This window comes from Rhododendron vialii, chromosome 3a, assembly GCF_030253575.1.
Source record: "Rhododendron vialii isolate Sample 1 chromosome 3a, ASM3025357v1".
Lineage (NCBI taxonomy): Eukaryota > Viridiplantae > Streptophyta > Magnoliopsida > Ericales > Ericaceae > Rhododendron > Rhododendron vialii.
Window position 1 is genome coordinate 14,485,259 of NC_080559.1, and position 142,661 is coordinate 14,627,919.

A 142,661-nucleotide genomic window follows, 5' to 3' on the forward strand; every position below is an offset into this window, starting at 1 on the left:
TTCCTGCTTCTCTTCCTTGATATCTTTCCACTTCGGTATTTTTACTCCACGCGGCCTGGCAGTGATTGCTTAAGCTACCTCTCCTAGCTTTGAAAAGTATACCGCGTCTGAGCAGTGGGCCTCGTGAGTATCAAACGGGTTCTCTGATGCGTGGATAGTAACCTTCTTTCCTACCCAAACTCCTTTCAGGCACTGATGCTAACTTAACGGTATGACTACATACTTGTGCATCCAACTCCGGCCGAGGATGATCTGATAATTTGGGTCTTCATTGATGAGATGGAATTTAGTGGCCGAGTGGATTGCCCCACCTCTAAATCCACCACAACATATCCCAAGGACTGCCTCTTATCGCCTCCAAATCCTGTGATAATGATTGGTGACTCCACTATCCGATTCTCCTAGATTCCAAGCTTCTTGAATGTTGACAAAGGCATCAGATTTATAGAGGCCCCACCATCGAGAAAAGTTCGCTTTAACTCCGTCTCGTTGACACGGGACGTGACATATAACGGACGATTGTGAGGATATGAAACTTTTCTGTTTGCATCCGAAAAAGTGACTGAGTTGGATTTATCGCGGATTGTCCGTGGGACAGACCCTTCCGCGGACTTGCATGACTCTTGGTGGACCTCCGCAATATTGATGATCGCTTTGGTGATTTCCAGCCTCGCGGCTGAAGTGAAATCAAAATCGTTAAAGAACGCGCGGAATTTTGTACTCCCTCCGTCCCACAATGTTAGGCACTTTGGTGCTTTTTCTTGTCCCATAATATTTGGCTACTTTGAAAAGTCAATAGCAAAATTAGGTGAACTTCCCATTTTACCCTTTTCTTTTGCACACTAAACAACAATCTATTCAAAGGAACAAAAATACACTTTTCATTACCCCATGCACTACCAATTTACATACGGCCCTGTCAACATTTACAATTGAAATTAACAACCAGATTGAAGAACTTGGCCAACAAAAACTCCATGTTCTTTCTTTTCAGTAAAAAAAAAAAACTGGAAATGCTTCACTTCAACTTGACTTTACAAAAAACCACCACAGTTGATTGAAGGACTTGGGCCCAAAAATTTAGCAGCTTCTTCTGGAGTTAACCTTGGAAAAAAACCAAGAGAAAGCATCAGCAATGCATAAAACAGAGAATTTTTTTTTGAAGAAAATGAGAATGTAACACTAAACAAAAAGAAGGAAAATAGAAACATGGAGTACCTTGATTTAAACTCTGTAAATGAGCCAGTGCACTCTCCATGATACCACTTTCACATTCGAGTTGAGAAGGAAGCATCGCACTTCGAATCAATTGGTTTTTTCCAATGTGAGGCAACTTGTAATTGTTTCCCCCGTGAACTTTCATCACTTCAACCATACACGCTTGCAATGATACAAACACACGATTAAGCTTATCCGCCGATAATTCTTCAAAAGATTTTTCCACCGCATTGACAAGCTCATCAACGGTTTTAGGCGCCTCTTGATGTTGCAATGATTGAATCACTCTAAAATAACCAAGATCCAAAACATTCATGTCCGGACTACTTGGAGGTTGATTCGATAAACGGATATCAAATCCATCTTTCGTTGCCGCTTCAACAAATTGAAGATCGAATGGTTGGATATGTGGTTTTGCATTGTCTTGTTGAATAAATATGGTTTCATGTGCACTAGAACGTGGCCATTTAGACTGGATTGCAGGTAAAACTTGATTAATCGAGCAAGTGCGAATAATATCTTTGGTTACCGATAATATTGCCTTTGTCTCCAATGTACCCGCGGGGCGATTTTTACTAGATCGTCGGGCTGGTTCTTTGAATACAAAAGGAAAAATACCAATCTTACCCGAGAATTCCTCATTTTGGTTAGCATCAAATCGAGGCCGAGCTATCGCAGCCAAGAACATGACCTTCGGGATGAACCTTTTACTTTTGCAAGTGCGGTGAGGTTCTTCTTCTTCCGGGAGTAGATAATACCTCTCCGCTTCTTTTGTCATGTAGAACCATTTTTCATCAATGTGAACATAGTTGTACATGCTCTTGAATTTTCTTGGCTGATTTGCATCATCACTGGGCTCGAGCATTGAAAGGCAAAACTGGAGTCTTGCCTTCTTAGCTTGTTCCGATAAATATGGTTTCAATGCGTTGGAATGAGGCCGAATTTTACCTTCTTTAATTCGCCTATGAATGGTTGTTTTTTGAACTTTCATTGCCGCTGCCAATGACCGGATGTTTGTTCGCCGGGCACGATCAATATCCCTCATTTTGGTGAAGTCGATTGGTACTCGTTTGCGACCGCATGAAGGCATTTTGCTGGAAACATTGACCATCACTCCATTAGTGATACAAGCCATCCCTCGATTCCAAATTCGACACACTGTGTTGATACTAGTCGAGAACAATTCAGCAACCTCCCTTACAGAACTTCTTTTTAATTTTCCATTCACACTTTGTAGCAACACAGCCTCAAAAATTGCTTCTCTTTGTTGGTTAGTTAGATTTCTTTTTGTTCTTGGATGAAGAGAGGCCATTTCAAGTGCATGATTCATGATTGATTTTGGAGGAGAAAAGTGAAGTATTTAGAGTAGGAAATTACCCCATTAAAAAAAACTGAAAAAACAGAGAGAGAGAGAGAGAGAGAGAGAGAGAGAGAGAGAGAGAGAGAGAGAGAGAGAGACGGTAATTAGAGATAATGGGCTAGATTTTAGGAAAATATTATGCTTGGAGAAGGAGAATAGTTGTGATAGAGCAGAAAATTAAGGAAAAGATAAAAGAAGGAGAGAAACGTGGGAACTCGGAAGTGGGAACAGGGAAGTGGTGAGAGAGAGAGAGAGACACTTTGAGAAGGAAATTGAACTTATATTGGGTAGTTGTCAGCTGTATCTGGCGGCAAAAATTGACTCAATTCAATTTTCAATTTCAATTTCAATTTGGGAGCCAGAATTACCGCCAATACTATTTGGTCTCTGGCTCAAATTTGAAAAAAATTCAAATAGTGTTGAAATTACATAAGGGTAAAATTGGAAAGTTAGCTCACAATTGTACATCAAATTTTTTCTCTTAAAAGTGGGAATTCTCAAAAGTGCCAAACATTGCGGGACGGAGGGAGTACTATTTTGCAACATTTTGACCGAAGTATTGGGATCAGGTGTGATGGCAGCAGCTGCACCATCTCCAAATTCTTCGGTAATTTCATAGTAAGAGACCATATAGTCCCATGCTTCCTCACCTTCCTCTTCCAGATAGTAGTAGCTATCTGAATTACTTTCATCTTCATACATAAACGATTAGCATTCTGCCATGTTGACTTCTCCATTATGTTGTCCGTGAGCCGGGTAGGGTTCTACGTGGATATCGCGTCGCTCTATCCATAGCTCATTTGCATTCTGCTTTCTCTTGAACAATCTATTTAGTGACCAACAATCACTAGTTGGGTGTTTCGTATGGCAGTGGTACATGCAGTACTGCAGATGTTCGCGATCTTCTCGTGTGGGCTCATACTTGACTGGGGGAAGTTCTAACTCTCCGTCTGCCACCCATGCTCTCACTTCGTCCATGCTACAAGGGTAATCTAGCGTCGACGCGAGTTCGTGCTCTCTTCGCTTCCTTTCGCCAACGACTTACTGGCCTCGCAGCACTTTTGCGACAGCAACAGTGGCTCTCGTAGTCTTGCCCCTCCAAGTGTCTTTCCTAGCTGGCTTGAACACATGCTGGATGTTGTACGCGAACTCCAGTAAGGCAGAGAAAGTTCTCAATTTCAAATTAATGAGCAACATCTTGAATTCATCCACCATTCCTCCAATACAGATTTCAACAAGTTGGCCCTCATTAACTGACTCAGTGCAGTCAACCGCGCGGTCTTGGAACCGTTTGATATAGTCCACCACATCTTCACTACTCGTCTGAATTTCCTTTGTCAAGCTAATCACTATTACCTTTTCACGAACTTGGAAGAACTTAGTGTAGAAGCTATTTACCATATCTTCCCAAGTGGCGATCGAGTAAGGTTCCAGGTTGACATACCACGTGTATGCGCGGGAAGTAAGGGACTTTGAAAACTCACGGAGGCGCAAGTTGAAGTCTGACGCGTGGGCCCCAAGGGACCCTATGAAATGGACCACATGCTCTTGGGCACTGCCTTCCTTGCCATCGAACTTTACGAACTTCGGAGGGGTATACCCTTCTGGGTAGGGTAGCGATAAGATCACCACAGGGTACGAGGGACGGATATCGGGGATTGGAAGAAAAGGTAAGATTGTCTTTGCTTTTTCCTTGGTGAGGAGGGCCTACACTTCAGCTAGAGTGATGAATTGTCACGCTGACGGGGTACTGGCCTCAATGGTGGCTTGCTCCTTTCTGCTTGCCTCGCTTTCCTTTTGTTGAGCCAACAAGGCCTGCACTTCTGCCATCGTGATGTAGGGCCCTATTGAACGTGTTCTAGTGCAGTCAACAACGGGCTCTTTTCTGCGTCCTCCAATGGAATTTCCAGCAATTCCCCCCACGGGCACACCACGCAAAGGATGAGGGGAGGACATGGGGATCTGAGGCTGCGATGTCTGACTATTACTGCCCCCAGCATGGATCTGCGGGGGTTCGTTGTCTTGGTTGACCACGGCCTTCGGAAAGGCCGCCGAGATGAGTTCTGTAAGGCTTGTGAAGGCCACGAATATCTGCTTTTGCGTTTCGAGGAATTGGCGTTGACCGTCTTGGAGAGCCCTCAGAGTTTGTGCAGTTGCACCCGCGCTGTTGGTCTCTCCTACCTCCTCGACAGTTGGTATGGTGGTATCTTGATGCGTCATTGTTCTCCTACGCAGTGGTTCAACGTAGTCCTTAGAACGAGTGCTAACCATAAACCAAAAAACACCTCCCCAGTAGAGTTGCCTAATGTAGGTTGGGGATTCCGCGGAGGTTCGCTTACGTGTAATACGTATAAGCTGGAGAGGTGCGATTGGTCGATGATTAGTGAGGGAAAAGAAGGAGAAATCTTGTGGGGTGAGAGAAAAAGCAAGAGGTACAGAAGAGGCAAAGGCTGCGTGTCCCTTGTTTCTTTCCGCAGGGCTAACGTCTGGCCCTTTTCCGAACTAAGCGAGTGAGGTCACCCTTTCTCTGGGGAAGAATGTTCTCTTTCCTCAAATTCAGTGCTCACACACTCTTTCTCCAGAAAAGGTCAGCTCTGTCAAATCAGGAGGAATGTCAGGGGTATTTATTGGGCACCTGGGCCTAGGCCAGGCCCAGGACGGCACTCCTATGAAACCCTAATACGTGTCCCTGCTGTACCTCCAGGCCTTGGCAGAAACTCGTCATTTCGCGGAAACTTTTCCGCGAGCTCAATTCTCTGCGGCGTGCCTTCCATCCCAAGCCACCAAGCCACAAGAAACTCCCTTATTCCCGCTGGAGCAAGGCTTTGACCTGCGGCGATCGCGCTCCTATCGCGGAGTTCTTCCTGGGCTCTGCCTCGCGGCCCAAGTGATCCTCTGATGACCCTTTAATTAGATTTTTCTTCATGATCAGTAGACTTCGTTGACTCGCAGGGCTGCACCCGTGGTCCTCTGCTGCTGAGGTGGTCTTAGAGCTCTTTTTCCCATTTCCGCGGAGCAGGACTTCCACGGGGACTACCTCTTCCGCGGGCGTTTTCCGCAAGTGCTTCCTTCCATTTTTTATACACGTGTTCTTTCTGAATTGAATGGTCAAACCTCCTTCTTTAGGTCAAGGTTTGACCGAAGTCGCTTTTCTGCGCGAACAGCATTGCCACGTGTCCGCTGCTGATTGGAGAGTCAAAATAGTCTCCTCTGATCAAGGATTAATAATTTTGACTGCACCTACAGATATCATTACCCTTTTGTTAAACAAAACACTTTATTCTCATTTGGTACCCTCTCCTCAAACCTTTTTTTTTTTCTTTCTAAAAACACACTTATTTGACTAACAATTTAATAGGTGCATATGGTACACACCTTAAAGAAGTGTGTATTGAAGAATTTTCCATCTTTTTTAATACAATCGAGTTCTCAAAATGTCAGGAACGTGTTTACATTTTTTAATAAAAAATGCAACGAAAGGGTTATGAAGATATATTGCCAGCGCATCAATGTTTCCCTAAGGCATGAATTAATTATTGTAGGCCAAAACAAAAGAAAGGGGAAAAGGCAGACCTGGGTTCCTCTCTATCTCTCTCGCTCTCATATCTCATATCTCTGCCTTGAAAATCCCACCACCATCGACCACCACAACTTTTTTTGATCGGCAAATCGACCACCACAACTGCCTCTGTTCTCTAACTTTTCAACCTTCACCACTAACCAGCCTCAAAATCCAGATTCCTCCCCTCCAACTTTTTCAATCTGTGTCTAAAACCCCATGGTCCCCATCCCTTTTCAATTTCCAATAACCCATCTCTCGAAATCACCCCACTTTCTCCTGTTTGTATACAGCCAAAATTGGTTCTCGGAGAATGAAATGTTTGTCAGTCCATTGATATAGCCCAATTGATCCATCAATCTCTAGTTTTGGACTAATTTCTGAAATTGGTGAGGTTTCTTCATATAACCACGTGAATCGTGATGCCGTTTGGGAACGCATCGGACTGGTAATAAGGCAGGGGAGAATCAAACCCTTAACTTTAATACATGTTTTTCTTTTACACACTGAAAACCCTCCCTAAAAAATAAAAGATTAATATAAAATAAAATAAATGAATTTAGAGAGAAGAAGTAAGGGCATCCACACCAGACTCTTTATATTTTGAACCAATTTATACTTTAAAAAGTCATTTTATCACTTTAGCTATCCTCTTTTAAAATAACTATTGCATCAGATTTTTTATTCTCACTCTCCTCTCAATAAATAATCAAACTCACCTCAATTAAATACTCTCCCTTGCCTCGGAGAGAGAAACAAGAGCAGGAAATGTATAAAAATCAAAAAGAGAGACAGAGAGAGATGGAGTACAAAGGGAGAGATTGGGAAACAATATAAAAATGAGAAGCAAGTGAAGCGTTGCTCATCTGTCCAAACGAGCCACTGTAACAATGTTAGAGGTTTTTCAAAGTAGAGAGGAAGGAAGAGAGACTGATGCAAGGGGTTTTGGGTTTTGTTTTTTTGGCTCTTTAATTTAGTTTAAAGAAGGGAGTAAAGAGAGAGATGTAAATGCTCTAACAGAAAGTTGGTTGGGTGGGGTGAATTAGGGTTTGACTTTAATAGAGATGAAAAAGGGCATTAAGGGAAGAAAAGGTCTCATTTTTGGAGGGAAACATGTTGTTTATGTCTACACATGCAATAGAGGCGTGTGCCACACACACACACACACACACACCCTGTCAAAAGGGATGAAAAACTTAATGGTTAAACTTTACTCCAAAACCACAGGGGGGCGATGTAGTCATTAGTAAATGTCAGGGGGGTCATTTGCCAAATGGAAAAACCTCAGGGAGGTAATTTATACTTTGCCCTAAATTTTTTGTATAAAATAGCTCATTGAGATTTATCAAATAAGATCCATATTTGATGTAAAAAATATTATAAATTAAGAGATATAACCAATCTTTTGAGACTTCTGAAAAAGGAAAGAGGACCAAGAATTTGGAACGGAGGGAACAGTAAAATTCTAATTACGACCCTAGCTGTGAATATCGTAGGGCGTTAGAATGTTTGATTCCAAAATTAAATGGCAGAACTATTTATTAGGGTGGATTTGGATTGAAAAGTGGAATAGTAACTTATTTTTCATCTTTATATTTGAAAAAAATTCGCATGTTTTAGTTTTGCGTCAAACTTTTGTGACTTATTGATTCGTCTCGGCAAGAGGATTTGAAAAAGTATAAAATTTTGATCGAAACTCATACTTTTTGAAAAAAAGACACAAATAAGTATAAAAAAAAAATTGTCTTTTTGACTTATTTTCCTCTTTATTCAAAAAATTATGAGTTTCCATTAAAATTTTTTACTTTTCCGATTCCTCTCATCGAGACGAATTAATAAGTCACAAAAGTTTGACGCAAAATAAACAAATGCAAAAAAAATTTAAATAAAGACAAAAAAAAAAAAAAAGTTGGGTGACTTTTCATTCCAAACTAGGCCTTAGGCCATCCACAGCGGTATAATAAAAAAAGAATAACCAAAAGTTGACACATCAGCTTTTGATTATTCACTTAAGAGGTTGCTAAGCTTAACAATGTTAAGCTTCACTATGGTCACTTCCAGTCCATAATCAAAATATGGAGTCCACTACAATTTCATTCTCTCTCCCCCCTGTTTCTCGTCATTCACTTCCCTCCATTTACGTTTTTTATGAGTTAAAATATATCAATTCCCTCTCTTAATTTTGAAAAAAAAATCGGTGACTTCCTTCCCTCCTATTATGATTTTTTCCTTTTTTTTTTTTTGGGGGTGGGTAGTAGAAACAGGAAAGAAGAGTGAAACACCTTAATCCGACGACGATGGATTGAATTGTAGATGATCGAGAGATATGAGTTTCACTTTTGGAGGAAAAGAAAGAGAAATAATTTGTTGGCAAAGTGAAAAAGATATAGAGTAGCGAAAAAGCTTGGCTACATAAAATTTTTATTCTTCAATTTTATTTTTTTAACCAGAAAAAAAAAGAGTGGGCGAAGAAGGGAAGAAGAAAATACTAGTTGAAACACGTATGTATACAAATTTTGGAACTAGTTAACTTATGTGGTATAGGATCCACAAATTTGATTATTGAAAAAGGTTGTTAGTTTTGGTTATCCAAAACCCAAAATTTGATTATTTCTAAGAATGTTGCTAAGTTTGATTATACCATTGTGAGTAATCTTTTGCACCAACATTGTTAACTTTAAAAACAATTGACATTTGATTATACCACTGTGGATGGCCTTAGAGCCCGTTCCGTTTTCTTTCTAAACTTTTTTTTTCAAAAAGAAGGTAATTTCGAACTTACATATTATGAAAATAAAAAATAATTTTCTAATTTTTTTTGCATTGTTTAAAAGATCTCAATAAGATCTATCAAACAAGATCCATATTGGTAGAAAAATTATTTACGAAAACACATGATTTTTTAGCTTAAAATTATCTTCTCTTTTTTTTTTTTCAAGAAAGAACTTTTAAAAAGAAAATAGAACACCCCTAAGTCCTAGAACCGGCATCTAGTTTATATTAAATGGTAGTTCAGTGGACTTCTTTATAAAGCCTACTAGTATTAGCCCGTGCCTACGGCACTACGCATTTCAGCTGGAAGGGGATGACAGTTGTGTGATTTAGGTGAAAACCATGGACACTTAACCGGGAAGTGGAAGGATGCACTACAGCCTTTGGATCAAATGAATCTAAACCGTTCCAACAACTTGTCCCCACACCCTTCTGTTTTATAATAGAGATTGGTTGATAGTAACAATTTTAGTCAACAATTTAGGAAGGAAAATGATATTGTCACTCCAAAAATTGATGCAGGCACTTCAAAATTAGGGCAACTCTAAAGCCACCACTTTCTTTTATTTTTTTAGAGTGTCTGCATCAATTTTTGGAGTGCCAATATCATTTTCCTTTAGGAACCCACCTAATTCCAACTTTTTTGAAGTCCTGAAAAGATAGTATGACCAAAGATGGATCCAAGGAAGGATGTGAAGGGGTGATCGATCACCTGCCTCAAGTTTGAGAATAGAACCGTCGCTATATAATAATTAAATGAGTAAAGTGTTAACAATTTTGTAGGTTCTTTCACATGTTTAACACTGGGTCATATTATTCTTCAAAAAAAAATTCGCTCACACTCTCAACCCTTACCCACGCTTGCGCTTTTAATTCACGCTCTCTTGAATTTTAGTAGTTTGGCCTCGCACTCCCTTATACTTTGTGTGACTGAGGTTTAACGTATCTTTTACACATCTTAAATATAATGGTTTACACATTTGTCCATATTATAACAAAAATTCCGCATCGGTTTCTGAGTACGACCCCTATGAAGAGTGACTGATTTGGACATTGGACCACCATTGTGAAGTAGTTGGATAGGTTTAAATCACTCCGGTTACATGCCATTCCCTTCAACTAAGTGTGTTCAAACTTCAAACCATGAACTGATGGACCACCATTTTGTTGGATAGGATTGGAGCGTGTTAAAAAATTGCAACAAAACATGAACTAGAGTCCCACCCAAGGAAAATCAAACTTGTCTCCGAGCTTTGACTTTGTCGGTAAAGAGTGATATTACCAACGGTAATGAAAAATCGCCTCAAAAGGAAATTATTAACAGTTAAGCGGTTATTAACGACGGGTGTAAAACCGCTGATAAAGGTAACTATTACTGTTCAGTAATGTATGTCAAACTGCTGTTAAAAGTAACTATTAACGGCGGTAAGAAAAAAAACCACCTGTAATAATGGCGGTATATAATACAAAATTTCATGTAGTCAAGTGGTTAAGTGCTCGGATTACTATTCAATAGGTCATGGGTTTGAATCTCAGTATTACAAATTTTTTCCTGGAAAACTTTTAGCGGCGATCGTAATACTGCCGCTAATAATATATATGGAACTTTTACCGGCAATATATTACAGCCATTTTTTCTTTCTCGACACTTGCTTTGCCAGCAATATGAATTCTGACATTATTATCGCCGAAAATACTTTTATCGGCAGTTTTGGGACTATTATCGGCGGTTATTTAATGTCGTTAAAGCCAAAATTTGGCGTAGTATATATACAATACCATCAAGAAAAGCCTGAATTTGATTAACTTTGGAAAAAAAAGTGAGTGATCTTGTATCCAGGATCTGCTCCCATCCAGTATAACCCCCTCCACTTTCAGTGTGGGTCATTTGTGAGCCCTTTTCAAGCCCAAAATAATGATCGAAATCGTTTACATTTTAAAGCTCGCTGAGACTTTGACCAGGTTAAAATGTTGATTGGATGCTATTTGATATGATTTCAAAATGCTTTAATCTTGTTAAGAATAATGTGTGTAACACTGGATTACAACCTTTTGAATTATCTGAAGCTTAATGCATTCCAGAATAATATCATATAATATCCGATTAATGTGATTTTTGACTTGGTCAAAGGTCTTGGTGAGATCTAAAATGTGAACGATTCCGATCATTATTGTGGATTTGGAAAGAGCCCATAAATTGCCAAAACTAGACCAAACTAAACGGGATTTGACTCCCTTGTATCCTACATTATGTACTTCTACTTAATTTTAGTTTTTTTTTTTTTTTGAAGAGGTACTTAATTTTAGTTAATGAACCATTTTTAAAAGCAGTAGACTAGAACTAATCTTGAGGGGTTGGTTTAGTGGTCAAGTTTTGAAACTTAGGGGTTTCCTTCCTCCAAAGGTATCAGGTACGAAACCTTTTAGGTGTTATCAACTTCTTTGCGGCCAGTTCGTATGGAGCTTTGCTCCGACTCTAATTTCAAACCAGGCTTTGATAGGCTAATTGGGCGGCCGAATTGGAGCCCGAAATTAGTCGAAAAGCGCATAAGGGGGTGTTCCTCTTTCTCCAAAAAGTACTTTTTGGAAAAATAAGGTAATTTCAAACTCAAAATATAATGAAAATGAAAAATATTTTTTCAATTTTTTTTGCATCATTTAAAAGATCTTAATGAGATCTATCAAACAAAATACATATTGATAGAAAAATTATTTGCGTAAACACATAATTTTTAAGTTTGAAATTACATTCTCTTTTAAGAAAAAGAGGAACACCCCCTTAATTGGTCTAGACGCCTGAGTTATCAAATACATCTAAACTAGAACTAGAATCATATTCCTATTTTGACAGCTGATCTTACTAAGTTGGTCCAACATCTGTTTTATTAAATTAATTATATTGAAAACCAAGCTATCAAATTCTTTTGGAGTTAGTCCATAAAAAGTTCTGCTCCAGCTTTAATTGCTCCATGTAAGTAGGTAGTTAGATCAAGACTTTAAGATTAGTCGAGGTGTATGTAAGTTGATTTGAACCTCTGAGTTATAAAAAAACAAACTAGTGATTGGTGGGAAGTGTACAAGGAAAAAAAGTACTCCCTCCGTCCCAATTTAAAATAGTCTTTTGTTCTATTCTAATTTGATAAAAAATTAATTATATCTTTCAATTGGTAATAAATTTTATACTCAATATGAATTTTGTTTGATAAATTTCGATTAGTTCTATAATATAATATTTTTAAAATCACACATAACATAATAAAATACAAGATATAATACCTTGAAAAATGACGGAAACTCTCAAAAAAAAACTCTTAAATTGAAACGGAGAAAGTACGAAACAATCAATGGGGAAGAAACACAAATACAATAAAGTAGGGGGATATCGCCAGATAAAACCGGACAAATAGTAACAGCAAATCCAGTATGGCAGCAAGGAATTATTCAGTGGGTCTCGGACACGGTCCAAATGGAGTATTTTAAGAAACGGTCTTGCTATTGTCAGCTCACTGGGCTGACGATAAACATACTAAAAGACAAAAAAAACACGTATTTTTGTGCACTTTTTACATCTTTTAATACACATTCACACACCTACTATCGTCAGCCCATTTGACTGATTTTAAAATTTTCCTTTAAGAAATTACCTTTAATCGCATGGGACCATACATCTAATTTAGACCGTTTGTTTGTAATGATGATTATTGATTAGGAATCAACTTTTATTATCGTCTGGTAATTAGGAGTCCTGCCACCACACGGCGATGGATGTCTCCGCAGCACCCAATTGTTTTTTCTTTAGCAACTGATGAATTGTGGTAGAAATAGTACTGCCACCAGCTAACGCTCTCTCTCTCTCAACACTGACGCAGCAACTACGCCCTCTCTCACTCTCTTTCTCTCTCTCTATACCTATGAGAATTGAATGTATCTATATGCGCATGTGAGTTCTTAGAAAAATATCTGAAACGGGTGAGGAGCAATTGAACTGAGAGAGAGAGAGAGAGATGATTAGGGAAAAAATGTTCAGGTTGCACAGGCACAAATCATCATCTAATATTAAGTCTGGAGAGCGAATCAATTTCGTCTTCTCCAACATTCAGGCTCTTCAGGTCTCTCTCTCTCTCTCTCTCTCTCTCTCTCTCTCTCTCTCTCTCTCTCTCTCTCACACACACACACACACACACACACATTATCTGTTTATTCCTAAAAAAGATTTTGATATTTTGTTACTGCCTTTGAATCTCTGTTTCGCCTCATTTATGCGATCAATTTTGCTTTTACTCGGATCGAATCGTGAATTATGTTTTGAGTTTCCGTCAGTACATATATGTATGTGCACAATGTGTATTTCTCCCCGTCGCCTTCGTAAAATACTGTAACTAAATAACTTAAAAAAGAAAGAAAGCTGAATTCTGATTGTATTGTTCTGTATATATTTTTACTTACACCTGTATTAGTACGGACACTGGCATGGACTGATTTTGTTCCTCTGATGACTAGGCTGGATTGCGTGATAATGCTCTCGTAAATAACATTAGAATTACTCCATATGTCTTTTTTTTTTCCCCTCGGGGGAAGTTAGTATTGTTGGAATAATTAAATTAGCACCTTAGAGAAGTTGAACTCCTGACCTCCTTACTCCTGGCACTTAAGTGCACCTCCTGCTACCATTGAGCCAAAGGCCTCTCGGCTAGAATTTCTCATATGTTGTCACTAAAAAAAATTAATACTAGCTTCCATGTAAAAGATCTTTCTTAGATTTGTTTCTTTGCATTTGCATTATTTGGTCCTGGCATGTATTTGGTTTTACTCACGGTTCTAGGTCTGGAAATCCAGTATCAAGTAGTAGTTGATTTTATTTTTTTTTGGGTGGCAAAATAGAGGATTTGATATGTCGATAGAAAGGGCTGCTAAACGAACCAAACAGCTCAAGCTCGGCTCGAGCTTTGCTTGAATTTTGGCTTGTTCAAACTTGTTTATAAAAAATATAAGCCAAGCTCAATCACGTTTTTTCATTTGTTTATGAATTCAAGCCAAGCTTGAACGTACGGATGTTTGGCTCGATAGGCTCGTGAACAAAGGAGTCATTCTGTAAATAATAAACATATAGGGGTATATTAATAAATATTTCAAAATATGATATTTGAGTTTCGTTCATTGTAGATATGTCACAAGTTTTATATAGTACTATTGCATCAAAAAGAAAACCTCTTATGTGAGATATGGAAATTTAGGGCAAAGATTAGAGAGGTAATTAAGCTTTAATGTACTTCATCTTCCCTTCTTCCAGTTAAACTCTACGTAGCTTGCTTTTTCTAAATAATTGTTCTTCCTAAAAGCTTGAAACTTTATGAGCCTAAGCTCATGCTTGGAAGCTCGAGATTGGCTTGTATATTTCACAAGCCAAGCCAAGCTTCTCACAAACACATACCTTCAAACGCAAGCCAAGCTTGAACAATTAGTCCCAAAGAGTTCTCAAGCTCAAGCCAAGCTTGAACACTGGTAACAAGGAGTCAAGCCAAGCCTGAACAATGCGTGTTTGGCTTGTTTGGCTCGATTAGCACCCCTATCGATAGACCTAAAATTTTGAATCGAGTATGGATGTTAGCCAACAGAGAGAAATAAGAAATAATCTCTGGCATTATGAAGTCTTCTTATGTTTTGGTACTAATCTTGTTAAATCACCACTCGTTCCAAAAGCTTAAGCTCTTAGAAAATTGGTCCAACAATTTGTGTCAAGTTATAACTCCTGCACACGTGCTTGCACCCAATCTTGCGTGTACAATGTAAACATCCAAAGTCCAAACAAACAAAGTAGAAGAACTTCAAAGAAGAAGAATAGAAACAAAATGCAAACAGGAAACAAACGAGAGGGAGAGACTGAATCCCAAGACCTCCTACAAACCAAAGGTTTGATACCATTTTAGATCACCTTAAGTGTGTAGGAAATGGACCCAACAATGTATATGAAGCTATTCAAAAGTTCTCATGGGCGGCCCGCAACAATACATGTGTACAAAACTCTTGGAAGAATGAATTTGACGGAATGCAGATGTCAAGTTTACTATGTCTTCTTTTATTTACCGTCGTCTGTTACAGTGCTTCATGCCATTTGTTCATCCATTGAGTTTCCTAGTTGCTGTAATGGCCTAATGGGTGTTTCGAGATTCAAATTCTCAAATCCTCTCTGAGTTTCAGCAATTGGGTCTTGATACATGTGCCTGTTGGTATGTATCCAGGTAAGCCCACTGCCCACATGCTTTCTTTCTTTTGGAATTTGTTCTCTTGCGCCTAAGCAATTTCTAAGTTGAGTTTTTACCACCCTTGTCCATTTAAGAAATTTTGTGTTTTTTCCTTTTCTGTCACATTGGCGCTTGAGTATTATTTCATTGTTTTACTCCCTGCTTTCCTTCCAGGTACCCAAAGGATGGGACAGGCTTTACGTGTCTCTTCTCTCCACTGAAACAGGGAAAACAGCCAATAAATCAGGGAAAGCATATGTGCGGAATGGAACTTGTCAATGGACAGAGACTTTGTCCGAGTCTATCTTTATTTCACAAGATGAAACTCCGAAGGAAGTTCAGCAGTACTTCTACAAGCTTGTTGTTGGAATGGTTGGATACCTATGTTAATATGTCTTTGAATAAATGGTTACTATTGTGTCTTTCAATGATGTTTCATAAGGATTTTACCGAATGATTACCAACCATATTTTTTTCTCTCTAAGTGAGATTAGCAGTCATACCTCCATCTATTTGCTTATTGCAGGGTTCAGCTAGAACCAGTATCCTTGGAGAGGCTACCGTTAATCTGGCAGGTTATATGGGTTCAAGAGCTTCCATTCCTGTTTCATTACCTTTGAAAAAGTGCAACCATGGGACAACTTTACAAGTGAGTCCTCTCCAGTTGCTTTAAGGATCTAGCTTTTAAGATTCATGTTGCTAAAGTTTTCTTTCTTTTTTTCTGTTACAAGACGTAGGGGAATACATGTATCATAATTACATCAAACTGGAAACAAGTCCACAATCACTAATAGTCCCACCCAACTAATAATCCCAATAAATATAAGGAGAATTGTCAAGCCCTCGATTTTAAACTTAAATATAAATATGAGAATTGTCAAGCCCTCGATTTTAAACTTAAATGATCATAATTATTCCATAAATAAATATTGTCATCTCCATACATAGATACTCATAATGACATGCCAAAGTCTTTTTCTTGAACCGATATCCTTTCAAAATGTACATTCAAGGGATCACAACCCCATATTTCACGAGTACTAAAAGAGAAAAGGGAGTTAAGGACTTTACATTTATCCCAAAGTCAAAAGATACAATAATAAAGTTACATTCTCATCTTCCAAAAATATGATTTACATTAAGATGACAAAATAACTCTTCAAGAAGCTTTCAAAGGAATGTCCGTCCATGTACATCAAGCACTCCATGCTACTGACCTGATTAGTACCTAAAAGATGGAAGGATTGAGCATACACTTGTCCAATAGAAAAATCTCCAACTAACTCTAAAAGAATATGAGACAACATGTGCCAAGGAATCGTAACATAAATGATGAAATATGAATAATCTAGGACACATAGCACTATCATGAATTTGAACCACAGAACTCACAAGCCAGCCCACAATGCCATTTTGAGTAAAACAAGAGTGCACGGTGTCACCATAAGTCTTAAGAACATACACTAGAAACCACAGAATTTGTGCGCACACACATACGCCTTTAATTTAATAATCTCAGTTTTGCATCAACCCTATCCCTTTTTATTAAGTTTCCGTTTCAACATGAATACTTCATGAGTGATTCCTAGCGACACACCCGTAGGTGGACCTAGTTATGTTCCTAGAGACACACCCGAAGGTGGACCTAGAACTATTCCAAGTATTTGGGACCCTGTATGCCCCCCTCTGGCCGAAGATAAGAGCTTGTGAAGCTTGTTCCTAATGACACACCTGATGGTGGACCTAGAGACATTCCGGGTATTTGGGACCCCGGATATCCCTTCCATGCATTGGGTATCCATGTTCCAATTTCAAGAGGAAAAAAAAACCATTACACTTCGCTTGTTCTCATTTCTCAATAGGTCAAATTCATGTCACCACTTATCAAATATGTATTTAAGAGCTCAATCTCATGCAAATAAGTAGAAACAATCCAACTAATACGAACCACGACCTTAAAATCCACACCATAGCAATTTTTCAAAAAATTCTGTAGTTAGTACCGGTAGGAGGAGAACAGTGGTACCAGTAGCAAAATCTCTGGATTTCAGTTTTGGACGATTGCTTCTGGTAGGACCAAAAACATGGTACCAGTAGGTGTGGAAAAATGGTACCAGTAGCGTGAATGACGTGGTACCGGTAGAGAAAGTCAATGTTTTCAGGTCTGGAGTATTGCTACCGGTAGGAGGAAAAAGGCGGTACCAATAGCACCTAGGTTTTTCAGAAACGCGATTTCAAGTTTGACAAATTTTCACCCAACAAGAAAAGGGACGATCAAACACCAAAATCAACACCAAATCAACACAAACACTCCAAGCAAGCCCTAAAATCCGAACTTGAAATCCACCAAGAATGCTCCCTCCAAGCTAGATTTGATGAAGCCCACTGAGATTTAGAGTCTAGGTCGCAAGAATGTGAGGATATGGGGTTGGGTTTTCAAGGATTTTGAAGTATTGGAGAAGATCCAAGAGTGAGGGAGAGTGAGAGTGCCAAGAGTGAGAGAACGGGAGGGAGAGAGTGTGAGAACGTGGTAGGTGGGAGAAAAAAGGAGAAAGTGAATTTCCCTTGTCTTGAGGTTTGGTTTATAAAGGACCAATCACACTCACACCTCTCAACTATTAAACCGCCTCATCAAGTCCCACAATTTACACACAACTACACAACAACCCCCACCACATTATCCACAATAAAAGGCTCAATCATGTATTAAAATCATAAAGTAAAGAATTTAAATCACGGGTCTCTACAATAATAACACCCACACAAAGGTGGGGAGTTTCAAACACCTGACCTCCTAGAGAGATGTAGGAGCCCTGGCCAACTGGACTTGCCCCAGTTGTTTGTTGCTAAAATTTTCTTTGTTTATATCCAACTGTTGCACACTTTTTTAATATACTTTTCTTGTAATCAAGCCAAGATTGTACCCTGTGCGTGTAGGTGAATGAATGCATGGCTGTGCCCCTGGCTGTACCCTAAACTTCATTTGATTAGTCACTCGTCGTTTTCTCCTGTATCATTATAGGGAATCTCTCTTGCATCTATGCACTTCATTTACTTGTCTTCTCCTTTCTCTTTCGCAGTCATCATCACTTTATTGGTGACACAAGTTTCTCACATATTTTCTAGTAACCAATAGTATTAGCATTTTTCTTCATCTTCGTGTAAAGTAACTATAGTTTAGAAGGCTTTTTTTTTTTTTTTGGGTGTAACTTCTCTTTCAACTGTTCAAACTAAGAGCTCTTTCTGCGGTTCCCCTACCTTCACTATTGATTTTCCACAAAACACTAAGAGAAGGCATTTCTTCATGTCTCTTTCTCTTGATATTTTTGTCGTTTTCTTGATTTTTTTGCCTTTGCTGTGTTCTTTTGTATGCAGCAGGTAGCTAGTTGTAACTCATGACATTATTCTGCTTACCACATGTGGTTTTATTTTGCTTTAATGCACTGTGTTTATTTTGCTTTCATTCATTACGAGCTCCATTCGATTTGTGGCCTACCCCATAAATTGCAAATGCAATTGTTGTCCATATCTTAAGGAAAAGAAGTATCAGCAATGTTGTGCATAGAAGCTTTGAGAAAAGTATCCTTCTTCTTGACTCTTGGACTAACATTGTCAACGCAATGTGCCTAATTTTCCTACACAAGGGTTGATGTACATCAGGTTCAATAATTACCCTGTAGGGGTCAACTCCATTATGGAAGTGGGCAAGTTCTTTCATTGTTCCGTGTTCTATTATTTGATTCCTTGCCAATCCAATTTAGATACAGAAGGCTGTTGTCCTTGTCTTTCCTATTCTTTCTTTTTTATGTACCGAGCGAAGCATTCCAAACAGTACTTTGAGTTTATTCAAGTTCATTAGAGATGAACTTTCCACCATTCAGTTGCCAGTGTCTGCATAAGTTATCAATTGTTACCAGCATTGAACCCAGCCATCGTAGATGCATAAATACAGAGTTGTCCTGTGGTATTTGTTGACATGAATGTTATATTATCTCATGATTATCAAAATTCAGATAACAGAGTTTTAATACTAAAAACCATCCATTCAGATACTCAAGGTTCTTAACCATTCAATTAGTCCACATTCCCTGTACTGGAGTTACGGGTTGTTTCCTCGTTAGCCATCATCTAGGTATCATTCTTCTTTACTTAAATCCTCAGTTTAACAATTTTCTCATCTTTCTTCTGCAGGTTGAGATTCAGTGCCTAACACCAAGAATAAAACACGGGTTTGTTGTTGCGCAAAGGCAGCTCTTTTCCCTGTGTGTGTGTGTGTGTGACTGAGAATGTTTACTGCTTTACTATTTTCAGGGATGAAAAATGGAATCATTCAAATTCATGTACTGAAGATGCAAATTCAGATTACGATGATGTGGACAATAAATCTGAGGTGTCTCTTGGAGGATCTTCCTCTAGTAACCATTTGGATGGTACTTCTCATCCAGGGGATCTTGGTAGCAGGGTATGCTCACAAACGCCTCTTGTGTGTGCAAATAAATAGTTGCGCTGTATAAGGGGCCTAAGGGCACCTTTCTTTGGTAGTCTTGTTAACAATAACCCAGGGATCATACCTGTAGCAACATTTTGTACTATTTTAACAAGAAGACACACGTAGAATTGCATTTTTACAACTACAGGACATTAATCATCCTTCACTTCCAGAACGGCTGTGTGCTTACATTAGAAATAATGATTGAAATGCTCATCTCAATATCAAGGGAAAATTTCTGTACATGTGTTGCATATGTTATTTTTGGTTCAGTCAATCTCTTTTGCCAACCGGCTTGTGAGGAAAGAGTTTATGCTTGCATACTAGAGAACTTACAATCGGTAGGGAAAATTCTAGCTCTGCGTTTAATGGTTTTATATTGTTGGATTGTGTCCCACATCGCCAGGACATGCCCCCTCTATGCTGGTTATAAGGCCCTAGCTTCCCTCTCCTTAATACCTGGGTTTTAAGGAGACTTTATAGTCTGAGCTTTTCTAACATATATAGCTTTGCTTCGGAAGTTGTTTGAATATAAGATGAAATAGGCTGGGACATCTCACATAGTTATTCTGACATTTTATGGTATATACCTTCGGGAACACGCTTCAAATAGTTCTATTTCATCTTGCCCTGCCCTAAGGGTATAACAAAATACTCTCTTGTTGTGGCAGGAGACAAGTTTTTCAGCATCAGGCTCTCGTTATAGCTTTGACTCCATAGAAGGTTCCTTAGGAAGGGAAAGCATGTCCCCTCAAAATAGTACAAGTGGGATTATCAAACATGTAGTTGGAAGACATGATTCAGGTGGCTTGCATTTTCTTTATTTGCACTTTATGGCTATTACCTATATTCGATTCTCTCTCTCTCTCTCTCTCTCTCTCTCTCTCTCTCTCTCTCTCTCTTTTATTCTTCTTGTTAAAGTCAGACATCTAATAATTATAGTTCACTGATCCCAGGTTCAGGAAGGCATCCTAATCAAAGAGAAGAATTTGGACAAATCTCTCATGGTATTATGGCATCGCCCTTGCAAAATTCTGGTTCCTCTGCGAATACTATGGAATCTGAAGTAACCGCAATGGAAGAACTTAAGGCAGAAGCTAGGATGTGGGAACGAAATGCTCGTAAGTTAATGCTTGATCACGAATTATTGATGAAGGAATTTTCTGACCAGTCAAAACAACTTGCAAATCTTGAAGTCGAGCTTTCTGCATCACGAAGAGAATGTGATGGGCTCAAGAAGGAAATTGAGCACTTGAAAGTACTCCTAGAGAAATCCATGGACAAACAAAAAACAATTGACAATTTCAAGTTTCAACCCACAGATGTGGGTGACATTCAAAAAGTATTGGAAGATGAAATAAAGTTTCAGAAAGAGTCGAACCATGACATAGCTCTACAGCTGAAGAAAACACAGGAATCAAACCTTGAGCTTGTTTCCATTCTCCAGGAAATGGAAGAAACAATAGAAAATCAAAAAGAGGAGATAAAGAAGCTGAAATCTAAATTTGAACATTCAGGGAGTTTTGGGCAGGAGGGCAATGGAGAAGTAAATTCAAGAGAGGAAGTTTCAGCAGAGAAAATGAGGAAGGCCTCTTGTGATTCAGATTTGGAAGGTAGCACTGTGGAACACCCAATAACTGAGTTGCATGCCGAGTTTGAACAAGAGGACAACTGGAGTTTAGAACTACAACAGTTGAGGGAATCACAAAAGAATTTGGAAAGTACCATCCTTTCCTTAGAAAAGGCCCTGGAGGGAAAAAACCTTGAGATAGTAACTGAACAAAACCTAAGGACTCAAACTCTACAGGATTGTGAAGAGGAATGGAGATGTAAATTTACTGCAAAAGAGGAAGAACTCTTTAACTTGGAAGAAAAATTGTCAAAAGCTCTCATTGAGAGAGATTCAGAAGTAGCAAATTTTGAAAGTAAAGATGATCTCTGTTTAATCAAAGAGATTGAAGCTCTGAAGGAAAAGGTTCAGGAGCTTGAGAGAGATTGCAATGAGCTTACAGATGAGAACTTGGAACTTCTGCTTAAGCTAAAAGAAGACACAAAGACTCCTCCAACAAAAAGTGTCTATATCAAATCTTCGCCCAACGATTGTCCATCTCATAGATCACCTGTTGCTTCTGAAATCGAAGTAAGCGAATTTAAGTACCAAATGTGTCAGTTTGATGAGGAGATAAAGAATGAGGAAATCCCTATTCAAGGTGTTGCCACAAAGTTTCAGAATTCTGAATCACAAACTGCCATTGATAAGTTTGAACTGCTCCCTGCATTGTTTGAACAGCTCCAACTTCTCCTAGTGAATGTCAAGAAGCAACAGCAGAGTCCTTATTCACCTCTAGCTTTAAAGTGCACATATGCCGTCAAAAACTCGTATAGTTTGAAATGTACAGATTTGACTACTCGAAAAGATATCGAGGAAGCTGCGTTGGACAACTTGGTTCAGCTGAATAAATTGTTTGGAGCAAAAGTAACTCTGTGCGATGATTCTTACAGGTCCACAAGTGCTGTTGAAGTACAAAATAAACTGGAGGCTGACAATTTGGAAGACAATACAATTTGTGCGTGTAGTCAAGGAATCAACTGTTTAAATAAGGAACTGGAATCCACAATTGCAGATCTGAGGAAAGAATTAGTGGGCAAAAATTCTCTGATAGAAAAGCTTAATGTCAACCATTTGCTGAAAGAAGAAGAGATTGGAGATTCAAGACGTTGTCAAAGGGACTTGGAAACTCATATTTCTGATCTTCAAAAGATAATTGAACAGATGGAAGAAAATATGGAAGTCATGCAAAGACAGAGTACTGTTACCTCGAAATGCTTGGACAATTTGAAAAATGATTTGATGGTGCAAAGCAGTAGCATGGAATCCCACATTTCCAACAAGAAGGTACTTGAAAGGAAATCACTGGAGCTAGAAAGTACCAAATGTGAGTTAGAACTCCAAGTATCTGAACTAGAAGAAGAAAATGTGCTTTTATCCGGACGGATATCTGGTTTGGAAGCTCAGTTGAGATACTTAACCGATACCAGGGAGGCAAGTCGGTTAGAATTGCAGCATTCAGAATCACATGTTAAGAATCTCAAGGATGATATAGGAAGATTGGAATACGAAATGGAGGCACAAAAGGCTTGTATGAAACAGAAGACAGAGGACATGCAAAAGCGGTGGTTAGAGGCTCAAGAAGAGTGCGAGTATCTGAAAAAAGCAAATCCAAAATTGCAAGCAACTGCAGAAAGTTTGATTGAAGAATGCAGTTCACTCCAGAAATCAAATATAGAGCTAAGGCAGCAAAAGATCGAATTGCAAGAGTATTGCACAGTCTTGGAGGTGGACCTCAAGGAATTGCGAAGTAGATTCTCTGACTGCTCAAAAGAGATTGAATCTTTAGAAGCAAAATTTTCTGCAATTGTGGAGGAAATGTACTCAAAAGAGAAAATCTTGAATTCAGAACTCGATGCTATCTATCAACAAAACAAAGAATATGAGAAACTTGTTCACACGGAGGGCTTTTTTAATGAAACTTCCTCAGATAAGTCTGCTGAAGTTCAACATCTTCAAGAATTTCAAGGGAATTTCAAGTTGTCTCAGAACAAGGTCGAAATCATACAGGTGGATTGTGAAACAAATATACTAGCTCTGATGACTGAGCTTGCGGCTTCCAAAGAAAACCATGAAACTCTGGTCACTAACCATGAAAAGCTCCTGGGGCTGTTGGAAGATGTCAGATCTAATGAAGAGAAACTCAAAGGCATCATTGACAAGCTTGAAGCAGACCTGAAATCATCTGAACAAGAAAGACTACAACTCGCTGAAGAAATTTCCTCCCTGAAAACACAATTGCAGAAAGTACCAACTCTTCAGGATGAAGTTCTGTCCCTTAAGGGTTCACTCTATGGGACAAAATTTGAAAATGAAAGGCTGCAGACCTCATTAGACTTATTATCTGGTGATTTTGAAGAATTGAAGACCGATAGAATCAATCTTCTTCAGAAAATCTCTAGCATGCAGAAAGCCATCTCGGAATTGGAGAACTGCAGACGAAGTAAGGTGGCCTTAGAGGAAAAGATTTTGCGTATGGAGGGGGATTTAACTGCAAGTCAAGCGTTATGCTCCCAGGACGCTGAGCTGAAAAATGAGCTTGGCCGAATTAAGAGAGTGAACAGCCAATTTCAGTGGAAGGTAAAGCAACTTGAAGAAGAGAAGCAAGAGTGGCTCCAGAAAGCTAAAGCCCTAGAACAGGAGCTGAAGCAGAATAATGAAGTAAAACAGGAACAAGTTGGGCCCAGTAGTAACCCTTTCCTTGTAGACCCTGGATCATGTGGTACAAATGATTGTATCGACGAAGACTGCGAGCACTCGGAGGTTATTGTCTGATACTTGTGTATACACTTTAATTTGAATCCGTTTTTCACTTGAGTACAGAAGTACTGATTTGTTTAGTTGGTCTAAATTGACAGAAAAGTGAAGAGGCTAACTTCTTCCAATTAAGCAAAGATCAATCAGAGGATTCAGAGCTATGCACAGGGACTGATCAAGTACAAATTTTAGAAGATGGAGGAATGGTTCGGCACCAAAGACAGGTCATCATACTCCTCTGCTGCATTTCATTCCTATCACTTGACAGACTCAACCAATGAGCAAATTAGTATTCACTTTGATTTCCATTGATAAATGAACTCAACATACGTGTAATGTAAGCCAGGAAAGATTATGTTCATACATAACTGACATTTATTGTCCCTGTTTTTCTACATCCCAGGACAATAATGGACAACATGCTAATGCTGCAAGTTCTCCCAAGATAGCAGTTGATACAGTGTCAAGAATTACATATCTTGAGAGTGAACTTGCTGAGGCCTTGGAGGCTAATAACATGTATAGAGCGCAACTGAAGAGGTTAGTGCATGAAATATTTTCTTATACTTCGCAGAGTATTTATTTGCTTATTACAGTTCATACCAAGAGTTGTTATATCAACTAATTGAAGCATAAAACTGCACCAACATATGATTTTTACCGCATCGCCTCTCAGACCTTCAACTCTACTAGTATTCAGACTTATTAAGGACCATTATGGCTGTTAAATTGAATGCAACTTCAATCTAGAATCCAAATTGTTAGCAGAAACATGGAGTGTATGGTCTCTTAATTTTGATGGAACTCCAATTTCAACTTTTACCAAACTGATAATGATCTTTTCTCTCTACATGGATTGTACAAATGTAATGTTGGAGGAGGAGAACTAATAACTCATTTTCCCATAACAATAACATATCCACTTCACCTCTCAGCTTTGCCCATTTCACGTGGAAATCAAAACAGTAACAGAAGTACTCTCTTTCTGTGCGCTTGTATTTGCATGTCAATGCGTCATCTAACTTTTTCCCCACACTCCTGCTTTTCAGTTTTCTGTTGGGGACGCAAGTTGATCATTCCGATACTCATGAGAACCTTGAAGCCGAAAATTATGCAAACAACAAAGAAGAAAAGAAGCAGAAGGCAGATTTGCTGGAGGCAGAATTGAGAGAAATTCGTGAAAGATACTTGGAGATGAGCCTCAGATATGCAGAGGTAGAGGCTCAGCGGGAGCAACTTGTTATGAAGCTCAAGACTGTAAATAGTGGGAAGAGGTGGTTTTCATAAAGATGGGAAGTTTTGTGTTATTAGCATAAATACCTAACCAATTCTTTCCTTCACTTTTTTCCAGATTCATAGTCCTGTAACGACTTGCATTCTTTTAACAAAAGAAATATCTTCCCACCATAATAGCACGCAAGTTACAGCAGCAATAAATAAAAAAGTGGGGAAAAAAAAAAAACTAATATATTTTTAGATCTCCTTGCAATTTACTCTGCCAGTTCCAAGAGCTGAATGGCGTTTTGCAGTTTTTGGCAATTTTGCTAACATTGGTGCCCTTACCGTAAAGCAACAGACTAAAAGGGTTCGGAACTCTAACCAGTCCAGTCAAAACTACAATAAGTTGTGGACTGCAAGGATTGTTTATCCGATACTACCAACTTTGTACCCAGTTGAACATTTAGTTTTAATACAAATTCTTATCTTCTCACGGGAAAAACATGATTGATCATAACATGAGTAACAAGACGCCAATAGCGAGGTTCAAGACAAATGGTATCACGGATCACTCTACACCGATGAGACTAGACAGGGTTAAGCATGGTCATAAAATAGTCCGGGTGTGCGTTTGCCTATCAAAATAGTCTGGTTAACAAACAGGCCCTAGAATATTGAAATGACAAAAAGCTACATTTTGCAACTGCAAGACTTAAACCAAAGCAACATGCGCACGCACCAAGGAAGAGACCCAAATTACAAACAGCACGACACCCTAATCACAAGGTCAGAATCTGGTATTTTGCTGTACGAACACATGAACCAAGGCACGTCCATTACAATGTTAGAAGGGGGAAAAAAACTGCATTACAACTGTGACACAACCATACAACAGGCAGCGAGCCAGAACAAAAAAGTACCGACACTATCTCTGTTTTAACCTCTGGGAGAACAAAAATGCGGGACATACCTAACCATAGTGAATCGAGAGTTTTACAAACAGGAAGCAAAACAAACAAAAAAAGAATTTGCAGTGGCATTTTATTTACGAACGAATGAAGAATCAAAATGGTGCCATTTGTCATTCCAATTATACAATGCAAATGTATTCAGAATATATAATCAGAAAAACATTGGCAAACTAAAACACTCTAAATAAGAACATGAGGAGCTTCCATGATATATACGGCATAGATAAGAAGAACTCGCCCAAATATTTTCATTCATCCTTGTCAATATTTTATTCCTTTTCTTTTAGCTTTACATATTACTGTATGGAGTAAGCACGGACAACCTCAACAATTGGTGCCCTGCAAAGCGGACACTTCCCTCCGCCGCGAACCAACTCATTGGCACATCTCGAGCAAGTGCACATGTGACCACATCTGCAGGAATTTAAAGAGGGTGGAATTTTTAAAAACAAAAACACCACCAACGTGATATTTACCGAAGCAAAAAAGGATGAGCAAAATACTAGATAGGTAGTAGATGAAAGATAATTTTGTATTTCTTTCCCCTTACGTGTGAGGTTTAAACGGAGTTGGGTGCAGGTATGTCTAATTGTCTGATTCATTTAATTTCTACCTCACGGAAATGAGAACAAGAAAAAATATGTATATTATTTTTTATTTTCCAGGATAAATGGTATACTATTTGTCAATATACTCACTTAGTATATTATTTTTAATTTTCCAGGATAAATGGTATCAACAAAATTTTCATGTAAAATATAGGAGTTCAATGCATAGTTCATTCATTAAATTTCAAATTACGAAATATTTTTGCGAGGTGAATGTCCAACTAAACATGTCGGACAAGGATCTATACCCTTGTCCGAATGTTGAGTGTCTGACACGGGTGCTTTATATATTACATATTATATATGAAGGTCCATATAACATAGGTCGTGAGTGCTTACTGCTTACAGTCATTCATATGTCTACCGTGTGCATATTTGGTATTTACATGTGGCTATGTAAGCAGCAAAACTGTGCGTACACATCCAACATTGGATAAGGAAGCAAGGGTACCTGTACAAAAGCGAATCAATTTGACTATCACAACAAACACAGCAAGTTCCCTTCCTAACATGGCTCCATTTAGATCCGTCCTCTGATGTCTCCGCCATACCTGCAATGTTTTCCAATCTCCTCTCAATATCCCGAATGAATAAAGACAGAAATAACAGAAACAATTGATACAAAACAATTTTCTGTTAATAAAAAACCAAAAGCAATAAGCTGGGCGGCTTAGAGAAATCATCATAGGCACGAGCAAGATTCTCATTCTCAGTTCCAGAATATTACCAAACAAATTTCAATAAATAAAAAAACCAAAAGCAACAAAAATAAGCAGTTCCAAAATCATCATAGGCATGAGCAAGATTCTCGTTCTCAGATCCAGCACAAGAGTCATTAAATCTGAGGTGTACACTTACCCTGTCCACCAGAAGACCGATTAAGAGCTGCAGAGACCTCCTGTCTGACGGATCGTTGCAACTCCAATTGCATGTCCATGCAAGCCTCCAACATCCTCTGCATATGGTTCATGCCCTGTTGAAGCCTTGCCATGTCTGCTCTTAGATCATTAATCATTTCCCACTCCTGCCCCAAATTTAGAACCAAATTCAGTTCATGGAGGCTTAGTCAGATCCAGATGAGAAGCTTTCCCCCCAGAAATGGTTGGTTACCAAGAAAGGACTAAAAGGAAACGATTATTGAATCCTAATGTACAAAATTCCAGCAGGTGCCCAGTGAGAACAAATTGGTAATCTAGATATCCCAACTCCACCAATATTGGTAAAATAACTTTGTTAAGAATAAACTAAAACAATGCTCATGAGATAAACTTAAGTGGTAATATGACCCAAGCCACCCAAACAGGCAGATATTCGTATTGTTCCATAACCTCCTTTCGATGCAAAGAATAAATTATAAAAAAGAACAGAAGAATAATGTGATGTGTGATGGTCCATCCTTTAGATAAAGGAATTGCTCCTAAGTCCTAACTAATCTACAGTAGTGGTTTTCCCAACAATCACCTGAATTGCCTTTACCCAAGTCCAAAACTAACCCCGGGCAACCAGTTGCACACTAATTGTAAGCGGAATCTTCCTATAGAGATTATGCATAACACAAAATGGACATTGATCATGAATACATATATGCATTTTCCCACTGAAACTTGTCACTAAAGGGAAAAAAAAAATTTACTTACATAAGACATAAGATGAAGCTGTGTGCATAAAACAAAAGGAGAAAACCATTTTCCATGGAAAATCCATAATTCAATTTTCCACTGAAAATTATTCAAAAATCGTAAACATATAGACTCAACTAACTTTAATTGAATGCCCCATTTTTTTAAGCATATCTTGAAAGACAGAGACTCACAAATTCTGAACGATGGATGCTATGTCGAGGCCAACTAGGATGATGTAAATCATGATGCCAGAGTGGCTGGGGAGGGGGCACTGGAGGAGATGGTAGGACCAGCGACGGTCTGCCCATAGCATCATTCTGATCCCCATTCAGTCCATCCCTCTGTTGCTCCTGGTCCCGCACTGGTGAAGCAGGAGTTGGCGTGGGCAAGTTCCTGTGTCGGTCCCAGTCAATAGGAGCACGAGCTTGCCTTTCCACATATGACTGAATTAACTGGTCCAGACTCTCACGGAAACCACTACGAAGAAGATTAGAAACACTTCTCCTGCCATGAGTAAAATCACATTACTAAAAGCAAAAAAATAAGGAAAAATAAACAGAAGCCCTGACCGGCTCATCAATAACAAAAACAAAAAATCACTTTAAGCACGTGCTAATTAATACCTGCTTAAAAGTTCCCTGAGTTCCATACTGTATACATTATCATCATCAGGAGGGTGGAATCTATTGACTCTTCTCACTGGGATGAAACGACGCATTCTCGGAGGGTCAGAAGGTGCTTCAGACCAATTTCCCATGGCTTCCCTCGCACCATTTTCATGCCAACCCTCATGGGTTTCTTGTGGATGATCTTCTTCTACCCCTTCATTCCCCCCAGATTCCCGTGTCCATTCATTTACTTGATTTTCCTGCCAATTTCCATCTCCCTCCTCCATGCCATCTCTCCATTCATTTGATGGATCATATGCAGCCTGCTGCCAGTTTCCTCTCTCATCTTCAGTACCTTGTCCCTGCCAATCTTCTTCGTGGTTAACATTTGCTTCCCAATTAATGCTCTCAACAGCCTCAGAATTACCCATGGTAGTATCGGACAATCGCTGGATGTCATTTCCCTGACTCCTAGGTTGTGACTGCCCATGGTTTTCATGTTGTACCTCCTGAGGAGTGATTATATGGATGTGCTCATTTCTCGAATCAGTAGTATTATTATGAGATGGGGTATCGGAATTGCCCCCTACTTGACCCCGAACAATATTTTCTAATCTGAAGCGAAACCCTTCCCTGAATCAAAAGAATTGCTTATTATGTCATTTTACAAATATAATAATAAAATGTAAGCTTGAACTAAGGTTGAGCACATAAACATAAATGCAAGGACATGGCAACCTTCAACAATATTGACCAAGAGAGAAGTAGTTATGGACTTGGTTAAAAGAATAAGTTGTAGAACATAGCTGCCTCAGAAAACCATAGAAGTAACGCCAACGACCAATGCCTTGTTTGGATGGGTTTTCAAAAAAATTTGGGCTTGGTTTTTGTTATAATGAGTGGAAAGAGAAATTAGGGTAATAATTAGAGATAGGGGTAATGAGAGAGAGAGAGAGAGAGAGAGAGAGAGAGAGAGAGAAATAAGAATAATGATTGGAGATGGGGGTAATGAGTGGAGAGAGAAATGAGAGTAATGATTGGAAGTAGGGGTAGTGAGTGTTTTTTGAGTTGAAAAATATTTTTCAAGTAGCCATCCAAACAAGGCACAAAGAATCCCTGGAAATCAACATTATGAAATGATAAACAACTGATCTAGTTCAGGAAAGGAGTACTACACCAGACCATGGCAAGTACTTTCCAACTAAGACAGTAGGTGCATGGCTGTTGAGGGGGGAAAAACAGAGTCTAGGTGTATGTAGGCATGAACAATGTTTCCAAAGGGCATTCTGAGGCTTGCCTTGAGGCTCGTCTCAAAGCAACGCATAGCAAAAATGCCTCTGGGCTTGATTTGTGAGCGGAGAACCACAAAAGCAGTTGCCCATCCGTCGGAGGTGTACGCTTTTCAAGCCTTTTTCACTTAGATGACGGAGGCAAGCGCCTCAAAAGAGTTGATTCTTCTTCTTTTTGCAAGTAAAGAGTCAGTTCATTTAAAGTCGTTGGGGCAAAGATGCCGGCTTTTTGCGTGCCTGTGAAACGACGTAGAGTGCTTTTAAAAGTTACATCTATTAATGCACTATGTTTTTATGCTTTAACATGTTTGTTGTGATTTCTAGCTACTATTTTCTAGTTTTTTGTGAGGCGCCTTTGTTTGGTGAAAACACTACCCCCCCTGTTTTTATCGTATTTTTAGCTATTTTATTTTTCATAAATAGTAAAAAGTAAAAACTCGAAAGGGTTATGCCACACCTTGCACTTTTGCCTCTGAAAACTTTGGGCATGAGCAAACACATGTAAAGCAAAAATCCACCCACATGCTTAAAACAAATAGAAATTCATCCAATAGAGACTAACAGATTTTTTTTTCTAACAAGTTGGCCTGTCTTGAAATGAAGTTTTACTATACAAGTGTTTTTAGTTATTTCAGTTTAGAGGTTAATGCAATAGTAGTTGTCCTTTCTTTGTCTCACATAACATGGCATCAAGGCTTTGGTCAGGAGGTCTTGCATTCAAGTCTCTCGTATAAGTTTGTTCCCCGTTTGCATCTAGCTTCTCAGAATGTAAATATATAGATGTTCGCATCTCCATGTGCAGGGCAAGGTTGCATGTAACCAAAGGGTGTGGGATAACTTGATACTCCCTCCGTCCCAATTTGTTGCGCCTACTTTGACTTTCTCTAAATTTAAGATAACACCATAATTACATTGACTTTTTATCAATTTTACCATTTTACCCCTTTGAAAGAATATTAAAATTTTGTTGAAAAAAAAAATTGAACCCAAATTATGGTAGTAGTCCTGTCATGTCAAGTTTACAATTTGAATTTGGGTGGAATCCAATTTGCCGCCATCCTCTTTCCTTTCAAATCAAGTTTAAAAGAAAATGAGGGGTTAAATGGTAATATGGACATCCAAATATGGAAAGTTTTGAAATAAGCACATGATTTTGGGACATCCCAAAAAGGAATAAGAGCATAAAAAAGTGGGACGGAGAATTATTGGGCTCATTATGCAAACAGTTTAAACTTTTGGGGAAAGTGATCATTTAAAAACATGCAACGCCAGTTCAAAGTATTTTGCACAAACTAGAGGAAGAATATTGTCCTCCTTTTCTTCCCTACCAATTTTTATTCTGAAATTAACTTTGATATATTAACAGGAAAAAGGCAGAGATGGGTTGAGGGTTGTTAAAGATCTAAAATTACAAGACTTCACCAAATGAAAGGTAACAGCAAAGATACCTTTGCGATGGAGAGCTATACCATGATGGAGCGGGGTATGAATATTGGGATTGAGTGTATGTCCAAGGATTGGTCCTCCCTAATTCCTAGATCTAATGCACAACCATAAAAGAAAAATGATTCCATCACCGTGGTCCTGTTGCATCATGAAACTATCGCAAAAAAATTTCCCCAACTCTCAAAGGTCATAAAGGAAAGCAAACTAATTCATGTCTCAAATTGATCCCTGAAACCATGCAGAACAATAAAAGAATTTCCAAGCCAGATCACATAAAAACTATAAACGACCAAGTGCAAAAATAAAACAAAGTAGTTTCAACCAAAAGTAAAATTAAAAAAGGGAATTGTTCTCTTGTGTATGAATAAAAATACATACCTCAAACCAGAAACAGTATGTCGATTTCTTAACTGAACCAATTCACCGACTGCCATAGAAGGTGGTCTCTCATTTTCAGCAGGCCTTTCATTTCGCAAGAATCTACCTCTGAGTAATGACTGCTAGATTATACATAAATAGTCAAGCCACAAACCAATAAGAAAACTCAGAACGAAACATATTCACAAGGAAACTATTTCAGCACTTGATATTAAAAAAAACGAAAGAGTCAATGCCTAACTATGTAAGCAATGTGAACCCACATGTAATAGTACAGCTGCAAGTGACAATTATAAATTATAGTAATTATCCATATGCAGAGAACCCTTGAGTGAAGCATTGTCATTAAACAAAACAAAGAGACCAAGATAGTATCTGCAACCATAAACTAAATTCTTCCAAGTGAATATCAAAACTTCTCAATTGAGACAACAGATCTAAAACCTTGAAAGAATATATTTTTACCACATGTATGCAATGAAGAAATTGTAATTCCTGCCTAGCAAAAGGAATATCTAGAAGAAAGGCAAAATTACATAGAGAAACAACAAAGAAAAGAAATTTGACAGTGTAGATTTAGCAATAATATGCAATGAGGAGTTTCTACAAAAGGCATCTGAAAAAATCCATAACTATTCTTATCCTGCATTTCAGATCCATGCCTACCTGAATTTTACATAATTTCCTTATGACAAATAAATATTAACATTAAAAACCCCACTTCTCAGAAAAATAACCTCGAACATGTAAAGCATACACAAAAAAAAGCCTAGTAGAGAACCACAGATTATCACATGCTACTTTAGACTCCTCCAAAAACAAATCCAAGACATCTTAAATTTCCAGTCAATACATCTTGTTTTATGCATGGGAAGCACATAAAAAATCAACAAACATGACCAACTGGTTATTCAGCATCAACATAAAGCAAAACGGACCTGAATGCGGTTGCGATGAGCAAATTCCGAAACAGCTCGATGCTCCAACAAACCCTGAAGTTCCCCCTGTCTTTCTCTCTCAATCCTCACAAGCAAGTCAACCAGAGCTTGCCTTCCACGTAACCTCAGCATGTCCCTGCGAACATGCTCCGGCGGGCCCTCATCATCAACAACTACACCTTCGCGAACTTGGTCAGAAGCTTGTTCATCCCTTCGCCCAGCACGACCTCCTCTCTGTTGGCTATTCATTTGCACCCACTCCCTCACAATCCTCACCCTTTCACGTTCAGTTTCACCAAGCCACTCTGCTCTTGGACTACTGCTCCTCTGTGCCACATTATTATTGGTAGAAGCATGATCAGTGATGCCACTCTCCATCCATCCCCTTACAATTTGCCTCACCCTCTCCCTTTCAACGTCGCCAAGGTCAGGCGATGGCTCGCGGCTAGAACCATCACGGTCTCCATGTTCAACATTACGCGTCCCCATTTGATCATGGGACCAATTTCCAAACTCATTCTCGCTCTCACTTGCATCCTCCAAACTACCCTGATGCTCACTTCCACGAATTTCAGACATATTTGTAGTATTAGAATTGACACTCCTCTGCTGCCTCAGCCTCTCTCTCACCCTCTCCCTAGCCCGATTTATCACATGCTCATCCTCCAACTCCCTCCACATCTGCAAAATGGAGGATGCATGGGTGTTCAGTCTCTCAACATTACCACCACTCTGCCGCCTTGAAGTGGGAGACTGGGACTCCCTCAAGAAGGATGAATCAAGCATTGAAACCGTATGAAGACCCGCGAGTGCCATCAACTCCGACTCTCTATTCCTCCTCTCCATTGTGGTAATCATCTCCTGTGCCTGCCTCGCTGCCCATCTGCTCAAAATCCTCGAGTGGCGCCTCCTAGCTGCAGAAGACTCGGCAAGATCATCTCCCTCGAGATCTGACCTCCTCCTCCTCCTAACAAGCTGATCACCCTCTTCATCCTCATCCTCAGTGTTTCGCGGAGAGCTACACGAGGCAAATGACATGCAATCATCCAAGTGTCCGCGCATAAATTCCTCCAATCCCCGCTCGAATTCAATTTGGGCATCGGTCGCGCTTTCGGGCTTCTGCTGCAACTGTGGCTGAATATCTGTCATCTTAACCCACTAACCCTAAACACTCATCACCATCACTCCTAAAACCATCTTCTTAACTACTTAATAAACCTATTCATTCGATAGTTACGGAAACAGAACCAAACCCTAATTTCAGATCAAAGCACAAGAAATCGCAAAACAAAAGTGACCTAAAGAGATTGAGATTGATTGTTCGGTACATATCACCTGATCAAATTACAAAAATATCTGAGGTCAAAATCGGATTTGAACAATTAATACAATTTGCGAAAAGGAAAAAAAAAAAACTTTGGCACTGAACCGAGATCTTTAGGACGAAAAGGAAATTCGAAGTGAGTTGATGGTAGATAATCAACATCTATCTTGGGGCGAAGAGAAGAAACGAAAATTGATTAAACAAAATGTACCTTTTTTTTCTGCAGGTGCGTCAAATGCTTTGAGAAAAGAAACCCTAACTTTCGGAGGTATATGCAGAAGTAGTGTATTGCGAATTGCTGAGGGAAGAGAGAGAGCGAGAAGAAAGGAGAGAGAGAGAGAGAGTATTTTTTTCTGAAACAAAATTTCCTTCTGTTTTTGTTTTGAGAAACAAGAGACCGCGGATTTTTGGGAGAGAGAGAGAGAGAGAGAGAGAGAGAGAAGGTGAGGAGCGCCGATCTTCCTTTTTTATGTATTATATTTGACACGTCATAGTCTTACTTCTACCTTTTTGTACAAAAAATGGTTTCTCTTTCATTTTCTTTGTATATTGATTTTGTGTAAATCACATTAATCCCCCTCAAATATGATGTGTTTTCACTTTACCATCCTAAAGTGTAAAAGTCAATATTCAACCTCTTTCAACTATGTAAATCCTAAAATCCTAAGAGCATAACTTATTAACGGAGGTGGTGTAAACAGCAGGCTTACAGCAATCAAATTAGACCTTACCACGTCATTAAAATGTGAGCCCATTAAATTTTTCCCAAGCACTCGCCTGTATCTGATCACTCTCTCTCTCTCAAAACACCTATGTCCCTCTCAGGAGTGAGGCGAATCAGGCCCCCTTTCTCTCTCTACACCCTTTACCACCAGCCACCACCTTCGTTGTTATTCTGCCAGACCTCTAACACCAACATCACCAATCAAATGCCAAATATGAAAAACTAAACTTAGAATCGACTTAATCACATATAGTAAAAGGGATTTCGGAGGTTGGGCCAAAAATGAAAAACTAACCTTAGAATCGACTTCATCAACCTCTTCCAATTCTTCACTTTTCCTATCTCCAATCAAAATCCGAAGTAAATTTTTAGTTAATTGCCTCACAAATTCACAATTAAGTTGGTTTTGATGAGGTGAAATTCGTTATTTGTATGCCGAGCGGAAAAAAAATATCGTTATATGGGATCTAACACACACACAAAGAGGCGGAGGGGAACAGAGATAAAGAAGGTGAATTTTGTGATTCATTTTGAGGTAATTTGTTCCCTCCCCTCGGTCAGGGTTGTTTTTTGTGGTGGAGTTGTGAGAGAGAGAGAGAGGGAGGGAGGGAGGGAGGGAGGGAAGGGGGGCGGAGGAAGACGAACAAGATCTATTCAAGGGAAAGGAAATGATCGGGTAAAGAGGGTGCCATGTGGGTGTTTTAAAAAAAAGCTCACATTCTAATGACGTGGCAAGGTCTAATTTGATGGTTGTAAACCTACTGTTAACACCTCCTCCGTAAATAAGTTATCCTCAAATCGTAAATATCGTAGCATTAACATAACTCACCCATTTACTTTTTTACCCTTCAATCACCACCTCTGCCATTCTTCTTCTTACCACACTAATCTTTTCACTCTAACAAACATCAACTTGAAGAGCCACAACCTCACCAGCCATAGCATACACCCACTCCTAAGTCTAAATTTTAGAAGGAAAATTTTCAAAATGGCACCTGAATTTTTGCTCAAATATCCCATAAACACTTGAACTTTAGTTTATTTCAATTAAACACCTATACTTACAAAAATCCCCTTAATTTAGACATCTACTGCTATATTACGTCCATTTTGTCAAAATAAACGTGTTGACGTGGCATCTTTATCCCGTTAAATGCCCCAATTGCACATGATAGAAGCCCACAAGATGCACATAATCAAAACCCCTCCCTTTGCTCTCCACAATCTCCTCCGTTCACACTCATTTCTCGTCACCGTTGCCAAGACCACCACCCGACACCTCGCCTCCCCCGCCATCTCCTCCTCTTGGCAGAGCCTCCATCTCCGTTCTCCAGCTCTCAAATGATCAGATGCTATTGTACTGTCCGACTTGCACAAAAGAAGTGAAGAATCGGATTCCGATGCGAATAAGAGCTAGAGCTAGAACGAGAAGAAGCGTAAGCCAACATGCACAAAACCAACAACAATACAATTAATCAATAACAGCCAACTGCAAACAACAAGCCACGTACTTCTTCTCTTGTTCAGCCAAAATCACATGTATATGCAATAAAAAGCAAAGTTTTGGGTACAAAAACTTTTAATCAAAATCATGTTTGAGTTGGTGAAACGTAGTATTAAACATTCAAATGTACATAATTTTGTACGAATATGATTTTAAGAAGGGATTGAGGTCAAGTACGTACAGAGTTAAGTGAGGTGGGGAATCAGGTCAACAGACTTTGAGGAGTCTCTCTCATAGGCACAACAATTTTTGTTGGTTGAATTGGAGGACCAGTTAGGTGTATCTATATGGAGATATGGGTCCCTCAAGGAGATCTGCCCATTGTCTTGCTCTTAAGCAAACTTGGATTGTGTGAGTTATGCAGTTTTTTTGGATATCTCATAAAAGTTGAAAACTGCACCCAAAGGTGAAAGTAATTAAACTACTACGGAGTCCTGCGCATAGATTCTCACACATTTTCTTTGTAATAATTCTAACGGTCCCGGTGTCACAAGGGTAATGGTTTAGGTGCAATAAATGTACTTAAATAGTTATTTTTATGGGTATTCACAAAATACTCCCTCCGTCCCTTTTTTAGAGTTCAATATTTTATTTTGGGCTGTCTGTTAATAAGTGTTCATTTTATAAAGTTAGTAAGTAAAAGTTGGTGCATTGTCTATTTTGTCCCTAAAAGTATATTTCTTTTTGAAAAGTAAGTGAGTAGAAGTGTAATGATTATGGGTAAATAGGAAAAGTGGAAGAAAAAGTTGATGTGAAATGTATAATGATGATGTCTTTTTAATAAGTTGGAGTTACGAAGCAGGACATTTAAAAAGGGACGGAGGGAGTATCATTTTTCATTACTATTTTCTAAACAGAAAGTCTAGGGTCACCGCATGGAATGCGGTGACTGGTCCACTGACGCCTTTTGGGCCCATTCCGGGCCCCAAAAAAATACAGAAAAATATTCATAAATTTTAAAATAATATTTTACGGAACCCTGTAAAAAATTAGCTCCAACGGATATCGGTAGATATGTTTTTCGGAATTCATAGGAATGAAACTGTTTAGTTTTGCAGTTTCGTTCTACAAATTCAAAAAACATATCTACCGATATCCGTTGGAGCTGATTTTTTACAAGGTCCTGTAAAATATTATTTTAAAATTTATGAATATTTTTCTGTATTTTTTTGGGACTCGGAATGGGTCCCAAAAGGCGTGCGGTAGACGGTCACCGCGAATTGCATGCGGTGACCGTAGTCCGGCTGTTTTCTAAACCAGCCATAAATGTTTGCAATACTTTTTTCTAATGGCAATCTTACCCTGAATAGTTAGATGAAATTCTAATGAAAAGGATTTTAATATATGCACGTATAGATTTCTAGCACTAAAAAGTTTCCCTTTTTTTTCCTGATGGAAACATGAAAATTAAAATTCAAGTGGGAAATCACTGCTTGTAGTACTATCATTCAGTGTGTCCAACAAAAAACTAAGAAAACAAGTTTCTTGTAATAAAAATATGGAAAATCAGACAATTGGATAGTAACCACAAACAATTAAATTAACTCATTAGTCTTAACTCTCAGAGTCTAAAAAAGGGGGGAGGGGATTCCAGGAGCATAGCAACCATCCAAAACTTGAGATAGCAAAAATGAGAATTGACCCAAAAACTCCAATTTTCAAAGGCGTCTTTATTTCACGATGACAAAAGAAATCTCATCTTTTAACTTCTCCATTTTATTTTTGTGACGAAAGGACCTTTTCAGATGGCAAAACTATGTCTATTGGCATATTTTTTGTAAAAAAATAAAATGAAGGCCTCCTCTTCACTAAGAACATTGTCCTGAAAAAGGTAAAAGCCATTTTCCACAAAAAAAAAAAATTTAATTCTTTCCAAGTAACTCTAAAATAAAAAAAGGTATGGAGATGTAGAAGAAAAGATTCATACCTTAGTTTGCTTGGTGGCATAGGTACAATTCATTTGGTTTGACAGTAAGCGTATGGTGGTGCTTGGTTGAACCTTGAAAAAAGTAGGAGTATTTTAAAGTCTCGGAGAAGAGAAACGAAAAGTGGTAGGGTTCCATTTTCCCTCTTTTTTTTATTGTTATATTTTAAAAATAGAGAAAGATGAAGAGTTATGGTCATTTTTGTCATTCAAAATACTTTTGAACTTCTTTTGATGAAATGATGATTTATATTCTCAATGTAGTAATTAATAGAACTTGGAATGAGTATAACAAAATGTAATGAATGTATTTGAACATGTGCCCACAGGCCACAGGTGTGCCCCAGGGGTACCTTTAGAATTTGCCTAATTCTAATAGTAGTAGCAAACACTACAAGTGTTCCCCTTTATGTATTCGAATAGAAGTGAAACAACTGTGAGACACATCTCTTGCAAAAGGGTTGTTTGTGTGAGCTCTATTGTATTTGTGAGGTCGGAATCTGCGCACCTTGAACCTATCTTTCATGTAAGCACAATTAATTCTTTGCCTTTTAGCAGTGAGGAGTTGGTTTAGTGGTAATTAACTTGGTTAGACAAGGTCCATATTCGAGTCCTCATATCTCTTTTTTAGGGCAAAACATACTCCTAATACCACCTATATATATGGTGGGATTTTAGCTTCAGTTGTGACAGGAGTGATGTGCGCGACAGATAATAGTGTGGTATGATGGGATATCATACTCCTTGGTATAGGTGATGGGGTACGATACCTATGCTTTCATTTTAGCACCCCAAAAAAAAAAAAATCTTATCCTTTTTTCTTTATATATATTCTTAATTCCAGAAAGATTTTTTCTTCTTTTTAGGATGTTGTGTGCTGTTAAATAATCTCGCCAATGAATGAATATCAGGTGGAACTACAGGGGTATAGAAATTTGTACTAAATATTGTGTGAGTGAACCGGTTTTGTTTTGTCACAGCCCAATTAATTAATTAGTGTCGCTGGTCACGTGAGTCGTCAATCGTAATACCATGCATGCACCCAGATATATCACTAAAATCGCAACTTTGGATCTTAAATAAATATTACATTTGATTGCTAATTAACTACTAATAACAAATCACGACACAATGGCTAATTAACTACTAATAACAAATCTTCGTGGCAGTTTGAAGAAAGAACTAGAAGAAGAAAATATTCGTTACGTATGGTAGTCTTAAGTATTTCATTTTAATTAATTAGTCTAATTAATTTACATATATAGCTATAGAAGAAACTAGCATAATAAATAAGGGACTAAGATAATTAATTAAGTGGGAGACGTGCAATGAATAGAATGATGACAAGGATGTAACAACATGAATGTGCCAGGAAAGTAATGTCCCTCCTCGAAACAAAAAATAAAAAAGGAAGCCAAAAGTAGCTAGACAACTAGCATTTCCTAGTTTTATTTTTTCTTTTGCAATTAATGTAGAGTGTTTCGAGCTGATTTGCGCGCACCTCAAAATAATCTCTACAATCCATCTTATAATCGTTTTACAAGCTTACGCGTGGAGGTGATGAACCCCAAAAGCTGCTGACAAAGATAATTAAATGAATCTAAGATTTTAATTACTACTAAAAAAAATAAATTCTAAGTCTCAGGCCAAGACTGCTAAGCTAACCCATTGAACAATGAGTCAACTTGCATTTCCTTGTATTTTGGGGGGTAATTGAATTGCATTTCCTACTTGTTCTTGTGAAGAAGTCAAATTTACGTACGTAACTTCAATTATATAGCATATAAATAAACAAAAACAAGTGTCATTCGTGCCATGATAATTATTAACGACATGGTGCTGCCTTTAGCTTGCATTTCACTAACGGATGGACTGGAAATGCTACACAACACTAATCAGAGTTTCACTCAAATGATTGGAGCCGTTCAATTCATTTAAAATAGGTTTTCATGAGTTCTTGTAAAAAAATCAACTCGTTCTGATATTAGTAAGAACTTGATCAGTTCATTCAATTTTATCCTTTAAAATTTGATAGGAACCAACTGAATGAACGGATTAAGCATTTACCAATATCCGAATGAGTTGATTTTTTACGAAAACCCTTACAGATACGATTTAAACAAATTGAATAGCTCAGATCATTTGCGTAAAATCCCAAAATGAGTCCTACAAAAAACTTGTGTCAAATTTTGTGTAAGGAAAACCGGCCCTATATATGTTGTCATATTTCTTTCAATGAACATCATTCAAGAATGTGCTTGGCACATGCTAGCTACTATATACTAGCAGAATATGAATTTTTCCAATTAGACCTTCACAAGTATTTCTTTTACATGCATGTATTGCAAATATATATACTATTAGGAAATCAAATCAAAACAAAACCTAATTATCAATAACGTTTGGGAAATGCTACACCCCTTATTTGAAAGTGTACATTATGCACTCATTGATGATTGCTATGTATTTGTAGCATTTTTTGTGTAGCACTTCACAAATTCGCTTACTATAACATCTCAAGACGAATTCTCTTAATATACAAATATTGAGATTCAAATTTTATGTCCAAAAATACTATTCCTTCCGTACCAAAATAAATGCCCGGTCTGCAAAACAAGAACTTAAAAATATATACAAATTTTCTAAGAAAAATTCAAACTTTTTTCAACAATTTACTAGATATTCCTGAGTTCTTTGAATTCATGAAAAAAGTTGGAATTTTTCCTTGTAGAAAACTATTACTTTTAAGTTTTCATTTTGTAGACCGGACATTTATTTTGGGACATAGGTAGTATAAGTCTTTATACAAAATGTCTTGAATCCAAGAAATTTAAAGGGTGCATTAAGGTATAACCCCAAATAAGGGGGTGTAAACCATTTTTCTTAATGATTTGACTAATTCCCACTATATGCCCAAGGTCATATGGAAAAAGGATTTAAAACCATGATTGAAACCCCTTTTCTATTTTTCATGGAGGGAGGACAAGATTCTGCACACTTGCTTTCTCTCAAAGTCAAGAATTAAAGTCAGAAAAATGTGGTAGTTAATTGATTGCAACTTAAAGTTTGTACATATCATTATAATCTATTTCGCATTGGTTATCGCCTACATAAAATTAGTATTATCTCTTCATCCTTCAAAATTATTAGCTTAACTGCTTTTCCAACTTTTAGCAAGATAAAACAACCTTCGCAAGTGGGCCCATAATTAACTGAACACTTTGATTTTGCCATATATATGACTAATCATATGTTGAATAAGAGGGGATAACTTAGGCATAATTCATGACAACTTCTTCATGTTTTTTCCTTAATTGCATGTCGAGGACTTAATTTGAATGTTTCATTCGCGCTTTGTTAAAATTGTTTAATTTTTTTTATAACAAGAGGTGGTCAGGTCGGCTTGTGCATAACTCGCGTAATTTATAGGACCCTATCTCATTATCCACTAGCAAAGATTTTGATAAAGATTGGGGCAAAAACCTATATGAACTAGCCCATAAGAGCATCTCCAACCCATCTCCAAAATGGAGAATGAATTTTGACATATTGATGAAAGATTTTGTAATTTATTCCCTTTTTTGTAATTTTTTTTTTTTGTACTTTATGAAAGAATCTTAAAGGGACCTATCATATTTTTTTAGAGTTTTGATCTTCAAAATTACTTTTGGGTCTCCAAAAATTGGGACACCACCTCCATCATGGATTCGTGAGAACCTAGCTATTCAATTCCAACTAGTAACTGAAAAGTAAAATGGGTAGAGGGAACAAAACAGTGAAGTCAAAATTCTAAGACATAGGAGTAATAATTAAGGTGAAGTAGCACCTCTCTTTTTTCAACAATGCTACGTACATTTCTACCGACTACTTCTCTCTCATTTATGTGTTGGCTCCACATATTTAATTGTGAGATAAGCCTTACACATTTGTGAGAGACGAGTGGTCGGAGAGTGGCCAATAGGCGTGCTCATAGCATTATTGTAATTATGTCAAGTTTTTTTTGCCAAAAGGTTAGAGATTCCATTGATAACTTAAGGAGAAAACATCAAAGGGCACATCTATCCTTGGACAAAGGAGAGAATGGCCAATCAAGCGGATAGGCTTCCCAAATAGAAAGGCCTACACCTCCGAAATCCCTACCTACACGCTAAACAGTGAGCAACACAATTAGCATCACGCTTACTAAATACAAACGCACACGAAACAAAATTACATGCCATTCTTCTTATATCTTCGACAATGACCTCAACGCTATTGTCAACATTAACTTCTCTCTTGATCATATGAATGACATTCAGCGAGTCCCCTTCAACCAGTAAATTTTCTACTTCCAGAAAGGACGCAAAAATCAGCCCTTCGCGAGCCGCTATTGCCTCAGCAAACATCATTTAGTATAGTTTAACCTAAAAAAAAGAGATCCAAAAAAGTATTCCAAAACTAAATTTTGGGCCAAAGTGAAATAATATGAGTGATGATGTGTAATTAAGAAAAAAAAAAAACTCCACACTCTAACCCTAAAACAGCTTAACCTAAAAAAATTAAGAGAATTTAATTATAATGTCATTATCGACGTCCAAAATTAAAATCAGTTTTTTTTGGTACTCCGTATGTACATGACAAACATCATTTAGTATAGTTTTTGTAATGTTATTTTATTTTTTTCTGGAACAGATAACTATTAATATTGTAATGCATTTTTTTTTAATTTTTTTAATATACATTTCGCCACTGCGAAGATAAAATCCTAGTTCCGTCCTTAAACATTCCGTTCATTGGCAGACACCAATCTCGAACCCCAGCATGGGATCCATCTCCCGTGTTCTCACTTTCATGGTTTTCACAATCTCGGGCATCCAAAAATTCATCTGAGTCCTTAACAGCCAAATTAACTGCAGAATTATAATCAGATTCAGAAGTCTTGCTCGAGAACACAACCCCATTTTTACATTTCCACATCCTCTAAACAATCGAGCATGTCAGAGAGACAAGCCGATCCCTGTCCGAACAGCCCTTCCATCTGGCTAAGAGGGTTGTGAACCAGTCTCGGAAGTCACACCCCCCAACGGCAGCCGCATCCAGAGAGAGAGGGGAAGATTTCCAAACCGATTGCGCAAACCTGCATTGAGTAAAAAGATGGACAAGACTTTCCGGTTCTTCCAAACACACTGGACAGATAGGGTCTCCCACAAATTTCCTATGAAAAAGTACCTCTTTGACAGGGACTATGTTATGATAGCTCTTCCATAAAAAATGATTGATCCTACCCGGGGTGGGCGCGGCCCACAACTCATTCCTGATACGCTTGTCCTCCTCTCTTCTGCTTGACTCCCCTGTACCACGCTTACCGAGCATCCCATTCCGCTTGAAATTAAGGGTCAGTTCGTACCCCGATTTAATTGAATACAGACCATTCGAAGTGGGGTGCCAAATCAGTCTATCATTCATATCTGTAATCGGCAGAGCCATGGCCAGTACTTCCTTAGCCTCATCTTTGCAGAGCTCGTCATTCACAAGTTCCACTCACCATCTGTGGGAATGTTCATCAATTAGATCACTAACCAAAAGGTCCTCCCCCATAGGAGCCACCCTTCTCGGCTTGAAAGATCCCGTCCGAGAAAGCCAAGGATCCAAAGCCACTTTGATACTCGTTCCATTTCCTACCCTCCATCGAATCCCATTCTGGAGAATAATACGGCCCGCTAATACACTGCACCAAGCCCACAACGGATTAGCACTACACTCTGCTGAAAGGAACGTAGTGTTGGGATAATATCCGGCTTTTAGAACTCGAGCTACAAAGTACGAGGCTCCATCCATTAATAATCGCCAACCAAATTTCGCCAGCATGGCCAAATTAAAGCAAGAGACGTCCCTGAAGCCAAGTCCTCCTACAGGTTTCTTCTCCACCATTTTCTCCCAACTCATCCAGTGGATTTTCCTTTTGTCTGTTCCATCACCCCACCAAAACCGAGTCATTGTGGCATTTAGTTTGTTGCACACCGCACCCGGAAAACGGAAACAAGCCATAGCATAAATAGAAATTGCAAGCGCCACTGTCTTGAGCGTAATTTCTTTTCCAGATAGCGACAACTTCTTCCCTTTCTAATCTTCTGTAAGATGTCTCATCTTGTTAGTGATAGACTTCAACATTTCCGTCTTGAATCTGCCTATTTCCGCAAGAAGCCCCCGATATTTCCCCAAAAAAGAGTTTGAATACCCATCATACCTGATAAGTTCCGCCTCAACTCTACCGGTGTATTTTTGCTAAAGAAAACACCAGACTTTCCAAAATTAACCTCTTTTCCAGATGCTCTGCTATATTCTCCCAAAATATGAACCAAGTGATCCACATCGGTACTATTCACACGACCAAATACTAATAATGTATCATCCGCAAAAAAGAGGTGACTTACAGGTGGACCTCCTTGACTGAGACGAATCCCCCTATAGACCTTCCTCTCTTCTGCGTCCTTCAACATTCGGGAGAGACCCTCCGCCCAAATAAGAAAAAGGTAGGGAGACAGAGGGTCTCCTTGCCTAATTCCTCTTGACCTGAAACCATGACTTTCCCCATTAATGAGAACCGAGTAAGAGACTGTCGATAAGCATTCAAGAATCCAACTGACCCACTCAGGAGCAAAGCCCATTTTGAGCATCATCACTTCCAAAAATCTCCATTCCACACGGTCGAAGGCTTTGCTCATATCAATTTTAACCGCCATCCCATAGTTCCTCCCATACCTCTTATGCCAAGTTTACCCGATGAAAACAGTACACGGTTTTTTAGCGCAACTCCTGTTCCCGATAATTTCTGAATAATTATTAAATTGAATCTTAGAAAGGCTCGAAAATAGACGGACTCAACCTAGTTTAGTTTTAGTTTACTCAATTCAAAATCCAACTTCTATTTGCTTTTCAAATTAAATTAGAAATCAATTGGAAATACCGCAACTCAGCTTTTTACTCTCCGTTGACAATCTCGGATTCAGGATAATTGTTAAATATTCCCTGTTTTGTAAATTTATTTTTAGTAAGAAAACCGAAAACGATAGACCCAGCCCCATAGACCATCATGAGTTGGCAATGCTCCATAGAAGGAACAAACCTCCTCAAGTCGTGTTGCAAGGAGGCTGAGGTGTCGACCACTCCCTTTTTTGGATTTTAGTGTTGAAAGTGTATGCGTTGTTTTTGCAAAAAAAAAAAGAGAGAGGAGTTTTGCTATAAAAAAAGGGAGTGTAGAAATAAATTCCCTTCTACATAAGTTGTAGCACACAATGAATTAAGTATCTCAGAAATCTTCTTCTAATCTTTTCTCTCCTTGGTTTACCATTTTATCAGAGAATGAAGCTACTTGTATTCTTGCAATAGAGTGATCTTCCGAGTCTACCACTAGTCACCACAACCACTATGTTAACTAGTATCTACATTAGCCTGAGGCAATCGGAAGGAACATGTAACAACCTTCAATTCTACAACCCGTGTGGCTCTAAATACAGCTAAATGATAGACAGTGCATACTACAGCATAGGCAACCGACTCCAAGTTCTTGTCGGAAGTGCAGAGTTGAATCTGTCACTTACAAAAAGTAATGTACAATCTACAATTCTCATCCTAACATGTGCCTCGAACCCGACACGAGTTATTATTCCCCAGTTGAATTCCAAGGGGAAAAAAATGAATCATCACACAAAGCAAAAATCCAGCCACATGCATAAAACTTTGAGCATGAACAAACACACGTAAAGCAAAAATCCAACCACATGCATAAAACAAATACGAATTTATCCAAAAGAGACTAGCAGTCTTTTTTTCCTAACAAGTTGGCCCGTCCTCAAATGAAGTTTTACTATACAAGTGTTTTTAGTTATTTTAGGCCAGAGGTTAATGCAACAGTAGTTGCATCAAGGCTTTGGTTAGGAGGTCTTACATTGTAAGTCTCTCGTATAAGTTTGTTCCCCGTTTGCATCTAGCTTCTCAGAATGTATAGATGTTTGCATCTCCATGTTCAGGGCAAGGTTGCATGTAACCAAGGGTGTGGGACAACATGATACAAATTCTTGGGCTCATTTTGCTAACAGTTTAAACTTTTGGGGAAGCTGACCATCTAAAACATGCAACACTAGTTCAAAGTATTTTGCACAGACTAGAGGAAGAACATTGTCCTCCTTTTCTTCCCTACCAATATTTATTCTGATTTTAACTTTGACATATTAACAGGAAAAAGGCGGAGATGGGGTTGAGGATTGTTAAAGATTTAAAATTACAAGACTTCACCGAATGAATGATAACAGCAAAGATACCTTTGCGATGGAGAGCTATGCCATGATGGAGCGGGGTACGAATATTGGGATTGAGTGCGTATCCAAGGATTGGTCCTCCCTAAAGCCTAGATCTAATGCACAACCATAAAAGAAAAACAATTCCATCACTGCGGTCCTGTTGCATCATGAAACTATCGCAAAAATAAATAAATAAATAAATAAAATCCCCAACTCTCAAAGGTCATAAAGGAAAGCAAAATAATTCACGTCGCAAATCACAATTAACAGCAACAGGTAATCGCTCCCTCAAAGCTAAAACAACTTCAGTGCTCCCCAATACTAATGAATTTACCCAAATTCACATTTAAAGTCACTTGAACACGTACATCAAAAATAATGGATGTGCCTTCCGTACATTTAAAGTCACCTGAAACGTTTTATCAAACGCGTAGAAGGCTAGTTAGAAGACGTTGATAAAGTCAACATTTGGGCGGGATAAAGAAGAAAGAAAGAAAAGAAACAGTGGTCAGTCCTCCTTGAAAAAACGGTTATTAGTTGTTAAAGAAACCATTAGCGTGATTTCAAGTCCTGCAGTCCTCCTTTGATTTCAAAATAGTTGGTTTTTAAAAGAACTCACGTCAGTTCTGATATCCTCTCTCTCTCTCTCTCTCTCTCTCTCTCTAGAAAAATGGGAATTCTGTTCCTTACTACTACTACTACTACTTCTTCTTCTACTTACGTCAGCCTGATATCTCCTCTCTCTCGAAAAGTTTCTTGTTCCTTACTTCTCTTCTTGCAGGTAATGGAGTTGTACTTCCCCCCTCTTCCCCCCTCATCGGTTCTTGTTAATTCACTGCCGGTAGAAACCACTCCCATGGAACTGATGAATACCTTCTTGCGTGTCAGGTACGTGGCTGGCCTGAGAGTCGCCCACCATCGACACCCCTACTTCCGGCCGTTGGAAGGGGAGGGTATCTGGTATATATTTGGACAAGATTTTTTGAAGGGGAAGAGTATATTTGTATTTCACTTTGAACTTGAACTTTTTGACATAGTGCATAATGAGTAAAACCCATCCATATTTATAGCGCTCTATGGAAGGTTCTAGTTATCTCCTCTCTCCCTCTCGCAAAGTTTCTTGTTCCTTACTTCTCTTCTTCTTTCACTGCTTTATGGTAATGGAGTTGCACTTCCCCCTTCTTCCCCCCGGTTCTTGTTACTTCATTGCCGATAGAAAGCACTCCCATGGAACTGATGAATACCTTCTTGCGTGTCAGGTACGTGGCTGGCCTGGCTAAGAGTCGCCCACCATCGACACCCCTGCTTCTGGCTATTGGAAGGGGAGGGTATCTAGTATATATTTGGACAAAAAATTTGAAGGGGAAGAGTATTTGTATTTCACTTTGACCTTGAACTTTTTGACATAGTACATAATGAGTAGAACCCATCCATATTTATAGCGCTCTATGGAAGGTTCTAGATATATTTTTACAAGATAGTTTATAGGTAGTTTCTAGATTTTACATGTGACTTATACTCATAACAAATATCTAGATATTTTCCAAGGATTTTCTAGAAGAATTCTAGAAACTAGACCTTCTAGAAACAAGATATTTATACTTCTCGACACACCCTGCTTCCGGGCTATTGGAAGGGGAGGGTATCTAGTATATATATTTGGTCAAGATTTTTTTGAAGGGGAAGAGTATTTGTATTTCACTTTGAACTTGATCTTTTTTGACATAGTACATAATGAATAGAACCCATCTATATTTATAGTGTTCTATGGAAGGTTCTAGATATATTTTTACAAGATAGTTTATAGGTAGCTTCTAGATTTTACATGTGAATTATACTCACAACAAATATCTAGACTTCTTTATTGGGCTTGTCTTGGACTTATTTTACTTGGGCCAAAATACTAATAAATCAAGTTTATGCTCCAACACCAACAGGGTTTGCGTACGTAGATTACGCTTCTCGAGATGCTGGTATGTTTGAGTTCTTGGCTTCTTTTTTCAAACAATAAGGATACAATCCTTTTAATAATTTCCCAAACATTTTCGTTCTTGAACATGACTTTGTTTTCTAGTGTGGTGGGCCCAAACTACGCAGTTTTGGGTGCGAATTTCTGTATCGCGTTTATTATTTCGTGCATTACCTTTTGAAACCTTTTTGCATCGATTAGGGGTGAAATAAATATTGGTGAAGCCAAACCAACGAAAGGAAAAAATTGATTTGATCTAGTTTTCTAGCATTGGTCCGGGTCTGGTTTCAAATTTATCAAGAGAAAGTATAAAAACTGTTGGAAATTTACGGAATTTCGAGTGAATGAAACCGGTATTTTGGAGGGTCTTCCGAGGCAACCAGTCCCGAGTTCGTTGTATCTGGACGCACCACAATCAATAGACGTATTGATGTGTGTAGCCGTAACTCCCGTAACCCCTCTACCTTGATGGCAGCATTACTCCTCCCTCTTGATGGCAGAAATCAATTCCAAAATTCAATGGGTAGAATCATTGCAGGAGTTATTCAGCCCTCATCCACCTTATAAATTGAAGCATCACGTTTTTGGAGGAACACAAGCAAACTCACAACTTTCCAGCAAATTCTGAAATTCATGTCGTACCGTTTTTAATCATGTCGTGCATGTTTAAAGATGTCAAACGGGCCATGCCGTTTGACCCCTATATGCTATAGCAATTGACATCTCATGTGACTCAAAACTATTTTTGTTAATGGCTTAATGCAATTGTGTGACTACGATACAAGAGGCCCGTTTTTATATAATAGAATTATATAATATATACTACCTCCGTCTCAATTTAATTGTCACTTTTGAGAGTTCGTGTCACTTTTCAATTGATTATATCTTGTAATTTATAATGTTTTAGGTTATTTTGAAAACATTGTATTATAGAACAAATCGAGATCTATCAAACAAGATTCATATTGCAAAAAAATTCATTACCAATTTAAAGATATAACTAGTTTTTTTATCCGGTTAAAATAGAACTGGGACAAATAAATTGGGACGGATGGAGTATATATATTAGTTGTTCAAATTATAAGCACAATAAAATTGTTGACCTTAGTGGTTTGAGATGTGTGTCAAATTCCCAAGGGCTTGGGTTCGAACCCTATAGAAATTATTTTTTTAAAACCAAATTTATCATTAGTTGTTCCAAGTAAAACATAATATGACTAAATGGCCAAGGTTGTTTGTGATGTGTGAGAAGTTCCATAGGACTTGGGTTTGAATCACATGGAGGTTTTTCTTTAAAATTAGTTTTTTATTTATTGTTAGTTGTTCCAATTTAAAAGCTTATTTTTTTATAAATTATGAAACTAAAATGCCTTATTTTGTAATTAAAATTTTTGTTAGTTAATCATATTATATTTATGAGTCACAAGTCTAATCAATTTTTTTTTTTTGTGTGCCTTGTGCCATGCCCTTTCGTACCTGTCAATCCGTGTCGTGCTCATGCTTGTGCTCAACTAAAATCGAGTTGTGCCATGCCCGTAAACTCGTGCCTTGCCCGACTAGGCCTAGAACCATGTCGTGCTCATGCCCGACTAAACTGTGTTGTGTCATGCCGTGTCCACCCGCTTCCATGCCCTGTGTCAGTCCACGTGCCCACTAAAACCATGTTGTGTCATGTCGTGTCCAACCAAAACCATGCCCCATGCCCGTCTACATGCTTACTAAAACCATACTGTGCCATGTCACATTTAACTATATCGTGCCATTATTGTGTCAACCCATATCAACTCATTTAACACTCTTATTTTTCTATATTTCTCTTCACTTATCACCTCTATTATTTTTCAAAAAAAATTTCAAATACCAATCCAAACATAAAATAAATGAAAACAGTATCTTTGACTGCAGGCAAAGTTCCTAAAATTATCAAATTCAAAGAAACTCGATGTGTGAGAAAATCCCAAGCAACAAGAACATCAATCCAATGTCAAACAGAAACAACACGACCAGTAAATTACCCCCAGAAATTTCAAGTCCTATTCATTACCGCAAGCAAAATAACATGACATAAACTTCCATTCCGTAGAATGCTAAACCTTTACATTCATAAACCCTAGTTCTAAAAACCCCCCAAAATCAAATACCCACCATCGCCACAAACCCTAACTTTACATAACCTTCATTCCGTAGAATATACTATACCTTTACATATTATAAACCCTTGGTTCCAAAATACAACCAACCGCCACCGCCACAAACCCCTAACATTTCTCAAGCGCTAGTAAACTTGGCAACAGCCTTGGTCCCTTCCGAAACCGCGTGCTTAGCCAGTTCCCCGGGCAGAACCAGCCTCACGGCCGTCTGAATCTCCCTCGAGGCAAGCGTGTGCTTCTTGTTGATCTTGGCGAGCCTGGAGGCCTCCTGGGCGAGCTTCTCGAAGATGTCGTTGATGAAGCTGTTCATGATCCCCATGGCCTTGCTTGAGATCCCGATGTCGGGGTGGACCTGCTTCAGGACCTTGTATATGTACATCTTGTACGTCTCCACGTTCTTCTTCGACCTCTTCTTCTTCTTCTCCCCCGCTGACGTCGCGGAGGCTTCCTTCGGGAGCTTCTTGTCCGCCTTGGGCTTCTTCTCCGCCGGTGCCTTTTCGGCTGCTGCTGGCTTTTCCTCCGCTGGTTTCTTCTCTCCCTTGGGCGCCATTGGTGAGTTTGTGATGACTGATGAGAACGTAGAGAGAGAGAGGCGAGTAGCGTATGAGTGAGAGGAATGTGGAGTGAGATGAAGCGGTGGGGTGGTGGTTTATATAGGGGTTAGGGGATGGATTCTGATTGGTTGGTTTAGTGGGGCGCGGATCGTGGATGTGGGCTGTTGATTTTTTTAATACGGGAAGGGACGGCGAAGATTTGTTTATTGCCAAAGTCTAGTTCAACTTCTTTCGTTTTTTTTTTTGTTTTTGGGACCCACTAGTATTTTGAAATTTCAGTTTGGCAGTCTTGGGAAATGGGAAGGAGGTATTTTGGCGGGAGGGTAGTTTGGAAAAGCGCAAATGGGGCACGTGGTGCTAGTATCGTGGCTCGATTTGCTGACATAATGAAGGTGGGTCCTTTTGGTTTTGGTGTGTAGTCAACTCAGACTCAGGTTTGGCGTGTAGACGTGTATGTAGTGCGTAGATTCTTTTCCCTTGGACAAAAAAGTGAGCTTATTAATAAATCAGCGTGGCAACCCCGATTTAGGACGGTTCCGATAATCACAAAATCGAATCTTATGTTTTGGATTGAATTCGGGGATTAGTGATTCTGATATAAATTTTAGAATTAAAAAGTCATGAGATACGGTTTAGTCCACGAATTTTTATTTTGAAACAGTGAATTAATCGAATCGAACCATGTGATATTAAAAAATAATAAATAAAACATATATACATGTGTGTGTATATATATATATATATATATATGTATGTATATGTAATATTTCGTAAATAAAACTCGGTATAATTTTATCAAGTGTTATAAAAAAATACTAATTATTTAACTTAATGAGATAGATTTTAATATTATACTACTCCCTCCGTCCCTTTTTAAGTGTCCTGCTTCGTAATTCCAACTTATTAAAAAGACATCATCATTATACCTTTCACATCAACTTTTTCCTCCACTTTCCCTACTTACCCATCATCATTACACTTTTACTCACTTATTTTTTAAAATGGAATCTACTTTTAGGGACAAAATAGACAATTCATCAACTTTTACCCACTAACTTTACAAAATGGACACTTATTAAGGGACAGCCCAAAATGAAATACCGGACTATAAATAAGGGACGGAGGGAGTATAAAACTTAAGGGAGTAAATTGTAACTTCATTCCTAGAGCAAAAGGAAAACGTTATCAGTAATGCATCATTACATTGTTAGTTGCTGACTTGCTATAATGTTTGGTTGCATATTAATTTTTGTGTTTACTTAATCCTTGGCTAGTGTTTGTGGAATCTGAAATTTGTATGCAAGATAATGTTAGAGTCCGTTTCAGAACACCTTCTTAAAAAATAAGTACTTATTCCACATTTTCAAACTCAAAAATAATATAAACGAAAAATAAATTTTCAATTTTTTTGCACCGTATTAAAGATCTCATTGAGATCTCTTAAACAAGATCTTTTTCTTTTTGGTAAATTCTCTTAAACAAGATTCATATTGCATATTTTTATATTTCAATAAGCTCATTAGTTTTGAGCTTGAAATTGCCTTCTTAAAAAATAATTACTTATTCGGCTTTCTGGAACGGGGCATAAGTTTTTTTTTTTTTTTTGGCGTGTGTGGCAAGAATTTGACGTTTTTGGTTGCATTTGCCATTAGTGTTTATGGGATGTTGTCTGTGAATAAAATCGGGACCGAACCGTAACTCACGAATTATGATTGGATTCATAGTATTCCAATATTAATTCGTACCGTGGTCAACCCCTACCCTAATCAACTGGGGAATCTAATCGATTCAGAATGTTCGGACTTAAGCCATAGTTGACCGGCTGGGGAGGAAATCCTCGTTCATCACCACGTCTATGAATTGGAGGTTGGATCCGATCAATTTGGTACCAACCAGTTCAGTCCATTTAGTGCATCCGGACCGTCCAAACTGTTCAAAAGTATTTTGGACGACCTAGTTTTAAAGGGGGTGTTTTTTATTTATTTTTTTTCTAAAACACCCTTTTTAAATTTGGGCCGTCCAAAAGTGTTTTGGGCGCCCAAAATACTTTTGAACGGCCGGATGCACCAAATGGACCGAACTGATCGATAGCCAATTGGCAAGATCCACCCATGAATTGGTCAGGTTTTGATTTTGGACGTTGAAAAAAATTTGGATCCAGTTGTGTTTGGTTTTGGTTGTAGTAAACCGAATAAAGTATACTGTGGCCTCGATCCAGAAATCCAAATAAGTATTTAAAAAATAAGGACCTATTTTCAAGGTTAAAAATAATGGGTTTAAGAAATAAATTTTTAATTTTTTTCTGCAGGGTTTGATAGATCTCAATAAGAACTATCAAACAAGATCCACATTGCATATTTTTTTAATTTCAATAAACTCATTATTTTTAAGCTTGACCATTGCCGAAAACCGAGTAAACCGGTCCAAAACCTAAGTTGCTTAGTCCGGTTTTGGATTTGAAACCTCGAAAACTTATAAACTGGTTTAATTGTGAAATTTTAGTCAAAAGTAGGACCAAACCGGAGCGATTTCACCCCTACTGAAAGTGTTTCAAGCATATTGTGGGTCTTGATGTGATTATCATTTAAGCAAAAAAATTGATTGATTAGAAAACGCAAAATAAACTTTGACCAATCGTATTTTTATGAAAAAACTGACCGTTCATTTCTTTATGACACACTTAGGTCAAATTGGATACCGATTTTTTATTGATCTACTTTTCTTTCTTGGCCAATTAAAAACACTATAAATCTTGCAAAATAAATAATCTGAATCATCAAATAAAATTGTGATAGTCATATTTTAGATTAAAAAAATGATCTTAATTCTGTTGGGATGGTTCAAATTCCAAATAACTCAAAAGCCTTGCACATGGTTGAAATCTTTTCTGTTTTTCCCCAAGTGCTAGTTGTTGTGCTAGCTGTCGCTGTTTCTTACTTTTTTCCAATACCGTGACCTTCAAACTTCTGACTTCTCCTTGCTGGGCAAATGTACATGTGTTATTAATGCCTGGGTTGGTAGGTGTATATAATGGCATGTCAGGCTTTGTTCGGCTAAATAATCAATTTTTGATTATTTTTTGTTTTTATCGATTTTTTTTTTTGGTATTTGTTAGCTTTTTGTTATTCAATTTTTTTTAAAATTATTGCTTCGTCATGACGAAAAGAATTTATAAAGTAAAAAATTGTGACCGAAACTCAATTTTTTTGAATAAAGACAAAAATAAGTCAATTTTTTCGTCTTTATTCAAAAAATAGTTGGATTTTGATCATAATTTTTTATTTTTTAGATTCCTTTCGTCATGACGAAATAATATATAATCCTCAAAAAATTGACAAAAAAATAACAAATGCGAATTTTTTTTGAACAAAGACAAAAAAAAAATCCAAGATGGATTGTTTAGCCGAACAAGAACAAGGCCAAAGTGTTTTTCGGTACTGAGAGTGAGGTGAAAAACTGTGAGAGTGTGTTTTGTATGAGTGAGTGTATAAGAGTTGAGTAAGAGTTATTTCATACTCAAGGGTCCGATTGGATGGCGTATGTGTTTTGGGTGTATTATTTATGAAGCGGGATAAGATAGTAAGAAGTATTAGTTAAGGAGGGAGGACCCACGTTGATGTGACATTTATAGAGGGTGTATTAAAAAGTAGATGGTCTGGATGAGGTATTAGAGAATGGGGATAAAATAATACGTGGTTTGGATGGAGGACAAAATGGGGGGATAAGAAAGGGGGGATAATGTAAAAAGCTGTCAAATGACTCTTTTACCCTTATACAGTCCCAAACTCGTAACAATTATTAAATTAGTTATATAATTGTAAAATTCAATAAATTTAATTACTTTTGGACAATTAAGCTATAATAATTTATTTTAATGATAAGCTAATTAATTGTATAAATTTAAAATATGTTTTTTAAAGTGTTTTATTATCCGAATTTTTCAAATATTTTTTGAAATACAAAATGTAAAAATGTTAAGTTTGGTTTTGAATTTGTTTTTTTTTTTTTTTGGCTGTGGAATGATTAGAGGATATTGGAGGAATAACTTATTATTGTCGTAGATGTTTGGTGCCAAATTAGTTTTGAACATAGTTGGGGTTTATGGAATGGTTCTCCTGTTTTGAAAAGAAGTACCGCTATGGTATAATCCATGCTTACTTGTTGCTTATTCGTTCTTGTCATTCTTGTTTGATATTGATCAGACAGAAGAGCAAAATTAGCTGCTCCGTCAAACTTCAGTGAGTTTACGGTCGAAGCCAATTGAGAGACTGAAGACGAAGATTGTTTGCACAATTGGTCCTTCCACCAACACCAGGGAAATGATATGGAAGTTGATGATTTAGCATCCAATTTTCTACTTATAAACTTTGTAGAGATGTTATATATTTGTACTGAAACATTATTGCATGGGTTTGTTGTTTTTTTTGTATAAAAACATGAGTTATCTTTTGTCATTCAAGAAATTTGATTCGAAAGTAACAACTTCATTGCATTCAAGAATTTCATACAAAATTCATACTCAATTCCAAAGTATCTTGCTCCATTCAAGAATTTCATACTAACATATCATAACAAAGTAACAACTCATTCCCATTCAAGAAATTCATATATAAATGAAATAAAATTTAACTATTCCTAAAAAATAACTCATTACAAATGGTTCTAAATGCCCCTAACTAAAAACATGAACGGGAAAGAAATTCTTGGTCTTCCTTTGCTTCTTTTCCCGTGGGACTTGGTGACGGAGAGCTTGGATACGTGTCGAACACTTGTAAGAAAATCTTGGTCTTCCTTTGCTTCTTTTTCCCGCGGGACTTGGTGACGGAGAGCTTGGATACGTGTTGAACACTTGTTAACATAGCTCAGATAATTTGTAAGTTTATATAAACCGTTTTTTGAAGAACTAGTAGGCTGCAGTATTAGTTGTCAATTTGACCTTCTAATATTGCCTCGCTTAAGTCCTCAACGCTTCTTTTATAAATTTCTCATCACGACCAATAAATTTCTCATATATTGTACAACAACACACTGCCCGCTGAAAACTGCATGCTAAACCCAGAAATACCACAAAACAGCAACAAAATACCCATAAACCTACTGAAAACTACAATTTTGAAGCATAATAATGCAATTTTTGAAGCATAAAACTACAATTCAACTCAAAATAGCCAACAATAACCTGTGTCCAAACTGTGTCCAAGTCCAAAACTGTATTCAAACTCCACTAACCAATTAACCAAGCAACCAAAGCCCCCAATCCATAGGCTGCAGTAAAACTGCAGTTCACACAGAGTTGAAAACTGGAAAAAAAACATGCCAAAGGTTGTCAAAATCATTCCTAATAACTTGCCAACACCTGTCATAGCCATTCATAACCATTTTAAACCTGTCTTACAACACTTTTGGCTCAGATAATGTATCATCATAGCCTAATATTATTCATAACAACCTGTCATGACAATTCAAAACAAAGAATAGCCATTCATAGTCCTTAAACAGAACCGAACAACATGGAAACAGTAGAAAACGACATAGCAATTGAAGCACCAGTAGCAGCAGCACAAACAGAAACCTAAACAACACAAAACAGCAAGAAAACTCATGACAATAGCTCGGCAAAAGGGTACTCAGAGTTGAAAACTTGTCTGGGCTCAGAAAATATAAGTTGGGAATCATAAGGGTACTCGTGGCTGTATTTAATTATACCCGCCAAAGTATCTACCTTAATTATTCATTGAATTCATTCGTCATTGCCCACATAAGGGTACTCATGGCTGCATTTAGTTGATTTATGGGTTTGGCATGCTGTTTTCTGCATTTTAGCATGGTGTCTAGTGCCAAGTAAAAGCTATGATACTTGCATTTTGCAATGGACTGCAATCACACACATGCACACTATGTAGGTGCCAGCAAGCACACCAAAAAACTGGTGAGGGCTCAGCAAATTTAAGTTAGGAATGAAAAGGGTACTCATGGCTGCAGTTTGGACACACACACACAGAGCAGTAGCAACAGTTGCACTTGCATAGCAATGTGCAGTAAAACTGCATTCAAACCTTAAAATGTTTGAACCAAAAACCTGCTGCACACACAACTATCAATTTGAAGAAAAAAAAACCCTGCACACTGCATGCTGAAGCGTGACCAAAAACCTGCCAGAACAGCAACAACAACACAAAAAATTTCAGCAGTCCAAAAACTTTCAACAGTCCAAAAACAACAACAGCAGCAACACACAATACACACACCCATAGCAGTCCAAAAACAGGTACTAATGCAGTTTGAAAGCAACCTTAGGCTCAGATCAAATATCATCACAGCCAAACCCACAAAACAACAGAAAAATGCATAACACAATACTTAAACAGTAGAAAAAGTGCATGGTAAATGCAGAAAAACAGCACTTAAACAGCAGAAAAATGGCATGGTCAATGTAGAAAACAGCACTTCATAAGCAGAAAACTACCCTCCAACAGAACAGAATAGCATGGTAATAGCAAAAAACTGCCCTCAAACAGAACAGAATAGCATGGTAACAGCAGAAAACAACATTGCCAATCAAATTTGGCTCAGCTTTTACAACATCATAGCCACCTGTAACACACACTCACTTAACATAGCAATTGAAACACAAACAGCAGCAGCACAAACAGAAAGCTAAGCTAGTTATAGCCAGATCATACCCACCAATATATGTCAAACCACCTGTCCTTAAGCTCAGAACAAATATCATCATAGCCAGTCCACTAATTTTACCAACTAACCTGTTGTTCATGGGGTTTTTTAACCAACAAACCACTGAGTTTTCAACCATCAACCAAAACTTAACTTGGACAAAAAATCTGTCCTTTTTTTAACCACAAAACCTGCACTTTTAAAACAAAAACCTGCTGCACACATAGCACTTAACTGAGCACACACACACAGCCTGCCAATTGCATGGTAAACCCATAAACAGCACAAAACAACAAGAAAATCCATGAACATAGCATGCTAAAAGGGTACTCAGAGCTGAAAATTTTTTTGGGCTCAGAAAATATAAGTTATGAATCATAAGGGTACTCATCGCTACATTTAATTATACCCCGCCAAGGTATCTACCTTAATTATTCATTGAATTCATTCATTATTGCCCAGATAAGGGTACTCATGGCTGCATGTAGTTGATTTATGGGTTTGGCATGCTGTTTTCTGTAGTTTAGCATGGTGTCTAATGCCAAGTAAAACCTGTGATACTTGTACTTTGCATTGGACTGCAATCACACACACACACACACACACACACACTGTCTAGTTGCCAGCAAGCATAACTAAAAAATGGTGAGGGCTCAGCAAATATAAGTTGGGAATGAAAAGGGTACTCATGGCTGCATTTAATTATACCCCGCCAAGGTATCTACCTTCATTAACAAGTGAACTCATTCATCATTGCCCATAACCTGTCATGCAAATATTTTTCACGGTTAGAATATCACATTTAGCAAAAGATACACCAAATGCAACAATATATAGCATTGTGATCATCGAACCAAGGTTTAGTGTCAAAAGATTACAAAATTTAATGCTCACACATCCATTGGCTCTTACTTACACAAAAAATTGGTACCACTAGTTATAAAAGTACTTAGTTACACAAAAAATGTCAACCCTATTTATATCATTTGCAATATTGGCCTCTTCAAAAATAGGTACCAATATTCTCACTCTTGGCCACTTCAAATTGGTCCATAGACCTCACCATTGAGGATGGCCTTAACATATTCTTGTCTCTCCTCCTCTTTACACCCATAGAAGTTGTCCACCATCTGTTCCTCTTCGCAAATAACAGCATTTAACTTGAATTTTTGTGTAAGTGTGATATTAAGCTTCCCGACCTCGTTCTAAACGTTCAATCGGCGTTTTGATAGGTCTCTTTCATACCCAACTGAGTTTACCATTTCCTCCATATGGCTCGATGTATCATTCAGAAAAGCATTCATGTTTGCATGGAAGGATTCTTCCTCCTCACCCATTCTTGTCCTCTTCCTCCCCTTCTTAGGTGCAGGATTAGTCGGAGCCGAGGTGGGTCGGGGAGTGGCGGTCGGGAGTGACCTATGCGGTGTGGAGGTAGGAGGTGTGGAGGCCAGAGGTGTAGAGTTCGGACGTGTGGGAGTAAGGGTGGGAGTGGAAGGGGTTTCATTGAAGAAGGAACCGTCAAATTCTGGACCAAAGTGGGTCATGTAAACATCATCTGATTCACAAAATACATCCGGCATTGCCATTTGCACCGGATCCTCCGCACCCTCCCCCGTTGCCTTATCCTTCCCAAAGAGGACAACCCAATCATCAAACATTGGGAATGGCTTCATGTTCATGCCTTTGGCCTTTTTTAGGCAGGCCTACACAAATATTGGAAGTTATTAGTACGAAATCTCATACATTAACTATCAAATAAAACATTGATAGTTACCTTTACGTACTCCGCCCACACCGTTGGGTCATCGACCACAATGCGTTTGTTGGTATGGTCCCAACTCATCCCACTAAGATCTGTTATGTCAAGTATCTTATGGTATGTTTGTTTTTAATACCTAACTTTTGAGTCGATGTGAGGGTTCGCCTTAATGTTAGCATAAGGCAAGACCTTTGCCAACTCGACCTCACAGTGTGTGAAGAACCCGGGTCTAAACCCATTTTCAGCAGGCCACTTCCACTTTTCAGAAACCTCATTGATCATAACCTTGAGTAAGGTATCCTCTTCCACTTGCCTCCAAGTCTTACGGGGCTTTTTGGAAGGACCTTCAATTTCAGCAAGTTCGGGTTCTTCGGTAGTCATTGCTGCTAAGTGCATTCAAGTAGTACAAGGTATATAAAAAGAGTATGACATTGAATAATGACTTCAATTAACTAGGAAAGCGGGATGTCACAATACTTAAACACTGAAAGTTACACATTGAAAGTTACAAAATCGTACCACACAAGAATTACTTAGTTCAATTAAAAGTATTTCAAACACTTATTAATACAAATGTCTCAAATATTTTCCACTAGTCCCCCACCATTGCCTAACCAATTGTTAAACATAGCGGTAGCCAATGCATCCCTCCCCGCAGTCCATTCATTGGAAGCCTCGACGGTACTAATGTTGTCATCAACCTCCACATTATGTAGATTGTCTTGTTCCCATTGTGTATACTCAGCCTCAATAGGATCGTTCGGCATTTCTCTCTTAATGAGGTTATGGACAAGGCAACAAGCTGTCACAATACGACATTGAGTCCTTATGGGGTAATGGGAGGCACATTTCAATAGTGTGAATCGCATCTTAAGTACACCAAAGCTCTTCTCAATGACATTCCTAGCTTGGGAATGCTTCATGTTGAAGTACTCCTCTTTCGTAGCCGGGACGCCACCTTGCCTCCAAATGTTAATATGATACCGTTGGCCGCGGTATGGTGCTAGAAAACCATCCCCATTTGTGTAGTCACCATCCACAAAGGTAGTAATATCTTGTAACCAATGGAAGTTACGACATTGACTGTGGAAAATGTAATGGACTCAAAGGAAACATGAACTTAGGATTTGAAATGTACCATGTGGGACTTTCAAGCCAGTGGGTCTTGTAATGGCATTGTGAAGAATTCTAGAGTCTGTGGCCGAGCCTTCCCAATCAGACAATACATAGGAGAATTTTTGATCTTGAGTACAAACACCTAAGACATTAGTAGAGATTTCACCCTTTCTTGACCTATACCGTGGCTTGTCAACTGTCGGGAGATTAACTGGCACGTATGTCACATCCAAAGCCCCAAGACAATTTTAGAAGAAATTATGAAACAAGTGAAGTGAGAACTTATGGGGAAGAGTACTTATGGGAGAGTTTATGATTGAAAATGGAAGACATTGCATTCATTGAACTCGAGTGTACCTGAAACCAACTCCATTTACTGTCGTGGTAGTTAGGAGGAATAGGCTCGGGCTTTTCTAGGAGCATGTTGTAAAGCCGCAAGATGGCTTGGAGCACGGCATTAAAATGCCTGCTCACTGTTTCACCCGATCTCCAAAACTCATATTTCGTACGCCTCTGCTTTGTATGGTGTGAAATGATCCACAAGAAAATGGCAACCCTCTCTTCAAGACATACGTAGCGTGAGTCCCCTAATCCAACACCTCGGACTAAAAAGCACAACCTCATGAACGTATATCTATTCACTCTCAACTGATCGTAGCAATCACTTTCATTACCCCTCTTGCCTATTGAGGTTATCTATTTGGGTCTGGTAAAAGTTCAGATTAGGAGACAAGTGTGGACATGGACGTCGTTTTGTGGAGGTGATGAAGAAGTAAAGGCGAAACACAACCAATATAGAAGTAACAAAGGCGGATAACGCCATGACCGCCTTTTCGTTTCTTCTCCTCCTTATTTGGGTTATGTTTTTCCTTGCCATCCTATCAACCCTAAAAACAATTATCGTACGTATTAGTGAATGTGATACAATAACCTATATTTTGTGCCTTTAACAAGACGAATGTGATATAATGCATGATGCAATTCCTCAAAATGAGCTAACTATTCATACCTCATTCATGTTGTTTGGTGTGAATATGGAATGCAAGCCAGTTGAAAAAGACAAATGAATGGAACTCCATGCATATAATGGAACCCTAAAAGAATATTATGATGAGCTGACTATTCAAACCAATGAAAGAATATTATGATGCTCTCATCTTCCGAAGACCATTGAAATATTCAATCAATGGCAGACCAAATCGTCATAAAATTCTTAAACTTTCAACACAACCCCTAGATAATTTGACCTTTTACTGCAAAGTTAATTGGAACACCATTGAAAATTGAGAACATGATCATATTCCAGGTCAAGAATTTAGACGAAGGTAAAGTTCAACTATAGTTTGTCACGAACACTTAGCATATGGGAAACAACTAAAGCTACTTTTGATTTATGATGAGAGCAACACGCCTTCACCTTATAAAGCAACCAATTGTATTGATGTTCTGGTGCAATCAATGACAAATACAGCAAGAAGAAACTATACTACAAAATAATGTCTAATAGCTAGAAAAAACGATACAGAAACAGTACCCAATCTATGGGAGCATGGGCGGGGGAGGACTAGATAACCTTTGGCAATATATGCAAAAAAAAAAAAAATGTGTTTGCTCTCGAAAAGTTTTGCCACTGAAATAGCAACACCCTCTATCTCAAAAAATTGAGGAACTCAGGGGAACGTTATGCTGGGGACATAGCAAAACAGTTTAGGCAGCAATTCTTCATACGTGGCTCTAAAAGGAGTACTAGATTGTCTTAAAGAGTTTTTTTTTTTTGGATTGGGGGGTTCGGTTGGGGGGTGGCGACGGGGGGTAGAAGAATCCGAAACTAACTCCAACCGTAATCTTAGGTCGCATGGCCACACCATAAATCGAAGCTCTCTTCCACAGCTTAGGTCGCGTGCCCTAAAGGATTTTGCTCTTAGATTGTGTTAGTGTTGATAGAATTTATGTCTATGACGTGTATTCAATAGAACTATAATGTGCACTTCACTAGTCAGATTCTCCATGATGAAATTCATGGAAACTTCAGCACATTAGATATGCAAATACATTTTGGACACGAGGAGTTTAAACACTAACACAAGATTAACTAATGCGTAATACTTTTCTGAGTTTTACCCAAGATTAACCATATTCGGGAAACCCTAACCAAAAAAAAAAAAAATGCATTAATCTAGCAACCCTAATCAGAAATCGCGAAACCCTAACCATAAAATGCATTAAATCGGAAGTAAACGGGAAGTAAATCTGGACTGAGTTCAACACACACACACAGAGTTGTTCATATAGCAGCAACACCACACATGCAAGCCCCAAATCGAAAATCAGCTTTGAACCCATCGTTATGCATGACCCAAATCAAAACTTTTATTAGGTTTTCGAAAATCACAAAAAAAATAGTCCAAATCAGGCAACAAAACCCTAGTTTTTGGGTAAAACGCCCAAAATCGAAACCCTAATCAAAACCATAATTGAAACCAGAAGTAAATTATACCAGAGTCGCACAAGGAATCGCACAATAGATCGCACACCACAATCGCCAAAATCGCACCTCAGAATCGCAGAACAAAACCCACGGTTTTCTGACTGTTTGTAAAGCGGAGAGGAGTACACGAGGGGGATTAGGGAGGGCAAAAATGGAAGAATCACACCTGTATTGCGCCGGATTAGCTAACGATCGGTCCCGGGGTAGCAATAAAATAGCACCTCTTCCGCCGGATTGAGGTGTGTTCGCGAAGAAGGGGGACTGAAGAATACAGGAGGAAATATCCTTGCCAAACCCAGCTAAAACTGTCCAATCACCCCTAAACCGGGTGTATTCCACAATACACCCACTGAAAGCTGCATCCAATCAGCCCCCAAGTGTATTTGTACTGAAAATTTTGATAATGAAAGAACGGAATCTTCTCCGTGGAGTAAACGTGTTATTGCTGAACCACGTAAATATCTTATGTGTCTCTTTCTCTATTTTATTTTTCATCGTACCTTCATTGGTTGTAATTGTGATTGTGTTTGAATGTTGATTCTTGGGTACTTCTAAGGGTCAAGTCGTGTACTCCCCGTTTAATCCCAACAAATTCTTTACTGTGACTTAGCTGACGGTTTGATCTATTCTCTGTTTTGGTTTCACAAACTCATACATAATTCAAGAAAGAGTGTCGTTAGGAAAATAGTTGATTCATCTTGGTTTTCTTTTTAGGAAACTCGAATCGATACTGAGGCCTCCTTTGGGCTAATTTTATGATAGTCTTTTTCGTATTTTAAACTAGTCCAAAACTTTAAATTGCGTATTAGATAATAGAGGGGATAAACTGGAGGGTAGGCAACCCCTAAATTATAATTCACAATAGTATAATCAAACTTAGCAATTCCTCAGAAATAATCAAATTTTGGCTTTGGAAAAGCAAAACTAGCAACATTTGCTAATAATTCACTAAAAATTTGTTTTTTTAGAAATAATCAATTTTTAAAACATTTTTTCCCAAATTTTTTAAAACTAATTTTCAAAACAGTTTTTATACAAAAAAAAAACTGTTTTTTTTATGGCAAAACTATTCTTTTTTTGAAAAATTGTTTTGTTTTTTCAAAACTTTCTTATATAAAACTATATTTTCAGAAAACTTAAAGAAACTTCAAAAACTATTTTCTATTTTTGATAAATAGTTTTTAAAAGTTTCAAAATTATTTTTAGAAAAACTATTTTCACAGTTTTTAATTTTTCGTAGTTTGAAAAAGATGATGTGTCAAGTTTTGGTTATCCAATTTTAATTATGTCATTGTGGACCTCTACATTATTAACATTAGCCATCTTTTAAATAGATAATCAAAAGCTGGTAACTTTTGGTTATTCATTTTTTATTATGCCATTGTGGATACCCAATGACCCTAACCTTAGCATTTTCATCTAAAGAAGGCAATCCAACCCACCCCACCCCTAACCTGCCTCGATAGGGGGCGGGTTTTTGTTGAATTTTTCGTGTATTAGGTCAGGGTTGGGAAAGAATTGAAGGAACCCGGTTGGGTTCGAGTAGACGTTACCTCGTCTCGGTACCTACCTCGAAATTGCTTTATGCAAAAAAACAATATTTTTATTTTTGTATTTTGACCCTTACAACTAAGATACCACATAACATACTAACTATTTCTTTCATTTTGCTTTTAGATGGTAGATTTTGGTTAAATTGTAATAGTTAATTCGTGAATTTTTATCGTGCTCACTTATTTTAGAGTCTAGAACATAATTTCTCAATAGAAAAAAATCTGGAGCAGGACAGGTAAACCCTGTACCCAATAGGGATGGGGCAAAGGTACCCATAAATTACCTGGTCGGGAGCGGGGCTAAAATTTTTGGGTCGGGGTCAGGGTATGACAAAACCTGTCTCGCCCTGCCCCCATTGCCATTCTTAATTTCGGCGGATACTAAAAACAAATTTAATTGGACACTGTAGATAAATAAGCAATAGTTCAAGGACCAAATTACTAAAAAAAATATTGGAGGGAGGCTACAGTAGGAATTTGTACAAATACTTTCAATGGAGCATCTGTAATTTACTCTTCAGCAGTCCGTCAGTAGGGAAACGGTCGTTTGACTCAATTCGACGTTCATACATCCCATCTCTCACTCCAAAACCCTAGCTCCTCACTTATTATTCTCGATTGAGAATCTCTGAACATCTTCTGCAATGGCTGTGAGTGTTCAATGCTACAAGTTTTAATTCCAATCTTATTCCTTACTCAATTTCTTTTAAATATCTTCCGTTGGTTCTGTGTGGTTCAACTGTTTAAACTCGTATCAAGTTGCATCAATTTTTTTTTTAATTTTTTAATTTTCTTAGCCTCCGTAGCTCAGATAGATTGCATGTGTGTTGTATTAGTGTTACAATCTAGCTGGAAGGAGAAAATCTTTAAGTTGTAATTGGTATGGTTGATTAGGTAAAAGTGTTTCCCTGTGCATAATGGGGGCTGAGATTAGATTCGCATTATGTTTTTGGAATTCCATGTTCTAGTTTTAGGATCCGTACATGTTAACTCCAAGTCCAGAGATTCGGTGTTCAATCTCGACGGAAACTTAAGACTCGTTGCAAATCACACAAGGGCGACTTGTAGGTCAGCATGCACGAAAAACCAAAGCTCTGAGTTCCATCGCACCCTTTGTGGTGTCGTATGCAACATCATGTGTTCGAGCTGTGGTACCCTTCTCTCTCTTAAAGCTATAGGTGAATGTGGAAGAACAACTAATTTTAGAGGTAGAAGAGATGTATTTTGTTGGAATATTTGGATAACTTCAATTCTTTACATGAAGGATTTCAAATTAAGCCCCATGGAGTAGTTTGTGCAAATCCATCATGATAAAGCTCCCAATCTCAATGTTGAGATCCCTATGTTGGAGCTATTCTTCTAGAATAACAATACCAAATTGGTTCCTGTGAATCCACAACTATAAAAGTTGTAGCCTTGGTATAGTCTTTAATTGATTGTTAGGTTACTGTTTGTGGAGTGTAATATGATATATTATTGGGATCCTTTGCTTAAGTACATGTTTTTTGTACCTTTTTGTGCATACCATGGAGACCTGTAGGTTTTAAGTTTTAACAGACACATCCTTGCGCACAGGGCGGGGCCCGGATATGTATAGTCTTGTTTGGAAATTATAAATGGGCAAAGTTGAATATTTTAGTGGGGATTTTTTAGGGCAAGTCTCTCTATATGTGGGGTTGAATTTCTAAAATACTAATACAACTTATACCTAGTATAAGGGATTTTTCCAACTAAGTGGGCCCCATTTGCCAAGTACTGCATAGCATGAAACGGCCCTCTACCCAACCTGGACTATGGGGAGTTTGAGTTTTGTTGTGATGAACTGGGACCAGATCCGCATGCTGCATTGTGTGCTTTTCTTTTTCGGTGATGAAAGGAAGCGATGAAAAGAGTGGCCTAACGTCATAGTTTATCTCATGTCACTTGTTTTATGTATTTAGTGAGATTATCTTTAAGAAATAAAATCGTTCTACCTCATTACCAAAAGACACCAAGGATGCTAGAATTGGCATTCGTATAAGTTTAGGAGGTAGAGATCTCATAGCGTGGCGAACGTATATTTGTGTTCCAAGCACTATGCATTAGCTTTTCATTTTCTCATGCTGAAGTGCATAACTGAAGATTGTGTTTTATTCACCAGTTCATTTAATATTCCCTTCCACAATGTAAACTGTTCATTTCAACTTTCATTTTGATTTGTTATCTGAATATTTCAGACTGTACCAGTCAATCCCAAACCTTTCCTCAACAATTTGACTGGAAAGAGGGTCATCGTAAAACTCAAGTGGGGAATGGAATATAAAGGTACTTTGCTTTCAGAGGGGTCAATTCAATTTCTTTTGTGCGGGCATGTCTGCGAGTGGTATTTCTTTCTTTTCATTGAATTTGCTTTGTAATACCTAAGCGCTTGGTCTAATTGTTCTTTCTAATTGTGGAGGACTTTTGTTTACCTACATGCATGATTGAATCCATTGTTTTTTTATATTCTTTTTTTGAAATTCTGTTTTCAGGTTTTCTTGTCTCAGTGGATTCATACATGAACTTGCAGGTGCGACCTTTACAACTATTTATATTTTATACTGCTATGGGTGTACATGTACTTGAATTGTTGTATGTCAGTCGCCTTGTACCAAAGGGTGGTTAAAAGTTCGTGATCATGAATAGATGGGAAAATTTCAAAAAAACCTTTGAACTTACACTGCAATGTTCCATAGGCCTCCAAACTTCAGTTAATATCAATTAAACCTCCGAAGTTCACATATTTTCTTCAATTATGCCTTTGCCGTCAGCTTCTGTTAGTGTCCAAACGGGAGAAGATCCCCCATGCTCTATACGCTAGCACGTGTCAAAAACAAAATCTCAACCGTCTGTGGAACTTAGGCATGCTGAACTAGAAATCCTCCACCATCGACCCAAATGTTTCCTCACTTCTCTAACCTTTTCTGACCTTCACCAACCCAAAAATCCAGTCTCCTCCCCTCCATTTTTCTGTCGGTCTAAACTCATCCCATTGCAATTTCGTTCAATCATCCATCTCTCATGCATCCAAAACTGGGTTTCGGCAAATCAATGATTGTGTGTTTATTGGTATTGCCCGATTTGATTTGTGGAATAATATATGTGGGTGGGGTTTATAATAAACTAATTTAAGAATTAAATTTTTTATGAACCCCATGGCTGGAGGAGTATGAGCACAAGAGCACGGGTACAGAGGTGGGGTTTGTCAAAGATTATAGGCGGTGATTTTGGAGAAGAATGGTAGATTGGTAGCAGGTGTTTTTTTGGTAGCAGGTGTTTTTTTCTATGAAAGCCCAAAACTTTCTGGCCACCATTAGCACCATTGACAACCAACGAATGCCTCCCTAAACGTGGCGCACTCCGGCAACCTCTCCCCCCCACTCGCCTCTCTCCGTTTACCTACCTAGATTGATGTTTGACCTCCAACAGCCCTCGCTGCACCTCATAGCCACTCGCCGGGGCTCCGTTTGCTTCTGCCGACCATCGTCGAACAATCGCCGGCCCTCGAAGGACCTGCGATGATCCTTTTACGGCCTCGCCAGACCTCTTCTCACTCCAGCGACCCTCAAATCTGCTTCGACCTAATCTACAAGACCCAGTGAGTTTCGACCCGAAATTGCAGGTTTTCGAAATTGCTCGAAAAGTTGATCTAATATGTTTGTTCCTTTCGCATTGACAAGATGAAGACATTGGTGCAAGACTCATCTCAATCGGATAAGAAAATGGTTCTCATGCGCTGTCCAATCATGGCGCGTGTACGGAGAGTTATCTCCATTATCTGCGTTTGTTTCACGCTTTGTCCAGAGGTAGAAGAAGAATAATTGGTTCTCTCTTTTTTGTCTGAAGCATTTCGTCTAAAAGGATAGGGGAGGGACACATAAGCTTTCTCCCTTTTGGACATTGACGGAAGATAATGGCGAAGGCATAATTGAAGAAATGTTGTGAACTTTGGAGGTTTAATTGATATTAACTGAAGTTTGGAGGCCTATGGCACATTGGGGTGTTAGTTCAGAGGTTTTTTTGAATTTTTCCCTGAATAGATTGTGTGCTGCAAGATTGCATTTGCTCTACAGCCTCTACTGTGGTTGAACATGAAGCATTGCTAATCTGATTGTTGAAACTATAATTTCATGTTGTTTCCCTGGAATGGATCATATGTTTGATATCTTGACTCTGAAAATAAGGATTTCTTTTTCTACCTTGCCATTACTACATTAACTAAATATCGCCTTCTTTTCTACAGCTGGCCAACAGTGAGGAATATATTGAGGGACAATTTACTGGAAATCTTGGAGAGATTTTGATCAGGTAACATCCTTTGAATGCTGCTGTTTTCATCTTGAACCTTGATGGATAGGTAGTAGACCATTGTATGCAAGGCTCTTTAGTTTGTGCAGTCGTATCCTCACTTTTAGCACATTGCGCATATTATGCACAACTAGATTAAGTCGATACACAAGTTTGAACCTCCTTTTTTTTGAAAAGTGAAATTAATATATGGAAGCCATGGGTTAGTACATGTCATTACCCAAAACCTGGGAGCATCCTAACTGAGTACTATGTATAATACTCTTATCATATTTTGTCCATCAGATTAGATTTGCAGCATGTCATAAACCCGGAACATGTAAAGTTTCTTTTTTAATGAAATTAGTGGTATCACAACTTCACTTTGAGTGACTTTTATCAAGTATCAAATATGCTGGTCCTTGTCTTGGCAGTTGAAAATATGTCTTCCATCATTGATTAAATGGGGAATGACTTTTAACAAAAGCTGGTCCCTGTGGTTCTCTCTATGAGAGGATAGTAGTTACATTGTCAAAGATGTTTATTGCCTTAGCAGATGTAACAACGTTCTCTATCTTCGCGGGGTACCTGAGGATGAGGATGTAGAAGAAGCAGAAGAAGACTAGTGATGGCCCTCTAACCTGAGGATGAAGAAGTTAGTCTATAAGTGATGTTAGTTCAATTCACTAATCAACTTCTGCTACATGGTTTTCAATAATATGTTATTGTATTGAGATTGCATACCATTGTAGGGTTTTCAGTAAAAGCCATTCTGGTGCCTTTGGTTCTGGAAGCAACTGTCCCCTTCTTAAAAGGAGGGGTGTTTGGGCCTCCTGTTTTTGGCCCGCAACGGCTACCGTGTGGATTTGAACCTATTACATCGGGTGATTTGCTGGTACCAAGGTTCAAACCCTAATAGATAGACGTCAAAAGGACCCCTCCAAGTGGGCAACCCGCATGATCATAGTATCATGTTCATTTTAGAGTTTTGTTTGTCACAAATATTGATAAGTAATTAATGAAAATAACTTTTGTTGGTAACGAAAGTTTTGATACTCGATGGATTAGTTGGAGCCAAAATATCTATTGACACAGAACAAGAAATAGAAAAAAACCAACTTTAAGGCTCTGTTTGTTTCGGCATAAAATATTTTTGTGTAAAATGTTATACAGTACATTTTGCGTTGTGTGGTTGGAATGATGTAAGTAAAATATTTTCCTTAGTAAAATGTTTTCCATTATATGGCCAAAATTGTTTTCATTTTAAATCACCTGCAAGCCATTTTACCTTGCTTCGATAGAATGCCGACACTTCACGGTTAAAAACAAAGAAGGGTGCCTTCCATAATCCATAGGCGCGCTAGAGAGAGAAAAGTAGTGGTGGGGCTTCGAGTAGTTATCGTTTCCAGTGTTTGCCAACTCGCTAAATCTTTGTTCTTTCGTTTTTTTGAAATGGCCAATGCCATATATCATTCAAAGTCCGAAGGCATTACAAAAATCATCAAAAGATAAGGAGTGAACCAAAATTACCAAATTCTAGATACAGGCACCTACTGCAAATGCAAGCCGGCGAAACGTCAAGATATAAGAATCAATCGCAGAAGAGGTAGAAGAGAATCTAACAAGGATTCTCAGTTCAAACCCTAAGAAAGCACATATGAAATCTGGGCTAGTTTCACGGCCGTGATATCCACAAGATGCTCCAAGTTTCTCTCTCCGTAAATGTAGTATATGGTACCGTATTGTTACATCAATAGTATGTATATAGTATGTGCTTTGTTGTGTCTCTCAAATTCTGTTTCTCAACTGTTTTTAACTTCATAAAAATATTTTCCCAACCAAACAATATAAAAGAATCAAAATCATTTGTTACAAAATCATTTTTTCATAGATAATATTTTACTTTCAAAAGCATTTTATATCGAAACAAACGGAGCTTGACTGAAGTTTTTCAGTTACTATTCCTCGTGCTCTCTTGCTCACCCTAGGCTCATACCAAAATATATAGGCAATTTGTGAAAAAAATTTGGTACTGGGAATGAAAGCTAGGTTTGGTCTGATGCCTTAAGTTCATGATGGCTGTTTATCTGAGTAAGAAGACGCTCCTATTATTGGTGGTCGATCTCCTATGTGTATTGCTTCAAATTAATATTTTGGATTAAAAGTGTAACATGATGTGGATATGAAGTATATATGATGCTTGCTCATGCTTCATACTTCTACAAATAACTATGTTTCCACAGGTAAAAATATATATTATTTATTTATTCGTGTCTCCTACTGTGTCTATCTTTCCATTTATTTAGAAATTCCGTGTCTCATATCAGTCAGTGTCTGTGCATGTCCTTTCGATTATTACAAAAAAAATGCTATTGCGATTATGTAGGCTGGGTGATACCAACAAGCACGCATGCTGCTGATCCACAAACCTGAAAAGGAGAATTAGGAAAGTGAGATGTTTTTGAGTTATGGATTTTGGCTGTTGGAAATTGAATGCTCATCACAAAACTAATTAATATGCTCTTTTTTCTTTCTTTTGGACTTTTGGTGAATGGTTTTTGGATGGAAGTTTTGGTAACCATACAGTTTGAGCATTTGGAATGCAACCTTATCCATTTGAGTCCAAGATAAGATTGGAGAATGGAAGGTGCATGGAAGGACTAGATGGTGGAGAAATATAGAAGTTTGGACGCATCAGGAGAAGAAATCCCAAAACAGAAATGGTATGCACTCATTTTCATTTTCCCTTTCTTCAGAAAAAAGTGTCGAGAAATTGAGTTGTTACTTGAACTTTTTTTGGTAAAACTTCTAGGCCCAAAATTAAACAAAAGAGGAGAGCTAAAAAACAAAAACAAAAAATCAAAATCGGGTGGAGCCAAGATTTGAACTTGCGAGAGGACTTAAAAGAAGAAAATGTTATGTGAGACGATATTCAATAAGTAACTTTGGTTCTTCTTATATTTCGTATTCATATGATGTTCATAAAATTCTAGGTAATTCCTTTGAGTATGTGAAAAAAAAAAAAAACCTATATATGTAGACTTACTATGAAAATGTTTGAATTTTGCGGAGCTCCACCGCCAACCCTTAATACCTCTGCCCCTGACACCATGAAAGATTCTAGGTATATACTTAGGCCATTAGTCTCCAAATATTTTCTGTGAATTGTACTGATATTTTCTCATCCATTTATGCCAAAGATAGGATTGGAGAATGGAAGGTGGAAGGACTTAATGCTGGAGATATCTAGAACTTTGGTTTGGACTCATCAGGACAAGAAGGTCCAGCACTCATTTTTCATTCTCTCACTCTTCCAGAAAAGGTTTAGAGAAATTGAGTTACTTTCTAAACATCTTTTGTTTCTATTTTTTCATAAAAACTCCATGCATATATATTTACCCAAAGAAGAAAAATTCACCCAAAATAGGGGCAGAGCTTTACTTTCGACGCAAGAGGAGCCAAATTAGGAAAGAAATATTTTGTGAGACGATATTCAAAATGTAACTTTTGTTCTTCAGATACTACTTATTATAGGATGTTCATAGATTTGTACTCCTATTATGGATTAAATAATTCCTTTAGTACGTGACAGAACTCTATGGATGTATTGTATACCATAAAAAGGTTTGATTTGAGTCGCGTGGTTAGGCAAAGAATTAGAAGGTCAGCTGATGTGGATCTTTACAGTTGATACCAGAGCACAACCTAAGTCTACATGGGGAGGCTAGCCACCTCTAGTGTGTGGTATGAGCATGATGATGTGTTGTACACAAGTAACACAACTAAGTGTCACATCATGAACACCAGCGAAAGGTTGGTGGGCCAATGCAACGAGGACGTTGCATCCTAAGGTGGGGAGATGTGAGAGCCTATCTTTGGGAAAAAAAAGTTAGTCCCACATTGGCTAACTTGGGCAATATTGAATGATATATAAAGGTTCGCGAGCAGCTGCGATATAATCTGAGAGTAACTTTTTGAGCAGCTTGACTTGACTAAGAGTTAGCTGGCGCAAGTCCTTACATGTTAGTCCCCCAAAATCTCTTGTACGTTATCTATTTCGATTTGTTCCTGTGGAATACAAAGAATATTGATTTTCATTTCTTCTCCTGAGTACTGAGGTGGTCTTTTTGTCCTTATTCAAAAAAAATTCGCATTTTTAGTTTTGCACCAAACTTTTGTGGATTATTACGAATCAAAAAAGTAATTTTTTTTTACTTTCACCCAAATATTTTTGGAAATATCAAAGATTAAGCAAAAGAAGCCAACTTTTTTTACTTTTTTAATTGAAAAGTGGATATTTCTCAAAATATTTGAGTAAAAGTAAAAAATAAAGAAGGGTTTTCCGATTCCTTTCATCGAGATAAATCAATAATTTACAAAAAATTGACGCAAAACTAACAAACGCAAAAAAAAATTGAATCTTAGCGAAACTATACCAGCTGGTTTATCAAACAAATCAATAAATTCAGGATAAAACACAAGTGTTGTAGTTACCAAAAAAACACAAGTATTCTAAGAGGAAAAGGACCTAATGAGAATTTACAGAGGTGCTGTCTAATCTGTACCAGCATGTACAAATTATTTTTGGACCCGTTTTGGATTAAAAATTGATCAGAATCGCTCATTTTGTTTCAAATACATTGTTTACAGTCCTTACAAAAAATAAGTTCAATCCGGTATCTGTTAGGCCGTTTACAAAATATCCAACTTTGTCCCAAAATTTATTCATCTAATCTGTACCAGCATGTACAAATTATTTTTGGGCCCGTTTTGTGTTTAAAAAAATGATCGGAACCGCTCATTTTGTTTCAAACACATTGCTTACGGTCCTTACAAAAAATAAGTTCAATCCAGTATCGGTTAGGGCGTTTACAAAATATCTAACTTTGTCCCAGAATCAGGCCTGAACTCTAAAGCAAAGTTGAATGTTTTGTACACACTTATACCAATACCAAATTGGGGTTATTTTTGTAAAGACTGTAAGCAAAGTATATCAAACAAAATGAATGGTTTCGATCATTTTTTGGGACCCAAAACAGGCCCAAAAATGATTTGTACAAGCTGTTACAGATTATTCATCTGTACCTTTATCATTTCTTGAGAATTTGATGAAGCAAGAAAATCAACCAATCATACTATTTATAAGTCACCACATGTTTTCATCCATCAGGAGAGAAGTGAATTACATAATCATACTATTTATAATTTACTGTCATATTGATAACATGAATAAAATCACCCGCCTCATTTTTCACATGGACCGAAGGACATTAATGCAATAACACACTATATGGCTCCGAATCTTGACTTAAAGTGGTTGTAAGACCGGTCACATATCGCTGCGATACTCTTATATAACCACTCTATAATTCTATAGGGAGTCTCTTATATAACCACTCTATAATTCTATAGGGAGTCTGTAATATTGTATTAACAATGTTGAGTAAAGTCGTTAAGGCATTGTATGAGCGTCTTTTATAAGGAGGCATTGTATAAGCGTCTTTTGTAAAGAGCACTGTCTTGGAGTCAATTACAAGAATTATCCTCTATAATTGCGTGGTGGTTAATGATGTTATGCATCATATGACCATATTTTAGGAGCACCTAATAATTTTTTCCAATCCTTGCATGTCCCCTTCTATGTTTCATATTTAGTCTCTCTTCTATGTTTCTTTATTTTTATCACCAATTTAAGGTACTATATGGTAAGTAATCTTACCCTTATTTGTTTTTTGTCCATATGCTTCAATGTATTTCAATTATTTAATTGTACTCAAAGTGCCACATAAAGATCGTATTAGCTGTTTAGATCATTTTTTTCAGGAATTCATAGAAAAATATTTTAAAAAAAATGAACGGTTTGGGTAATCTTTGTGGGACTCAAAATGGTCCCCATAAAAATCTTACGTTCATGATATGTGCACAACGTATGTATGTGAATTTTCTTGGCGGTGTTTGTCAAGAGAGAATATTATTCATGGCTGCACGCAATTTCAATTGTCTGTTTCGGTAATCAATAGTCCGGATTTTGAAAAAACTATTTGCACGAAGAGTTAAACTCTTCCAGAGAATAATTTTTTTTAAAATCTGGACTGTCCAAAATACATTTGAACTCTCGCGATTAAGCACCGTAAATTGATGCGATGTATTCCACCAATTTACTGAAGACTTTATTTATTTATTTTTTTTGGTAAACACTGAAGACTTTATTATTGGTATATCGATTGGTCCGGCACGGATTGGAATTCGAGCCGGTTCAACAGGAAGCTTTCGAATACGGAACGAATGATAGAAATGTAGTGGAAGAAAAAAGTTCTTTGAAGGGGGCCACCGCCCTCCATTTTGGAATTCCTTTCTATCAGTGGGCTAGAAGAAACCTCATACACAACGAGTAAAATAAATTACCACTGGGTTATTCGGTCAACTTTCTTAATCTCTAATCTATTATGATCCATTCATATTTGAACAAATACGAATAATGAATTGCATTGACAAACATTTCATGCGCTTTCATACCATGTCAACTAATAAATAAGCAAGTGAACTATATATTCATCGAGGTGGAATTCGAATTACTTTTCGAATATAAACATTGCATAGATACTAACAAAATAATACACATAAGTTTTCATCGAATTATACTATTATAAAACTAGGGGCTGGTTATATCAATAGAACAAAATAGGAAATTTCGACGTCTTTTGTTGATTAGGCGTGACCAAATCATATTTTATGTGTAAATATTTTTTGCAATCATTTGTTCCGTTGTTACCAAGAAGTGCCCCTGTATCAATATGCAAATATATATCAGTTTGCTTTGGTAATAACTATTGTTTAATCATATCACATACTCCAGCAAAACAATAAACCTAGCTAGGGTTTAACTTTCCAGTATCAACTCAAATATTTATGTGGTGAGATACAAAACCATACTTCCATTTTACAACTGTAGAGATTTTTGGGATTAGGTAGTGATGACAAGTGTCATGTGCATGGCCTCATACCTATATTTCAAAATCTGAATTGTAATCCCACAATTCTCTTTTTGCTTCCTCTCTCCTTTTAGTACTCTCTCCCCACCCTCATCTCCTTCCAACACCATTCCCTCCTCTCTCTCTCTCTCTCTCTCTCTCTCTCTCTCTCTCTCTCTCCTTATTGTTAGTTCTCTCTGCTACCATGGCGGTAGCAGAGTTATCTCCTTCGTACACCAAAACCACCATCCACTCTTCTTCTTCACAACTCTCATCCCTCCTCTCAACCCATCTCTCCAATCACCGCCGTCTCTCTCTCCGGTCGCTCTCTCGGACCCAAAACGGAAGAGTGTTTTGCTCTGTTGTATCCAAGTAAGTCCTCCCCCCCCCCCCCCCCCCCCCCCCCCCCCCCCACTTTATAATAGGATGGTGTACAGATACAATAAGTGAGTACCCAATTGCTTAAATTTTGTGGATTTCTAATTATATGATTTTTTTTTTTTTGTTAGTCAAGTTCAAGCACCGGTTGCCGTGCAGTCGGAAGAGGCCAAGAAGAAGCCCGAATGCTACGGCGTATTCTGTCTCACTTATGATCTCAAGGCTGTAAGTGTTGCAAAATTGGGGTCTCAATTATTGCATTGGTGGTGTTTGTTGTGCAGTCTAATGAATTGCGGGCAGCCCTTTTTGAACGAAATTTTGTCATGGAAAATGAATAAAATGGTGCGATATGGTATCTTTTATTGTATGTAATTTATTGAACTTAAGGCCGTTTGTTTGACCAGATATGGACATCGGTTTGGACCATATGTCTAAGGGGCTACGTATCTCTTTGGTTAAAATTCTTGCGGTCCAAATTAAACATGCAGTAGTTATATAAACCCACAAAGTGTAAACTATTTAATACTATGAGGTGTATGTTATTTTATTAATTCCATGACTATTAGTCGATGGAATTACCAATCTTACGAGGTTACATCTCGTATTATTTTGTCTTATCAAATAAACGGGCCATTAATGCTCTACATGTGTCATGTCTTGACGTTCAGATTCAATTTGATCTTCAAATCGTCTGGCTGCCTTTTGGTTTTGATTTTTTCCTTTCATTGATCACTTGCATTCATCATCTCATTGTTCATAAGCGATCGATCCCGTGAATATCTGGAATAATAGGAGTGAATGAACCCTTTCAGATATTGAATCGTTGTGCCAAATTTTTTTTGCCACAAGTATCTTCACGTTCTTCATATAATCTTCAGATCACAAAATCATGCCAAATTCACCTATGCTACACGAATTTTAAAGTAAAATGTGCCATGTAAGATACTCAAACTTTGCTATTGGGGAATTAGATGACGAGCGGTTGGAGATTTACCTAGGATGAACGTTTTGTATGTCAAGTTCCTCGTGTAACTATGCATAAAACTGTAGTGTTATGCATGAAACCCTCTCTTCCACCTTATAAACATCAGTCTACCATAGAGTGTACAAGAAGTAATTCAATCAATAAGCATACTTGGCGGTGCCCCCATGTATTCCTTGGACATAGATGAGATGACAGATGTAAAAAAAATGTCTTTAAATCTGTCAATCTGATGCTGTCTATTTTCATGTGCATCCATGCATGCCATCATACAGTTTCTCAACTTCATGATATCAAAATTTTGTTTTAATGCATTACCAGGAGGACGAGACAAAATCCTGGAAGAAATTGATTAATATTGCAGTCTCAGGTGCCGCTGGAATGATTTCTAATCATCTGCTTTTCAAAGTAAGCAAAACTATGATTCCTTTTCATTAATTACTTCCTGTTGACCATAAATGAGAAACTGACTGAGAGAACTGTACATAAGAATTTTGGGGTAAAGGTCCAACCTAAGACAAGAAGAAAGATATAGATTATACAGTGACTTTACAATGACTTAGGAATTCACTTTCAACAAGTTTAAAGTGGTTAGATCTCCAGACATACATTGGAAATAGTTCCTTCAATTATGTTTCTCTCATATTTGGTTACAGAATAGCATCCTCATAGATGATTATAGTGCAAATGCAACCTGTTTGTCAAGTAATTGATCATTGCCCTGCTGAATGGGTCTTCTCAGAACGAATGCCACAAAGAGCTATCTAAATTGTTTCCTTGAAGCCAAAATTATTTATGTTTATGATCAAAATTATTTATGTTTATGATCTAATGAAGCGTCATTATTTATGTTTACTGCCAGTAGTAATGGACTAATGGTAGCTTCTTCATAGTATTGATACGCCCGTCCTCTATACCCTCAAATATTCTAAATATTTCTGTTGATGGAAAGTCCATCCTTGCCCCTATACTCGTGAATCATGTGTATGCAAAGGCAATAGGTACAAATATTGTTTTATCTTGCATCATAAATCTGCACATCCATTTGTACATGGGCGGCATTCCCTTAATGCCTTATTTCTAATATAATTTTTTAATTATAAAAAATAATAAGAAATCTGCACATCCATCTCGATAAAATGGCATTGTAGCGTTCAAGATTTTGGGTTTTTCTCTAATAACTAGTGAGATATCTTTTTCCTCATGCATTTGTGTATGTTGTGATCATGATCCCTTTCTTGCTTTGTTATGGCAGCTCGCATCTGGTGAGGTTTTTGGGCCAAATCAACCCATTGCCTTGAAACTTTTAGGCTCTGAAAGGTCGTTTCAAGCTCTAGAGGGTATGCTTCTTAGCAAAGATTACTTCTTGCTGTTCGTCCTTTGAGTAGCATGCCAATAATTTATGCAATATGACATCAATTTTTGTTCCTTTGAATCTAGAACGTCCCATAATGTATTCTCTGTATCCCTGCTTGCTGGCACCATTACAATTTTAAACAGAAAAGGCCGAACAAGTAACTCAATGTGTCTGTGTCTATAGTGGAAGATATGTTGCATTACATCAACTGAGAATGAATTGATAAAACACTGGAATTGGTTTCTTCGTCTTCTTAAAGATTTGAGGTTAAATCCCCTTTCCCATGTGTCAAGCACTAATTAAATCCAAGAGGCAATTTATCACTTTTTCTCCTAATAGTTGATTGTTAATAATTTGAATTTCTATGTTACTTTGTTTAAATACATTAATGTTGTTGCTGAAAGACAAGATTTTGATTTTTTCCTTTTTCCCAAATGGTGACACAAAGATATGTTCATAGCCATGATGAGTCCATGGCCCTTGTAATTCATGCAGGAGTTGCCATGGAACTAGAGGATTCGTTATTTCCTTTGTTGAGGGAGGTCAGTATTAGCATAGACCCTTATGATGTATTCCAAGATGTTGACTGGGCACTTCTGATTGGAGCAAAGCCTCGCGGGCCTGGAATGGAACGAGCCAACTTATTAGACTTAAATGGGAAGATTTTTGCAGATCAGGTACTTTCGAATTCATTGTCGGGTTAGTTATATTCTACATTAAGAAAAATAAACGGGAATAGAATTGTGATTCTTATTCTGCAACTGATTCATGCTGAAATAACACAGGGAAAAGCTCTTAATGCAGTTGCATCGCGTAATGTCAAAGTGTTAGTAGTGGGCAACCCCTGCAACACCAAGTAATAGATTCTAACTTTACATTCGAACACCGAAGTTGTGTAGTTCTTGTGGTTTTCTTTTGCCAGCTAATCATGCTTATTCTTTTCCATGCAAGTGCATTGATTTGCTTGAAAAATGCTCCAAATATACCCGCAAAGAACTTCCATGCTTTAACTAGATTAGATGAGAATAGAGCTAAATGCCAGGTATAAAAATTGGTATTACTCTTTTTCACCTATTTAGTTGCATTGTTACTGTAGAAAGTCAGGAAATTAAGATTAGTAAGTATTTGGTACTGTTTGTGTAGCTTGCCCTTGCGGCAGGTGTCTTCTACGACAAGGTTTCAAACGTGACTATATGGGGAAACCATTCAACCACTCAGGTAATTGAACAGATCCCATTGAACTATTTGGAATTGCTTGCGCATTTGTGCTCTCGATTAATGCAGTTTGTTATCTAATTTCTCAGGTGCCTGACTTTTTGAACGCTAGAATCAACGGCTTACCTGTCAAAGAGGTTATAAACGACGTCAAGTGGTTGGAAAAGGAGTTCACTGAAAAAGTCCAGAAGGTAAGGTCTGCGGAGTTCTGGGTAACTATGTAAAATTAAGTAGTAGTTAACTTGAATACTTAAACTTCAACAAATCAATTTACAGAGAGGCGGAGTGCTTATCCAGAAGTGGGGAAGATCCTCAGCTGCATCAACTTCTGTCTCAATTGTCGATGCCATCAGGTCTCTTGTCACTCCAACTCCTGAAGGCGATTGGTTTTCTTCTGGAGTAAGTCCATTTCCGCTAACTTTTTGGTGAGACTTGGAGAAATGATTTTTGGGGTTAATCCTATGGAATTCAATTTTGGGTTTTCGCCGAGTATAATGGGTTTCTAGAGCAATCATTCGCTTGAGGATCCATCATCTAAATCCATACCAAAATTCTAAAACAGTATTGAGTTCACCTGAACTGAACTTAAACACAAATTTTTTTAACGTGTTAAAGCTTTGACATCAATGTGTTTGTTCTTCCAAATTGTAGGTGTCATCTTTTGTTACAAACATTTGTTGTTGGTAGCTCCAGCTCCTTAGAAGCAATGTAACATGGACTCGAGTATGGGTGTTGGGTGGGGCATACATATACAAATGTCAGAATAATTTAATTCCGATTCATAGGAAAAGTAGACACGACAACATATCCTTTTTACATTTCTTCGTAGGATACTTTAATCTCAACGGTAAAATGGTGTTTACATTATGTCAAAGACATTAGTACTAAATACATTGATGGGTAAGTGTCCTACAAGCAAGTCCAAGTGTCAAGTTTACAACACAGTTACTTGATACATGAAGAAGTTGACTGTGATGTTCAATTGCTAGTCTAACACTGTTACATATTTTTTCTGCAGGTTTACACCAAGGGGAATCCTTATGGAATAGCCGAGGATCTTGTTTTCAGCATGCCATGCCGATCAAAAGTAATTAATTCATGAGACATTATGTTTTGATACTTATTTCCTGTTCATTGATCCTTCTCTCTAATGTATTTAATCTCTTCAGGGAGATGGAGATTATGAACTCGTGAAGGATGTCATATTTGATGACTACCTTCTCAACCGGATACGCAAGGTATATATTAATTTGTTGGGGTTGAGGATTTTTACAATGTGATATGAAGAGATCAAAATACAAAGCAACCACAATTTGTTGGCAAGACGAACAAGGCTTTTGTTCCACAAACCAAAATGGGCATGTCACAAATACTAATCCTAATATGCCTGGATGAAACAAAAGGACTTTCGCTACTTGCTACCTTTGTTTACCACAAAGATTCCAACGAATATTTCTGGAAAAATCTTTGTTCGCTATGATCTGACACACGGGTTTTGTGCAGTCTGAAGCCGAGTTACTTGCCGAGAAGAGATGTGTGGCCCATCTCACAGGAGAGGTAAGCATCCTTGTTAGGATTTCATGGATTCATGCGTTGTTTGTCTGCTGGTTATATGTTCATGTATACTAATTCGTTTTTCTCTTTCCCAGGGTATTGCTGTCTGTGATCTACCGGAAGACACAATGCTTCCTGGAGAAATGTAGAAGTAATCAGCAATACGTATTTGTTCAATAATTGATTGGACAGCTATTAGCCTATTACGGAGTGCTCCCCGGCTGAGAAGGCAGGAAGTGAGATTGTATTCATATATAGTTTCCCCTACAGCGCAGTGACGTTAACAATCTTCAACATGCAGTAAAAACCAAAGCAATATAAAGCCATTTTACATGCTCTGAAGAAGTTGTCTACAATTTGTATATCTTGGAACTCCTGAGATGGTTCATTAACAGTTTGTAATATGTCTTACATATATTCCAGTTTTGTACTACAGAGTAGTATCTATTCCAAAGTTATCAATCTCGTACTAGTCAGCGTACTGTTTTCTCTACTAGAATAGCGTACTGTTTTCTCTACTGAAATGGTACGTATTGGTTCCGGTATCTCAGTACTGTTTCTGATTTATTGCAATATACGTTTTTAGACATTTTTAATATACTTATGTATAATTGCAAAACCTAAAATAGAGAAATAAAATAAATTCTAACATTTTGATACACATTAATGCTAGTTCTAATATCAAATTAACATGATTAATATAATATGGACTCCAAAATTTGTTAAAATACCTTAATTCCTGCCTTCTTATAAAAACAAAAAATATGCTAGCTTTCGTATATTGGCTAAGATCACGGTACAAGCCTGGTATAGGTCGATACGTCCGGTATCAACCAGTATTTTGGCCTATATGGAACACAAAGGTATGTGTTACCAGTATTTTGGCCTATATGGAACACAAAGGTATGTGTTACCATTTTGTGCCCAGTACGGTACGAGATTCACAATACTAATCTATTCTATACTTCCTTTACTGACTCTGAATTTCACGTAATGCTTATAAAACCAAAAGGGAAATTGCTATCCAAAACATTCACCCTCTACAGGGTTGGTGCCTAAAATGGAAATAGGATTGATGAGAAACTAAAGATTGCTTCAAGGCATGTCGTCAAGAAACAAGTACTTGTTTGAGAGAGAACACTTCCAACCATCTTGTTAGTAATTGGAATGGTGTAGATGACTGTAGTACAAACAGAAATGCCCATATGTAAAGCCCTTCCGCTATGCAGGTATGGGTTTTGTAACAGCACGAATCTTAATTTAAATCCATAATCAACAGTAACCACATTCCAGCCACCAATAACTACAAGCTTACATGGGGCCAACCGCAATTGCTACATCTATCCAATGTATGAACAGTGTTCTAAAAGTCCCCGCCTAGATGCTAGGCAGGGGTCCAACGACTAGGTGATTAGGCAACTAAGCGGCCGACTAGTCCCCTGACTAGGTGCTAGGCGGCTTATTAGTCCCCGCCTAGGTGCTAGGCGTACCCGGCCGACTTGGGAGCACCTAGCGTCTTTTAGAACCATGTGTATGAATGCATGTCCAAACAAATTCAGTGATCTTAAATAAGTTCATTACTATGAAACACTAAGTTCATTTACAGTTGAAACCTGCACAAATTCTTGTCAACACCACAACCCAAGTCCATCGACTTCAAATTCCAACCATGATATGCCAACTTCCAGGACTGCTTTGAAAGTTAATTTCAACATTGAAGCAGAAATCTGAAAAACAGCAAGCAACTACAAACCAAAGGAAGTTAGCCAAACGTTTACAAGAGGAATGATGAGGCTTGCAGAATGAATAATATCCCTAATTTAGCACAGTCGTAACAGATAATGACCCACTTCTTTTATTGTGTTCTATGACTCTATCAGGGTAATAATAAGTTAGTATCACCCAAAAGGGATTATAGATTCTGGGAGGCAATCCTAATTCGTCAATCAAAATCAAATGAAAGCCCTTTTTTTTTTTTGCATTTCTCTACGTGGCCAGTCGACAGTACTGTTTCTGCTTGCATTAAATCGATCATCCTTTCATGAAGCCTTGCCTGTGTACATGTAACTCCCAATTTTGAAGCTCATTGAAATAATCAGGACCCACAAAAATAACAGGTAGAGCCAGCCCCATGACATTCCAGAACCAGACTTCGGCTCCAAGCTGGCATCATTGTGAGACAAGCCAAAAGAAATGACTATATTGACATCCACGTCCTTACTAAGTGACCAGTACGTCCCGTTGCCACCAGAGGTCATATTTCTTATTCGGATGATACCGGCAGTAACATGGATCGAATTTGAAGAATGAGCAGTAGAACTCAACCGAAGAGCAGCAGCATCTTTGGAAGGGAAATCCGAAGCAAAAGCAGGAGGAGCAGAGATGCTTTCCAACATACAACTTGCCTTATTCGGGAATGGATACTGGATATCTGCTTGATTGGGAAGTACATAAAAAGCAAGGTCAATAGATTGTAGAAGAGGTTGGCCAGAAACCGTGCACTTCAAAAGTTGAGTATAAATACAGTACGAATGCTGGGAAAATAAGATGGAGTTACCCGTGAAGGGTAGCTCAAACATAAACCCTGGGACTAACAGCCAGTCTGGTTTGCAGAAATTGGTGAAAAATTAAAAGAGAGAGGGGAAAGAGAAACCCCTCACTAATTTGGATTGTGAGAAATAAAAATACATGATGAGAAAAGACGAGAATAACACACGCGTAAGTGCCCCATTCCATTTCTCACAAACGAGGTGAGATTTGACGAGAAACACAATCATGTCTTTTCTCTTCTCACCATTCCAAATGAACCGTAAAACGGTAGGTCTTGGGATTGAGTCCCATCTACTTCGCCTGATATCTATGGCTAGGGGCGGTCACACATGCAGAGTTCCTCAACCTCAAGTAAAACAGAGAAGAAAAAAGAACAACTTACTATCAATACCGGATCCAAAGTTTCCAGGCTCTTGCTTTGATGTTGATGCAACATCATTGTAATTTCCTTGTGTAAGCTGTTGGCTTCCCATGGTCTCTTGTGGGGCTCCTCCATTAGCATACTGACATAAAGTCATAAATTAATGTCAGTCCTCAACCAATAACAACCACAGTCAACAGGGATAATATAACTGAGTTCAAGTCATATGATTACCTCTTGGGCGAGGGATGCTTGGTCAGAAACAAGGTTCTCATTTTCATCTGAATCAAAGAATGTAAGGTAGTCTTCTAGGATGTCAAACCCAGAGGATTCCACTTTAATGGAGTTAGAAAGGTCATTAGCTTCCAAAAATGCCCCCTCATCAAATGGAGGGTTATCAGTAGCATCCAAGAATGGGTCATCAAGTAAGTAGTCTGCATCCTCAGAATTCACAGAATGGCTCGGTTCCCCTATATATTCATGCCTTACCGGATTCATGTACATGTCATTTTGGACTGGTAGATCAAATAAATTCTGCCCATCGGGCTGCTCTGGAGCAGAGTAATTTTCACCCACATCCACCAAAAGCTTTTGATTGTCATTGTCAGAGACCAATGGCTCCTGGAAATGACTGCTACTGTCCTCGTAATAGAAGCTCAAAGGAAGGGGAACATCTTCCGATGAAATGTCTGCACCGAGAATCTGGGGAAAAAAACAAAATATTCTAAGACAATTAGACAAAATGTAATGATCTGTGAAAGGAAAAAGAAACAGGATGTTCCACCTTTTTCATAACACAACAAGATTCAGAAACTCGTAGTGCCTAATGTTGATTTTGGCTCATAAATCATAATAGGCTTGCGAGTTGCGACTATGATGTTTTCTAAAGTAGGAGATCTAATCACAAATTGTATCTCTGTATGAGTGAGGAATATCCACAACAACAAGAGCAAAGGCCTAATGGTCCTGTGTTTCTAGTTTCTAGTTTCTCTTAATCTTTTGGGCTATTTGATTTGTCTTTTGACGTTATTTGGTTAATCTTTTAGATATTTCGTTAAGAATGTAGTGCAATGGTTTCTTTAGGTCAAGTTTGATGATGTTGATTCTTTATGGTACAGAGTGTAATATTTATCTCCTTTGGATTGGTTTCTCCTCCCTTTGAGGGATTCCATTTTTAGTGATTTATGGTGTATTAGACTTCGGGGTGTGATTTGTAGCTAGAGAGTTCACCAATGAAGTACCGACACACCTAACTGCAGTGTTGGACATGCGACACGCAGGGACACGGATGGTACAGGCCAAATTAGTTTAACTGATTGTAAGCACATCACACATTGGGGACACCCTTGTCTCAACTTGGACACTGGGTGGAAGCATGTCATGACATGGATCAATTAATAATAGTATAACTTCATTTGAGGGGTTAAATTAAGATATCATAAAATATAGGGCTTGTTTGATTGCAAGGACTACAAGGACAAATTGTATTAGTCCACCCCTGCCGGATTGGGTTCCCTCCTCCTCATCAAACAATCAAAAATCATCCTCATTCCCTTATCTCACTCTTTGTCCCATCCTAACCGAACACAATACAACTAATCTCAGCATTCTTATAATCCCATCTATTGTCCCATGGGCCCTGCTTGTCTCCTCTAACCTTAATCCCGTCTTACCCAATCCTTCTTAAAACTAATACGACAATCAAACGTGACCATAAGGAACCAAATAAATCCCTCGTCTAGATAATAATGTTCAAAGAGCAAAAGGTAAGAATTGTAAAGATTCCACTAGTTTTGGTGGTTTCCAGATAGAATGTTCATATAAATAACTAAATATCGAGGAGATTTATTTCCACACTCCCATTTCTCCACCTGCACCCCATTTTGTCTCTTATTAGGTGAAGTCACTAAAGAGCCCCTGTAAATGGTGTAATTCTCTCCTTTGACTCACCCGATACAAGTGCAAGAAAAACACATCCCTAATTCTTACTCCATCGTCATCTACCTCTCCTTCAAAGGCATTCAGCACGTTTTGGTCCTCTGAATCCCCTAGATTTACATCAGGCAATGCCTCACTCCATCGTCATCTACCTCCCCCAGATTTACATTATCTTCCGAGCACTCCGAAGCACCGCCGTTTACAAGATCGGGCCCGCAATTGAAGCTGTAATCGTCGTAGAACCAAGAGTAGCAAGAACCCACATCAGTTACCTCGACTCGGATCTCCATTCCCTCCACAGCCGCGTTGAGCAATTTTCAGGTACCCGCTGGAGCGAACAGAAATGCTCTTTGGCAACTGAACTCTCTCCGTGATACTCCTTATTGAATCGACTGTGTTTGATGACACTTGTCGGACTTTCTAATCTCATCTCAGTTCTCTCGAATGCCGGCCTTTTTCGAGACCGGACCCACAATCGAAGGAGGAGGAGGGGAAGATCAAGGTGGTGGGTTTGGGGATGATCTCGATTCTCCTGTAGCAGGTCATTGTTGATTAGATCATATGGGGAGACTGGAGAGAGAGAGGAGGAGGAGAAGAGGAAAGAGATGGGATGTTTAGTAACTTCACTTAATAGAGACAAAAAAGGGAGTGCAGGTGGAGAAATGGGAAGTGTGGAAATCAATCTCCAATATCTATCCATGTATATCTTTTTAATTTCATATTATGTCTTGTCCCCTGCCAAGTTGCCAAGTTTGTGTCCTCATTTATTTAGAATTGCCATGTCCGTTTCTGTGTCCATGCTTGGGGTTCGCTTTGTTTTCCATTTTCCTATTGCATTACTTTTCTTTGGCAAACTTCTTGTCCCCCTTTGTCATGCACCTTTCTATCTATTGCTGACAATATTCTACTATTTCTTGGCAATAAAAAGAAAATGGATTATGAGAGTAGACAAGGATGGGAAGCACCATTTCCCTGTATGCATAGCAAAGAAGGCATGCTTGACAATACCACATGGAATAAGACAAACAAAAACAGCTAATCCAAAAAATAGCAAGAAAAAACAGACGAACCAATCGACAACGACCAACTGGACCATAGCAGTGGCATAAAACTCACATGGCTGGCCCAATAAGTTCCTAGAATGGGAGATCCCAGTTGGGAAAGAAATGCCGGTACTATGGTTTATTCTGCTATCATTTTCCCATTATGTAGATACAATTCAGAGCTAACAACATGGGGAAGGCGTTGACGTGCGTAAACCCTGGTACATGAGATCTATATGCACTTGCCCAAAAGGAACAGTAATGTTCTGATACACATTATACTTATCTTTGTGTACATAGTGGGTAGATGCCTTACCTGCTGAAAATTCAGAAATCAGTTCTATAACTTAACTTTTCCATAATCTCGAAAGCTATCCGCATTTAATAGGGGTCCATCTTTGTTTTTGGTTGTTGAAACCTCCAACTAACAACTTCAGTCGAATGTGTCTAAATTCTATCGTACAATCATCACAAAAGCCAAAGGTGCAAATATGTAAGTTTTAAGTGAATTCCTGAGAATTCAAGCATGAACCATGATGTGCCTGCACGCTATTAGCACGGGGAACTTCACTCGTCTTTTAACTTAATTAACAGATCATTTCTTTACAAGTAGTTTTTACCAAAACTACTTGAGTACTTTTATATTTCAACCAGTTCACCAAAACAACTAATTGACCAGAAATATTTCTTCAAGCATAAAGCTATAAAGAAGACTCACATATATGGGTAACTGCATGTTCCATGAGAAAGCATTGGAATGCCTAGATAGTGATAGTCTGGTTTTGGCCACTAGATTGAAGAAATAATAAGACAAAGGCTGGGGGCATAAGCTCAAGAATGGTGAGAGGCCATTGTTCCTTCCAACTTGAAAATACTAAGCAAAAGGACTAAGGTAGTAGTTCTTAGATCCAGCAGCCACTTTATTGTTCAATTCACCAAGGGCCCATTAAAAGTTGAATGTCATATCAAGTTACTATTCAATATCTATAGTGAAGAGTTATATACAACAATATGCACTTGCTTCACGTCCTTTTTATTGTCACATCAAATTTTAAAGCTGTACGGTTCTTTTCCCAATCCTCGCAAAACCATTATTTGCAAGGGGTTGGATTGGAATACTTGTAGTTTGGTAAAGATGAAAGGTGAGATGGACTTAAACCTGCTCAAGGTCATTGCCATCCAGATAGGCATCATCCCCACCTGCCGCTCCCTCCGTATCATCTTGTCCAGGAACTAGAACCAACTCGTCATCCCACTCCTCCTCATCAAAAGGTGCCCCATATTGTTCCCCATTCTTTGGCCCTGTACCACTCTTTCGAAATACTCTGCATAACACCATCGCATCCTTCTCAACCCAAAACACGAACACACAAAAAAATAGCATTAGTACCCCAATCATAATTCATGACAAAAGTATTTTATTTTCTTGAGCTATATTAAGAATGGTGCTTCTCTTGATTTCTATTTTATTTACATCAAGAACCAATTCCACATTCACAAATACGGAAATGATAAAACCCAGTTTTCTTTGCCACTAGTACTAATAGGACTAGAGAAACTTTCGGGTTTTGAATAAGTTGTACAACCAACGGGTAACGCTTGGCTACAATATCGACTTAGCAATTATAAGTTTGCTCTAGATTTTTTTTTTTTCCTTTTTTGCTATCCAAAAGGTTTTTCCTTATCCACGGGCAATGAGAGTTTATATATTGGGTAATGTCCACAAAAATTACTGTTCATACTCATTCCCCACAGATAGAACATCAAATTCTTACCTGAACATTTCCAGTTTTCTCAAACTCCTCGTCCACAAGTTTATACTCATGCATCACCCAATTGGTCCTCTCGCCCCTTGGAGCCCTCCCACAGTGATAAACAAGTGTTTTCTTCATCCCAACAGTCCGTGACTTGTAACGGATCGGTCTGTCTTTCCCAGTTGTCTTCCAGTACCCCTTTTCAGTAGCCCTATTTGTCCTCCCAGTCACCTTTCCATACTTCTTATCTAGTGCACTAAAAAAGTACCACTCCAAGTCCCGGCTCTTCAGCCTCGACTTCCCTATAACCCAAAACACCACAATTTTTTAGTGAGAGAACAATCAAGATTCATGCTAACAAAAGCTAGGTGGTGGTTAAAAAGTAAATAATGCATTAAAAATTTAAAATTGCAATCCACAATTCACACATTTTAATACAGCTTCACATATATATTCCTATACCCCATTTCAACCCACATTTTGCACGAGTATATTTATCTTCTGCCTCTACTTTCCCTAAAACCACAAAAAGCATCAATTAACAATAAAAGAATAACATCCAACTGTAAGTATATATTTTCCAGATACTACTTGGTTGGATAACTAGTGTAGTAGTGGGATCGCTGATTCCCCACTTTGTAGGACATGGGTTTATTGGATTGTAGTAGCTTCTACGAACGAAAGAGCAGGTTGAATAATTTCGAATTGACTTCTTGCTGAGTTAAGAATGCAGGCTCCCCTTAAACTGAACCAAAGGGAGGTCTTCCTTCCTCAGCAAAGTGGGTACTTTTGTCTCCCTGTATCCTGAGTCTTACATTTCGGTTCTCAAAAGGGCTCATATCACCAACTTCAACTGACACCATAAGGAAAAAGCACAAGGAAAAAAGCACCAGAGATCCTTTGTACCGAGAAATCGGTGTACCTCTTTACCGAGATGTTTTGGGTTGTTAGATTGTGTGAGTTTTTTTTATGTTTTAAAATTTTTATGAGATCTAATGGCCGAAAGTGTACCGGTACAGAGAACTTCGGTACATTAGATTTGATCCCTGAAACAAGCTCCCCATAAAAGCTGGAGAGGGAGAAGGACAACCAAAGATATCAAGCTGCCGATTACACATACGCGAATTCGGAAGGAGATAACAAAGGTAGCCTTTATCCCCACTACATTCTAAACAATTTCATCAGTAAATCCCCAAATCTAAAAATTGAATAACCCCAGAACATGTCTAACAGTTCAATTAAAAACCCCAATCCAAGGACAGAGATTAACTGAATCCCTAAAACGTGTTTCTTTTTTGGAAAATTAATTCTGATAAATAAATAAACCAACCAACAGAGAATAAAGTGAATATTTTTCATGCTTGAGATCCAAACGGCGAAACAAGAGAGAGAGAGAGAGAGAGAGAGAGAGAGAGAGAGACCTGGGAGGTCCCAAGGCTCGCACTTGTAGATGTCGATGACGGAGATGGGGTCGAAGCGGAAGGGCTTTCCGAAGACCTTGCGCCTGAGGTAGAACCCCACGAGTTCTTGGTCGGTGGGATGGAATCGAAACCCTGGAGCCAGCGAAGAAGCTGATGCGGCCGCCGCTGGAGGTGCCTGATCCAGGCCCATGTGAGATGATTGCAGAGAGAGAGAGAGAGAGAGAGAGAGAGAGAGAGAGAAAATTAGGGTTTCAGAGAGAGAGTTGTTGAACAACCCTTGGGTTTTCAAATCTCAATTGAAGTGGAGGAAGAAGAGAAGCTTCGTTGCGTCAAGCGATTAAGCATCTTCGATCCTTTTTCCTTTTGTTTTTCCCTTTTTCTTTTTCGAGGATGCCTTTATAATCTTTGCCGACTCCTTGAGAGGTAAGTCACCCGGCCCGTTTTGTAGACGGATAAGGATTTCAGTGGATAAGTAATACTCCAGTACAGTACATATACCGAGGAGTATCTTTTTCGGAAATTCCATAACAATGAAGATTGGTTGGGAATCACGCAAAACAAAACGGGTTTGATTTCATTTCAGATCTCATAAAAATTTAAAAAAAAACACTTATAAATTTTTAAATATTATTTTTTGAAGCTCTGTAAATAATCAACTCTAACAGATATCGGTAAGTATTATTTTTTAATTCGTAGAGACAAAACTGTTCAGTTCGTCCTTATGAATCCAAAAATAAATTTACTAATGTACGTTGGAGCTATTTTTTATAGGGCCATGTAAACTAATATTCAAAAAATTTATGGATATTTTTCTAAATTTTTATGGGATCCGAAATGGATCCAAACATGTTTTTTTTTGCGTGATTCCCTGCAAATCTTTCTTGCGAATTTTTTTTTTAGGAGTCCGATTTTTGTGGTTCAGAAGGCGCTCCAATTTTGTCTCCATGTGGTGGGAGAAAGCAATCAACTGCATATGCAGCCCACCCCAAGTCAATGACTATTTTGCACACGGTTGTGTGGGACCCACATAGAGTTCCACATAAATGATTTGAACCGTTTAATAATTTTGAAATAATTATTCAATTGATCTTGAAAATTTTAGCCCAATTGGACTTTTGGAAATAATTATTCTAGTTCGTTCAATTTTTCATTCAAAATTCAAGATCCTAAACTAAAAATTGAACAAATTAGAATAATTACTTACAAAAATCGAATTGGACTAAATTTTTTCAAAATCAATTGAGTAATTATTTTAAAATTATTGAACAGTTACTTTTATGTGAGTCACACACAAATATGCAAAATGGTCCTTGACTTGGGGTGGGCTGGATATGCAGCAGATTGCTTTCTCCCACAACACTGGGACAAAAATTGGAGTGCCTCCGGTAAATTCTAGAGCACAAAAATTAAACTCCTTTTTTTAAAACTATTATAGGAGGTAGATATGTTAGAAGATTAACTTATATTTGGCTTGAGTACCAATTGATACAGGTGAATAAAAATAGGTAGATAACCACCTCATCGGCCTCGATCACGTAAAGCTAATAGATAAAATAATATAATATTTAGAACCGAATGAATAGTGACTCGCGGGAAGACGCGAGGCATTGTAGCTCTAGCTACTCTTTCGGCGATTTCAACGAGGTGGATAACTCTGGTTTTGAGGGGGTTTTCTTGGGGTTGACTCGCTACTCTAGTGTAAAGAGGGGGTAGAGAGGGCGATGTGGATACTCTAACCCAGCAAAACATAGTCTCTATTTGAAACTTGTGGGAAGGAAATGAAAAGAAAAGAAAATAGAGGGAAAATGTGATGAAAGTGGATTCATTTCTCTTATTTGGTGGAAGAAAGAAAATGAAAAGAAACTACGAAGAAAAAATAATTTCTCTTGTTTGGCTTCAAGAGGGAAATGGAAAGAATAGAAAAAAAATTAATTGGCTTTTTGTTATAGTAACTGTGTGGGGGATTTTCTCTCTCATTTTCTTCAATAATTTCCCTCTCCAGAACTTTCATTTCCTTCCTATTTTCTTTTCCTTTTCCTTAAATTGAACCAAACAACCCTTAATGAAATTTTTTTATTTTCCTTTCTTTTCTCCCATTTTTCATGGGTTCCAAACACAGCCTAAAGGATAAAATAGAGAGTATAAAAAATAGGACACATAGGAAAAACATCAAAAATCCAAAAATCCGTTAGAGTAATTTGTAAATAATCTAAACAGTGTCAGTGACCCACCGCTTTAAAGGGCGAAATTACTTAAAACGCCCAAAATCAAGGAAGAGTAGAATCTGCCCCTAGTGCCCAAAATCAGGGGCATTTTTGTCCCATTGTGGCAAAATGTAAGCCACCTTTGGAAACTATGTTCCTTTATAGGCGCTTATGGATAATATATAAATCATGTTCAAGTACATCTACGTTCCACCACTCAAACCGAGCAATTCTGAAAAATGAAAAAAAGGGCCTGTATCATTTATTTTCTCATTTACAAGAGTGGTTTATTATTTTTAAAAATTGATCTTCATATAATATGTTGATAATTTAGTATGATATAAATATTAAGAATATAAAGGAAAGAGATATTTGTTATTTAATAATTTACATTTTGAAAAAAAGCAAATATTAAATTTAAAGAGACAATAAAACAAAAAAAATGACACTACAAAATTACATGAAGGCAATCAAACAATTTTGATTCATTATTTCATCATCCACCACTCTAATCTACTCATATTAACTACCCAAAGTAAGAGTATTCACAATAGCATAACCAAAACTAAAAGATTTATAAAGTTAGCAAATGTTTGCTTAAAAACATATTGGTATAACCAAACTTAGCAACTCATTAATCAATATCTGAATTTTGTCATTTGGATAACCAAAATTAGCAGCATTGTGTCTTGGATAATCAAAATTAATGGAGACCCCCCCCCCCTCTCTCTCTCTCTCTCTCTCTCTCTCTCTCTCTCTCTCTCTCTCTCTCTCTCTCTCTCTCTCTCTCTCTCTCTCTCAAACCCACTTATTTACATTTATTTCCAAACCCACTTATTTACCTATCTCACTTTACTAAAAATGAGTTTGATTATGCACCATTGTGGGATTTCATATTATTAATATCGGCAACCCTTTAAATGGATAATCAAAAAATAAGGTGACAAATTTCGATTATCCAATTTTGGTTATGCCATTGGAGATATCCTAATTCCCTCTTTTTAAAAAAACAAACAAACCCCTTCTTATCCCACCTCCCCTACTTAACTAATCTCCCATCATACCTTATCCACCTCTTATCACTTCTTCTTCCTTATCCACCCAAAACCTTATCGGTCTGACGAACAAACCTCGAGGCTCTTAACAATGTGAACACGACACGGTTTTATACAGATCGGGTTAGTGTCAAGATATATTACACATTTAAGTTAACAAGTGTTTTGACACCGACCTGAAATGACACAACACAACACAATACAATAACCACCCCATCCATCCCCACTTCATTCCCGTGCCTTTTATTTCCAGTGTAGAAAAGCTTATACCCGATGTTAGAGATGTCACACATTAGTTAAGTAAAAACCTCCAAAACTAGTATAGAAGCGGCCTCTCCATTTATTGCCAGTTAATTTTGAGTTAAATGCTTTAAAATGATACTAAAGCTAGACTTTGAGAGGCTTTTGAACGAGATTCTCTTAATTGATTGCCCCATCGTTTGCACCTTAAGTACGCGTTGTTTCATTGTTTGCGCTGTGCTAGGGGTCCGTTATTTTACTTCTTCACCTGCAGGTCAAGGGTCGCACGAGCAGGAGACTGTTAAAGCTTTTTCCACATGGATTAATTATAACCTCCAAAATGAGTATATGATCATAAGCAACTTCTCCAATCATAGCCAATTGATTTGAATTGGATGCTTTAGTGCTCTCTCCAAGCCACTTTAGTCTTTTGTAGGCAAGCTATACTAATATTCCTCATAATCATACGATCAACACTAAATTCCAGTCAGCGAGTCTAATCTACCAATCCTAGGCTAACTTGTTTACTTGCGCTCGTTTAACCCCTTGCATTTTCCGCTTAAGTAGTACCCTGAGACAGGGACACAACACAACACAACGCATCAAATGAAAGGGAACACGTACGCTGGCATAACTCACATTCATAATTTGGATTCATGTTATAAGGATTATCTAAAACATAATTGATTTTTATGTGCTAGCTTAGCTATCAGTCATCAAACAAACAACCCAGGTGACCAGTTGCAGACAGATAATACTCAAAGGGTAGGATGACACAAGTGGAGTTAATAGAAAGGAACCAAAAAAGAGTAGGAAGAGAGATGCAAGACACAATAACATAACAACCTAACAGGAAGATGCAAAGCTGATCATTTTAATGTGGCACTTAATAGCCTCGAATGAAAACTGAAAGCATATGGCGGACGAATGATGTTAGATGCACCGAAAGTGGAAACTGGAGTCCGCAACAAACAAATATCAGAAACGCAAACAATTTATTCTGACAAAATAACTTTAAAAGACAAGTTCTCTGTCAATGGCGAAAGGATTCGATACAATCCCGTTCAGGGTACGGAATTACAGTAAAGAACTACAAAAACAGATTACATAAGCGCCATAAATAGCTCAGACAGCTCTGCTACTGATTTCCTTCTTCAGAAAACCAATATGCAACTGATGATGAAAGTTACTCATGGCCAAGACTAACGACTACTACAAAATCATATTATTCCTACGCACCGGAAGTAGCTAAACGCCTCGAATTACCCTTTTCAGGTCCTCATTTTCCTTGCTTAGAAGTTCAATCCGCGACTGAAGAATGTTGATCATGGCTTGGGCCCTCATCACTTCAATCTTCAATGTCTCCCTCTCCATAGAAACATTAAGGATCTCATTCTCCAAATTGCTGATGAATTTCAAGTATCCGGGTGGCACAGACTTCTCAAGATTAGCTGCGTCAAATGTTAGCGTTTTATTTGGGTTGTTTTCTTTGGGTTCCAGAGATTCCAACAATGGGAATTCCAAGAGTCCAATTGACATATTTGTAGTGGGGGTGGTTGAGGTAGTTGTAGAAATGTGGAAATCATGAGTCGTCGTAATTGAATCTTCTGATCCATTTCCACGGCTTGAGTTTGGATTGTCAGGCTTTGATCTTTTATTCTGAACCAAAGAGATGGGTTCTGCATCGGCTACGCACTGTGATGGATAATCCTCTGACCTTTCCTTCTTGCAAATGAATGAAAAGTTTTGTGAACTGTTTGGAAGCTCAGTTTGATGCAGAGCTGCCTTGTTGATGGAATGAGTATCCTGTAACAATGAAATGATATTCAGTGGGCTTCATAAGAAAAAGGTAAAACTAGTTGGACATATACCAGAAGGAGCTGTGAGAAAAACAGCTTGCAGTACCGAGAAAAAATGAACAATTTACATAAAATATGTATTACGCCTATAAGTTGAAAGAAAACAGAGTAACAAAATGGAGGGTCTCTTCTTTTTTCTTTTGAATAGACAATGGAGGTTAGTAGATGCAACGGTTCAAAGAAGTGAATTGTTCATGGAAAAGGTTGGGATAGGGAAAGACCTAAAGATTACATGGCAGGTGGTTGTACATGACATATAAATTTGAAAATTTTAATAATTGATTATATGGCCCTTAACATAGCAGAATGGTGAAAAGAATTCCTTAGCCAACCCCAACTCCCCAAGTGATTAGGACACAAGGCTTAGATTGGTCTGACATCTTAAGTGTCGGATTGCATCCACTGGTAACAAGGTCTTAAGAAAATCACTTCAACTATTACACAACAAAGCATAATGGACCATGAGCTTTACCCTTAGATGTCCAGTCAACTGCTGCGCCTCAAGGCCCTCAAACGCATTTCGGGGAGAACCATCTAGGTCCGGACAAGGACACACTATCTAAAGGGATGGGCATATGCAACAAGAGCACAAGGCAGATGTTGACAACTAAGTAAAAGCTATTCCTCCCATGAAACAACACAGATCCTAATTTTAAAGCACATTGACGAATACAGCCAGCTTGCACAGTTTCATAATCCCTGGAGCCCATTGTATGTACTTCTATCTGAATATAGTCCGCATAACTGAAAAAGTAACCTCCAAGCATCTCCTTTAGCGTATGAATGCAGATTCGTAATCAGCCTTAAGCCCATTCGTGAACAAATGTAGGACAACAAAAAAACAGTTTACCAAACTTCGTTTTCCAGTTGATCAAGTACTTATAGAACGGGTAAGGTAAGAGGAAGTTGGCACCCCAAACTGCACTTGTGTTGCCTTCTCACATGTGAAACTTTTGGACGATTGAAGCCAGAAGGATTTGTTATGTGGCTCCATGGTGCCAATGTATAGAAAACAGAATACCACAGGGCTCGGCTTTGCACAAGTGCAATTCACGTGCCACAAGCATGTAACCCCTACTCTGCCTTGTTATTTGATACTCAACACTTTCAAAAGTTGCCATTGGTAAAAAATAAATTTCACACCCAAATGCCACTCCAATTCTACTTGGTCCATGAAGTTACAAGGACACCACCACATCCTCCTAAAAGACCCATCACCACAACTGAGCCTCCGCCTCTGTCCAACCCATTGTCTCCCTCTAAACAAACCTGCCGCATCTTGTATTAAAAGACCCAATCATTGCTCCATCTCCTCACCAAGACGACCACTAATAAGACAATTTATCCAACATCAATTTGACCCCCTCCCTTCTTCTTCTTCTTCTTCTTCTTTCAAAAGAAACATTAAACTATGATTCTGTAAACTATTATCACTCCAAACCATCCTCTCTTTTTTTTTGGTAAATCGGAAATTCACTTCAAACCATCCTTTATTAATCATAACATAATGGACAATTTTGTCACCTGTCCCTTTTTTCCTTCCCTCTTACCAGTCACCACCATCACCCATCCCAGCAGCACCCGCACCCCCTTTCCGCCACTGCCACCACCTCAAACCCCTCACTTTTCGTATTCTCTATCTCTGCCTGCAAAAATGGCTTCCACTTTCACAAAGCCTCACCATCATAGTCCACCCTGTCCATAAAAAGTCCCACATCACAACCACAACAAACACAGACCCGCAGTGCACCTTTTTGCCTTCCCCAAACTGAATGTATGGCCATACCTTGCATCACCAAAACGACCACTGGTCCAGAACATATCTTCCTCTAAATTCTCGTTTCCACTGTCCACTTTTACTTGCCCACTTTCACAACGAACCCAAATTGCCACTTTTATCATAGCACAGCTCTCCAAGTTAAACTGGTTGCAGAATTGCCACTTCTATTACAGCCACTATTGTCTCCGTTACACATCCCTAACATTTATCATAGCACATCCCTAACATTTGTTGCAACTCACATGTCTTGACGAGATTACCAATCCAACATTCCCTCCAAATTTAGGTTATGGCTACTTTTGCCATGCAATGCCATCCGTAGGAATATAATCACATAATTCAATAGCAATTTTCCACCAAGACCATCAAAGGCCAAAAGTTCCTCCTTGTCTCCCAAATACTGAAGCCCCAATAGGGAACTTTGATGAGGAATGAGTTCTTACAGCAGAACACCTACTGCATAATGAGGCAAAAATGTTTGTTTCCAAAGAGCAATAAAAATGAACCACTTAATGGAAACAGGAGTAGAACCTCTACTATTTTCTTTTGCAAGGGTTCGTAAATGTGATTGAAGCTTTCATACGGAAAAAAAAAAAATCACTAAGAGAGTAAAAAGTTGGAGAAAGGAAATCACTTTTGCTTCTATTCCCTTTAATTATCTAACTCAAAGCTGTGAATTGACTGGGATGGTCAAAAGGAACTTCCTTAATCAGTCCCACAAATCGAAGCTGGAAGTCTGATTACTCCAAGTGGTATGTAAAATAAACTGTTATCATATGTAGAAAGTTAGAAACTTTGAATCCAACCCAAAAGCTAATGTCATTAGGTGAATACGTCCCTCATGTATGTTAAGCGTCACCCATTCCACACACAAGCAATGTGTAATTATGTTCTTAGACCAAAGATATGTTTAACTTCTCAAGGTTTCCACTTCTACCAAATACTGCAATCCAGGGGAACAGTTCGAAGATATCCTTCAAACCTGGCAAAAGTGGAAAATATTTTCTATGGGCAAAAGAATTGGTGATAGATATAACTTGCAAGGAATTAAAATATAGGCAAAATAACTAAGGTATGCATAATGGCATCTCATATTAAACTCATGAACAGCAACGGAGAGGGGAACAGAAGAAAGCACAAACCTGCTCAAACTCAATCCGTTCCACTTGGGCATCATCGCCATTTACTATCTCATCCCCAGGTTCTTCTCCTGGAATCACCAGCAACGCATCATCATCCCATTCCTCTTCAATAAACGGTGCATATCGATCCCCATTTGGTGGTCCTAAACCACTTTTTTGGAAAATTCTGCACAGAACAAATGCATCCTTTCCCGCGCAAAACAATCACCAAGTACAAAAAAAATTCATATGGCCATGGGATTCAAATTGCTAAATAAAGGCATAACCAGTAAAATTTATGCACTAATTTTGGATAATACAAGCACAAAATCCAAACCTGTGCAACCCCAGCTTTCTCTAAATCTTCGTCTGTAAGCCTATATTCATGCATAACCCAATTAGTCCGCTTGCCATCTGGGGCTCTTCCACTATGAAACACAAGCGTTTTCTTCATCCCAATTGTCTGTCCTTTATGACGTACAGCTCGATCCTTTCCAGTGGCCTTCCAGTACCCCTTGCCAGTGGCACGGTTCAATCGTGACCCATTTCCATACTTTCTATCTACAGGACTAAAGAAGTACCACTCAAGGTCTCGGCTCTTTAGCCTTGAATGCCCTAAAGGCACATAAAACAGATTAGACAGTGCTCTCCACACACACACAACCACACATGCCTACAAAGACACAGAAATGAAAAAATTGGACCTGGCTAATGAATTGGACGTGGAAGAGCTAAATTGCATCAATAACCATGAAAATCATTATTAAATAGCAAATGTATAAGCGTATAAAAGAGGATACGCATACTGTGTGTGCATATGTAGCAAGTGGGAGCAATGACAATGAAACAATCTCAAACGTGGACTTGTAAGACCCTAATCCATAAATACACTCGAAATTCACCAACAATTCAAAATGGGTAGAAAAGACTTAACTTTGAAAATGAAATTACAACATGTGAATGCTTATTCTTGGACTTGTGGTCTTCCAGCTCCCATCCTCTGTCCTCTATATTCACTCAGAGGCATAAAAATGACAAAATAGGAGCCAATACACTCAAATCCACAAATTAAAAAGGGAATTTTTTTTACATTTATAAGTAATCAAACATAGATTAACAATGCATGCTATATCTATCCATTCAGTTCTGCTAAACACAGCCCAGTAGGCATTAGGTAATGCACACAAAATGTCCATTTCCACAAATATCAATACACTTTCATAGATATATATACACCTTATACAAATTTCGATGTACTTTTTGCACGTTAACCGCTTCCCGCTTGGCTGCGATTAGCATTTTCCTTATCCTTATTATAAAGGAACACCCTTTTTGGTGTGAACGTCAGTTGTGAGGCCGACACAAACTAAAGATTTCATTACAAATCGACCTCAACTCAAGATTTACCTCTTCCCATCTTTCACATAACACAATTTGCCCTACCGTCGTAGGCACACGGTCCTCTAGTGGGGAAAAATTGAAATACAAATACGAATACAAAAACCAAGAAAGTGTAGCCGGAACACCTCAATTGCACAAATAAACCCAGAAATTAACAAATTATAACACAAAAGAACAAGTCTTTGAATCAGATACACCAACAGACAAAAAACCCATAACCCATAAATCAAAAAATACCAATTAAAACCGAAAAAACCCCTCACAAATCTAGAGAGAGAAAGTGGGGTTACCAGCAAGTTCCCACGGCTCAGATTTGTAGACATCGATTTCAGACACGGCTTCGAATCTGAAGGGCTTCCCGCAGGCCTTGCGCTTAAGGTAGTACTGGACGAGCTCCTCGTCCGTGGGGTGGAACCGGAATCCCGGCGCCAGCGACGTCGGAGGCGGCGGCGGCGGCGGTGCGGGGGTGAAGGCCACCAACTCGTGACCCATAACCCAGAAAAGAAATTGAGCGGAGGAGAGAGAGGGTGGGGAAGAGAGAGAGGGAGGGAGGGAGATGATGATGGAAATGGAGAGGGAAGATGTGATAAAGTTGGTTGATGAGGGGGGGTTAGGGTTGGAAGTGAAGCAACCAATTGCCCATCGGTTAAGAAACCTCTGAAAAAGGCTTGCTTGTCAAGGAAAATCCAATTTTCCTTTTCTGTGCGACAAGTTTATTGATTTGTTTGTGTGGCTCAACATGTGCTGCTGTCTTTTCTGGCTTGATATTAATCCGTACAAGAATACTCCCTTTACCATGACCTTTTTTTAATTTGGATTTTGAATTTTCTCTCAACGGTTTTCAATAAAAAATTTCTCAATTATTACTCTCATTTTTTATTTATCTTTCTCTTCACTCATTACTTAAAATTTCAAAACCAAAATTTCAAACCGAACAAGCCCATTGTAACTATCCCTGGAAGAAAACTTAACTTTTTAAGAAAATATGCAATTATAATACATGCCTCATTAGAAAATTTAATTACAAATTTTTATCATAAGATTTTCAATATTATACGTTATTCTCTTTATATTAAAAGTTATTTTAATCATTTGTAAGGGCCTGGGGGTAGTTTGCGAAAATTACACACTTTTTAATTTGACTTCTCTCTCGTTATATATATATATATATATATGTGTGTGTGTGTGTGTGTGTGTGTGTGTGTGTATGTATACTTTGTTTCGATTTTAATGGACACATTGCTAGTAGATGGTGGAATTAGATGCATAAGCTGATTTGGACATGTGAATTATTAAAAAATTTGCATATACGTGTGTGTGTGTATATATATATATATAATTTATTTTATTTTTTTTGGATCCGGACATTGTCTGCTACACAAAATCAGAGTTTAGATAAATTCTTTAAATCATCTTTCACAAATTAGAAGAATTTATTGACAGTTACTAACTTGTGCAAAAGTTTAATTGTTCTAACAATAGTTCATCTTTTAAATTTTTTATCTGGTATAGTTGACAATATTTTGGAATAAAAGGAGTATTTGTATATGCTTATTGTTTATTTTCTTGGGTAAATTTGTACTGTGTGTTTGTTGTTGCTTTTTGAAGAAACATCTCGTTTGCAATTGTTGACCAGAGCTAACAAACATTCACGAAACGATACAGATTTCTTACCAAATAGAGGATGTCAATTTTCTACACCAAGTTGCATAATAAATACTATTAATGTAGTATCTGATTGGTATGGATAAGTATTCATTAGTCAAAGATAACACAATCAACCTTTTTAAATACTATATAATGTTCCAGGATTTCTTTCTATGTATTCTAAAAAGCCGATTTCAGATTCGATTTTTTTTATAAAAAAAAATTGCTTTAGTTAATTAGTTTCTCATTTTTAAAGTTTCTGAGTATAAAGAAAAATCAGCAAATAAAATCTAAGGGGTAAAACACCACATTTTTCACAAGGTTGGTTGTCACGATGATGTAAAAGTATATTTGGAAGAGTCATATTTTTTTGTCAGGTTTTTACTTACAAGGAATTTTTGAAATTGGAAACCAATATTAGGGATGATAAGTTTTTTTTGTGTTTAATCAATTGGAATCAACTTTTAAAATTTTGAACATTATGCATACCACAAAAATAAATGTAGATTATTAACCAATAACCACCACGTGTGGTGCCAGCTTCAAAGTCACTTGATTGTGAGGTTTTTGATACCAACTTTTGAATATCTACTATCCATATGTCCCTAGAATCGTTTGATGTATGGGTACTCTACATTTATTATTTAAAATTTCACGTGCATCAAATGTTTCTGAATATAGTTGTATTTGGATACACAAAGATCCATGTCCGTATATAGCACTGCTCAAAGACATTTGTGTACACTAGTATTGGATTCTTGGCATACCCACATAATCATCTAGACTTGATAACCACCGGCCACGATGATATTAATTAGTCATTCACTTGTAGTATGTAGACCAAAAATAATATAATTGTATACATCTATTGTTGTATATATTAACGAATCATACATGTCTTCATAATAAAGGACGGTCTCTTTTCTTAATCATACAATGTGTCTAGAAATCCAAATGGATATATAATTGTCTAATAATCGTAAATGCTGACATGAATACCTTACTTGATAGTTATTACGAATTGAATGACTCGAATCTTCCTTAATGAGGCCTCGCGATGACCATTTAGGAGAGTCATAAACTTTGAATATACATATTTGAATATTTGATATACGTGTATATATACATGTATATATACTCCTATACGAGTATCTCTACTGTGGATTTGTCTTCTTTATTCAAATGAATCTTTCTTTGCTTGTGGTGAAATTTGCAGGTAGAGAAATCTAGGCCCATCTGTTAGTCTTTCGTGGCCCATGTTATATTACTGATCACTTCTTTTTGACTTGTTTTGTATTGCAAACTTGGTAAAGCTTATAATAATTATACACTCCACTATATAATGCGCTTGTTTGTGGCCCACGCTAAACAATATGTGTTTACTTGTAGGTAGCTAATTTGGCGTTATTTCTTAATTGATAGTGCCACACATGATTACAATGATTCCACAAGTTGGGGAATGACACGTGCTAATCGACATTTTATAATTCTTAAATCCCATCAACTTAAATCTATATTATAAAATAGAGCAGTCTTTTGTCTATTCATACAAACATGAGCACCCTTCCAGCCGTCAGATCATACTTCCTATATCCAGCTACTAACTTTGTAGCCATCAGATCGAATGAATATAAAATGTCCATTCATACAAACAGAGCACCATTTACAACCGTTTGATCATACTTCCTATTAACTTTGTAGCCGTCGGATCGAATGAATATTTCTTAATATAAAATTAGTGACTAATTATGGTAATCTATAACTAATGATATTCAGGAAAGGCATGATTGTATAATCCTAATGCTAATTGTATAATCAGCCAATTTTCAGGAAATGCATGATTGTTTAATCAACCAAAATTGTATAATCATAATCCTAATGCTATATTCCGAAAATTAAATCAATCATGTCTTTCTTTTATTGACTAATCCTAATCCTAATCTCACTCTTTCTTTTATTGACTAATAATATTCTGGAAATTAGTAACTAATCCTTATGCTATAATCAGCCAAAATTTGAAATAAAAATCTAAATTATAAAACAGAGCAGTCTTCCACCAAAAAGACGCTCATTTGAATTGTAATCTAATATTATCGAAATTTGAATCCTATTAGGAATTATCCTAATCAATCATGGTAATTTGTGACTAATATTCCAGGAATTTGAATCTTATTGGGAGTTATCCCAATCAATCATAGTAGTCATGGAAAATTTAGAACTATTATGGTAATCTATAAACCTAATGCTATAATCAGCACAACACCCCCCACCCCACCCCACCACCCCCCTCCTAATGCCATAATTTGCCCCTCCGTCTCTCTTCAGGACACGTTATTCGATAGCTAATTTTTTTTGAAGTAGCAAAAAATCCTATGTTCTCTACCTCTAAAATTCTACGTTCTTCACATTACGTTTCCTACCTTTGCTCTGAAACTAAAGTTTGAGGTGAGTTTATTTTTCTTTATAATACCGTGCTTTGAACGGAAATTTTTTTTTCTCCCTTTTCTAGCCTATACCGTTCTTTTTTTTTTTTTTTTTTGTCTCAATTTCTGTTCATGGCTTTCTGAATGTGTTTTACAGAAAGTTCAAATGGTCAATGGATCTCCCAAAAATGGGCATTTGGGTTTGTGATAGTTTGATTAAGTAAATCGAAAAATACTGTGTTGAACGGTTAGAAAAATATGGATGATGTATATTATTATGGAGTAGATTTTTCCTGTACTATACCGTTCTTTTCTTTACAATACCGTGCTTTGAACGGACATATTTTTCTCTCTTTTCTAGCCTATACCGTTCTTTTTCTTTGTGGCGATTTCTGTTCATGACTTTTTGAATACTGTGCCGAACGGTTAGAATAATACTATGTTGAACGGTTAGAAAAATATGGAGTATAAGCTATTATGGAGTAGATTTTTCCTGGACTATACTGTTCTTTTCAGGCCTATAAGAGAAAATATTTTGAAACTATTTTTTTTTAAATAACATAGAAGGAGGATTCGCAATGAGTAGAGGCTAAAAGTGATTGTGCCCTTGGTTGTTCTTCCTTCAAAGGTACAAAAATCCTTCCCCTTACTTTTAGTTTCTTGGCCTTTTTTCCTTTGACCCTTTATGCAATTGTGAGATTTATATTTGTCGTCGGTATATTTGTGCAAAATCTGAAGTGGGTTTATGTGGGTGCATCAGTTATTTACTTTCAAATTCTAACGAGGTGATTGGGTTTAATTTAATGTGTTTTTCATTGTCTTTTTTTTTTTGTGTGTCTCAGAGGTTTCTTTTTGTTATATTTTTTTCCCTTTTTTATTTTTTCTTTCCTGGAATGAAGCTTTGACTGAGCTGTGATGTGAAATTACTTGAGGTAATTTCTTTGAAATTATTTTTTGGCATAATACGGGTTTGTTTATCTTACAGTTCATTTCTGACCCTATGTGACTATAGTTTGCAGGAATGAATCTGCGTACGTCTATATCTATTTGTGGTCACTGATAAAAAAGAGGTAAAGAAGTTTGTGCTTCATGATCTTCACTTATACAAAGTTACAAACCATGGATGGTTTGTTTCTAAAACTTCCTTCAGACCCAACATTCTTTGTTTCTGACAGAAAAATGTCCACAATATCGCGTCGATAACATTACGCTGATTGTTACGATTATTTCTGCGTTTAGTGAAAACTGAAAATGACACCTTTTCGTAGATGAAATGAGGCCGGCATAACATTCTGGACACTTTCCTGAAAAATTAATAATTTGAACTTCGGAGTATGTTTCATCGGGTGTCGCTTCTCTGATTGAGGTTTTGTTTGCACACTAAATTTGAGTTTCAATTTTTCGTCGTCTTTATGAACGATTTGTATATTGGTTGTATTGTCCAGGGACTGAGATATTGATGGCGATGTGTCTTGATATAATTTCATGGAATTTAGGTTTATTTACTTCTTTAAGGTTTGTATAGGAATAACTTTCAGTTAAGCCATTAGCCTGTTATGTTCTCAAACTTGGTGTCTTTGGTCTATATACTTGCCATTGAGTGACTGACAATTTTCTTGCATAATGCGGTTTAACATGAAATTGACTACTTCGAAATTAATTGCTTGCTTTGGTGGAGTACATAGGGATGACGGTTGCAAGACTGCGCGAGCATGGAGGCTGAACTTCGGGGGGTTAGCCCAAGACTTGGATACATTTGGGGACAAGAACTGACTCAAGTAAAAATAGAGGGCTGAAAGAGGTGAATCTCATCAAAGAAAACTAGCTAGCTTCATAGCAATCTGATCGAGGAATGCAAGATCTTCCTGTCTTTTATGTTTTTGTTTTGGTCGATCATTTCCTCTTATGGTCATGTGTTGTGTGTTGTATTGCTTTGGTGGTTGGCTTCAATCAAAATGGAAGAGAAATTGACTGAATGCACAATATGAATTCATGTAGAAATCCAATCTGATTGTAATACATTCCTATCTTAAATAGTAAATACACTCTAAATTTGTAGGTAGTGTTGTCGGCACGAGTAATTGGTTTATTCTTTGTGGTGATAAAATTATGTTGGTATGTGCCTTTGGACACGAGCAGTTTGTTCACACATAACTAAGGTCACTCGAATATGTATGGATTATTATTTTTTGCATAATTGAATTCGTTGGGTAGTGGATGATATATTGTACGTGAGTTTAGTGCTTATTTGCGTGTGTCGATCGGTCGACCTGTGCCTTGAGGCACGGGCATGCACTAGTACTTAGATATGATGAGATGACATTTTTCATCACCTTATTAACTTTTACTCCTTATTTAGAGAAATTTTGTTTTTTTCTTTTGCCTGAGAAGAACTAATTTACATATTTGAAGAGTTCGCATGGTATAAACCCTTCATGAGTTTGGGGTGTAATTTGCCGGTCCTCTTACGACTGAACAATTCCAAAAAAAAAAAACTTTACAATATTTTGTTTTTGTGTTGACATTGGCGATCAAAACTTCGCCCCGACTAATTTTATGGGCATATATAGTTAGTTCCGTCCCATTTACATTTTGTAATTAGATGGAAATTACAGGGTGAAATCTTACTATTGGTCTGCTCTTTGAGATTCGAACTTGGGCTTCTCTAATCTCTTGAGTTTACATAGACCCCTCTTATATTTAGGAAAAATGTACTATTGGCATAAATCCTAGGAATAGCTTCAAGGAGTGATGAAGGAAATAAAATAACCACTGGTTTGTGTGACGCCATGATTTACCGGATATAATACCATATTATTGACACTCAACTCAACTAACAACCCATTAAGCGGACAAATAATCAAAACAAATAACCCTCATTTAAGTGTAGAAATAATCAATCTTTGCTTTTGACAAGGAATTACCCCAGGCCTCCTCTACAAAAGTATACAATGATGTTCAACTAAAATAACCTAGGTAGTTGACCTTCCGGTGATTTTGAAAGTCTAAACACTCTACCAAGTGACTCAACATGGTTTCCATCCTCCTAAATAATAAGAACTGGATTGGGGGATGCCACATTTGGTTCGATTTTTCCAATAATACCCCCTGAAGTTCCAGGCCAGAGGGTTTTCAGTGTCTAAAATCGTAATTTCCCATGGGTTTGGGGGTAGTGGAGCATATGCTGCCACGTAGCCAGCTTCCCCTCCCTCTTTTTTCTCTCCCACACAATCCACGCGCACATACATACGCGGATTCAACGGAGAGAGAGAGAGAGAGAGGAAGAGGAGGAGGAGGAAGAGTAACGATCGCCAACCACCACCGAGCCTTCCACCGACGACGACGACCACCACCGCTACTGGCCCACCACCACCACAGGCGACCACCGACGCACCCCTCCCCTTTCGCCCACGTCTCTGTTTTTTGCCCCCACACAACACCCACAACCCAGTCGTCGTCGTCGTCGTCCAACACCCACAACCCAAATCCGTTTCAGTCTACGTTCACGATTTGTGGTGGGTTTTCCGATTTCAGTGGGTTTATTGAGTTGTATTTGGTTGAGTTGTATTTGTCGACTGATTTTCAAACCTTAAAGTCTCGTCTCTTCAGATTCTTAGCTTAATATCGGTTTTGTTGTGCTATGGTTATGTAGAAAAGCTGGCTTGATTAGGAGTTCCTTTATTTCAATTTGATCTCATTTCTGCTCAAGGTAATTATTTTGTTCATTGCTAATTTTCAGTTCATGGCCTTAAGATATCGAGCTAGCTCTTTTCGATGGATCTTGAAGCTTCGATCATTCTAAATCGTTACAAACTCTGCTTTTTTATGCTTAGGTTTTATTTTTCTGCTTTAACTTTTGAGATTTAAGCTGATTCATTTAGATTTAGATGTTAAACTTGACTATTTAAGAGCCTCAGATCCAGAGCAGGGCCGTCCCTCAGGGAAGATGAGCTCCTCGGGCCCCCAAATTTCTTTTTAAATTAGGGCTCCATTTCATAGGTTGTTATACTAGGTATATAACACAAAATCCCATTATGTTAGTGCAATTACTATTTTGTCGCTGAAGATGTAAGAAAATTCATATTTAAGTGATACTTTGCATTCTTGTAATGATCAATCCTTTCGAAAACTTAGGCTCCGTTCCACAAACCTTCTTAAAAAATAATCAGCTTATTTCACATTTTTAAACTTAAAAATAAAGTAAATAAAAAATAATTTTTTAAATTTTTTTACATTGTATAAAAGATCTCGATAAGATCTTTCAAACAAGATCCATATTGCATATTTTTAGATTTTAATAAATCTATATTTTTTTAGCTTGAAATTGCCTTCTTAAAAAATAAGAGCTTTTTTACGTTCCGAAACGGAGCCTTAATCTACCTGATTATAAGTTTTCCTTATTTCAAATTGATTTATTGTTTATTTTGTTTGCTTGTAAAAGTACATAAGGGGCCCCAACCTTCAAGTTCGCTTAGAGCCCCCAAAATGTCAAGGATGGCCCTGCTCAGATCTTCTGTTGTTTCTCGCCAGTGTAGAGCTTGAACAACGATTCTTTCTTCTAAATGTTGTTTCTGTTTTACTGATTTAATTTGATTGGGTTTTGTAATTTTCCATTTTTTTTAACGCACATGTACACCTATAAACTCACATAATTATACATAGAGTTAGCAATTGAAATACTTGTATGTGATTATCTGGGTCAACACAGAACAAACCAATAATTTTTGGGCACAATTTTTCAGGGAATTCTCGTCATATACTCCTCCGATGAGGAACACGGATGGGTGTCATCAGTTCTCAGTCTTTGCATTCTAAGCCTCTGTGGTGCATTTAGTTTCAGCTGCAAATTATGTGCCAGCTGAAGATATCCTACTTAACTGTGGGGCTTCTTCGCAAGCTAAAGATACCGATAATCACCAATGGACTTCAGATATTGGGTTAAACATTTTTTCTGCAGTTGGGAGTTCATCTGTTTCTACTGTTGCTACCCAAGCCCCTCCGGTTCCTCAATATGCCCCTGGGCTTCATCAAGGTTCGATTTCTAGCCCCATCGATTGACACCTACTATAGCATCGATTTTTGCCTACCCGTTAGCCTAAAAATCAGATCTTTATATAGCTTAATAAAACATCAAATCATACCATCTATAAATTCAGTTCTATTGTGGGTGTATCTCCAAACTTGGAGGGATAAAGTTTTCTATTTCTATTTTGTTTATTGATCTAATACTAATTGATGTGAACAAGACAAATCATACAAAGTGAACTTAGGCCTGATACGACACGCGGCAAGATAGAATCGGTTGCGAGAGCCAACTCAGCCAAGAGGCTTTATGATGGACCGGAGGTTTGTAATCGTTGCACCAGCTAAGAGAGTTAGAGACGAGGAGTAAGACTGTAGGAAGACGTCGCTTTTAGAGCTCTTTAAGAAACCAATTGCTAAAAGTAAAAATCAAAAATTCGGTCTGCCGACACTTTTTGGCTACCAATTTTTTTCCCTTAACCTCTTTCTCTAACTGTATATCTACTTCTTTCTATCTCAGATATGGGAATTCTACTCCATGGTCAGGTTTCGTTGACGTAAGATCTCTAATTTTTCCTTTTTATTCAGCTTCTTGAATTTCTAGAGTTCTCATAAATTTGATTCATTTGGGGGCTATATGTATGGCACTCCTACTATTCAGGCTTTTCTGTTTGTATAATACCAAGATTAAATGTAAAGCTGATGTTGCTAAGGTTGTAGCATTTTGGTTGGAGCTTGGCAAGGATAAGAAGTGGGGAGGGTTTGAAATTGGGGGAATTGAGGGCTTATCACCCGGTAATGCTTTCGTGTTTGTCTCCTGCAGGTTTCAAGGAACAACAAAAGAGCCATACCATGTGAACTGAATAAAGGTTAGAAAATACCTATTGTAATTAATTGGTTGTTCCTTGTGTCAATGTTGCTTTATTTGTTTTGGAAGAAAAGTACTACTTGGCTACCATACATAATTGCTTAAGATGATCTTATTTGGCAATATTTATTGCAGCAGAAAGATGGACTCAATGTTAGAGCACATGTGGAACACTCGATGAATTCAAGAAAAAAATTTCCCAAGGGCTAATATAAGGTATTACTTCTGGTTTGGCCAACAAGAAAAAACTTCACTTTGGAATTACTTCCTAGCAAATAAACATTTATGTCATTGCAATTGCGGTCCATCCATGGGTGAGCAGATTATTTGGGGTATTGTATGTTATGTTGTTTGTCATGTTCTATTTCACTCCACCCCTTTCATTTACATGTTGAGTATTTCATATTTGAGAATAGGTTTGATGGGGGAAAAAACTAAGATAATTTTTGGTGATAGGGCTCCATTGGATGGTACAAATGCTTGGCATAATCATAGTCCTAGAGAGCTTCTTTAGTACTAACTCATTTAGGGCTCGGCATAGGAATGTTAATAAGGATAATTGCATGATTCATATTTGACAATAGGTCTGATGGGGGAAAAAATTAAGATAATTTTTGGTAATAGGGCTCCATTGGATAGTACAAATGCTTGGCATAATCATAGTCCTAGAGAGCTCCTTTAGTACTGACTCATTTAGGGCTCGGCATAGGAATGTTAGTAAGGATAATTGCACGATAGTGCAGAATTGAACTTGCTTACAAGTTCGAGTATGTGAGTGCAATTGCTACTTATGTTAAAATTATTACCATTGTGCAAGGCAATAGTCCTGGATTGAAATGTTTTTTTTTAAAACTTAAACATGGTGGTTTAAGGCAGGAGGACAAGAAACGCATCCAAGAAAAAAAGTTGAACATCTGGTCTCATACTTGTAGAAGCAGCAAACAACCAATAGTTATTTCATTTTATTTGCTTCTCTTTTTCTTGTTCAATATTTTTGCTATTTCCTGGTATCCCATCTATGGAATGGATGCTGATTGTAGTTGTATGAGTTGATTTTACAGCGATTTAGTAGAATGAAGAAAATTCTGACCATCTCGAATTGGCCTCGAAAGACTTTTTCACAGACTGAATTCTGTCGGCATCATTTCTTTTAAATTAGGAAATTTTCGGTCTACCTAATTTTTGGCTTCCTAAAATCTTCAACTAAAAAAAGCTAATATTGTGAATGTGAAGGACTACAACTTTGGAATGATTATCTAGGGGGAGTTTTTCCTTTTTCTTTCTTCTAGGCCCATCTTTCCTTGATTACATCATGTTGCTTGTGCTATTTGTAAGAAATTGGTAGATAATTAGAAGTATGTTGATGTGTGTTGAATGAGTCTGTCTTTTGTTTTAAATATTAGGACTTGAGGAGTCAATTGTAAATATTTTGGCTATCAGTATTCTAGATCCTAAGAAAATATCATTATGTATTGAATTGCATAAGGTCAACTACCATGCTACACATACTGCTTTATATATGGGTCACAAGAATTAATTTAGGAATCTGAGCTCAATGGTGATGTTGTTGATGTCAAAAGTCAAGGTGTTTAGCCATCTAATCTCAGTTATCATGTAACACATACGATTGTCACAAGGAATGAAGACCTATTCTGTAGGTGCATGTACATAACCTTGAGCTAGAAATTGCAGAAATGCTAAGTTCAGAGGAGACGATTGGCATGTATATTTAATGTGGAAGCAAATTTTACTTCCAAGTCTAGACAAACTAGGATTAGTTTTGGGGTTTCAATTTTATGCTTATGGACTGTATTTTGACTGTATATATGCGTAATTTTCAATTTTTGGACTAGATTCAAATTTTTGCTCACAAACTTTGATTTCTTGGTAAGGGTTTTTTGCTCGCAGAGTTTGATTTCCAGATTCAGAATTTTTGGATTAGGGTTTTGATCAGGCTTTGATTTTTAGTTAGGGTTTTGATTTTTGGTTTTAGTTTTTAATTTTTGGTTATTATTTTTACTGTATTTATGTGTATGCAAGTCTAGATTAGTAGTTGAATGGCATATATTGTTGGCTACTGTCGGCTATGATGTGAATTTCATATATTGTTCATTGTGATGTTTAAAAATCTGAGCCAAAAGGCATAGAGTGCAATTTGAATGCAGTTTGTAATGCAATTTGATGAATGCAATTTTTAGTAGACTTTGAATGCAGTTTTAGTGCACATTGTTATGGAAATACAACTGTTGCTGTGTGTGTGTGGGTGTCCAAACTGCAATTTTATTGGAGATCTAAGGCTGTTGCTGTGTGTGTGGGTGTTCAAACTGCAGTCTCTGTCGCAATAATGATTGTCTGAGCTCGCAAATGGCCTACTTCCAGTTTTCAACTATATTTCTCTGTGTATTGAGTTTGGCAGCTATGTGCAATGTTGGACACAATTTTTTTCCCTCCCAAAAAGAGGTCCCTTTTTTTAAAAATCGGCCTTGAGAATGGACCCTTACTCAAGGATAGATAGAAGTATTGATTTTGAAAGATGGGTGCATTGGAAATCCTGTGAGGGTCAATTAAGGAATGGTACAAAGTTGGAGATAAATTAAAAGACATATCTAGCCTATATCAAAACTCCCTTAAATGGGCATGCATTCGTGCTGTGCATGAAGGTGCACCTAGTATGGAAAAAAAAAAGGTTTAACTTTCTACTTTAGAGATAAGTACTTTAGAGATAAGCTAGCAGATGATCCACAAATTGAAACTTTGATTTCAATTGGGGATAAAAAGAAAAAACCTTTGATTTCAATTTTTGAATACTCCCTCCATTCTAAAAAGGATGAAATTTTTGAAACTCGTGTAATTTTTTATCACTTATATCTTTCAATCTATAATATTTTTCATGAGTTTGAAAACTTTGTATAATAGAACTAATCGAGAACTATTAAACAAGATCTATATTGCATAAATTTTGAGATCCATATTAAAAAATATTAGGAATTGAAATTGGCACGAATATCAAAAATTGACATTCAATTTGAGACGGAGGGAGTAAATTTTTTTTTTTTCAAACAAAATACTACATTCTATTGCTGAATACTAGTAGTTTTATTCGAAGATAAAGATGACTTTCTATCATTCATTGCTGTGTCGTCTTTAAGTAGGAAATTCAACTATAAAAAGCGGCCGGCATTTAATCATTACTCCCTCCGTTCCGATTTCTTTATCTAATCTCGGATTTTCAACTTATTAAAAAATCAAATCCAATCCATTGATTTGAAAATTTAGATAATCTAATTCATTGATTTTAAAATTGGACAGTCAATTAGAGAAATGTATAAATCAAAAAGAGGACAAACAAATTGGGACGGAGGGAGTAGTATTTTGGAATAGAAAAAGAAAGTGCCTTTAATTCCCTCTGAAGTTACTTAAACGTCACGAATCAGGGTTTCGTGCTGCGCATGGCAATAATTATGAGCATTATTTTGGCGTAATTTAACCGGTCTTTGTTCTTTACGCACACCCAGAAGTGAGAAAACCACTGAAATAATATATATGATATTCATTACTCACTCCAGTGGCGGAGTTTATTAAGGGGATGATAGCTATTTTCACACCATATATTTAGTGATTCCAATTAAGAAAGTGATGTCTATGTTCCCGTTTGGCTCCAGGCAGATTTGAGTTTTGTTCACCCTATACTTAAGTAAGATGGTGAACATTACTCTCTTTCGTATTGGTTGAAATGGTGTAGATCGCACCACAAAGTGTGTGAATCTCACAACAAAGTGATGTCATGCTTACCAAAAAGTGTATTGCACGGGTAAGACCTACACCATTTCAATCAATAAGAGAAAAGATAATGTTCACATTTTAAGGAGGGTGAACAAAATTTGTAGATAGGCAGCGAGTTTTGATCTCTCTATCGGTACCTCTCCACGTGCAAATTTGAGTAGGGGGAACTTGAGCAAACAATACACTGACAAAAACATGGATTAATTCAATGTTTTATTTTGGATCCTTTTTTTTTTTTTTTGGCATTACAGAGAACTTTACAGACTGTCTCAAGATTGATGAAATAGATCAATCTACTTAATTCATACTCGAAAGAAATAACGTTACTACAAATTTTGTGAAACAAATGTTTAGAACCCAAAAGAAGAGAGCATGCATTTCTTGCTCTTTCACTAAAAAGAAGAAGAAGAGAGATTTAATACGTAAATCTTGTGAGTTTTGACATTATAAATTTTTTGAATCCAATCTTGATATGGCATATTTAATCAAAGAAAAATGTATAAATATCTGTAAGATATGTATTGCTATCCGAACTCATTTGAAATTATTTGCGTGTTATCATCCATCTAGTGGACGGAGGTTAGCAAGATCGTTAATCAAACAGAGGGTAAGGTAGTCCGATGCATTTACTTATGGGACAAAGACCAACCCTATATTCCCTTGCCTTTCTTTGATATTAATTATCAAAACACATCATGGGCCGTCATTTTCCCTTCTTTGATGTCTTGTCTATTTATGTTCTCTATGGATCTGGATTTACACGTTCTTAAGCCTCTGAAGGCAAATGGGCCAACATTTAAGATTAGAGAGCTAAACCAATCGCCACTTTATAGGCTCAAATCCTTCTTTTTATTGGGCTTCAAACCAGTACTTAAAATTTTACTAGGTTTTTACTTGGCAAAACCCAAAGGAAATTCTGTTTTATTTTAGTTCGGCTTAATAAGCCCCCTTGCTTTTTTTGGGTGTGTTAGTAAATTCTTTTTTTCCTTTGTTAATTTTGTGTCAAGTTTTTTTAAATTATTTGTTCGTCTCAACGAGAGGAATAAAAAATGTTAATAATTATGAACCAAACTCAAAAGTTTCAAAAAATAAGCCAAAAAGAGTAATAAAAAAGCAAAATTACCAATAGTCTGAAGCTAAGTTATTCAATTGATTCTAGAAAGAATGAATTTCATTGTGAGGAAATTAAAATTAATAGGTCAATCACAGTTGTACATAAATAAATATGACAAAGTACCCAAAAGGAAAACAAATAAATTTGATCTGTCAGTGCTTGTATCATGTTGGTGCTACTGTTTACTATGTTTTTTTCACGTCCCTAAAAGATGGCCCAATCCCGCCCGCTTAAGTACTTATTTGTCATGCCGGGTTTTTAGCTAGGTACTTGTAAACGTGTCATGCTTGTAAACGTGCCATGCTTGTATCATGTTGGTGCTACTGTTTACTATGGTTTTTTCACGTCCTTACAAGACGGCTCAACCGAGTCCGCTTAAGTACTTATTTGTCACGTCGGGTTGCTAGCTACTTGTAAACGTGCCGTGCTTATATATGTCGACATTCAAGTAGTAAGCGCATGCGCCCTCTCGTTATCGACAACTTCATTTGCCGGACCTGCAGCTAGCGTCTCCAAATGGCAAATTACTAAAACGATGGAAGTCATCAAAATGAGTCCTATCCTAAAAAACAAACAGTCGTCACTTGGAAATTACGTGGCACCATCCTTTTCTACGTGTCGCTTTGCCCTGCCTTATCATGGAATGAATCACCCCATTATTTTTCTCATTTATTCACAAACGAACAAAATATAGGATTAATACACGACAGGGCTATTCAGTATATATTACTTACTAATAATAAGATTTTTACTTGTGATAGTGACTTGAAGCAAGAGCAACTTCTCCACCGCTCCCCCCCCCCCCACACACACACACACACACACACAACAGCACTAAGGTTTTTTGAGGAATGACAAGAAACAGTTTAGAAGGGTTAGTATGTTAGTAGACGATGAGTCTCGAATTTAGGACTTTGGTGAACTTGGAACAAGCACCGAACCAACTAGGTCAACTTGCAAATTTTAAGCACTAAGGTTGAGGGCTAAACTAATGAGCCGGACTCCTTCTGAGGTTTCCCACTAATTTGTTTAATAGATTATTCGAAGGGATATTAGAGCATCTCTAGCAGATTCTTCAGATCTCGCATGGAATAAGTGCTCCATGCAGATCCCTCATATCCCAAATAATTTAAACTCACCCCTTAAGTTTCTTTTCTCTCTCTTCAAATTTGAAGAATGCCCCTCACCCCTCAAATCTCAAAATTTTGTTATTTTAGTATTACTTTGTTTTACCATGTTGCACCAAACAATATATAGAAAGTATTTTATTATTTATTTTACCCAACTTGCTATAAATATATATACGTACTTGCATTTTTTACTTGTTTCGCAACCAAAAAAAAAAAATCATCTCGTCTTTTCTTCTTTCACCTATTTTTGTTTCATAATTTTGAACATGAACTTTTAGTATTAAAAGTTTAATTATTTGAGAAAAAAGCTAAGTATTTCGATTGAAGATACAACATTAAAAAGTTATCACAGATAACACAATTATCTGGAAATATAGTATTTATTATAGAAAGTTATAACTGAAGGATTATGCAATAAAGAAGAGTGGTCAAAAAATTTTTGTAATGTGAAAGGCGTATCTTTTTATATTTATATCTTAAATATCAATAGAACTAGAAAAAATCATATGTAATTCATAGAACTAGTATATTTTGTATCCAATATAGATATTGTTTGATGAATTTTACCTAGCTCTATTAGAATTATATTTATAATCATAAAATTCATAATGAATTGTAAAATATATCCATTTTTTAAGAGATGTATGAAAATGGACAATTTTTGTAGGACGGGCAGAGTAAAATATTAACTCCATCCGTCCCATAAAAATGTCCATATATTTTCACTATTTATATCTTGCATAAATTTATCCATATTTGCTAATATGTACTCCATATCTTTCATATGCAATATGAATCTTGTTAGATAGATTTCATTTAGTTTTAAATAAAATCATAAAAATATTATAAATAAAAAAATAAAAAAATGTGTGAGTAGTAAAAATGATGGTCTTTGTGGAATGGAGGAAGTAGTTTGAAGGGTCTAATGGAGTGTACCACAAAATCTCAAGCTTCAAAATTTGAAGAGTGGTAGCAAAGTACAATTTTGAGCTAACATTTGAGGTGTCTGGTAGATATGTTTTTACAAAAAAATAGCGCATTCAGATTTTAGTAAGGGCTTGATCAATTCATTTAAATTTTTTCATACGAATTTAGAGGAAAAACCGATTAGCTCTTACGAATATCTGAATTTGCTGATTTTTTTTTACCAAAACTCTTAAATTTTTTTTTTTAACAAATTAAACGGCTCTGATAAACTATATGAGATCTAAGTCACATAATGCATATGCGTGAGCGTGAAAGCATCTTCGAATCCCATCTCAACCAATTAAAATTGGTGAGAGCGATGGTTGATAGCGCGAGTGCAATGCAAGGATTGAGAGCAAAAGCATTGAGCATTCTCGATATGAAATCCACACAATCTGTTGTACTTGTTTGATTCGCGGATTGAAAATGATGGGATTAACAGTCCTGGGATTAATAGTCCCTGAATTATTTGTCCTGGATTAATTTCATCCATAATTTCACCCAATCCCATGTTTGATTCGCGTGGGATTAATTATGGGATAAGGAATAGTAACTTTTTAAAAAAAAATTCAAAAACATTTTTCGAAAAAAGAAAAAAAACTAGCTTTTGAAACTTTTTTTGAAGAAAAAGGTTTTTTGAAAACATTTTTCAAACAAAATAGTTTTTGAAATCATTTTTTGAGAAAATAAAGTTTTAAAAAACATTTTTCGTATTTTTTTAACAAAAATAATTTTCTGAAAACATTTTTGAAAAACATGAAAGTTTTGAAAATATATATTTTTTAAAGTTTTTGTAAAAAATTTTGAAAAATAAGAAAGTTTTGAACATATATATTTTAAAAACAAAATTTCAAAACAATTTCTGAAATTAATATTTTTTAAAAATATTTTTTGAAATTAATATTTTTAAATTTTAAAAAAAAAACATTTTCTGAAATTAATATTAAAGAAAATAATTCTGAAAATACTTTTTGAAAACAATTCCTTATTTGTTAATCCTACGTAATCCCACCTCCCCCCCTAGGATTATTTAGTACCCCCCATATAGGGATAAAATTAATCCTGGGATTAATAATCCCGACAGTCATTTCGGAAACCAAACGTGGGATAACTCAGGATTAGGTACATTTAGTCATATCCCAGGCAGTTAATCCGCGAATCAAACGAGGCTAGTGTACACCAACTGATATACCCATAGTTTTTTTTTTTTAAACTTAATGAAAACGAAAGTTATGAATATTGACAGCCCGTTTGAATCACTTAGCTTATTTATTCATTAGAAAAACAAGAAACACATATTATAAAGATTTAAAAAATCTTTGGACAATATTTTTATTTATTTATTGAAGTTGTTTTTAATTTTTAATTACTGTTCGTTTCTAATTTGTGTACTTTGGAGGAGTTACCGAACAAGCAACGCAACCAATTAATTAATGTAGAAAGAGCGTTGAGATCTATATGCAATTTGCTTTCCAAATTGTCATGCTCTGCCAAATTGCTTCTATTTTAAAATTAGATAGATATTTATTGTTTTTTCGGCATAATGTTGTGCAAAAATGGCTGGATTCGAGTTTTTCAGCATGATTGTTGAGCCCGGATGCTGCCAAGCACCTTTTGTCAGGCGGGGGTCGAGCGTATTCAATTGTTTATCCCGACATGAAAGACTCAGATTGAATTTGAGCAGATACAGATTAGAGCTGTCTTTTGCTCAGTCAAGATCCGAGCCGTCGACTGCCGAGATGAACGATCTAATCGGCCGCTCGACACTCGTTTGACAAGGGGGTGTTTGACAACATTCCCATTCCCAAAACTAACATTTCTGTCAGGCAGTAAACCAGATAGGGGTGGGGCGGGGTACCCATAAATTATCTGGTTCGGGTTTGGGGCGGGACTAAATTTTTCGGGTTGGGGTGTAGCAAAACCCGCCCCGTCCCGTCGACATTCCTAATTTCCTACTGCCTTCACCCTGCTTCAAGATTAGTAAGTATAAATAATGTAGTTTTATGAATGGAAAAAAGAACAAATTATTTTGAAGTGGTTGTGTACCTTTTTTTTTAGAAACACAAACATAATCCATTAATTAAAACAATTTAGCTAATCTTGAAGTGGTTGTGTCCTTGATCACACTGAATATCATTAGATCTGATACTTGATGTGACATTCAATTTGTTGACTTGCATTTCATTTGATATGCACTCCAAAGTATTTTTACATCTGACAAAAAAGTTATGGGGACATCAAAATATATATACCAGCTATACATCGGATTGTATGAGACCCTTTTGGGGATCCTACACAAATGATCTGTCGTTTATCTAAATATTTATAAAAGGATCCTGTAAAAAAAAATCAGCTCAATCAAACGAATTTTAAAAATTTTGCAAAAATATTATGAAAATGCAGCCAACAATTTTAATTAATTCCTTTTGGAATATAGATCACTAATGACTAAATAAAATTGAAGTTAACTCAGTGCTTCTATTGTTTAATTTTATGTTACATTGACTGATCAAATTCACTAACCCATTAGCATCAATTCTGACATAGAAAAATGAATGGAGATCATATAATGTGGTGTTTCCTCATGTGATCTTTCATGTGATTAAAATGAGTTCCACTATGGCTCTATTTTATAATTTGACCCGTTCATTTTATAGGCTTCGATGTGCAGATTGATTAGTTATCGGCAAAGACAACATCGAATAACATTTGACTAAATTCAAATAAACAGTCAGATATATACCGATGTTTGAGCAATCTAATGTTTTTCATAAAAAAAATACTTTCATATCTACAGAAATAAACAACTTGACTCAAACTATAGCAATTTTATGGCAATGAGGCCGGTTATCAAATATCAATTCCAAAGTGTGGACTGGGGGACCTGCTGACTAGCATGGTCGGCATGTGTAGGGTGTTGGCCCTCCAATACGCCCCATTTTGGTGCTACAAACACATTCTCTCTTTGTTCTTGTTTGGTACCATTAATTTGCCATTGGCAAGATGGTTAATGATTAATTGATTTTTTTGTGGGGCTCATTTTGGGTCCTACAAAACTGATTCAAACCGCTCATTATTCTTAAAATATTTTTATGGCTTTCTACAAAAAAGAAAAAGAAAAAGAAAAAGAAAAAGAAAAAGGACTCAATCTGATATCCTTTAGAGTTTTTTAAGAATTCGTTGAGCAAAACACTTAATTTTAGAATAATAATTTATCTTATTTTGATAGGATCCATTTCGGGTCCTATAAAGATAATTGAAAACGCTCAATCTAATATCTATAAGAGTTTTTTCAGAATTCATATGATGCCTTACGAATTTTGAAAAAGCTCTTACTAATATCGCATTGAGCCCTTTTTTTTTTTTTTTTTGAAGAACTTCATAAAAATATTGTAAGAATAATGAGCAATTTGAATAAGTTTTGCGTGGGACCAAAAATGAGCCCCACAAAAAAATTCAAATTTTTTTCTTGGTACGTCAGAAATTCAAAAAAAAAAAAAAAATCAATTAATCATTAACCATCTTGCCAATTTAATGGTACCAAACAAGGAACAAAGAGGATGTGTTTGTAGCACCAAAACGGGGCCATATTGTACAGCCAGCCAGCACCCATGCCGACGGAAGGTTTTGAATACCGTATCGAGTATGGTATCGGTTTTGTTAGTGGTAAGGTACGTATCGGTACCGGTGTAATATCGGGCAGTAATGATTCTCACACATATGTTTTTCACATATCTTGCACATATATTTTTGTAGGGTCCATAACGGGGTTCTACAAAATCATCAGAACCGCTCATGTTTTTTAAAATATTTTTTGGAGGATTCTTGTAAAAAATCAGTTCCAATGGATATCGGTAAGGGTTTTTTTAGAAATCGTAGGACAAATATTTTAAAAAAGATGAGCGATTCAGATAATTTTGTGAGACCCCGATATAAAACTCACAAAAATATATGCGCAAGACACGTGCAAAAACATATGTGCAAGTAGAACGGTTGCAGCTGTCCCACTCTGCTCAAATTCTAGCTGAAAATTGCTATTCCCCCCCCCCCCTGACACACCCCCCCGGCCCCACCTCCCTTTTCCCATTCTACCCCCCTCTCTCTCTCTCTCTCTCTGTCTCTCTCTTTTCTTTCTTTCTTTCTTTTTTTCTTTACCGTTTGGTTTTTTTTTTTCTTTTTCTTTTCAGTTTCAGTTTCGTTTTTTTTTTCATTTTATTTTCAGTTTCATTTTTTTTTTTCATTTTATTTCCTTTTCGTTCTTTCCAGTTTGAATTTTTTTCTCTCTTTAATAATAGGTTCAAGTCTAATTCTAGGCTTTGTAAAGTAATTGAGAGAAAAAAAAAGTGTTTTAATTGATCATGTTTATCCGACTGTTTTATTTTTATTTTTTTGACCTTTATAGATTAAAAAATATAGTTACTAAAATAAGTGTTTCAATTTTCAATCCGTTTGAACCGGTGCAAAGTTGTTATTTTTCTGATCATTTCATCCTTAATGGATCTAGTAAATTTTTGGCTCCAAGGCCTTTCAATGGACACCCTAAGAGAGTTTTGAAACTAAATAATGAGTCTTAGGGTATTTGTTGAAAGGCCTTAAACCAAAAAATTCATTATGACCATTTAAAATAAAATAATAATAAAAACGATCTTTGCTCTGATTTAACTGAATTGAAAATTAAAACACTTAATTCTTGAATTATATTTTTAAATATACAAATGGTGTATTTATAGAAATTAAATAAATAAGGTATAAGTAATTAAATAAAAAAATAAATGAAAAAATAGGTGGGACCCGGGGGGCTCAACTGCCCTCATTGGCACAGTAGCCCCTACGAAGCCCCTAAAACGTTTCCGTTTTAGTTATAAAAAAAATAGAAACCAGCCATTTGCAATCCTATGGAGTAGAGACGTGATTTGAAGCAACATACTACTGAATCAGTTAAGAGGATTTATGCTAAATAATAGTTAACAAATTTATTAAATTGTACTATAGTTAAAAAAAAGTAATCCTAAATATAACATTTGTATTTTGGATTAGTATGTCGTTTGCAAAATACATTTCGTAATTAGTTCCCGAACACTAATTGTAATCTTAATTGAAAATAGAATTTGAGTTAACCAAAAAAAAAAAAGAAGGGAGGTAAATGGGAAAAGAAACAAATAAAGAAAATAATTGAAAAAAAAAAAATTCAAAGTGGAAGGAATAAAAGGAAATAAAGAGGAAAAAAAACGAAAAAAAAAAATTCAGCCGAAAAGAAACAAAAAGAAAATAAAGAGGGAAAAAGAAAAAGAAAAGAAAAGTAAATGGACGGAAGGGGGAAGCAGGAGAAGAAGAGAGAAAAAAAAAAAGTAAATGGGAGGAGAGAGGGGCAGGAGAAGTAAAATGGGGGGAGGGGAGGGGGTAATATGGGAAATGGGGTGTGGGGCCGGGGGGTGGGGTGTCAGGGGGGGGGGAAAGCAGCCCTCATTCTAGCTCCGTTCACAGATTGAAGAGGCGTGAACAGCAGATCGAGGTTGCAGATGCGTGAACAGCAGATCGCGTACAACCGGAAATCTTCTTTTTTATAGCTCCGATCTTCTTCTTTCTAGTTCTTCATTTTTTTCCCCCACTGGTCGATCCATACCGCCGCGAATCACTGAACCGGCAGGAAACTTTCCGTTATCGCCCGGCACCGCCGGTATTGGCTGGAAAGTTCGCTGGAACGGAATCGCACCTATCTTATACCGGTTTCTCCCAAAACGGTAAGTACCGAAAGATACCGGCCGGTATGAAACGGTACGATAACCCTGCCGACCCTGCTGGTCCCCCAGTCCCCGAAGTGTTTTCATCAAATGGGGCCCAACTCAGGAGTCATGTCATACTACTGGAGTAAAAGATTTGGGAAATTGTAGTGAAGGCGCGTGGAGCAAGAGAGATATATAACCGTCATAATGAAGCACAAGACGGATGTCCAAAACCCCCCAAGCCCATACCCACCTGAGTCCCCACTCTCATCTTCCCAATTTCTCTCTCTCTCTCTCTCTCTCTCTCTCTCTCTCTCTGTAGAAGAAGAGGTATCATCACCGTTTCTTGTGTTTGAGATGATGTATATGTACGTATAAATGAGTGACTTTTGATGATATGGTAATGGGTTCATCAAGAAATTTGGGAAAACAAGGAGGAGGGAGCAACAACGGTAATGGGTATGATTACTCTTTCAAGATTTTACTGATAGGTGATTCAGGTGTTGGTAAGAGCAGTCTTCTCCTCAGCTTCATCTCCAACTCCACTAGGGACCTTCAAGATCTCTCCCCCACCATTGGTACTGTTTCTCTCTCTCTCTGCGCGCGCGCGTGTGTAAATAGTTCTACACATGTATACATATATCTATTGTTATATGCGCATATGGATGTATGTATTGAGTTTCTTTCGCCTTTTGAGAAAATCGATGTCTGTATGGTCGGTTCTTGCATAACATGCATGGAGTTCTTGATTTAAAACTACTTTTGCTAGATAAAAAGGTGTAAAGACAGTGGACTTAAAATTGCGAAGAAAGTTGCATAGATAAAGTAATAGGTGGTTCAGATTCGAGCTAGCGGCGTAGGACCGCCTCCTGAATGAATCTGAGCACCAATTTTTGTGCGTATAGACCATTGCTGTTAGATGTAGTGTCGGACTCAGCCTCATCACTCTGTACCTCCATTTGCATCCGGGCTAGCATGTGAGAGGGAGTGTTGGACTCCATCCCACATCGCTCATGTTAGATTTCTTGGAGGATTCCAACCTAAAACCAATTGGTAACAGGTGGAGTAACCTCTAAGTAATATAAACCAAACTTGGGTGGTTTAGGTGAGCGATACGGGAGAAAATCTAACAATAGCTCTGAATTATTTTTGGGTTCAGCTGCAAATTCATACGCTCGTAGTTTTTTGGTAAATAATATGACATGGTGGGGTTGATTACCAATTTGGGGTTATTTACCAGGGGAAAGATTTTCTTTCTCTGTTTCTAGGTTGGCTATGGAAATTAGCCTAATGCCTGCGATTGCTTTTGGGCATTTGTTTATTGCTGATACTTTTGCATCTAATTAATAAATACATTTGCGGAGAATCATTGGTGGCATCGTTAGGTTGTCAACCTCGTGTTCTTTGAATTGTCTTTTTTTAGAATCATACTCTGAGACTTGAGGCAATTCCATTTAGCCAACTTCATTATAGAAGCAAGCTTCTGAAAGGGTTTTCGGTATAATTTTAGATAATTAGGTTCGCTTGATTTTCGTTGATTGTTGTTTTGTTTCAACTGAAACATCGGATGGAAAACTCTTTTTGTGTCAAATTTTTCGGTTTATTTTTGGCTGAAGAAGGCTGAGAGATAAGTGGAGTAATTATGCTGGTATCTCGCATAGTTACATCAAGATATTATATGTCTGCTGGTATTTGGCTTTCTGTTGTTCTTGCTTGTCCATGATAACAACAGTCTTGGAAGTGATCATACTCTGCGAGCAAATTTTGATCCTGTGGCCACTAGATGTTTAGCAGTTTTTGGAATTATAGATAAGAAATGTAGTTTTTGCTTGTTTTCTGACGTCGTTTTCATGGGAGGCATTTGAATGAAAACTCTTATAAATGGCTATACGAACATACCCTTCAAAAGAAGAACAAAAATATGAGCCTTGCTTTTCTTTTGATGTGATTCACTCATTCTTTATTTAGGTTCGTATAATAAAATCGAGCTTAGAGTTGTTTTTTGGGTGATTTCCAGGTGTGGATTTTAAGATCAAGGTGCTAACCGTTGGTGGGAAAAGACTGAAACTCACCATTTGGGACACAGGTAATCCAACATATATGGTTCATTACCGGGGCTATATTTTTCTCGGATAGCAGTAATATCTCCTCACCGTACATGTATTTAACCTTTTCTTGGTTTTTCCTCCTCTTAGATTTGACACTACCCTTAAAGGCAAGTTTTCCTCTTGAAATAAAAAAACAACAGTGGTGCTCTCTTGAAGTCTTCAATCAGGATTTTTATGTTGTTATCTATATTCTCTGTTACTTGACCACATCTTTGATTAGTGTTCGTGAATGAATATTGAGCAATTTGAATTTAATGGGTTATTAAGATTTGTACTTTACTGCAGCTGGACAAGAGAGGTTTGGAACATTGATAAGCTCTTACTATAGAGGTGCACATGGAATGATTCTTGGTATGCTATTTGAAATCCATAATTTTCCTTTGACTTTGATAATGATGTACTGTTTGTGGCATTCCTGGTGCTTTTTTGTTGTTTATCCAGTGTTCCTCATTTTATAGTATTGTCTTCGTTTCGTGTTTTGTTGTGTACTTGTTGCATCTTGTATATTGAGACCAAGTTTTGGCTGGGGAATATATTATGTTCTTCCTGCATGTTCTTGTTTCGGAAACCTAGGGAAGCATGTGTAAGCTAGGAGATGTATTCTCTCTCTCTCTCTCTCTCTCTCTCTCTCTCTCTCTCTCTCTCTCTTTCTGCATATCAAAAAGGAAAGAGTCTTAAGAGATGAATGTGTTATATGTATATATTTTTTTTTTGGGTACAGAATTGTATGACGTGTTAAGTTGAAAACGAATTTATTAGGTCCTCCAAACCTTATATTCATTGCGGTTCTTCTAATTTCTGTTTTCTTACCCCAGGCCGTTGGTGATGTCTAACTACTCGCTGACTTATTTTATGTTTTGACACTGTTATCTATTCTTATGAATTTCCCTCTTGCATGACACAATGTCGACTCTTTTTGTAAATGTTATAATCATACGTTTTAACCAAATGTGTTGTTTTGTCTTCTTTCCCCATTTTGCACTTTTGTCTGTTAAAAGTGGAAAACAAATTAACTACTACTTCAAAACGCCACATGTAAATTTGAACTTTCTGCTCTGGTCTTGTGCTTCTTGCCATTCCGATTAATTTAAATAATTTTAATGGCTGACAACTTTTTGTTGTATTTCCTGCTTCTAATGTTTTCTCTTTTTCTTTTCATTTTAGTTTATGATGTGACACGGAGAGAAACTTTTACAAACTTGTCAGAAATATGGGCAAAGGAAGTAGAGCTCTACTCCACGAATCAAGACTGTATAAAGATACTAGTTGGCAATAAAGTTGATAAGGTAAGTTTTACGGTCTACCCTTTGCATATTTGTTTTGCGCCTTACATACACATGCTTTCTAACGTGCACATGCTCCTCATGCATGGATATTTCCGAATGTTATGCACGTAATAGAGTCATTGTTCTCAAAATTTAGATCACTTATTTATTTATACACTTAAAAAAATCGATATCAAATGTGGTTTTAATAGGATTGATACATTTCTTCTTATGCTCTTGTCAAGGAGACGAGGATTTTGATAATATGCGCTTTTTTTCAGGGAGGTGAAAGGGCTGTAAGTACAGAAGAGGGGATGGCTCTTGCACAGGAGCACAAGTGCTTGTTTTTTGAATGCAGCGCTAAAACCAGAGAAAAAGTGCCACAATGTTTTAAGGAGCTCAATGTAAAGGTATAATGTTTAGAAGGCATGCTTTTCATGGTACACCTCTGCATGTTTTAGTAGATTCAAATTTCCAATGTAATGCTTATCTATAAAACAGTAAATTTCTGTCCCCCCATAACAAACTAGGGAAAATTTGTACCACTAGCATCTAGTTTGCAAGATAGCAAAATGATTGAAGAAAATAAAGAGTTCGCCTTGGTGAAAACTTTTCAGCTTAAGTATCAGGGACACATGTTTATTTCCTTGGCAATGTTAGTTTTTGGTAGGCCGCCTGCTTGCAGTTTATGAATGGACTCGTGTGATCTCTTTCAAAGTAGATGATGCCGTGAATAAGCCATAGTAACCCATCATTGTTTTCCTGGTAGATTCATCTTTCTGTCACAAAGCTACTGTCACAGTGTCAGGGGGGCACTTCCATTTGGGAGTTGTGATTGTAAATTGAGATCAAGAATTAACCTAGTTAATTTATATTCTGTGTTAGAATTTGGATTTGGTATTTCTACATGCTCTGACCAAAATTTGGTTTGCAGATACTCGAGACCCCGAGTTTAGTTGAGAAGGGATCTGTAGTTGTAAAGAGGCAATTATTGGCGCAGAAGCGAGTGTGCCATGAGGCAGCCGGTGGGAATTGTTGCTCTAATTAAGTGGAAGTAATAACTCCCAAATGAAGGTAACAACCTTCAGTTCAAATCACCAAACTTGATGGAGCGATGGAAACACAACTTGTTATCAGACGGTGTAGACGATGATGCGATCTCAATCTTGTTGGAACAGAGAATAGGGTTAATGACAATGTAATTTCCATTGTAGCTTATATACAGAGATATAGTTCTTTCATTCGTTGTGATCAAACTGGTGTTAGAATTCTGGATGTTTCGATAATGGGAGATATGGTTTTGTACACATGTTTTGTAAATATATAAACTCAGATACGTGATATATGCATACATATATAGGTCGTGCTTCATAAAAGAAAATGGGTTGTTCTTTTCATTTGCCCTTTGTTTTGCTTGCTTGTTCATATGGCATATGGATGAACTTTTTCCTCTTTTCCATAAGCTATATTTATATGGTAAACTCTGGCATTTGCCCTGTTTTTTGGCAATTTGGGAAGGGTTGTATCGGAAGGGATCTTGTATAACTTTATCCAAAGTCAAAACCAATCGAGCCTTACAAGTCCCAAACAATTGGAGAATCTGTTTGCCTTCGGATTTTGTCAATTGGAGAAGGATTTTGTTAAGGGTATTGTGCTTTTTTGGTAAGACGGAATATGCTTTGCTTGTGGAACTTCATAATGGGGGAAATTTAGAATTAGATGAGGTAATCGAAATTGAGATGCATTTAGGCTTGTTTGATAACTTAAATTCAGTACTTAAAACTGAATCAATTAAGTAATAAGTGATTCAGTGGGTTTGATAATGACATTATGCATTGCTTAACAAATTAAGGGCTTGTTTGATAACTTAAATTCAGCACTTTAAACTGAATCAATTAAGTAATAAGTGATTCAATAGGTTTGATAACAGATAACTACATTTTACATTGCTTAACAAATTAAGTACAACTTAAAATATAGGCTAAAAAGTTAAAAAAAATTAAGTAGCTTAATTGTGGTTGAAATTTTTTGTACTTGCATTCAACTATCATACCACCACGACAACCACCACCACCACCCCCACAACTCCACCACCACCACCACCACCACCAGCTCCACCACCATGACAACCACCACCACCACCACCACCACCAATCCACCACAACAACCACCACCACTACCATCACTATACCACCACCACCACTCCCACATACCACTCTACCACCACCACCACCACTACTATAACGACCCGGATTTTTGACCCAATTTTTTTTTATATTTTTAAATTCCTAATTCAATAATTAATTAGATTGAATAATTAAAATATATTATTATGTGTACAATTGATATTATTTGCATTATTGTATAAGATATGTATTTAAACTTTAGATATACAGAAAATCAGTGATTCATATTCATCTTTTATCTTTCCTATCTAAATCCTAAGTAGAACTCTATTCAAACTAACTTTCTGTAGGTGGACAAATTCAAGTAGTGCTTTGAACAGCACTGGAATGCAGCGGCTTCACGTGCCTCTTGAACGTAACCCTAATTTGTCAAAGAAATCCTTATCCTGCAAAACAGACAAGGAGTGAGTGCACATTTGCCTCTCGTGGCAAAGGCCCTCCGATGCCTTTGTTAGTATTTCGTACTAGTGATCAAACCCTAATTATTAGTAGGAAAGCAAATAGAATGCAGTGTATTGCGTATCTCTCACCTCTAGGTTTACCTCATATTTATAGATTTACGGATGCTTGCTGTCCAAGCGTCCATGTTACCATAGGATTCCTAACTCGTATAGGAAACCCAGGATATCAAGGAGTCTCGTTTTCTTTATGAGTTTATGAAAAGAGTCCTTTTAGGATTCTTTTCCTTTAAGAGCCGAACATCCCATATTCGTTGGGTATCTTTCCCAGATCCTATATTCTTGGGATCTTTATCCCTTTATGGGACATGACTATTCTGGAACCTTCCAGAATGTTCCCTCAAATAGTACTTCTCTCTCTGTTCGGCCATCCCATGGCCGAACAGATGGCCTGGACCAATTACCTCACGTGTTACTGGTCCTAAGGAAACAATTTGAACCATATCCTTTGTAAGGAACTCTCCTCCTGTTCGGCTCTCTCTTGCCGAACAAGTTTCTATGAACAATGGCATCTCATGTCATTTTCCTTGTATTTGGTCCTAATAACGTCTCGTGTTATTGCACCGAGAATCGTACAACCTCTCTGGACCATTGACTTCTCATATCACTGGTCCACAGTGCGTTGACCCTTTGTTGACCATGCTCGGGCTCATTTTGCACCTGTTCGGGAATACCTCCCTACACTCTCCACTTCTCTTTCTCATTCTATACATAAAAGCGTCCAGATACATTCTCACCATGTACATACATGCGTCCATATACATTAGAATTGAAACCCCCCCCAAATGTGACACTTGTCCCTTATCTTTTTATCATTATCAGTATCACTCTCATTCCTCATTCCACCACTTCTACATTTATCCTCTCACATTCTCACTACCTTATTCTCTCTCATTATACATACCCACATAAATTCAAAAATTGAACACCAGTATATTATTTTACTCCCAATTCTATTGTTGACTCTAGAATAGAGAGAAAGAGAGAGAGAGAGAGAGAGAGAGAGAGAGAGAGTTGCGGTCGTAGGTGTGTGCACACCATGAGTTTCGTGAGTACACCGCCGATGCGAGCCTTGTCGGAGTGCCGCCGGACGCTGCCTCGATATTTCAAAACCACCATGGCGATCTACGGACTCCGTACAACACTTATCCGGACTTAGAATCGCGTTTGAGGTAGTTTTCCGGAAACCCGAAACCTTTATCTGCATTTTAACGGAGTTACTTAGATTTAAAGTTTATTGAAGATGATGACCTGCTGTTAAATTGTCAATTTATTTTTAGCCCTATTTATATTAAAATTTAGTCTGGTTGTGCTAGAATGATTAGTGTTATACCCTGTGAAAATTTATGATCGTTTAACAAGTGTTTGATTGTGAAATTATTATTGATGATGCATTATTGATTTGTATTGAGTGAACGTTTACGTGTTTAATAAATTATTGGGGTAGATAAATGTTTATGAAATATTTACAAGAATATTTTACTAGTAAAAATTTATTTAGATTGTAAACAAGAAATATTTTAGATTATATATTAGTTAATCTTTAACTTTAATAAATATTAACTAGAATAGCCTCTCATAATTTTGTTGTTATAAAAATCTCATATTAATATTTAATATAGTTAGTAAATACTAAATTTTGCAATAAGTATTTATTATAAAAAAAATTAGTTTGTAAAATCTATAAATAGTATAAGAGTTAAAGAAAATGTTTAAATAGTAAAAATGTTTTATAAAATTTCTAAATGAGAGAAATAGACTTAATTTTAAGTGTAGTAATTAATTGTTTGACTGAATATTATTTTGTTACTCGCATGATAAATTCTATGACATGATTAATTTTATCACATGGTTATGTGTTGTTAGTACTTTTAGTTAAAATGTTGAACCGTGTGATATTTTGTTGTGGCTGTAGATTGGACAAATAGGTTCCCTGGGTGGTTACGAGTAGTGACTCATGTAGACGATGTTAAGTAAATGGAAATTGATAAAGTGTTGAAAGTGTGATTGTGTGGATTGTGATTTGAGTCATGGTGATGGCAATGGTAACCTATGGGGCCCTGTGTTAAAATGGGTTACCTGAAGGGCCCGGTGTTGTGACGCTAACGTATGATACGTCATGGGAAGTTTCTTTTCGAGGAAGAGAATGGGTCCCATAAGATGGTTATAGTTAGTGAGACGTTAACGTATGATACATCATGGGAAGTTTCTCTTGGAGAAAGAGAATGGGTCCCAAGAGACGGTTATAGTTAGCGTGGGGTAGTGGATGTCCGACCCTAATGTACGATACGTCATGGGATGACTCGATCCTCCTGTTATGGTCTTAAGTGAGAACATACTCGGTACATAACTTAGATGCGCTCACCTAGGACCCTGGTGCAGGACAAGCAAGAGGAATGGTGGACCCATGAGACGATTGTAGTTAGTGGATGTGGGAGGAAAGAATCTCGCGGAGAGAATCCTTAGATTACATGTAAGATGATGGATAGTAAAAAAAAGACGATGTGTTATTATTTTGTACCTTCGGTGTATTATGAATTATTATATTGTTGATCTACATATTGTGGTATTGGGTTTTAGGATTTCTACTTAGTGAATTATCACTCAGGATACGTTTGTATCCTGGCAAATCGTTTGCTTTGGCGTTCAATTTGTCAGAGTGTGCAGGATTCCATAGTGGAGCAGTTGATACAGGTGGGACCCCTGGAATGGAGTCTGGGCCAACGTTGCTTGTAATTCGTGTCAAAACTAGAGTCACTCTGGAGTTGCTTTTATTAAACAAATGTACATAAATTTTTGTATTATTTTGAAATTGTAATTTTTGTATAAGGATAAATAATGGTTTAATAGTTTGTAAAATTCAGTGTATTTTAGGGTTAATGTTCCCGAAATCCCTTGAGAAATCGGGGCGTTACAACTACCATCGCCACCACCACTACCATCGCCGCCACCACCTCTACCACTCCACCACCACCACCATTCCTCCACCATTACCATAAGTATATTATGAGTGTTAGTAAATTAAAAGAGAATTGGAACAAAATTAATTCATCATTTTTTTAATTCAGTACTTAATGTGTTTATCAAACAGCTTTTCAGCTTAAAAATTTCACTATTCAGCTTTTAATACTTAATTTTTCAGTTTTCAGTTTTATCAAACAGCCCTTACGTGCTACTTAACATGTAGGCTAACAAGTTGAAAAAAAATAAGTAGCTTTGAGCTACTTAATTCTGGCTGAATTTTTGTGTACTTGCATTTAATCACCACCACCACTTTGCCACCATCACCATCTCCACCACTCCTCCACCACCACCACCACCACCATTTTCACTACCACTCCTCCACCACCACCACCACCACCACCACTCCCCTATCACTCCATCACCACCACCACCCCCTATCACTCCATCACCACCACCACCATCACCACACTGCCACCACCCCCTATCACTCCATCACCACACTGCCACCACCACTATCACACCGTCGCCGCCGCCACCACTACAATGCCACTATTGCACAACTATCACTCCACCAACACCATTCACTGTCACCATTGTACCATCACTCCACTGCCACCACCACCATTACACCACCACCACCACCACCACCACCACCACCACTCACTGCCACCGTTACATCACCATCACTCACCACCACCATTACACCACTATCGCCACCACTCCAACTGTTACGGCCTAGAATTTTTATTTATTTAATTAATTATGTTGCCATTTATTAATTGGGTATATTGGTTGAGTCCTAATTAATTATTTTGTGAGCACTATGAGTATTGTTGTCACGATTGTAATCTTTGGAGTATGAGATTGATTTTGGATTAAATAGTGGTACCGGATGGTAATTTTATAAATTGTCTTACATTCTATCTAATTCTAATTAACTAATTAGCTATAATTTAGGAGAGAACGTGGGTTTTACATATATACCTGTACGTAGAAATATAAGCTAGGGTTCTGGGTCTTGGAGGAACGGTAGAGAGAGAGAGAGAGAGAGAGAGAGAGAGAGAGAGAGAGAGAGAGAGAGAGAGAGACGTAGTCAAGGATTCGGTTCATTGGTGATCAATCGGGTAAGCGATTCTTGTCCCCTTTATTCCTGTTTCTCTTTCCATTCGTTACATGGGTTGGAGTAAAGTTAGACTTTTATTTGGTGGTATATAAAAGTGGAGTTACTGAGAGGTTATATGGGTTCCCATTCTTTTGGCACCGATTATTTTCTTTTAATGCCATTGATATATGAGGAGTGGAGGTGATTTGTGTGATGTGGGTGTGGGACCAAGTGTCAAGATTTGTGCACGGTGGTGTGCGTGTGTGAGTTTGATGTCACGAGGTTTATAACTGTGATTTTCCTTGAGGTGTGAGCAAGGGTCGCATATCATTTGGCAATTGTATTTTATGATTAGTATTGGAAGTTTGGAGGGTTGTGCTTTTCGATAGTTTGGGTATGGTTTTACTCAATTGGGATTATTCTCGGAGGAGATTTTGTTGGCTACTGATGAGTTGGTAAATTAGGCTAGCATTGAGTATTTTAATAGTAAATGTTATTTCCTAGTTTACTTAGTTTATATCTGAACTAGTTAGTTATTTTGCATGTTGTACTTTGGTACAGGCTAGTCTCTTTTGTGCGATTGATTGCATTATCCTCGGATCCAGGTGAGTGGTTAAGCATGTTACATATTTGCGAACTTCCCCGTATCCCTTAAATTATTGTTTTAGAAAATTAATGATTGAAATTGGAAACATTTATTTGTTTTATTTGGTTCTTGAAATTGGCATGCGGATTGGTGAAACCATTTGTTGATTGAATAATTTTTTGGTGAGAACTTTGTGGATATTGATGGGAACATATTTTGGAAGTCCAGGAAAATTAATCCTCTGTGTGCGGGTGACTCTGGCCATTAGGGAAGAATTCGGATTAGGCCGGTGACCTTAATGCTCAACGGTTGTTATTGACCGGATCATTCTTAGGGAAAAGTTCTACGGGCTGCCTACTCGTGGTGACTCTAAGTTTTGATATTGGATCCAATTTTGAGATATTTGTTCACTGGCACTTGGTACTATTGATTTTGGTTGTGGTTCCCCATTGTTATTGGAGATTGGATTGTGATCGCCATTGAGACTTATTTCAGATGAATCGTTAATTAGATTAATTGATTATTTTGTTGTTCACCTGTATGCCAAATTTATATTGACATAGTAAATTATTTTGATCGCTGTTTCAGAACTTTATTCTAATATACATGCATTTGAGATTGTATGGTTCTTGAGATATTTGTGTCCCATACTTATGATTGGGATTTATTTAATAACAAAAAAATATTTATTGTTCAACGACTTATTTTATATTAGGCTGCGTGTTCCATGAGTTGGTCTTGTGGTTCATGGCCGGTCACTTCTCATTTTGAGGTGTGACACCAACGCCACCACCACCACTGCGGCCACCACTCCATCACCACCACCACCACCACAATCACCATTCCACCATTATAATAAATACATTGTGACCATTAGTAAATTAAGAGAGAATCGGAACTAAACTTAATTTATCTTTTTTTAATTCAGTACTTAATATGTTTACCAAACAGCTTTTCAGCTTAAAAAATTCAGCAGTCAGCTTTCAGTATTTAATTTTTCAGCATTCAGTTCCAGTTTTCAGTTTTATCAAACAGACCCTTAGAAAACACTTGTTCAAGGAGATGACACGAGGTTAGAAGAGTTAGACAGAGCTCAAAATCAATTGCAGATAATTTAGGTGACTATGTCCGCCTTCATGCCAACCTTTGGCTGCCACAAGGTGTTGGGGCTTTGTCCCCTTTAGGTGTTGCCTTGGTTGGTATCTTGCCAATCAAGGGTTTGGGTCTCGGATTGGACTTTCGTTTTTTTCTTGTCCTATTAATCTTTGTAACTATTTCAAAGGTTAATAAAATTCCTTTTTCACCATCTAAAAAAACCTTGGGCCACCACATTCAGCTATCGGCGACTCTCTCCCTGTTTTTTAGAACGTGCAAGAGGGATATTTTACTCTATTTGTCTCAATTTGCAATTGGGGATGATGCTGTGCAGCACTATTCTGTGCACCTCTAAGCCGTCGAATTGTGCATTCGATGGCTCGGATCTTATCTTGGTAATGAACGACTCTCAATCGTTGGTTGCCAAGATGAGATCTGAGCCTTCAGATTCACGATCGGATGGCTCGGAGGTGCACAACATGTCACTGTACAACACCAACCAAAAGTTCCTCAATTTGTTTGTCTAATTTTTGATTTGTGCGTGTATCAAAATGTTTATCTATTTTGAAAACTTGATAAGTTCTACTAATAAAATTCCTCTTTTTGCTCCTCCACTTTTAAATTATAGTTGAATCACTAGTCAAAGATGTGTCTTGAAAAGTTGGAACTCTAAGGTGTTCGGACAAATAAGTCAAAGTGGCTTATTTTTGTCCTCATTCAATTTTTTTTTTTTGCATTTGTTAGTTTCTCGTTAATTTTTTGGGAATTATTGCTTCGTCATGATGAGAGGAATCTAAAAAGTAAAAAATTTCGATCAAAACCTAATTTTTTTTGAATAAAGACAAAAAATAAGCCAATAAGCCAATTTTTTTCCGTCTTTATTCAATAAGCCAATAAGCCACTTCGGCTTATTTGTCCGAAAACTTAGGCTACGTTCACTTAAACAACTTATTTCTCCAAATTAGACAAATAAATCAGGACGAAAGAAGTGTGTTTTTCGTAACTCAACATAGTACTATCGACCGAAAAATCAACATTGATTCTCATGGACAACAGTTGGAATGAGAGAATGAAATAAGTGGTATGGTTAAAAAGAAATCCTCTACTATAGTTTTATATATCAATATTACAAGACACAGGGACAGACACAACTTTTCAAAATTGGATGAGCGAACATTTATGAAAATTGATAACATATGAAAGACTATATTAATAATTTTGAGAATACAAATTGTGCAAATACTACCAAAAAAATTACTATCAATGTGTATTTTCAATCTACCAATCCAAGCACTAAGATAATTTTCCACACTCTTTTGCATCCTATCCAGTTTCAGAATTTTAAAATAAACAAATGTACAGCTGAAAATAACATTATTTCCTCAAAATGTTTGATTGGGCAAGTGACAGAATATTCAAAATTCGTTGGGCGGACGAACTCATGTAGTACTAATTTTAAAGTTTTTAAGGAAAAAAACTACGTACCATAATTATTCTATTCTACTAAAAATAAAACGTGAGTAGAGCAATATTGCTGCAATAACATGTGCTCATCGGCTCCTCTGTCCATTCTTCATAGGACGACTACAATTGAATTAGGAAAGATATATATATATATATAAGTAGTAGATTCTAGAAAGTAAACAATTAATCTTGTAAAGATACAAATTAAACTTCCCAAGATTAATTCACCGGTCAAAAACAACCAAAACGAGCTTTGATTTTCCCAATTGTACGTGGATTAACTGAATCGACGTACTCAAAGCTTTTATGCTTTTTGAAAATCGAATACTGCTTCCAATGTGAACAAACCTAAAATATTACTACAATAATATCACTTTAGTTGACCCTTTTTAAACCAACGCTACCCCAAAAGTAGAGAGAGAAAGACAGGGGGAGAGAGAGAGAGAGATTGCAATAGAAATGGCGAGCTACACCTCGGCCAACCGCAGGGGGCTGATATTTGGCCTGAAAATTCTAGCAATACACTTTATTCATGCGGCCGAAAGTGCAGAGATATTTCTAAATTGGCACGTGATGATTGATATGAACATCAGACCGGTGTCTGTCGATCAACCGGTACGAATTAATTTGTAGTACTTTATTTTGTGTTTAATTGAGTATTTTCCTCTTTAAGTGCTTGTGTTTTTTGCACGAGAATATGTGGTGTTGTTGTAATGGAATTGACAGGTTATTACAATTAATGGGATGTTCCCCGGACCCCTTATAAACGCAACAACGAATGATAATGTTCATGTCAATGTCTTCAACGACATGGATGAGCCCTTACTCCTAACATGGTTCGACTCTCTCTCTCTCTCTCTCTCTCTCTCTCTCTATAAGTATTTCATTTCGGTCCTCTTCATATCTTGATTAAAAAATGGAGAGCGGTTTTCAAACTTGTATATATACAGAAATACATTCATCCTTTTATTTCATGGATATTTACCCTTTGTTGGCAAAAGTGCACCTTAATATGCTAAATAATAGGCAAATTATTATAATTCTTGTTATTTTTTTTTATCATTGGTGTTTGAACCAATTTAGCGCACTTCGACTAGACCATGAATTTTATCTTTTATAAAAGTGGAATTTAAATACAACTTCCAATACAATAATCTCTGTACAAACTTTTTTTGACATACACAAACGCACGCGCGCGCGTGTACACACACATATAATAATTTAATGATATTTTGTGAACCTTACTTTGGGTGTGTTTGCAACAGATGTGAATGCAGATTTTAAACGTTAATTTCAGATTTTGTTGCAGATTTTAGATTTTGGATTTTAGTAAAAGTTGAGAAACCTATTTGTTGCAGCAGCGAGCTAGCTTATGAGAATTTCATTCATTTTTTGAGAATTTGTGTTGCAAAATTCCAAAAGGTACCTAAACCCATATTTGAAAGTTTGAGAATTTCTTTCTTTTTTTTAATTCTCAGAATCTGTAGATTATAAAATCAATTATATATATATATATATATATATATATATATATATATATATATATAATAGAAGCTAGAATCTAAAAAAATTTCAAAATAATTTTTCGCACACTCCCACTTTAGCATGTGACCCTAACTTTAATTAGCTTGGATCATAATACGTAGAGATTTGAATAATCTGCTTATTTTTCTTTTTTTGGTCCATCGGAGATTTATAATCTATTTACCCAAGTACAAAGGAAATTTATAATTAGGGCGGCAAATGAGCCAAGCTCGAGTTTTCAGTTTGTTTGTCAAACGAGCCGAGCTCGTTTGACAAAAGCTTGTCTTGCCAAGGAAGGCTCAGGTCAATTAAAGAGGCTCATTTAATAAATGACTAAACTCGGCTCGTTAAGGGCTCGAGCCGAGTTCGAACTCAAGTTTTTGGCTCGTTTAGTAAACGAGCCGAGCTTGAGTCCAACAAAGCTCGATCGGCTCGGCTCGTTTGCAGCCCTAAATTATAATCTGCTTATGTTGACTTAGTTGGAAATGGAAAGTTAATCGTGTAATTACGTAATAGAAGTAATATTAGGCAAATTAACATTAAGCGGACAGTGTAAAGATGAGACAGTATCCAAAAGGGAAAAACAAAATCTACTAAAGCGAAATCGATAGTGTTTTAAGAAAGGATACGGATGAGTTATTGACTGCAAAAAAATTCCCTTTGAAATACAAATTCATATTGCATAAGTCATTGGTTGCATAAGCATAACTTTATGCATACACATACGATTTGAGCAATGCTACGCACACAACTTCAGTCCGGAAAGAATTGTATCCGCGACCGACTATGTGCATTGAACGATTCTGGTTACAATTATGTCTGGAGTTAGTGTTTTAAAGTTATGGCCGAAGTTGTGCTTACAATCCTCATGTCCCACTTTTGTTTAAGGACTTGACAGTGATACTATTACACTTCAAAATTGAAACAAGCGCCACTACTTCTCCCTATCGTTTTCCCTCCAAATAATGACAATAATTTATTTTATTGCTTAGGTAATACTAAGCAGTACTCCTCATTCATATTCGCACCCTCTGTTGTTTATCCTTGTGCTCTTGAATTTTTAATATTGCCCTTTTATCTCTTCGGTTTTTTTCTTTTTGCATCTTGAAGTCTGATCGACGGATGGCCAAGGAGAGTGAAAACATTTACCATAGTTAAAAATTTAAATGAACTACTCTTCCATATTGGTGCAGGAATGGAATACAACAAAGGCTAAACTCATGGCAAGATGGGGTGTCCGGAACCAACTGCCCGATCATGCCCGGCAAGAATTGGACTTATGTGTTCCAAATCAAAGACCAAATTGGCAGCTTCTTCTACTTTCCCTCCATCAATTTCCACAAGGCCGGAGGCGGTTTTGGTCCGATTCGAGTTAACAATCGTGAAGTCATCAAAGTACCCTTCTCTAAGCCCGAAGCCGAGTTTGACCTTCTCATCGGTGATTGGTACCAACGTGATTTTAAGGTATGCAAGGGCTGCAAACGATCCGAGCGGCTCGGAGCTCGGCTCGACAACGGCTCGACTCGGCTCGGTTCGAGACACAAACGAACGAGCTCGAGCTCGAGTCCTGAGCTCGTTTCGTAAACGAGCCGAGCTCGAGCTAGTCGAAACTCGGCTCGAATTGGCTCGCGAGCTCAATTATATTATATATATATTTTTTACATATTTATATTTATATATATTTGTTTCATAAACGAGCCGAACGAGCCGAGCTCGAGCTCTGTAAATACTTATCGAGCCGAGCTCTAGCCAAGGTAAATTAAGGCGAGCCGAGCCCGAACATGTTGAAACTCGGCTCGGCTCGTTTGCAGCCCTTGCCAGCAGGTATGCTGAGCAATGTGTATTTTATGGTTGCAGCTGCCAGGTTATTTTGTCTCATGCGGCCATGGTGCATGGTTGGCAGAGATTGGCCAATGGTGATAGAGGATGAAAGTAATGGTGTCGATTATGAAATAGAGAGGGAGAGAAGGATAAAATATAATTTTGGAAATAACACTGAGGATTGGGGTATTTTTGAAAAAATTCTTACAAACTATGGTCTGAGATGCTTTGTGCCAAAAAATGGTGTGCCCTTGTGCCGAGTGTATTTGGGCCGTTAAATTGTGAGTTTTTTTTAAAAAAAATTTGTGTGATCCAACGGCCTAAAATACACTCGACACAGGAGCACACCATTTTTCGGCACAGAAAATCTCGGGTCACAAACTATAAGAAGAGTCGTTATTTCTTACTTTTAATGTTTATTTTACTAATCATTGTCACAAATCCAATTTGCAAACATACCATAAACTAACTTCAATTTCCTCCGAACCCATCAATGGAAACGATCAAGTGTACTTGCACATACAATGCACAAACTAGCAAGCGGAGTCCACTCTGAATCCTGCATGAATAATCCGAACTGTTTAATAATTTTACAATTATGGAACAGATGGGATTATCCGCGAGACCCAGAATGGGACCCGCCTGCTAGTATGTGCACACTTGGTCGGTTCCCATAGCATTTTTGATTTCTTACTTGACACTGTGCTTTGCTTGTTTGGAAAATTAACAGGATGTCAGATCCCAGTTAAATACCACTTTCTGGGCCTATGACGGGCCTCCTGATGGGATGCTTATGAACGGGAGGGGCCCATACAAGAACCCCAGTACTAAAGCCCATGAATCCTTCACTGTCACACAAGGTAACCGAACAAAGGCTTCCGGACTTTTCAAAACAAAAAAACAAAAAAGGCTTCCAAAACAAAATCAAAAAACAAGACCCAATTTTATTTTTTTCCCAAATAAATGACAATATATGGATTTACTCGAGAAAAAAATTCTTCACGCAGGAAAGACGTATCGATTTAGGATATCGAATGTGGGAACAACATGGAGCATCAATTTTAGGATTCAAAACCATCAGATGGTGGTGGTTGAAACTGAAGGATCATACACCAACAAGATAACAATTGAGTCTCTCGATGTGCACGTCGGCCAGTCTTACTCTGTGCTGGTTACGGCTGATCAAAATGCAGCTGATTATTATATGGTTGCAAGCCCTAAAATGTTTAATGCCGGTGATGATGATAGGACTTTTAAGGCTATTGGGGTGTTACATTATGATGACTCTACCACACCTCCTAATGGGCCACTACCTAAAGGGCCCGACCCATTCGATATGGCGTTCTCGGTCCATCAAGCTAAATCCATCAGGTAATTAGGCTTTGTTGCTATTTTAGAACTCAAAATTTGGTTGTTATTTTTTTGAAAAGAAAAGTAGGAGTAGTTATTTCCTCCTATCCTTATTTATTTTTTACAGGAAATAGTTTTTGAGATTTTTAGAAATTCCTCTATTGCTTTTGTTTACTCCAGAAAAAAAAGAAAAAAAAAAAAACTACAGATATACGGTACCGTAACAATGAATTTTTGTTGTTGAAGTCAAATCAAACTATATTCCAACTTAATAACTACCATTTTGTATCATTCCCAAGTCAACAACCTGAGTTGTCGAAACAAATATGGTGGGTAACTAAATTTGAACGACAGAGGGAGTAATGGGTTGTCGAAACAAATATGATGGTTAACTAAATTTAATTCATTGTAATTTTCTCAGCGGAAAATAAAGAGCTAAATCCTCACAATACACAAACTCCTACTTCAAAAATCATCAAATGATCAATATTTTCCTCTATCTACGCATAGGTGGAACTTGACTGCCGGGGCTGCAAGGCCCAACCCACAAGGAACATTCAACGTATCAAACGTGAAACCATCACAAACCTTCATTCTACAAGGATCCACGGCTCAAATTAACGGCGCTCTACGTTACACCGTCAACAATGTTTCTTATCTTACTCCGGCCACACCACTCAAATTGGCTGACTACTCCCCCAATGGATCTGGCGTGTACCAAATTGACGAATTCCCGGTGAATTTTAGCAATCCGGTGGGCGTCAACGGGACTTTTGTTGTCACCGGGATCCACAGGGAGTGGCTGGAGATTGTGTTCAGGAATGGTTTGGATGTGATGGACTCTTGGCATTTGGATGGATTCGGTTTCTATGTTGTTGGGTAAGTTCCATTAATTCATTTTTAACCTGAGGCCTAGCTGGACAATAACATTTTTTTATTTGAAAAAGCATAAAAAGGAACATATTTATACTACAGTGGCATAAAACACGATGATGTTGGATGCACAGTGCAGTCAAAATACCCGATTTTATTTTATTTTATGTGTTTTTAAATATAGCATGAGTTTTTGGTGAACATATTTCTAGAGTGCGAATTAGAAATAGTTTCCAAAAACAGGGGTCAATGTTTTCATACTTTTCAAAAGAGCAAAATAAGAAGACAAGACCACTTTACAACCACACATTCTCGTGGAGTCTACTACTAAGTGTATGGATATCGTAGAAACATTTGGTTGTAAAGTGATTCGGATCATAAAAAAGTTTTACAAAGTAAATTCATTTCGCTTTCTATTACTAGAAAAATTGAAGATCCAAATGCAACGTGGTGTTCAAGTTGACCTGTATATACTTAATAGGTTTCGTGATGGGGAATGGAGACCTAAATTGCGTTCCATATATAATCTTTATGACCCTGTCGTCCGCTCTACTGTTCAGGTAAACACACACACTTGGTCATGTTTATATGTGTTTT

General features: G+C 37.4%; 11 protein-coding genes and 1 long non-coding RNA gene across 20 annotated transcripts in view; 6 read left to right on the top strand and 6 right to left on the bottom strand.

Annotated features, from left to right (window-relative positions):
- Positions 1-12,577: 12,577 nt before the first annotated feature.
- Positions 12,578-25,416, top strand: LOC131320389 (uncharacterized). Of its 2 annotated transcripts, none has more exons than XM_058351091.1 (10): positions 12,578-13,018; positions 15,326-15,523; positions 15,678-15,800; positions 19,343-19,380; positions 19,463-19,613; positions 20,312-20,444; positions 20,597-24,012; positions 24,108-24,230; positions 24,410-24,546; positions 25,056-25,416. In XM_058351091.1, the coding sequence occupies exons 1-10, from the start codon at positions 12,914-12,916 to the stop codon at positions 25,291-25,293; spliced, it is 4,662 nt and encodes a 1,553-aa protein (XP_058207074.1). In that variant the 5' UTR covers positions 12,578-12,913; the 3' UTR covers positions 25,294-25,416. The 2 variants fall into 2 exon arrangements, with proteins under 2 accessions (XP_058207074.1, XP_058207073.1); XM_058351090.1 differs by having other exon boundaries at positions 12,746-13,018; positions 20,603-24,012.
- On the top strand, positions 15,808-19,081 carry LOC131320391 (uncharacterized). Its single transcript, XR_009198211.1, has 2 exons — positions 15,808-17,248; positions 17,295-19,081. It is a non-coding gene; the product is annotated as an uncharacterized LOC131320391 (long non-coding RNA).
- An 822-nt stretch (positions 25,417-26,238) lies between the features above and the next one.
- Positions 26,239-34,888, bottom strand: LOC131320390 (uncharacterized). Of its 2 annotated transcripts, none has more exons than XM_058351093.1 (8): positions 34,620-34,888; positions 33,085-34,419; positions 32,147-32,265; positions 29,049-29,666; positions 28,617-28,929; positions 27,662-27,827; positions 27,255-27,354; positions 26,239-26,609 (listed from the first exon to the last, which is right to left on the bottom strand). In XM_058351093.1, the coding sequence occupies exons 2-8, from the start codon at positions 34,231-34,233 to the stop codon at positions 26,492-26,494; spliced, it is 2,583 nt and encodes an 860-aa protein (XP_058207076.1). In that variant the 5' UTR covers positions 34,234-34,419; positions 34,620-34,888; the 3' UTR covers positions 26,239-26,491. The 2 variants fall into 2 exon arrangements, with proteins under 2 accessions (XP_058207076.1, XP_058207075.1); XM_058351092.1 differs by having other exon boundaries at positions 32,147-32,268; positions 34,620-34,844.
- Positions 34,889-44,080: 9,192 nt separating this feature from the next.
- LOC131321128 (uncharacterized mitochondrial protein AtMg00310-like) lies at positions 44,081-44,536 on the bottom strand. Its single transcript, XM_058352138.1, has one exon. The coding sequence runs from the start codon at positions 44,534-44,536 to the stop codon at positions 44,081-44,083; it is 456 nt and encodes a 151-aa protein (XP_058208121.1).
- A 6,283-nt stretch (positions 44,537-50,819) lies between these two features.
- On the bottom strand, positions 50,820-51,587 carry LOC131319519 (probable histone H2B.1). The gene has a single exon (XM_058349801.1). The coding sequence runs from the start codon at positions 51,506-51,508 to the stop codon at positions 51,077-51,079; it is 432 nt and encodes a 143-aa protein (XP_058205784.1). The 5' UTR covers positions 51,509-51,587; the 3' UTR covers positions 50,820-51,076.
- A 7,497-nt stretch (positions 51,588-59,084) lies between these two features.
- Positions 59,085-60,491, bottom strand: LOC131319413 (uncharacterized). Its single transcript, XM_058349643.1, has 2 exons — positions 59,962-60,491; positions 59,085-59,890 (listed from the first exon to the last, which is right to left on the bottom strand). The coding sequence occupies exons 1-2, from the start codon at positions 60,028-60,030 to the stop codon at positions 59,393-59,395; spliced, it is 567 nt and encodes a 188-aa protein (XP_058205626.1). The 5' UTR covers positions 60,031-60,491; the 3' UTR covers positions 59,085-59,392.
- Positions 60,492-65,592: 5,101 nt separating this feature from the next.
- Positions 65,593-73,005, top strand: LOC131319517 (probable small nuclear ribonucleoprotein F). 4 transcript variants are annotated; one of them, XR_009197984.1, is made up of 7 exons: positions 65,593-65,753; positions 67,320-67,407; positions 67,614-67,651; positions 69,365-69,429; positions 69,965-70,080; positions 71,795-72,131; positions 72,609-73,005. XR_009197984.1 is itself a non-coding variant. In XM_058349800.1 (6 exons), exons 1-5 carry the CDS (start codon positions 65,748-65,750, stop codon positions 70,032-70,034), a joined length of 267 nt encoding a protein of 88 aa, XP_058205783.1. In that variant the 5' UTR covers positions 65,593-65,747; the 3' UTR covers positions 70,035-70,080; positions 70,161-70,454. The 4 variants fall into 4 exon arrangements, 2 of the variants coding, with proteins under 2 accessions (XP_058205783.1, XP_058205782.1); XR_009197985.1 differs by having other exon boundaries at positions 72,613-73,005; XM_058349800.1 differs by lacking the exons at positions 71,795-72,131; positions 72,609-73,005 and adding an exon at positions 70,161-70,454.
- Positions 73,006-76,437: 3,432 nt separating this feature from the next.
- On the top strand, positions 76,438-82,337 carry LOC131318959 (malate dehydrogenase [NADP], chloroplastic). The gene is made up of 14 exons (XM_058349032.1): positions 76,438-76,751; positions 76,889-76,982; positions 78,061-78,147; positions 78,995-79,079; positions 79,592-79,773; positions 79,882-79,952; positions 80,048-80,138; positions 80,240-80,314; positions 80,401-80,502; positions 80,588-80,710; positions 81,330-81,398; positions 81,481-81,549; positions 81,815-81,868; positions 81,961-82,337. Exons 1-14 carry the CDS (start codon positions 76,585-76,587, stop codon positions 82,012-82,014), a joined length of 1,323 nt encoding a protein of 440 aa, XP_058205015.1. The 5' UTR covers positions 76,438-76,584; the 3' UTR covers positions 82,015-82,337.
- Positions 82,338-83,424: 1,087 nt separating this feature from the next.
- LOC131318861 (NAC domain-containing protein 78-like) lies at positions 83,425-91,330 on the bottom strand. 3 transcript variants are annotated; one of them, XM_058348874.1, is made up of 7 exons: positions 90,933-91,330; positions 89,533-89,813; positions 88,917-89,102; positions 85,011-85,478; positions 84,798-84,918; positions 83,858-84,296; positions 83,425-83,774 (listed from the first exon to the last, which is right to left on the bottom strand). In XM_058348874.1, the coding sequence occupies exons 1-6, from the start codon at positions 91,120-91,122 to the stop codon at positions 83,905-83,907; spliced, it is 1,638 nt and encodes a 545-aa protein (XP_058204857.1). In that variant the 5' UTR covers positions 91,123-91,330; the 3' UTR covers positions 83,425-83,774; positions 83,858-83,904. The 3 variants fall into 3 exon arrangements, with proteins under 3 accessions (XP_058204857.1, XP_058204856.1, XP_058204858.1); XM_058348873.1 differs by having other exon boundaries at positions 83,425-84,296; XM_058348875.1 differs by having other exon boundaries at positions 83,425-84,296; positions 84,807-84,918; positions 90,933-91,313.
- Positions 91,331-95,407: 4,077 nt separating this feature from the next.
- On the bottom strand, positions 95,408-101,309 carry LOC131318803 (NAC domain containing protein 50-like). Of its 2 annotated transcripts, none has more exons than XM_058348776.1 (4): positions 100,883-101,309; positions 99,529-99,864; positions 99,213-99,398; positions 95,408-96,237 (listed from the first exon to the last, which is right to left on the bottom strand). In XM_058348776.1, exons 1-4 carry the CDS (start codon positions 100,913-100,915, stop codon positions 95,680-95,682), a joined length of 1,113 nt encoding a protein of 370 aa, XP_058204759.1. In that variant the 5' UTR covers positions 100,916-101,309; the 3' UTR covers positions 95,408-95,679. The 2 variants fall into 2 exon arrangements, with proteins under 2 accessions (XP_058204759.1, XP_058204758.1); XM_058348775.1 differs by having other exon boundaries at positions 99,529-99,806; positions 100,883-101,308.
- A 22,038-nt stretch (positions 101,310-123,347) lies between these two features.
- On the top strand, positions 123,348-128,022 carry LOC131319001 (ras-related protein RABC2a-like). The gene is made up of 6 exons (XM_058349088.1): positions 123,348-123,846; positions 125,286-125,354; positions 125,662-125,727; positions 126,541-126,662; positions 126,923-127,051; positions 127,576-128,022. The coding sequence occupies exons 1-6, from the start codon at positions 123,666-123,668 to the stop codon at positions 127,687-127,689; spliced, it is 681 nt and encodes a 226-aa protein (XP_058205071.1). The 5' UTR covers positions 123,348-123,665; the 3' UTR covers positions 127,690-128,022.
- Positions 128,023-136,937: 8,915 nt separating this feature from the next.
- Positions 136,938-142,661, top strand: part of LOC131321129 (monocopper oxidase-like protein SKU5) — a 6,864-nt gene continuing 1,140 nt past the window's right edge. Inside the window, exons 1-7 of the mRNA XM_058352139.1 lie at positions 136,938-137,111; positions 137,223-137,332; positions 139,214-139,484; positions 140,572-140,701; positions 140,849-141,212; positions 141,702-142,070; positions 142,546-142,624. Of these exons, the coding sequence (XP_058208122.1) occupies positions 136,956-137,111; positions 137,223-137,332; positions 139,214-139,484; positions 140,572-140,701; positions 140,849-141,212; positions 141,702-142,070; positions 142,546-142,624 (1,479 nt within the window). The 5' untranslated portion in view covers positions 136,938-136,955. The remainder of the gene's footprint in view (positions 137,112-137,222; positions 137,333-139,213; positions 139,485-140,571; positions 140,702-140,848; positions 141,213-141,701; positions 142,071-142,545; positions 142,625-142,661) is intronic.

What these genes read in the sequence shown, in the direction of transcription:
- LOC131320389 (XM_058351091.1), top strand. Translation starts at nt 12,914, where the DNA reads ATGATTAGGGAAAAAATGTTCAGGTTGCACAGGCACAAATCATCATCT. An exon ending in AGTTGGAAGACATGATTCAG is followed by an intron (nt 20,445 to 20,596) that starts GTGGCTTGCATT and finishes CACTGATCCCAG; the next exon opens with GTTCAGGAAGGCATCCTAAT. An exon ending in TATAGAGCGCAACTGAAGAG is followed by an intron (nt 24,547 to 25,055) that starts GTTAGTGCATGA and finishes CCTGCTTTTCAG; the next exon opens with TTTTCTGTTGGGGACGCAAG.
- LOC131320390 (XM_058351092.1), bottom strand. Translation starts at nt 34,233, where the DNA reads ATGACAGATATTCAGCCACAGTTGCAGCAGAAGCCCGAAAGCGCGACC. An exon ending in CATACTGTTTCTGGTTTGAG is followed by an intron (nt 29,667 to 32,146) that starts GTATGTATTTTT and finishes CTTTTGATTCAG; the next exon opens with GGAAGGGTTTCGCTTCAGAT. An exon ending in TCGGTCTTCTGGTGGACAGG is followed by an intron (nt 27,355 to 27,661) that starts GTAAGTGTACAC and finishes AAAACATTGCAG; the next exon opens with GTATGGCGGAGACATCAGAG.
- LOC131321128 (XM_058352138.1), bottom strand. Translation starts at nt 44,536, where the DNA reads ATGACTCGGTTTTGGTGGGGTGATGGAACAGACAAAAGGAAAATCCAC.
- LOC131319519 (XM_058349801.1), bottom strand. Translation starts at nt 51,508, where the DNA reads ATGGCGCCCAAGGGAGAGAAGAAACCAGCGGAGGAAAAGCCAGCAGCA.
- LOC131319413 (XM_058349643.1), bottom strand. Translation starts at nt 60,030, where the DNA reads ATGAGTTGGGACCATACCAACAAACGCATTGTGGTCGATGACCCAACG. An exon ending in TGTGGGCGGAGTACGTAAAG is followed by an intron (nt 59,891 to 59,961) that starts GTAACTATCAAT and finishes ATATTTGTGTAG; the next exon opens with GCCTGCCTAAAAAAGGCCAA.
- LOC131319517 (XM_058349800.1), top strand. An exon ending in ATTCATACATGAACTTGCAG is followed by an intron (nt 67,652 to 69,364) that starts GTGCGACCTTTA and finishes TCTTTTCTACAG; the next exon opens with CTGGCCAACAGTGAGGAATA. An exon ending in CTTGGAGAGATTTTGATCAG is followed by an intron (nt 69,430 to 69,964) that starts GTAACATCCTTT and finishes TTGCCTTAGCAG; the next exon opens with ATGTAACAACGTTCTCTATC.
- LOC131318959 (XM_058349032.1), top strand. Translation starts at nt 76,585, where the DNA reads ATGGCGGTAGCAGAGTTATCTCCTTCGTACACCAAAACCACCATCCAC. An exon ending in TTTTGCTCTGTTGTATCCAA is followed by an intron (nt 76,752 to 76,888) that starts GTAAGTCCTCCC and finishes TTTTTTTGTTAG; the next exon opens with TCAAGTTCAAGCACCGGTTG. An exon ending in AGAATAGAGCTAAATGCCAG is followed by an intron (nt 80,139 to 80,239) that starts GTATAAAAATTG and finishes CTGTTTGTGTAG; the next exon opens with CTTGCCCTTGCGGCAGGTGT.
- LOC131318861 (XM_058348874.1), bottom strand. Translation starts at nt 91,122, where the DNA reads ATGGGCCTGGATCAGGCACCTCCAGCGGCGGCCGCATCAGCTTCTTCG. An exon ending in CGAGCCTTGGGACCTCCCAG is followed by an intron (nt 89,814 to 90,932) that starts GTCTCTCTCTCT and finishes TTTGGGTTATAG; the next exon opens with GGAAGTCGAGGCTGAAGAGC. An exon ending in ATGGCAATGACCTTGAGCAG is followed by an intron (nt 85,479 to 88,916) that starts GTTTAAGTCCAT and finishes TTTTTTCCCCAG; the next exon opens with ATTCTCGGTGCAGACATTTC.
- LOC131318803 (XM_058348775.1), bottom strand. Translation starts at nt 101,084, where the DNA reads ATGGGTCACGAGTTGGTGGCCTTCACCCCCGCACCGCCGCCGCCGCCG. An exon ending in AGAAAGCTGGGGTTGCACAG is followed by an intron (nt 99,399 to 99,528) that starts GTTTGGATTTTG and finishes TGCGCGGGAAAG; the next exon opens with GATGCATTTGTTCTGTGCAG. An exon ending in AACGGATTGAGTTTGAGCAG is followed by an intron (nt 96,238 to 99,212) that starts GTTTGTGCTTTC and finishes TCATTGTTACAG; the next exon opens with GATACTCATTCCATCAACAA.
- LOC131319001 (XM_058349088.1), top strand. Translation starts at nt 123,666, where the DNA reads ATGGTAATGGGTTCATCAAGAAATTTGGGAAAACAAGGAGGAGGGAGC. An exon ending in TGCACATGGAATGATTCTTG is followed by an intron (nt 125,728 to 126,540) that starts GTATGCTATTTG and finishes TTTTCATTTTAG; the next exon opens with TTTATGATGTGACACGGAGA. An exon ending in TTAAGGAGCTCAATGTAAAG is followed by an intron (nt 127,052 to 127,575) that starts GTATAATGTTTA and finishes TTTGGTTTGCAG; the next exon opens with ATACTCGAGACCCCGAGTTT.